The sequence below is a fragment of the Onychostoma macrolepis genome, chromosome 03 (assembly GCF_012432095.1).
Source record: "Onychostoma macrolepis isolate SWU-2019 chromosome 03, ASM1243209v1, whole genome shotgun sequence".
Classification (NCBI taxonomy): Eukaryota; Metazoa; Chordata; class Actinopteri; order Cypriniformes; family Cyprinidae; genus Onychostoma; species Onychostoma macrolepis.
The window spans coordinates 25,359,019-25,480,388 of record NC_081157.1 but is presented as its reverse complement, the minus strand read 5'-3'; the positions used below and the strand labels follow the sequence as shown (position 1 = coordinate 25,480,388).

The following is a 121,370-nucleotide window of genomic DNA, read 5'->3' as shown; positions in this document are numbered from 1 at the left end:
TATCTTTACGTTTTCATATAATGCTAAGTGGCAGCATGGATGTTAATATTAAATTAACTAAAGGAAATTTTATTCTTTGTCATTCGTTATACCAATCTAGTTGTTTTTGTTCAACCATGAATACCATGGTACAATCATGGGATTTAAAACTTTTAACCCATGATAGATTTTTAAGTAAAAATATACACATACATTCACTTACCGTTTAAATGTCTGGGTCATTAAATTTCAATGTTTTCAAAAGAAGTGTCTTATGCTCACCAAATTTGCATTTATTTGGTCAAAAATAGAGTAAAACAGTAATATTGTGACATTTCATTACAATTTAAGTTTTGTATTTGAATATATTTTGCAAAGCTGAATTTTCAGCATCAATTACTCCAATCTTCATTGTCACATGATCCTTCAGAAATCATTCTATGTTGATTTGACAAAAAATTTCTTAATATCAATGTTGAAAATATTTGCTTTTTTTTTTTAATGAATAGACAGTTCAAAATAACAGCATTAAAATATAAATCTTACATAACATTATAAAAGACATTACTGTCACTTTTGATTTAGTGCATACTTACTGAACAGGAGTTTGAAAAAATGTTAATCCTCAAACATTTGAATGGTAGTGTATGTGTACCATGGTGTTATCTAGCCTTTCCCTGGATGTGTTGTTTAGTAGCGTTCTGCAGCATCAAAGCCTTGATGAGAATCTCTCTAACGCCACAACCGAGCAGATGTGCCTGTAAAAAGCCCATCAAAACCTTTAAAGGCTGAGATTTAGGGTATATTAAACCTTTCAGGAGCTAAACACGATTGATTTATTGAGCTTCTCCCGCAGGCAGCCGCTAGGGGGCAGAGCGCTCAAGATCCCCGTATTATTGACAGCATCACAGCTGCACTGAAGGCTGGATTCTGTTCCAGGGTTTAAATCGAATGTGACAACGCAATTAATTTGACTCCGGCATGAAATTTTCACTTCTTTGATTATAATTGCATTATTATGCTAACTGCGTATGTAGGCGGATAAAGCATGTCAAACACCGCAACAGGTGTCACCCTTTACTTTCTGCACATTTCACGCTGCTTATTTGTAAACCTATCCCATTCTCCAGTTTGAGTGCGTAATTCACTGCACTAGCTATATTTGGTAAAGCCAATGTCTTGTGAAATGGATAATTTATGGCAGTGATAAAAACGAGGTTTCTCATCACCTGCATTAGTGCTTTTTGATTGACATATCAGGCAAAAAGCGGAGTTGTCGACTTATCTCATGCATTTTCCAACAATGCAGCAGACGAAATGACTGCAAGCGGGTTGCAAGTACTAGCTGGGTTATAAAAAATGAACTCTCCCACCCCTCAAAATAGCACATGCCTCAATCAATACAGGACAATGGTGAAATAATGCACTGCAGCAATAACTGGCAACTGTTACAGCTGATGTGAAACCGCTTGTGTCAGCATGGAGCGGGATGTCCAGGCAGGCGCTGTGTCTCGTGTCAGTGCGCGGAGAGCAGACAGCTGCTGAGCTCAGGGAGGCACCAGTTGCTCTGTCTGTCGCTGCTGTGATAGTGGATCTAGACCCGTGTCTCCCGTTCCTGAGTGATGACAACACTTTCTGTACGCGAGCGACCTGAAACAATCACGTCGGAGGGATAAACGAGGGCGAAGGCGTTTGCACTTCCACGCCGCGTTGGTTTGTGCGCTTTGCTGAGTGACTATGGTGGAGCTGGAGAAGGAGGTTCTGCCGCTGCCGCCGCGGTACCGGTTCCGAGACCTGTTGCTCGGGGACTGGCAGACCGACGACAGGTAGAGCAACTTCAACTCCTCAGCTTATGTTTACATGCGTGCTTTAACAACGACACGCTTAAAAATCTGCATATGAGCACTGCACAGGGAATCACATTAGTATCAGCAATAGCATTAGTGTATTAGTAGTAGCCATAGTAATAGAATAATAGTACGTAGCATGACCAGACATTAAGTATTACAATTTGCATTAATAGCCATGGTATATTAGTGGCTATAGGAGCATTAGTAACCTACTGGTATCGGCTATATCAATTCGTAAGACAATTTGAATGCTGTTAGTACTGATAATAGTTTTAGTAATATATAACTAGTATTATAATGATCATTAGTAGCTATTAATAGGGTTAGTATCAGAGTGAGCATTAGTATGAGTATGTACATCCTGGCTGTGTTTTAAAACTTATTAAATGCTGTCTAGCTAGGCAGCACACTAGGCTTCTAAACAGCCCCTATTTATTCTGCCTTGCATAGTTGTTTTATGCAGTCTGGCCACACTTTGATCTCTTTGACTTTAACAGCCCTTTTGCCAGCAGCAAAGGCTTACTATTATTAGTATTAGTGTGAGAATACACTTAGTACCCCAAATTCTATTAGCAAAAGCAATAGTATTAGTGTGTATGTAACGGCAGTATAGTATAGTATAATATACATTAGTAACCTAAAGGTATTGGTTATATCACTTAGTACACATTGATGTTAATAAGATCATTGGAATGCTGTTAGTTTTTGTATTTGTTTTAGTAATCTCGTTAGTATTATGATGAGCATCAGTAGCTACTAGTGTTATTAGGATTATTAGTAGACTGTTACAATAGTACTAGTATTAGGATCAACATGAGCATTAGTATAATTCTGTCTTAACACTTATTACGCATTGTGATGCCCACAAATGCTGTCTAGCTAGGCAGCACACTAGGTTTTCAAACAGTCTCTATTTATCCTGTCTTGAGGAGTTGTTATATGCAGTCTGGTCACACTTTCAACTCTTTGATTCAACAGCCTTTTTACAGACAGTATTAATATTAATAAAAGCCAGAGTTGAGTAAGAGTGGGTATTAGAAATGTAGAAATATAATGCATTTCAACTTATTTATGAAAACAGATAATGCATTGCATATTGTAATGCATTATACATAAAAGGCCACAAGTGTTCACAAACATTTATATGAGCATTTATTAGTGTTGGTGTCTGTGTCTGATTAGTAAACTGTTACCATAGTACTATAGTATTATTGTTAGTATGAGAGTGAGCATTAGCATTGTATTAATATTAGTATATTTTATTTGTTTGGTATTGTACATTTTGGCTGTGTTTTAAAACTCTTTGTGATGCCCACAAATGCTGTCTATCTAGGCAGCACGCCAAGTTTTAAGACAGGCTCTGTTTTGCATAGTTGTTTCATGCAGTCTGGTCACATTTCGATCTCTTTGACTCCAACAGCCATTTTACAGACAACAAAAGATGAAGTGACAAGTGTTTGGGTTTGTGCATGCTTGTGTTTTATCTAATATCTCATGTGTTGATGTTTTTACACCTCAGATGGTACTACTGCCTGCCTGTTTTTCATGCCATGTGCATTTCCTCTAGAAACCTACTGGACTGAATATTTGTAATTCAGTGCTTTCTTTAATCATGTTGACTGCGAAACCAAAGTATATTGTGAATGCCGCAGCACCTATATGTACACGTGAGCTATATATGCCATTTAGCCAGACAGTGGAAAATAAAATTTGCATTTTATGCTTGACACTGCGTTGCTAGGTGAGGTCTGAGGACCAAAACACTTTAGTCCTTTAGAAAGATAAGAATGAGTTTTCTCCCTCGCTTCTGGTCTTCCCGAGTGGGCGTTTAAAATGCACTAATTGGTGAGCGCTCATTCGTAAGGGGGTTAAAAGTAAGGGGACATGTCTTCGTAAATGGTGCGAATACTTCAGGTGATAATTCCTCGTATGAAACAGCCTCCATTTGACAGTTTCAAAGGGATCTCATTACCGAAATCATATCTAATCACTCTCACCTACTGGGGATTGATTATGTTATTTGCCTATGAGAGAACGTGTGGGGGTGGCAAACGCCATCGTTTTTCGCTCTCCCGGTGGATGCGTTTTGTAGTACAGCTGATAAAGATAGAGAAGCTTGTTTCCTGTACAGACAACCCACTGAACACTGCCACTGAATAAAGCTTACAAACCAATTCTGTATGTGTGTGTGTGTGTGTGTGTGAAACATTAACCTGCTCAACCTGGCTCCCTAAGGACTTCACATAAGGACGTCTGGCTCCTTCGGCTCTGAATTAAACAGGAAGACCTCAAAAAGGTCCAAGTAGGCAAATCACTTTATGCCAATTTAAACAGAATGTGGGAATTAAAGGAATCCAAATTCTGTCATTAATTACTGTCTCTTCAAACTCATATGCTCTTATTTTTTCATGCAACATAAAAGGAGACTTTTTGAAGAATCATCATGCTGCTTTTTTCCATCTGATTACTGTTTATAGCGATAACTATGATGATTCAAAAAGCATCAAAAGAGTAGTCCATATGACTTGTGTACTATATTTCAAGTCTTCTGAATCTATATGTTAGTTTTATTTGACAAATAGACCAAAACATAATTGTTTCCTAAAACCCTTTAGCTTCGGCTCTCAAACAAATATGGGGTTGTTAGACATGTCAAACCTCATGTCAGTGTGCTTTGGTAATGAGGCATGCTAGAACTATAACATATTTGATTTGTTAGTTACTTTTAAAGGTGTTCCTGCTGCTCTCTTTACAAGAACCAACTTCTTTTAGTGATCAAACTGAGCATAGTTTACATTGACTTTTTTTCTGGACTATAGAGTGGACTCGTATCTCTGTTAGTATCTCAGTCCTCATCACATTTACACTGTTGTTTCTAGAAGTCCAATTATATTAATTTAAACAAAACAACAACCATGTTTTTCATATTTATTTTACACTACAATAGTAAAGTTAGAATACTAATATTTATGCCTAAACCCTCTAGACTTTATTTTGGATTACTGAAGTGAGTGTCTGTGTTTTATTGATTTGGTTTATAAATGCTTTTCATTGTAAATCTGATGCTGTTAATATTTGTCCAAAAGTGTGAAGATGTGAACCCGGCACATTTTCCCAAATATATGTTAAACCTGCTTAATTATGTCACATAAATCCCCTAAATTAATGGCTTAGTGACCTAATGATATTTCTAAAAAGATAAAAATTAAATATTTTCTCAGGGGATCAACTATACATTTTGATAAACGGGTAAACGTACCTATTAAGCTCACGTACCCATTAAGCACACTTCCATTTTTGAGATCAGATTATAAAAAGAAAAATAATTTATTTTCCTACTTCATGTCTTAACCTATTGATATGTTTGTTACTATATACCTCCTATAATTTCAAGTCAATCAGATCATTGCACGCTGAGATATGAGTCTCCATGTGGCGGCCATTTTGAAAGCTGTCTAAAAACTTTCACCAAAAGAGGAGCCCCTTAAATATGCGTTTTTTAGATGTTTAAGCCTTTATTTTGGGTAAGTTTCACTACTTATTGTAAAATTAAGAGATTAATGTTCAGACTTTTGCATATTATAACCTAGAACTTGGATGTGGGAAATAATTACATTAGATCCAAAAAATAGTTTTAGCAACACAGCGCAGATGCGTCCATAATATATTATATTATATATTTTACGTCCATAATATATTATAAATTGACAGTTTATTGCCGGTCTGGCATTTTACAGTGCTGTAATTTTTAAAGATTTAATATTATTTTAAGATGAGCTTAAAGGGTGCACTACTATGAAAATCACACAGCTTCAGTGTGACATCAATAAGAAAAAGTATAATTTCATAGATTTTGTTAATAATGGTTGTTCATATTAAAATATGTATGAACTTAATACATGACCTAGACTATTTATTTAGCAAAAATTGACATCCATTTAAAAAGTGGTTTCATAATGAGGCTAGTTTCTGTGTTCATCCCCATTAATTAAATGTTTTATTGGTGTGTTTTATTGGTTTGGTTTATTTGATTTTTGAATGTGCTACTTAGCTGAACGTGGACTATAGATGTTGCAATGTGCTTAAATGACACTTCATTTTGAAAATATAACTGATCAAATTGAATGCCTTGTTGCTTGATTTTAGTGTTCTGTTGTTTTTTTTTTCTTTTTCTTTTTTTGTGATTGACTTGTACCTTTAAAAAATATTTATTTTTACAATTATTCTTTAAAAATGTTCCTTAAAATAAACAAGAATGTTTAATAAAACATGATGTGAGCTTAATGGGAACAGGGGTGTGCTTAAAGGGTACAAAAATGCTTTTGTAATTTAAAATAAAATTAAATATTTTTGTGTGAAAGATTAAATATTTTATTTTAACATAACTTTTTGTACTGAACCAATATCTTTTGCACTAAAAATATCTCAATGTAGATTTTGGTGAGCTTAATAGGTATGTTTACCCTATTCCTCCATCTTTGAAGGCACTTAAGTAATCCTCCGCCTCCCAATTTATTTATATATTATTATTAATAATTTTTATTAAATTTTTTCCCCTCTCTTTCTTCCCTGATTTACATTTTACTTGTATTGTTACATGAATACTTGTATATTTGTGTACATTGCATGTTTGTGTATCATCATTAATTATTTTGATTGTTGTGTTGAGATGGGAATTAATAGTTAGGGGGGAAAAGGAATGGCTTTGGATGCGCTTTTGTCACAGAATAATTTCAATATTATAACTTCTAATAATAATTTTAAAACTTACTTAATTTTAAAACTTTACTCTGAGGTGTTAAAACTGAATCGTGCATGTAGAAGAACACAGTGATGTGCATCAGGCTATATATTAAATTTAATGAAGCCTTCACCTTTTGCAATTTGATAATCCCACTAAGCCATATTGCAATTTTGATTTCAGATTGATCAATTGTGAAGCCCCACTTTAATAAAGAAGTTGATCTTTATTCCAGTGGGCCACCTTTTATTTGGGGGATGTGCTCTATGAACTGCTGTTTGTATGGAAAACATCAAAAGAGCTGCATGAAGATTTTTCTGGAATTATTCTTTTAGGTTTTTTAATGGACCAAAATAACAGCATACTGGTTTGGAATGACATCAGGGTGAGTAAATAATGAATTTTTGTTCATTGGTTAAACTATTTATTAGACGTTTAACGTTTGGCCCCAGTGGTTGTTGTTGAAGCCCAGTGGAGAGCCATTGGAGTTTGGCAGCAGCACATGAAGTGTGTGTGTCTACCTACTTATCTACCATATTTGTACCCAAAAGTGAGTAGAATCTGACAAAATATGCTTTTGGGGTTGTCCTCATTTGTACAAACAAAGTGTGTGTGTGTGTGTGTGTGTGTGTGTGTCAGAGGCAGTAATTCCTCGTCCCTGGAGATCCCGTGGCATTGTGTTCCCCGCTGCGTGCAGTCACTATCACCTCCTTACATGAATAACAAATACTGTCTGGATAGCTAGATAGATAGACAATGCACAGTGGCCTTCTGCAATTCTTAGGGATTCCCTGTGATCCATAAGATGGTGTCCTGTGGTGGGTGTAAAGGGTATTTTGTGCAGTTATCCTTCTTTTAAGACGCAAATAATGCCCATGCAAACAAATGGTTTGTACAACTGAGCTTCATTTTAGAACAAATGTTCAAGAACAAATATTAACTGAGCTGTTTGAAAATTAGATTTCCAGCACTGGCCTGCCGTTTTAGCTCACCAGATTGATACTTTCTAAATGACAAAAATCTAGAAGGATGAGCAAAAAATGTTGCAGAGAAGCTTATTTAAAGTGATAATTCACCCAAAAATGTAAAATCTGTAATTATTTACCCATCCTGACGGTTATTGTATGACCTTATTTCTTCGGTGTGACATTAGAGAAGATATTTTGAAGAGTGTTGAGGTTCCAAACAACTCCATTGACTTTGATCATGAGGGTGAGTAAATGGTGACAGAACATTTTAATTAAGATATTTTGTAGAATCTTGGTAAACCAAATTGTTTCTGGTCCCCATTGACTTCCATAGTATTTCCCCCATACTATGGCATTCAATGGCAACCAGCAGCTGTTTGGTTACCAATATTCTTCAAAATATTTCCTTTTATGTTCAGCAGAAGAATTGAACTCATACAGGTTTGGAACAACTTGAGGGTGAGTAATGATGACATTTGGACAACATTCAGACAACATTTGAAGAAATACTTGAGTATCTAAGTAAGGCCAATAAAACTTATTTGTTAAAAACATGTTTAGCATATTCTTTTCAGACTCTACCTACTAAAAAAATCTTTGTCTAAGTTACTTTTTTTTTACATTTGTGAGAAGAGGTTGGATTTCTTATAGCATATAATTACCTCAAATGCCAGTGAATACACAACATCCCATTGGCTGTCTGACAGGAAGTGGAGCATTGCCGCTAATGTCAGGCTGTATTTACTCTTCTAAAAGTGGCAGAAGGTACAGAGACTTTAGGGAAAAGCAAATTGCTATTTGAGGGAAATACCTGACAAACATTGTGTCAGAAGGACTTGATTAGGTTTGAGCAGAAGGCATTAAGTTCTGGGGAATGAAGTTCAGGAGAAAGCAGAGCGGCGATTAATAGTGACAGACAGGTTAATTCAGCGGCCAACTCTGCCAAAGCTTGTCCTACATGTCTCACACCTCTCACTTCTATTAATCTCCCACACAAGTGTCTAGTGCACACACACATGTAAATACACGTATGCCTACGCATATATATGCAACAACACTCTGCCAGCCACTTCTATCCTCTTGATACTTGCTAAACACACTTGTGTTTTGAACTTTTGTTTTGAACTGTTTCCCCTGCTGTGTTCTCATTCCCTGAACTCTGCGTGTGTTTGTTCAGATTACTTGAGTGCCTCTTCACATATAATGCATATAGCCAACCCCCTTACCTTATCAAAAATGTACCTACCGCCCCAACAACGGAGGCTCAAGAGGTGTCATCTGAGCTGTGGTTGTACCAGAAATTGAATCAGCAATTTCCTCTAAAGCATGTCAGTTAAATCGAAAGCATGTTGGTTTGAAAAAAAGACTAAATCAATTATTTCATTTCAAAAGATAAACAGGACTGTGGCTTTAATGACTTATATGGATTTCCTGGAGTAATTAACATAATACTTGACTAAAAGCACATTTGTTCTCTTTATGGCAGCATGTGGCTTTCCATGATTTTTCAGAGCTCTGGTTCTGAGCAGCAAACACAGGAACTGAGCCCTCCAGACAGCCTTATCTCCTCCACACTCTTAAAAATTAAGGTTTTAATGGCATCGATGGTTCTATGAAGAACCTTTAACATCCATGGAACATTTCCAAGCTCAAAAGATTCTTTATAGTGGTTATTTTGGGAACTGTTCAATGAAAGTTTCTGTGGGGAACTTAAAATGTTTCTTCTATGGCATTGCTGAGAAAACCCTTTTGTAATCATTACTTTTAAGTGCAGCTGTTATGGAAAACCAGCATAATTAGTATCTACATATCTAATTTACTGTATTATCGCTTTTCAATCTTTTTTTAGCACTAATCAAGCAAAACACCATTCAAAATCCATTTTGCTTCAAAAATATAAGAAAATATGTAAGGAGGGAATAGTCATTGGTTAGTCACAGTGTTAATACACCCACAGGAAATTAACATGGCCTTTGATGGCTTCTGAACATGGAAAATGATATAATATGAAAAGCATTCAAATTAGAAACTTGAATAAATGTCATCGAGAAAAAAAAAAAACTCACAGTGATACCAAATGTTACACTAGACACACCAGTGGGGGCCATTTTTGGGGTTAGTGGATATTCAAAGTTTAGCAAAGACGTGGACATGTGTGGGACCACTGTTTTTTATGAAATATTAGAATATGATACACAGTAAACTCTTTAAAATTAATTTTTCATCAACAAGGGGTCATTTTATGGAGTAGATCTTTATTCAATATGTAGAAAGCATTCGATAGCGAAAAGTATTGATAAAAATAGTTGCTCATTAGTGTATCATGTTGTTAGCTTAGCAACATGGCATGCTAACACCAAACTAACAAAATCAAGAGAGGCTTCACATTTTCTGGATTCATACAAAATTGCCACTTTGTGTGTGTGTTTTCCTGCGAGATCAGGTTGAGCATTCGTGTTGGTGCGAACAGCTACATTGAGTGAATTTGGTCATGTTATTACGTGTTACAGAAAAAGCTACTGTATATTATGAAAACTGAAAGAAGAATTACACTACTAAAAATATAGCAGCAGTTACTCACTTTAGGCAGTAAGAAAATGATCCAGTAGTGAGCTGTCATTTTTTTGTATTCACCTTGCCTTGATCAGACAGTGCTAAGTACATAAGGATAGGGCTGGGCGATATATCGAACACGATATTCATGCGCATCTCGTCAGTAAAGCCGGTTCCGTAGTTCACTGACAAGCTACGCAATATCGCGTTCATTATCGAAGGCGATTCATCTGTGATAATGAATGCGATATTGCGTAGCTTGTCAGTGAACTACGGCTCTGTGTATTAAATGGCGCTCTATTTGAATACAGGTGATGGAGATTTAGCGCTAATCACGGAACCGGCTTTACTGACGAGATGCGCATGAATATCGTGTTCGATATATCGCCCAGCCCTACATAAGGAGAGGCCCAAATTAAACTGCCTCACCAGTCTATTAAACCAAGAGCATTTCTGTTTCTGACAACCTATGACTCAGAAATATTACACGGCTAGCTGTAGAATTTCAGATCTAGTGTGGGTTGATGCTTCACTTCTCACAGTGAAAGGAGCAGTCTGGCCTTTTGCTTTGAACTGGACTTAAAATAAAGCTTTAAGCATTAAGAATGAGAAAGAACATGAATGCCACTCTTTATCTTTGATTTACTCCTAAGTAATGCCCTTGCAGAAACACCATCCAATCATGTCTAAAATGATAAAATCAACATCTCTGGCATCAGAGGAATGTGTTGCCTTGCACATAAACACACACTCCATCCATCATGCTCAGTCACACAGCTTTTTGAACGTGCTTCACTGTTTGCTGTTCGTCTAAACCGGTATACTGGGACTGCAGCGGCCCACAGCTCAGCAATGATGGTACTCGGCTCTCCATTATCATACAAATAACAGCCTTCAGTCTTACAGGCCAAATCTTTTATTGACTTCGCTGCTGTGTCTCCCACTTCACAGACTTCCCCCTGCAGCCCCATTATTCCTCTTTAAGCTCCTTGTCTAGCATCGACCTTGATAAACTAGCTTATACAGCTCACAGGCAGGAAATCTCTGGATTAGTTCAACAAGTCACTTGTTTTGTGTACACAATCTTAAAACTAGGGGTGGCTCGATACCACCTTTTCAGAACCGATCCCGATCCGATACCAAAAATTCTGAGTATCTGCCGATACCGATATCGATCCGATACCTGGGCATTTTTTTTTAAATCAGTGTTGAATTTGTATACCTCAATGTGTGTTGACCTGATCATGACTTTTTTGTGTTACACACAATCTGCTAAATATAGACAACTTTATTGTAAAGAAAAACAACAAATGAATGCATATATAATTATAATCTATGACAAAAAATACTATTATAAACTGGGTTAGTGGATAATTCAGCAGCAAAAGTTACTCTAGAAAAATCATGAGTGCACAATTATATAAAATCTAAAATTAGTGGGGGAAAAAAATTATTTAGTGGGGAACAAATAAAAGTGAACAAGTGTAGGACTAAATCTAAAATGATCATGTAAAATTATATTCATTGCTCTTTGTATTGTTGTAAAATACATTCATGAAAAACAATATATTTATATATAAATATATATACACTGTAACATTAAAAGACTTTTCTTTTAAATGTATAGTACTGAGGCAGAAGGATACGATAGATAAGATGAACAAGAAAGACTATTAATAATGTTTCGTTGCGCAAAAGTATTATGATACGAAAGGCTCCAATGCAGAGCAGCACAAAGCTCTTATGCACAGCGCTCCGCATAGGAAGGTTCAAAGCACAAAGTGAAGAGATATTAATGCGTAGTGTATTAAACCTGTGCGATAGTTTATTGAGCCTTTTCTTTTAACAGTTTTAAATTTCAGTTACTGTGCTCGTTAAGAACAAATGATCTATTGTCCAGTGTTGTGATCTAACAGACACCAACACGATTTTGAAAACAGCACGAAGATAAAGTCCTGCAAGATAAAGTCCTTTTATGCAAAACCATTTATCTTTATTTACAGATCAAGTACAATATTAGGAACATTTAATAATCTTGCAGAGAGTTTCATCGTCTTGACTCGTAACCGAATGCGACACTCAGTTTGAACGCTGAATGGAGGATGACAGACAGCCGCAGCGGAGAGAAGAGTTTACATGAACTTGACTTAAATATTCATCTGCACCTCACATTAAACTATGTAACGCTTGAAATATAGTGCACGAAAACTTTATGGTGTTTTATAATGTGTTTGTGTGTTTTGTGGGGCTTAACAATAACACAATAGTATACGCACAATATCGGATTTTGATCGGTCTCGGCTGACCGATACCCCGATCTGGCAGAAAATGCCAGTATCGCAGCGATACCGATACTGAATATCGGATCGGCACACCCCTACTGAAAACACTTTAAGTGAAACCCGAAATTGACCTGTATTGTTTGGTAAAATGACCAAAAATAGGTGCATTTCAATAAATTAGAATGTCGTGGAAAAGTTCTTTAATTCAGTAATTCAACTCAAATTGTGAAACTCGTGTATTAAATAAATTCAATGCACACAGACTGAAGTAGTTTAAGTCTTTGGTTCTTTTAATTGTGATGATTTTGGCTCACATTTAACAAAAACCCATCAATCCAACAAATTAGAATACTTCATAAGACCAATAAAAAAACATTTTTAGTGAATTGTTGGCCTTCTGGAAAGTATGTTCATTTACTGTATATGTACTCAATACTTGGTAGGGGCTCCTTTTGCTTTAATTACTGCCTCAATTCAGCGTGGCATGGAGGTGATCAGTTTGTGGCACTGCTGAGGTGGTATGGAAGCCCAGGTTTCTTTGACAGTGGCCTTCAGCTCATCTGTATTTTTTGGTCTCTTGTTTCTCATTTTCCTCTTGACAATACTTGACAGGTTCAGGTCTGGTGAGTTTGCTGGCCAGTCAAGCACACCAACACCATGGTCATTTAACCAACTTTTGGTGCTTTTGGCAGTGTGGGCAGGTGCCAAATCCTGCTGGGAAATGAAATCAGCATCTTTAAAAAGTTGGTCAGCAGAAGGAAGCCTGAAGTGCTCCAAAATTTCTTGGTAAATGGGTACAGTGACTTTGGTTTTCAAAAAACACAATGGACCAACACCAGCAGATGACATTGCACCCCAAATCATCAAAGACTGTGGATACTTAACACTGGACTTCAAGCAACTTGGGCTATGAGCTTCTCCACCCTTCCTCCAGACTCTAGGACCTTGGTTTCCAAATGAAATACAAAACTTGCTCTCATCTGAAAAGAGGACTTTGGACCACTGGGCAACAGTCCAGTTCTTCTTCTCCTTAGCCCAGGTAAGACGCCTCTGACGTTGTCTGTGGTTCAGAAGTGGCTTAACAAGAGGAATACGACAAATGTAGCCAAATTCCTTGACACGTCTGTGTGTGGTGGCTCTTGATGCCTTGAGCCCAGCCTCAGTCCATTCCTTGTGAAGTTCACCCAAATTCTTGAATCGATTTTGCTTGACAATCCTCATAAGGCTGCGGTTCTCTCGGTTGGTTGTGCATCTTTTTCTTCCACACTTTTTCCTTCCACTCAACTTTCTGTTAACATGCTTGGATAAAGCACTCTGTGAACAGCCAGCTTCTTTGGCAATGAATGTTTGTGGCTTACCCTCCTTGTGAAGGGTGTCAATGATTGTCTTCTGGACAACTGTCAGATCAGCAGTCTTCCCCATGATTGTGTAGCCTAGTGAACCAAACTGAGAGACCATTTTGAAGGCTCAGGAAACCTTTGCAGGTGTTTTGAGTTGATTAGCTGATTGGCATGTCACCATATTCTAATTTGTTGAGATAGTGAATTGGTGGGTTTTTGTTAAATGTGAGCCAAAATCACCACAATTAAAAGAACCAAAGACTTAAACTACTTCAGTCTGTGTGCATTGAATTTATTTAATACACGAGTTTCACAATTTGAGTTGAATTACTGAAATGAACTTTTCCACGACATTCTAATTTATTGAGATGCACCTGTATTTACAACTACAGGGGGGAAAACAGTGTGTATATTATAGTTTTTGTAGGATTTAAAAATAATAATAACAACAACAACAAATAGTCTTCTATATTCCATTTAAAAATATGTAGATTTTTATATAAAATATAGAAGATTTTAATTACACTAGGGACCAGTTGTTCAAAAAGCTTGATCTGGATTTGGAAATCTAATGTTTTGCTCTCCAGGATCAGGTAATCCATCTTACTTTTCTGCTGTTTTTTCAAATCAAAATAGGATTGGATCACAATGATCCAGATACACACTTTTTTGGATTACCAAATCTGGATTACTAGTGTTCTACATTGCTCTTACAGGGTCATGGTGATGGAAAATAAACATGAGATGGAAAATATATACATTATATCTGATCAGATTACTTTTGAACAACTGGTCCCAGGAGTTCAGGGTTGGGTTTTATCCATTGGTCGATATTGGGGCACAGGATCCCATTAAGGAAAAAAAAAAAGGTAATCAGACTTCGCTTTCATCTTGGGGTGCATTCCAATCCAATTTAAGACACGCACTTGCGAACTTCCCTGAGGAGTTCCCCTCGGGGGAATCCCCGCTGCCATTTTGAGAAGTGTTCCACTTCGTGAAATAGATGAGGGAAGTTTATATGGACAGACCCTCGACCCCTCGATTTGGACCGAGGGAGCGAGTCTGCTTCACATGCACACTTCCGGCCGCTCTATAGACCACAATGCAACACGATCATGACGTCATCACAGATTGCGTTTAATTTACCCCCACCCCAAACAACTCTATAATATATAAATGATTTTTTTTTTCATTTATAACAGCCCAAGCATACCTATATACATATATAATGCTGCACCAAACAAATTTGTAAGGGGAAAAATGTAAACATTAAACCAACTCCATAGTGGATTCTAAGTGATCAAGGATGTTCCAATTCAGCCCATTTCAAGTATTCCGGCCAGTAGTGGGCACTCATGCAGTGTAATCAATGATTTACATCCGAACACACGAGACAGAAGGAAGTTTAATGATGGGCATAAAAATGGACTGGAATGCAGCCTTAGTGTCCTACTGGCTCATTATGGCAGCTACAAACTACAAACCAAACCAGAAGTCAGAAGAGTACTCTAGCCCAGGTGAGACATGGGAGGAGGAAAACCTAGAACCATGCAAGACCATCCTGCTCAAGAAGTTTTACGGTTGCAAACAGAAAGAGTGCATGCTGAGGAGTCACGTGACGTGCTCATGAACCTAGTCGCACTTGAGTAGAGCTCCATACGTTTGGCCCCTTTTTGCTGATTTTATTTTTTTTTTTTCGTTTTATTTTAAGTTTTATTTTAATACTTTCCATGATGGCATACAATCGGAAACAGCAGGAGTTGTCTCCGTCGGCTGCTCCCATTAAAAATAAATCCAAGAAACCGACCACGAGTGATATGATGGACAAGATGGCGAACACTGTTACACACTTTGAGGACATTCTAAGAACTGAGTTGACGGCGATGCAGAACGAGTTCGCTTCTCACATGTCAGTTGTTCAGTCGCTATGCCCTAAACTGTATCTTCTTACAGGGGAGATGAGAGAACAAAAGAAAGTTGTCGTAGATCACGATAGACGAGTAGCCACGCTCGAGCAACAGGTTGTGGACTTACAGGATCGCAATAGGCGCAGCAATCTGCCTCTGGTCGCAAGGCCGTAACCATGTCTTGAACATTGGGGGGGATCAATTTTGTATGTATGTATGTATATGTATATATATATATATATATATATATATATATATAATTGGGGGGGTTGCGATAGAGGCAATTTACATTAAGTGAAAATAGCATTATTTTTTTAGTGATATGCTATTTACACAGTGCAAAATAGCTTTAGATTATATTTATTCTATGTTAAAATAGCAGGATATTCTGCTAATTACTTATTGCAAATAGTGGCAATTATCTGCACCTCAGCATTGTAATACATTATAAAACAGTATGCAATAACTTATTGAGTGTAATTTTTTAATTTTATTTCAAATTATTAAATGGATTGGGACAAAAGCCCTCCCTACACCTACCCTACCCCTACCCGATACTTTATTTACAACTTTTTGATTATTTCCTTCATTTTTATTAAAAAATAAATGCTTTTCTGATGTGATTTGAAATTTGAAAAAAGTTCGCCAAAAGGCAGATACGAACCCAGGTCGATCGTGTCAAATGGAGTGTGACACACGCTTTACCATCTGCGCCACTGAATCTGACGACTGTTGATGGTCTTTTGCAAATTTGACTATCCCAGTAATACGTTTGTAGGTGGAGTTAGAGCAAATAGTCTCTGCCAACAACCGGGCTATTTGCACTTAAATAGACACTCCGATTTTTATTTTATTTTTTATATTCCCAAGTTGTTAAACAGTTGCCCACAGAAAAAAACACTTCCTCTGATTATTACTCGCACACAAAAACTTGTCAACACTACCCCGCGACTTTTATTGTAATAAAATAGTTTCCATACTGAATCGCTACATTATATTTCTCAGCGACGTGTTTTTGAAGTAGGACTAAATTCACAGTTTCATCGTTTGTAGGGACAGACAAACAGATGCAGATAATTAACACACGCACATTTCCCCTCTCTCTCTCTTAAAATGGGCATATTTGAGAAAAAAAGTCGAGCAGTTTGCTTCACTGAATATAACTGTCGGTCATTTAACATTTCCATTGTAAAACAGTTGACTAAACATTAAATGATTTGCAGCTTCCATCTTACCTCGCTCTTTCAATGTTTTCAATCTTCGTGACGCGCTCAGCATCTGTGAACACTAAACCCCGCCTACTTTGATTTGATTGGCCAGTTCAATTATTTTGACATTGACGAGCGCTGTTAGCCCGCTGAGGCAGAGCAGATTGCAAATGTTACTTTTTTTGTCATCTTAAAAAGAGCGCTGCGTAATGGAGGACAGCAGGTCAGTACAATCATTTCAAATATTGGGGGGGACATTTGGCAATTTCTAATTATTGGGGGGGACTTGTCCCCCTCAATGTCTATGGTGGTTACGGCCCTGTCTGGTCGGATTGCCTAAAGGTTCTGAAAAGGACGACCCTATGTGCTTTTTGAAAAGATCGCTACCGACTTCCATCTCTGGCGGAAAGAGATTGAAGTGGAGCGAGCGCATCGCGTGTACACAAGGCTCTCCTCAGATCGCGCTAAACCACAGGTTTTCATCTTTAATCTGTTGCGGTACACGGACAGGGAGCTCATTTTGCTGGCCACCAGACTTCACGCCCCGGTGAAAACATCCGACGGAGCAATGATGTCTTTCTTTCCAGATTTTTCTCCGATCACCGCAAAAAGAAGAAGCTGGCATCCAGAATTCTCTTCTTTATCCTGCAACGATGAAGGTCGTTCTCAATCAAGGTCAACCTAAAATGCTATACTCGGAATAAGCAAGAGTTTTTCTCAGATCCCATTCATCTACCGACTCTCAGCTTCAGCTGGACATTTGCTGACTAATCGGAGAAGAGATGCTCTAAATGGCTGGGTGACTGTCTCTTTCACTGTTCACTTTAATGTTCACTTCCTAATTCATAGTTTCTAGAAGCTTTTATTGTGCATACAGTATCACTTACTGATTATGATGTTGTTTTATTTATGTTTTAGTTGTATTTTGTCTCTCTCCTTTTTTTTTTTTTTTTAAATGGAGATACTATACCTAGTCAATATGTGACTATGGGGCCAATGTTGGTGCTTCAGTAATGTGCAGGTTTTTGTTGACGCCACAGATCATATTAAGGGGTGCTGGCAGATCAAGGTTTGTTCTTCAAGAACAAACCTTGACCTGATCATGGGTAGATCATGAGAATGTGTTTATGTTTTTTTTTATATATATAGTGACGGGAAGGGTGGGGGTGGTTTATAGGGGTGGGAGGAAAAAAATCGCTTCTCTGATGCATCGCGATTCTCTCAACGATTCTGAATATTTCGGAATCGATTCTGAGCTTGGTTTTTCCCCGCATATGGCACGTGTGCGCACTAGAGACGCGGCGGGCTTCATTGCACAGAATTTGCGCTGTGAGACACATGCCTATTACTTGACAGTGTGTGCTTCCACCAGCCGTGTTTTCTTTAGATATGCTTTCATTTATGCCGTTTGGAATGCAGTACTAGTAGATGCACGAAACTCGCGCACTGACAGACTTTCACGTGTGCTTTGTGTTTGTTTGTCCTGAAGCTCGATCGCGGCTGCGGTTAAATGCATTTTCGAATACTTTTATACGAAATTTATGTAAGCTACACACAGTCAGTTATGTTTTCAAAGCAGGACAAAACATCTGATATATCGAAATATATCTGTGCATTAGTGTCAATGCAGCCTGTTTAAAGCTGCCACTGTCTATGATCTCATCAGTAATAATCAAATGGCAATAAATCTGAGGAAAAAGAAAAACCCATAACTATTGTTTGTAAACTTTCAGATACTTAAAGAACACTTATTTTAAATAAGTATTTTTTTAAGTAGCCTGCTTATATAATAAGAATAAATAAAGTAAATTTTGCACAAAATAAATTTGATATAAAATTTATATGAAAATGTGGAGTAATATTGAAAACTGACCCATTGTGATATTGAGTTGATAATGATGTAATTGAATTGAATCGTGAAACCAGTGAAGATTCACACTCCTACTTTTAAGATGGCAGTACTGACACACAGATATTCCAACTATAAACAAAAAGCATAGAAACTGCAATTTTGGTTAAAATGTAAAGTTGTAAATATGTATTGACACAGCAGAAGAATGAATTGGGGAAAAAATGTAGATCAAGAATCGTTTTGGAATCGGATCGTGTCTCCCAATATCAGAATCAGATCGGATCGTGAAGTGCCTGAAGATTCCCAGCCCTAGTGGTTTAATGGCTGTACTGGTTTTATTTTATTGTAATATTAATGGCCTAAATGACCCTCACAGATGTACAGGTTTTCTGGATTTTTTGCGAAGAAGAAAGATTGATATAGTGTTAGTTCGAGAATCCCATTTGAAAGAGGAGGATATACGCAGGTGTAATAATAAGAAGTGGTATCTCACTCATCTTTGAATACTAAAACCAAAGGTGTCCTAATATTGGTGCGGAGGACTTATTAAATATTACTATTTTAGATAAAGGTTGTGATACAGACGGTAGAATAACACATATAAAAACAATAGTGGAGAATAGGAATATTGTATTTCTTTCAGTTTATGCCCCTTGTACTCCTGACCCTAATTATTCTCTGTATTGTAAACCTATCTCTTGAAATTCTTGGATTCTTAAATTGTATTGAGTGCAGATACAAATTATGTAATGTCGCATATCCTAGATAGATCTGGACCAAAAGAATCACACTCTCAAGCTTTTTGTTCAGACAAACTTCGGCAATGTGTAACCTCATCCTCATTGGTGGATTGTTGGCATTTATTAAATCCTTCTGCTCTTTCACTTTCTTTTCCATTACTCATGAATCCTATTCGCGAATCGACTATATTTTCATTTCTACTTCTTTATCTTCAGCTGTTCGTGATGCCGATATCTGTTTCTTATCTCTGTCGGATCATGATGGAAATTTGTGCAGATTATCTTTGATCCCTCAGCCATCTCGTGCCACTAGATGGTGATTTAACCCTAAATTGTTACAGGACGAAAACTTTTGCAGTCAATTCAGAAATAATTTTGCTGAGTTTATTGAAATTAACCAAGGTTCAGTGGATGATCCGCGAACACTTTGGAATGCAGTTAAAGAATTTATAAGGAGTAACTCAATTCAAATGCCTCTTTCCTTCAGAAAAACCGACACAAAAAGATAGTTGAACTGGAATCACAGCTCCAGAATCTGACTAGAGATAATCAACATTGTTTCTCAGACAATACACTCAGTAAAATCATGGCGGTTAGATCCGAACTCAATTCATTACTGAGATCCAGGGCAGAATTCCTGATTCAAAGATCCAGGCAGAATTACTATTTTCAAGGGAGTAGACCAAGCCACCTTTTAGCTCTAAGATTACGCAACAGTGAAAAGTTTTTGCAAGGATCTTTAGGCATGTTTTTGCATTTTTGGGGGGGAGTACCCCTCTCTCTCACCTTTTTGGACTCATCATATTTGTTGGGTACTGAGATATGTTTGACTCCGCACCATTTTTTCATGAATGACTTTTGGGACTTCACCTTGTCCGTCCAACAAAGATGTTTACTGTTAGCTGCTCTCACAGCAGTAAAAAAATTGTTAGTCAACCGCTGGAATCCTCCTCACACAATGGACAGACGAACCTGGACGGTGTATTTGTTGGACATCATCTCAATGGAACTCTCAACTTCTCTTATACATGGATCTAATGTGAAAACTGTACATTTACGGCATTCAGCTTTTAATGTTGTGTCATCTTTTCTAAAATCTTTGTAAAAATTATTATTATTATAATTTTTTTAAAAGTCTACCAGGGGGTGGGTTCTAAATTTGCACAGTTGCTTTTTGTTTTTTACTACTGTTTCCAGAAGAAAATTTAATAAAAAGTTGTTAATAAAAAAAAAAAAGAAAGAGTGCATGCTCACAGAGATAGAGGAAGTAAGCCCAGAAAAAAAAAAAAAAAATCTGGTCATTCTCTTAAGCGCAGTCAGGACTGTGTGTTCACCTTGCACTACCTTAAAGACTGCAATGGGAACATGACATGCCTGTGTTTCAGCCAATATGTGTGCCTGCTGTATGGCACCACTGGGGCCAAAGTGCACACCATCACTATCCACCTGCTGGTGGACGAAAACTACAGCTCTGTGTATGTCAAACCAAAGAATTGATCTGGACACTTCTAGTTTGCCATGGCCAGATCGTCTGTGCGTCAGAGGACTGATTTGTACAAGTTGTAATACAAGGTTTTAATATTTACCTTTAATTGGCTTTTTTCCATAATGGCTTGTGTTTGAGTTTGTTTGCATATGTGTTTCCACTGTTTATTTATTTATTTATTTGCCTTTTCCTGGTATTTCCTTTACTTGTGTGCACTATGTTTGTGTGTGTCTTTTTTTTTTTTTTTGTCTCGAGCCATCATGCTCACTGCTGGTGCACTTGATCCATTTAGGGTGCAGTGTAAACAATATTCTGGATCTGTATGCAGATAAAAAGGTATTTTAACAGTTCAAAGACATAAGATCCATAACTTGACCATGAAACACATGACATGAAGAGCAGGTGCAAGACCTCAATCCATAACCACAGGAAAGGCACACATACACACAAACAATAATTGACAGAACATTAGGGGCATTCCCTCACTATTCATTCACGCTATATTTAGCAAACTTTGGCCTCTTAAACATCTATACAAACATTACATTTACCCAGTTGACTTGTGTGTTAAAATTTTTACAAGCGCAATTACCTCTCATTATAAAATAATCAGGTATCAAATTGAAGAAGAGGCACTCGTTCCTGCAAAAGACCCTAATTAATCACACTTGAACCAGCAAAACAAGGTCTTCTGACCCACTAGGGTTCCTGAAATCTTGCCCTGGAGGGCCAATGCACTGCCGAGTTTAGCTCCAACCCTGATCAAACTCACCTACCTGTGATTTTCTAATGATCCAGAAGACGTTATATATCTCTTCACTGTGAGTCGCCATAACATGTTGTCTGACTAATTAAGAGATTGCAAATAAAAAAATGAGACATTGCCCACAAAAAAAAAAAAAAATGCAGCTTCACCCTTGCCTGAATTATATACGATAAAAAGACTCAAAACAATAAAACTAACATTGAACTAAAATTGCATCCAATCCCGACTGGATTGTAGCCAGCACTCCTTAATAATACCTTCACCCTCATCTGGACTTGTTTGGGTCAAATATTGCTCTCAATTTTTTATATTCCTTCATGTTTCTTTCTCAATTTTGCTTTTAATAACATAACGGCCACAAACAGATACAAGGAAATGCTCCATCTACTATGCTATAAATGGACACATTTTTCCATCACGCAATATATACCGTCATCACAACCTGCCCTTCCGATTTGTATATATTTTGGTCGAACTTCGCCTTTAATATGATGTTAATTAGAGTGTGGGTGTAATTAACTTGGACTGTAATAAACCTTGAAGCCTCGAGCTTGTCGGAGAGTGATAGTATCACGACTGTGGACTTGCCAAATTAAAAAGCTCCCAGCCTCTGACTTAATTTTTAAAAAACCCAAAGTGTAATTAATATTACAAGGGAAAGCTGACTCTTGTGGATCCTCTGAGGATAAATTAAGATTCTGAAAATGAAGCTAAAGGGTCTGTGTCCTAACATTGTACAGTATTACCTCTCAGGGAATACCCTCATAAGCTCAGTCACTAGCCTTGGTGTAAGCGAAACAGATTCTCCCATGATGCCTGTCTGTGCATGTGTAGCACCGTGTATCTCTACTGCAAGGATGTTTCCAGCACACTCCACTCATGATTGGATCTCCCCTGCTCCCAAATCACGTTACAGCAATATGCCGCCAGAATTTCATTAGGCCCTCTGTAGCCTTAGAGACACTGCATTGGCTTTAAAGAACAATGCGCTTATCATATTTAATCAATTTCCCATTTGTAAATTGCTTTTAGTGGCAGTTCATGACAGGCCATGTAATAGACTAACATTTATTTTCATTTGATGAAATGCCAAATATATGTCCGTATGAAATTTACAGGGCTACAGAGCAGGCAGAGGAAACGGTGACGCCAAGTAGTGACTCTTGCTAATACCAACAGAGCTCTGGGCAGTACTGCGGCTCTAGGGAAGCATAATGGAAGATAGCACTCTAAATGGGCTAATGGACATTAAAAGTAGGGGCTAGAGCAGGGGCACGTCTCTTTAAATTACTCTGGCATTTTAGACCCCAACATCCATATTAACCTTCCACTTGGGGTCATTCACACTTAATTTTATTACAGTAAGCCCAAAGATGCGGGCTACATTAATAAAGACATCTGATGAGAGATGTAAAAGCAGCTCTGGCACATGAGTGGAAACATGAGTAAAGGATCATGGGAGATAGAAGGTGATGAGTGTTTTAATCAAGTCTACTCATATCAGTAGGGAAAAAACTAGAGTAAAAGGCTATTGAGTAAATTTACTTACTGTCAGAGGTTCTTGCATATGGCGGGGAAATGATGACTTTCATTTTATTTGTTGGCTGGAAAGCGTGCTGCGACAGTTGGAGATGAAGACAAGTGCTCCTATCAGTCATTCCACAGAGTGGACACTTCTTATACAATTTTAAAAACGCTGGAGACACTCATAGACAAAAGACTGAGTGAAAGCAGCAAATGACATGCTCATCCCTCACTGCACTTCTTACTTTGATGACATCCCAAATGGCTCACTTGATGTGGACTAGTCTCATAGTCTTTGCTTGTTTATGCTCATGAAACCCACAAGACTGTATGACAGGGTTTCTCAAATCCGGCCCTGAAGGGCAAGCTCCTTGCAGATTTTAACTCAAACTCTGATCAAACTTGCCTACATGTAAGTGTCTAGTAACTTTGAAGACCTTGGGGATAGCTTGCTGAGGCATCTTTAATTAGGGTTGGAGCTATACTCTGTAGGCCCACCAGGCCCGGATTTGAGGAACCCTGCTGTATGCTCTGCAGTCCAATAGTCTGTGCAGCAGACTATTTGTTATTTAAAGATTCAAAATTGTGTTTGCAAGTTCACTTGTGCACTTTGGAGCAAACTAATTCATGACATCACCAACAGGAGTACCACAAGAGTCCCATTTAATGCCAATTTCTGCTGCACAGACTATTGGACAGCAGATCATTGTAAAGTACACACCAGTGGGGTTTGCTCAAAGGGACATTTTAGTATTATGTGTTTTAGTACTCAAGACCAGACTTGGTTGCAATTCCATCTCGAGTCAATTTTCATGGTCTTGGTCTCATTACAGACCAAATACAGTCTCAGGTACTACAATACCTTGAATACTTTTTGTGGTCTGTGCTAACTTGCGCATATGATCCACTCTGTACTTCTGGACGGGAACACACAGGCTACGTTTACATAAAACCAAATGGCGCGGCACAGTGACTCGGTGGTTATCACTGTTGTCTCACAGCAAGAAGGCCTCTGGTTTGAGCCCCGGCAGGGACAAGAGGCCTTTCTGTGTGGAGTTTGGATGTTCTTCCTGTGTCAGCGGGGGTTTACTCCAGGTACTCTGGTTTCCTCCCATAGCACAAAGACATGCAGGTTAGTTGAATTTAAGTTTCTAAATCGTCCCTCCCCAACTTGTGCATAAGATAGACTTGTGTATGGATTAACTGGTCCTTGCCATGAATATAGCCATAGATGCTGGAATGGTCTAAAGAAGAAGATAACAACAATAAACAAACATGGATAAATATTAATTCTGCTGTTTAAAACAAATAAAGAAACAGTGTAGGAGAATGCGTATTATGTGCAAACAGCAGGAAAATATATTTGTGCAGTGTGCGCATGTCAAAAAATCAAATCTGATTTGAAGCACATCAATTCGATCACTTTATTTAGTGTTCATGTAAACACTACATTCAGATTCATCAATCGGAATGAATTCAGTCCGTTTAAAACAAAAGTTGTGCATGTAAACATGGGTTTAAGTGACACAAAACCAGATTTTATTCACCCCAATGGAAAGGATATTTATAGTGATTCATTCAGACCCTCTTTAGGTCTCTGCCTTGGACTCGATCATATTCTGGTCTTGGTCTTGACTCAGACTCAACCTACTCAGGTCTTGGCCCAGATTTGGAAGGTGCTGGCTTTGACTACAGCACTTCAAATGGGACACTCTATGGTAGGTTTCCTCAAATCTGGCCATGGAGGCTCATAACCCTGATGGAGCTAAACTCTGCAGGGAAAGATTCAAAGGAATCCTGCTCTATGGTCATATGGACTGACATGTGTAGGTAAAGGTTACAAGAAGTCCATATAAAGGGTACCATTTGGACAGAGGCTAACAGTAAGCTGAAATGCAAAAGTAGGTATCGTTTTAATCATCTCAGCCCTGTTTGCTGAAAACTGCAGCTGCGGTAGCAAACTAAGGTTCTTGCACTATAGAGTTCTCCCCTACATTTCATTAAAAAAACTTTAAAGTTCACTACATTAAGTATGAGTAGCCTATTATTCTTCAGTCTAGTTAGTGCTGAACATGCTAATGTTTGCCCCACACACAGCTGTTACAGATGCACACTCCATTTCTCATCTGAACGCTCTCTGCTCCAGTGATACCACTACACCACTGTTACTGATATACAACTACTGTCAGACAGATGCTATTTTAAAGTTGGTGTTTTTTATTCTCACAACCTCCGAGGAATATCCATCATATAAGCTCATTCTCAGGTTGGGACCTGACAAAATTCTTTAACAGAATATGAGAAATGTGTTTCCTTTGTGACATCGTCTTGAGCTGCAAAGGCTCAAATAGCTTTTCCTCTTAAAGGTGCACTAAGCTATTTTTGCCAAACGATGTTGACCCCGACAGGACCTCGCCCCTATTTTGAAATCTCTGACCCACGCGTACGTACGCAACCATGGCAACGACGATCGCGGAAACAAATTAAAATGACATACAAGTATATTCAAACAAAAGCCAACACGGATAAGTTGTGTGAAATGAAGCAAAATCAACGTTACTCACCTATCAAGAAGGAACAGCCTAACCTCCGATTCGAGTCCTTCCCGCTCCTTGAGTTCTCTCCACCGCTGGAAAGCTGCTCCAATGGGTCCTACATCTTGCCTGATCATAACCCTTCTTTTTAGTGTTTTGTTTCTCTGATATTTTCCTCTTTTTTAAATCTGCCATCTCTCTCTATCTACAATCGATCTACTAATATCCGTCCTGTGCACTCAAATTAAGTGCTCTCTTCTCTATCATTGCAATTAAATTAAATTAAATTCAAGTTTATTTGTATATCGCTTTTCATGATGCAAATCGTTGCAAAGCAGCTTTACAGGAAATTAAGTTTGTGCAATATATTTAGTAGTATGCCAAGTTGATTTACATATGGCAAAATGTACGGTAAAAATCTGATTTAATGCCATAATCAAACAGACGATGAACACTATTAACAGCAATGATTATATGTAGCAAAATTTGGTAGTTCTATGTGTTTTTCAGGGTTAGCATCATCTGAGCTCCTCTGAGAGGTTGGCATCATCTCTTCTCATGTGTTCGGTCATCTCAGATCTTTTAAGGGTTGGATCCAGACTGAAGCTTGTGTAATTTTCCGTGGCAGAAACAGAGAAACAAACAGAGACAATTAGCATAGCTGCTGTTCCAACCAAGCAAAAATGATTTGTTCAACCCAATTTGATCAGATATAACTGCCGTACAAGATTATGAGATGAATTAAATGAATGCTTGGCTAAAGAGATGTCTTTAATCTAGATTTAAACAGAGTGAGCGTGTCTGAACCCCGGACTTTTTCAGAAAGGCTATTCCAGAGTTTTGGAGCCAAATGCGAAAAAGGGGCTCTACCTCCTTTAGTGGACTTTGCTATCCTAGGTAGCCTACTACCAAAAGTCCAGAGTTTTGCGACCTTAGGGAGCGTGATGGATTGTAGCATGATAGAAGACTAGTTTGGTATGCAGGAGCTAAACCATTAAGGGCCTTATAGGTAAGTAATAATATTTTGTAACTGATACGGACCTTAATAGGTAGCCAGTGCAGAGACCGTAAAATTGCGGTAATATGATCATATTTTCTTAACCTGGTAAGGACTCTAGCCGCCGCATTTTGGACTACCTGTAGCTTGTTTATTGAAGATGCAGGACAACCATCTAGCAGTGCATAACAATAGTCCAGTCTAGAGGTCATGAATGCATGAACTAGCTTTTCTGCATCAGAGGTAACATGTTTCGAAGCTTGGCAGTGTTTCTAAGATGGAAGAATGCTGTTTTTGTAACATGGGAAATATGATTTTCAAAGGACAAATTGCTGTCTAATATAACACCCAGATTTTTGACTGTAGAGGAAGTAACAATACATCCGTCTAGTTTCAAATTGTAATCCAAGAGATTCTGTGTACTGTTTTTTGGTCCAATAATATCTCTGTGTTATCTGAATTTAATTGGATAAAATTATTTGTCATCCAATCTTTTACATTTTTAACACACCCTGTTAGATAATTTAGAAGTTTCATCTGGTCTTGTTGAGATATACAGTTGAGTATCATCAGCATAACAATGAAAACTAATCCCGTATTTTCTAATAATATTACCAAGGGGCAACATGTATATTGAATAGCAGAGGACCTAGGACAGATCCTTGTGGCACTCCATACTTCACTGGTGATACTTGAGATGAAAAAGTTTAGTTGCAATACACACCCCCTTACTACTGATTACTGTGTGTTTTGGGACTCTGTCAGACGCACCTTTAAATGTCCTTCTCAACAATTGTTGAAAAATCACTGTTTACAGTAGGTCAGTCAGGGTCAGGCTGCCTCAACCTCCTTTTGGCTGGATGAAGTAGGCTACTCACAAACCTTTCTTTAGATGCAGCACCAGGGAGGTGTGCAATTTCTTGCTTTCTGTCATTGGTTGAGAGAGCGTCTCTCTCTGTGCCTCTACGAATGTCATTTTTCCTGTGTTATTAGAGTGCTGCTTTTGTCTGCATGTCCTTTAGGATTGTGTGTGTTCCCGTATCTTATCACTCAGGGAAAACATTTCTTTCAGATCTTCATCAGCGTGTATTGTGCTGGAGTTCATTGTAGAGTCACTGTGTGGCACCCCAGTATTAGTCGTCTCTTTAGTAAAGGCTGGAATCGACACTCAATTAGAAATCAAAACGTCCTTTATTATTACAAAAATAACCAGCGGGATAGAAATATAAGCCATCTTGGATGCATGATGTCAATAGAATTTAAGCACTTGAGTGATGTATGGAGGCCAGATTATTTATAGATAGAAAAATATGTGTATATGCAATGTAAAATTGTCCTTCTGTGGAATATCTGTTTTTGTTATTTAATGGATCATTTCCAGACATGTGCTCTTGGTCTTTGTCTGTGTCTCACTCCTCCCCCTTAAGACACAAACAGACACAAATCCATCATATTAATTGGACTGAGTGCTACTATCACAATATAACAAATTATGTGAATGGACTCCAAGTCATATAACTGATCAAGTGTTGGGTAGTGCTAAGGTCACTTCATAAATCTTTGTAGAATTTTGACAAGCTTGTCTTTTATTACAGAAATCTGTCATACCAATATTATACAATAAAATGTTTTTATAATGAGGCAGAGATTGCCAGCTGAACCTTTTTGACCTAAAATATGAAACTGAGATTTTAAGTAAATAATTTAACAACACATCCTCATGGTTAATGGTCACATGACATGTAGGTAAACAAATACAATATCTTTTAGGTAAATACATTGTTATGATTTAAATTATTATTAGCTTTTCATCAACTCACAAACCAAAAAAGAAAATCCTATAATAACCGATAGTTCACACAAAAAATTAAAATGATCCTCATGCCGTTTAAAACAGTTGTAGTATAGCATGACAAATCTCTACAGTACATGCTGTTTTGTCATATTGCATTGTGAGAATTTGATTCATTTTAGTAAGTTGGTTCATTCTGGATGGATGTTCAAAAAACAATTCACTCGATTGTGTTTTGTTTTTGTTTTTTTAAATAGAAATATATGTGACCTACGCTGGCAAAATTAGTCACAATGAGCAAATTTTCAAAAATGAGTTATTTTTATTTTCAATCAGACAAAAAATGACTGCGCTACACCTGTTTGAAGTCGACGAAGTCAGCAAAGTCAGATCTGAGAAAAATCAAGTTGAAGTTTTTTGAAAGTTCCAAAGCAAAATCTGTCAGGATTATGGACCTGTCTGTGTGTGTTTTGTTCCATGTGACCCAGTTTCTGTCTCCCATTGATTGTCTTTAGTTGATTCCAGGTGTGTCTCGTTCTTCCCTGAATCCTGTGTTTAAAAGCCCCAGTCCGTTCTGTTAGTGTTTGTCGGTTCTTGAATGTCTTCCTTCCTGTTTTGTGAAATATCCACGTCTCCTCGTACCGTGATTCCCTGTGAATTGTGACAAAATCACTTAGCAATGTTGCATTGTTTCCTCCAATTCCTTTCTTAATATTAATTACTATATTAATAATCACAATATAGCCAATTTTTATTTTATTATTGTTATTAAAAATAAGAACAGATGCAAAAAACAACAACAACAACAACAGTATAGAACAAATATAATAAAGAAGAAAATAGACCTAGTGCATTACTTTTCATTTTAGCCCAGCTATTTAAACTGTTTGATCAAATTCTAGGGTTACTATTATGCATAAAAAAAAAATAAAAAAACCTTATACAACACTGACAGGAATACGGAGATAAAATATGAAAAAATACAACCATCAACATATTTAAAAATTGTTACTTTAAATACATTTTTATATTAGTGCTACCAGTATTACAACATCAATATTGTAAATTTTAATTTAGTGCAATATTTTGTCATTGCAACATTTTAGTGCAGCCTTCACAGTGCAACTGCAATTGAATTTATATACCTAAATTAACTGTTATCCCACTAGTCACTATATTGTCCCATTAGTCACATTAATACTAGACACCGTAAAGCTTATTTGCACCAAAATCTTTGTCATATCTTAATGTTAACATACTTTACTAGCCTTTCATTTTGGAGTTTTGATGCAGCTATCATCTTCTCACGGTGCAAACAGGAAATAAACTGCTCTGGTCATGTGACAATTTGCACTTACCATGTGACACTGCACATATTTAATTGAAACCCTTTGTTTTTTCCATATTTGCAGGGATTGCAATAAAACATCAGATTTTTAGAGCTTTATAAATGAAAAATTTCTTTATGTTCACTATTGTGTCCGCTGGGATTAAATGGGTGAATGAGCATGGCTTATATAGTAAGTCCTACTCTACGGCACAGATCTAATATAATGTTACACGTCAGATGTTTTTCCCCAACAGTTCCCCAAATATACAAATAAAGATCATTTTAGACGTTTAAATACTATTTGGAGCATTGGGATTGCTAGACGAGGGCTTAATGAACTTCATTTTTCACTTGTTTTGCTTGTAGCTCAAAATTCCGACTTATTTTTCCAGCACAAGTCACATATTTAGTTAAATTATATTATCAGTGTATTTAATGTAATTGTATATGTTTAATTTGAATGTTTTCACCCTAACTGAGATCCACATCAGTTATATTTTTAAAAGTTGTCAGAAGAAATTAGAAACGCAAGTGTTTCTATTGCTATAATAGTATTATTGTTGTTATGAATTTACTGTTTTACACAAAAGGCAGAAAAATAAAATTGTAAAGCAATTTATTGTTTTTATTCAGATGCCCAATTACAGTCAATAAATACAGTATAATACATTTTTAAACACTGTATGATCACCTGTCATACTAGAGAAAACAAAAATATTTTAAAATTATTGTCATTTATGAGGCAAATAACAAACTGAAACATCTGAATAGTCTTTATTCACACATAATATCAACAACAACAACAACAAAAAACGTAATTTTTAATAACTTAAATATTTGGTATGACCTCCTTTGGCCTTAATAACAGCTTGCATTCTTGCTAGCATTGTTTTTATTTACTTTCCCATAGTCTCTGTTGTTATTCACTGTAATTGGGCATCTGAATAAAAAAAAATATTCATAGCTTTCAGTCATGTGACCGGCTCGAAGACTTGGAGGGCAAAACATCTATAGAACTGCAGCACAAGCGTGTGAATTTTTCATCTGTTTCCCAGCTCCAAATATTTAGATCACAAAGGTATTTCTGAACAAAATGCAAGTTTTGGCCATTTGCAATTCATATTAAGCATCCGCGGCAATCTTTCAATCATTAAACAGTGCGACAAAACGTTGTAAAAACACTTAAAGTGCCTTAATATATTTAAAACGGTAATATTAAAAGATCAAATTCAGCAATCACCATATTAATGATGCATAGTTTACACAGGCAAGCAGATGAGGCTGGAATATGAATGCAATCCGCTCAATGGTTCAGTGTTTTCCTTCTAATGGTTTTCTATGGGAAAACATTTAATGTGAAACTTTGCACATTGTGTTTATATTCTGGGTTCATCTTATTGCCTGTACAAAATATGCAACATCAATGTTTACTGAATTTCGCCTTTTAATATATGCCTTTTACTACATTACTACTTAATGCAAACTGCTAAAAATAACTGGCGGTCAGTGGAGCAAAGCTTTGTTTTGCCCTCCAGGTGGGCGTTTCTATAAGGGTGTGACGTCATGTGAAAACTATCAATAATAAAGTGCTTTATATTTTTCTACCCTTCTTGTAAAACGATAGATAGATAGATAGATAGATAGATAGATAGATAGATAGATAGATAGATAGATATTCCGGGTTGGGAATAACATGAATGTAGTGTAAATAATGTAGTGTATGTAATGACAGAATTGTAATTTCTCGGTGATATGTTCCTTTAAGTGGCAAGGGATTGGAACTGCGTAATAAACAAACAAAAATAACCAATTATAGTTTTTACAGCGTTATTAAGAAGTCCCCCTCCTCTTGTTTTCAGAGAAACCGTGCACACTTCATTAGAGGATATTTACTAGTTAAATATAGTAAAAAAAAGTCATTTTATGCATTATTGTTGTGTAACTGGCTTTTTGAGAAAACAACTCTATTGCCAGTATTCCCTGCATTATTGCCAAGGGAGCTGTATGGAAGAGTGTGTTTGCTTCTCCGTAGAGCTGAAAGGCTTTTATGAGTTTTTAATGTTTTTCCCTCTTTCCTTTAGCTAACTAGTCAACGGTATTATCAAACCCGGTGCTCGGCTCCTTTCATGTGGTGATGTTTACACTTTACTTGCTCACTGCTGTTACTCCCTCAAGTGGAAAAGAGTTTTCCATTTGAAAAAAAGCATATAAAATAGCATATGAAAACGACACAGGGAACAATTGACTCTTGGGTGAGCTTTATGCCAGCCTGCTGTGAGACTGAGCAAGACCGCAGGGAAGCTTTAAAGGAACAGTTCATCCTCAAGTCGTACCAAACCCATTTCATATTCTTACCTGAAACACAAAAGCATGTTAAACAGAATAGCCAAAAATTTTAAAGTGGGTGATGATTTACAATACCAAGCATTTGTGTGCTCTTTGGAGCTTGGCAATATAAATTACCGTCCACGTTTCATGCATGGAGAAAAAAGCAGCTTGGAAATTATGCCCAACATCTGCATTTGGCACTTTAATCGTATTTCAAAGACAATAGAAGTAATTATGAAATTACACATAAAAATGTCATCAAGTTACTTAAGTGGGTCAAAAAGCACTCATAAGTTCAACTAATTACATTTATTAAATTTAAAGTACATTATGTCTGTATATTCTTTATATCTTGTTTTTTGGAGAACCGAAAGAGAAAGATATGGAAGCATGAATGAGTAGATGGATGGTGAAATACTGCAGAAGCCTTACATAAAATGGAAGATTTTATATCTAGACAGTGGGAATATTAATTACAACATATCTTATGGTGTAGTTTTTGAGAAGAAGGTGAGGATGATAGAACCAAAAAGGTTTAGTTTGGAGATATTGTGAGTCTTGTAGTGATGAGATTGTTACACTGTTAATGTCAATGACAGCTGCATAACATGATTCAAGGGAACAAAAAATTTCAGTCATCAAGGTCCAAGTGCATCATCTGTCTACTCGAGCAAGTGGGTGGATGATTTTGTGATTGCAGGACATCCATGATATTCCAATCTCTAGATGAATTTTGAAACGAGAACCACTCTTAAAGCTTTAAGATGCGAAACGTCTCAGTTACGTATGTAACCCTCGTTCCCTGAAGAAGGGAACGGAGACGTCACGTCGGATGACCGACGAATTGGGATCTCGCCAGAGAGACCAATCCACTTCGAGTGTAACTAAACGAGCCAATGGACATTGGCATGCGATCATTGCATCCAGCTGCCGCTGATCACAGCGTGAGTATAAGAGGCAGCGGGTGCACCGCATTAATTCATGCTTTCGCTGAGGAGCCGAGCCGGTGGCCCGGCCGCCCAGCGGTGGTACAGCGACTGTGGCGACAGGACGTGACGTCTCCGTTCCCTTCTTCAGGGAATGAGGGTTACATACGTAACCGAGACATTCCCTTTCAGTCGGTCACTCCGAGTCACGTCGGATGACCGACGAATAGGGATCCCTACCAAAGCGCCACAGGAGCTGCCCCTTCCAGTGCCCTGTGTAGGCCTCCTGACCCTTCCTATAAGGCAGACGATAGGACCGGGCTCTACACAGAGAGGGTCAACTACTGTTGTTCCTTGGGCAACCCAGACAGTAGGACTTGGATAACACTGGAAGCGTGCCCTTCCATTTGGAAGAGGCACACTGCGGAGTCACCTCCTCCCAGAGGGGTTAAGTGGCATTTAGACATGTGGACGTAACCCGTGAGGGCCCTATTGCACATGGAAGTCTCTGAGATGGCACAGGCTGCATCATTAGAGATGGCAGAACGTGGTCTGCCAGAGGAAACACGGCTCTAATAAGCATACCGTGGAATACACATATGGGATCCCGGCAGGGTCTCTCATATGGGCACTAGCCTCACATCAGATTTCAAGAATTCATTGGCTGAAAGGCCTGGCGCCGGACGCTCCGCCACGTCCGGACGCCGGAGTGCTGGAGGACTCGACAGGGTTTGCCTGGTTAAGGAACTCTCTGGAGAATTAGGCGAAAGAACGCCGCAAGCCGACTCTGAGCCGGGCCTCTCAGTGCCACTACCCGTTTGAGGTGAGAACACAGGAGGAAACCGGTTCGACACGTAGGCTATAAAACCTAGCGAACGTGTTAGGAGTCGCCCAACCCGCAGCTCTACAGATGTCTGCTAGCGAGGCACCACGAGCCAGTGCCCAGGATGCGACAACCCTAGTGGAGTGAGCAAGCAACCTGAGCGGGCAGGGCACACCTTGTGCTTCATAGGCCAAGGTGATGGCATCCACTATCCAGTGGGCCATCCTCTGCTTGGAGACAGCCTTCCCCTTCTGCTGTCCTCCGTAACAGACAAAGAGCTGTTCTGAGGTCCTGAAGCTCTGAGTTCTATCCTCGTACTGTCGCAGTGCACGTACAGGACAGAGCAAAGCTAGGGCTGGGTCTGCCTCCTCCAGGGGCAGCGCTTGCAGGTTCACTACCTGGTCCCTGAAGGAGTGGTAGGAACCTTGGGCACATAGCCGGGCCGGGGCCTCAGTGTTGCACTGGAGTCAGCCGGCCCAAACTCAAGGCACGATTCGTCGACCGAAAATGCCTGCAGGTCCCCCACCCTCTTGATCGAGGCCAACGCAGTCAGGAGTAGGGTTTTCATAGAGAGAAACTTCAACTCAACTGACTGCAAAGGCTCGAAGGGGCAATTTGTAGGGCTTTTAGCACCAATGCCAAATCCCAAGAGGGTAGGGAGGAGGCCTAGGAGGGTTTAACCTCCTGGCCCCTAAGAAACCTGACAACCAGATCGTGCTTCCCACCGACCTCCCCCACGGGTCGTGGTGAGCGGAAATAGCAGCAACATAAACCTTAAGGGTGGAGGGGGACAGCCTACGCTCCAACCCTTGTTGCAAAAAGGAAAGCACGGCTCTGATCGAACATCTCCGGGGGTCCTCACGGTGAGAGGAACACCATTCGACGAACAGGTTCCACTTCAGCGCATAGGCCCGTCTTGTGGGCGGTGCTCGTGCTGAAGCGATAGTGAAACTACCTCCTGGGGCAGATCACCTAGAACCTCCGCGTCCCGTCCAGGGACCACACATGGAGTTTCCACAAGTCTGGACGCGGGTGCCAGAGGGTGCCCGTCTCTGAGAAAGCAGATCCTTCCTCAGAGGAATCGGCCAGGAGGGGCTGTCGCGAGGAGCATGAGTTCCGGGAACCAGGTCCTGTTGGGCCAATATGGAGCCACTAACAAGACCTGCTCCTCGTCCTCCCTGATCTTGCACAGTGTCTGTGCTAGGAGGCTCACTGGGGGGAACGATATTTGCGCAGGCCCAGGGGCCAGCTGTGTGCCAGTGCATCCGTGCCGAGCGTTGCCTCGGGCAGGGAATAGAACCACTGGCAGTGGGTGGTTTCTAGAGACGCAAACAGGTCTACCTGAGCAACTCCGAACCGACTCCAAATCAGCTGGACCGCCTGGGGATGGAGTCTCCACTCCCCAGGGAGTGCTGCTCGAGACAGCTCGTCGGCCACCTGATTGAACACTCCTGGGATGTGTATGGCACGAAGGGACCTCAGATGCTTCTGACTCCAGAGGAGGAGGTGGTGGGCGAGTTGCGACATGCGACGGGAGCGTAAACCGCCTTGCCGGTTGATATATGCAACGGTCGCAGTGTTGTCCGTACGGACCAGAACGTCCTTGCTCCGAAGGCGCCCTCTGAGGCGGTTCAAGGCAAGGCGTACTGCCAGCAACTCGAGGCAATTGATATGCCAACGCAGTTGGGGACAGTTGGGGACCCGTCCACACCCCTGACACTGCGTGCCCGTGAAGCGGTCTCATATGGAGCGGACCGAGCGGAACTATCGCTGCAGCTGCAGCCATATGCCCCAGGAGCCTCTGAAAGAGTTTCAGTGGGACCGCCGTCCTGCCTGATAAAGTCTTGAGGCAGTTCAGCACCGACTGAGCACGTTCCTGTGTGAGGCGTGCTGTCTGGTTTCTCGAATCCAACTCCATGCCGAGAAAAGAGATCCTCTGCGTTGGCACAAGTTTGCTCTTTTCCCAGTTGACCCGAAGACCCAACTGGCCGAGGTGCCTCAGCACCAGGTCCCTGTGTGCGCACAACTGCTCTTGAGACTGTGCAAGTATGAGCCAGTCGTCGAGGTAGTTGAGGATGCGCACACCCCGTTCTCTCAAGGGAACAAGGGACGCCTCTGTGACCTTGGTGAAGACACGAGGCGAAAGGGACAACCCGAAGGGCAGGACCTTGTACTGATATGCCTGACCCTCGAACGCGAATCGCAGGAATGGCCTGTGTCGCGGGAGAATCGAGACATGAAAGTACGCGTCCTTCAGGTCGATCGCTGCAAACCAATCTAGGGGACGGACGCACCCAAAAATGCGTTTCTGTGTCAACATCTTGAACGGCATCTTGTGAAGTGCACGGTTCAAAACTCGCAGATCCAAGATCGGTCGTAACCCACCGCCTTTCTTGGGCACAATGAAGTAAGGGCTGTAAAACCCCGACCTCATATCGGCTGGAGGGACCGGCTCTATCGCGTCCTTCGCCAGCAGGACTGCAATTTCCGCACGCAAGACAGGGGCATCGACGGCCTTGACTGAAGTGAACCGGATGCCCCCGAACTTGTGGGGATGCCGGGCGAACTGAATCGCGTAGCCAAGTCTGATGGTCCGCAGGAGCCACCGAGACGGACTGGGGAGCGCTAGCCAGGCTCCGAGAGACCGTACCAGCGGGACCAACGGGGCCACCGACATACCCGCGGTGGGGCAGCGAGGTGGAACACAGGGACCCGCCCGGACAGAAGTTCAGTGTGTTCAATGGATGGTACTGTTGTTTAACAAAATACCTTACTCTCCAGCTGACAAAACGTCTTTCCGAAAAAGATTTAAGCAGACAAAAACACCACAAAACAGTTGTGGAATCTTTGAGTTCTGAAAAATATGTGATCTGCTACCTTCATACAGTGTGTGCCATTGTAAAGACTCTCCCTCACATCTATTCATCTAACCTAAGGTCTATTCCAGGACAATAATAAAATCCACAACTAAAGTGTAAGAGTTGCAAACAACTTTCAGTGACATATTGTTTCCTATTATTTCCTACTTAGACTTGACTTACTACAGTTCACTTTTAGATGAAAGATAACTGTGGGTAAATGTGAAATCGATGCTGCTACAATGATAGACTGACGTGCAACAGAAGGCATTTAAACAGGAATCTACTACTGCAGCTGCGGCCCAGCAGACGGTCTATAAGTCTTATGATCTATAAGTCAAGAGCTGAGTTGTGTTTCCCTGGCCTCTCCCTCTCTCTTCAACTGTTGCCTGTCACTGTTTACTGTTCTGTCTATTAATAAAAAGGCAAAAAGCAGAAACACTTCTATCATATGGCATTAGGACATATGTGGATGTCTCCTTTACTTGTGTTTTACTGCCTCAGTGCAAATAAAACTTTTGAAGATTCAATACTATCATCCTCTTTCACAAATCTAGCAGCTAGTTCCTTGTGTGCATGAGTGACGTGCATTTTATCAACCTCAACATGTGCGATGTTTAGCCTTCGTCAAAATCCACGTCCCTTTTGGAAAGAGAAGTACACTTTCTTTTAAAAGAGCACTTGTTACATAAATAATATACTTTAAAAGCGCATGCTTTTAAACTGGATGCAATGCTTTCGGACACATGTTAGTTGCAAATAAATTAAAATGTATTATTACTATACAATATTATAGTATACTAATATAGTACTAATGTAGTTTAAATTTATATGAAATTAGTTGAATTTAAGAGTTTTTCTATTAACTATAACTCCTAATTTGCTCTTATTAATAGTTAATCAGGTAGTTGTTAAGTTTAGGTATGGTGATTAAGACAACCCTAGTGGAGTGAGCAAGCAACCTGAGCGGGCAGGGCACACCTTGTGCTTCATAGGCCAAGGTGATGGCATCCACTATCCAGTGGGCCATCCTCTGCTTGGAGACAGCCTTCCCTTCTGCTGTCCTCCGTAACAGACAAAGAGCTGTTCTGAGGTCCTGAAGCTCTGAGTTCTATCCTCGTACTGTCGCAGTGCACGTACAGGACAGAGCAAAGCTAGGGCTGGGTCTGCCTCCTCCAGGGGCAGCGCTTGCAGGTTCACTACCTGGTCCCTGAAGGAGTGGTAGGAACCTTGGGCACATAGCCGGGCCGGGGCCTCAGTGTTGCACTGGAGTCAGCCGCCCAAACTCAAGGCACGATTCGTCGACCGAAAATGCCTGCAGGTCCCCACCCTCTTGATCGAGGCCAACGCAGTCAGGAGTAGGGTTTTCATAGAGAGAAACTTCAACTCAACTGACTGCAAAGGCTCGAAGGGGCAATTTGTAGGGCTTTAGCACCAATGCCAAATCCCAAGAGGGTAGGGAGGAGGCCTAGGAGGGTTTAACCTCCTGGCCCCCTAAGAAACCTGACAACCAGATCGTGCTTCCCCACCGACCTCCCCTCTACGGGGTCGTGGTGAGCGGAAATAGCAGCAACATAAACCTTAAGGGTGGAGGGGGACAGCCTACGCTCCAACCCTTGTTGCAAAAAGGAAAGCACGGCTCTGATCGAACATCTCCGGGGGTCCTCACGGTGAGAGGAACACCATTCGACGAACAGGTTCCACTTCAGCGCATAGGCCCGTCTTGTGGGCGGTGCTCGTGCTGAAGCGATAGTGAGAGCTACCTCCTGGGGCAGATCACCTAGAACCTCCGCGTCCCGTCCAGGGACCACACATGGAGTTTCCACAAGTCTGGACGCGGGTGCCAGAGGGTGCCCCGTCTCTGAGAAAGCAGATCCTTCCTCAGAGGAATCGGCCAGGAGGGGCTGTCGCGAGGAGCATGAGTTCCGGGAACCAGGTCCTGTTGGGCCAATATGGAGCCACTAACAAGACCTGCTCCTCGTCCTCCTGATCTTGCACAGTGTCTGTGCTAGCAGGCTCACTGGGGAGCATGTTGCGCAGGCCCAGGGGCCAGCTGTGTGCCAGTGCATCCGTGCGGCGTTGCCTCGGGCAGGGAATAGAACCACTGGCAGTGGGTGGTTTCTAGAGACGCAAACAGGTCTACCTGAGCAACTCCGAACCGACTCCAAATCAGCTGGACCGCCTGGGATGGAGTCTCCACTCCCAGGAGTGCTGCTCGAGACAGCTCGTCGGCCACCTGATTGAACACTCCTGGGATGTGTATGGCACGAAGGGACCTCAGATGCTTCTGACTCCAGAGGAGGAGGTGGTGGGCGGTTGCGACATGCGACGGGAGCGTAAACCGCCTTGCCGGTTGATATATGCAACGGTCGCAGTGTTGTCCGTCACGGACCAGAACGTCCTTGCTCGAAGGCGCCCTCTGAGGCGGTTCAAGGCAAGGCGTGCTGCCAGCAACTCGAGGCAATTGATATGCCAACGCAGTTGGGGACAGTTGGGGACCCGTCCACACCCCTGACACTGCGTGCCCGTGAAGCGGTCTCATATGGAGCGGACCGGCGGAACTATCGCTGCAGCTGCAGCCATATGCCCCAGGAGCCTCTGAAAGAGTTTCAGTGGGACCGCCGTCCTGCCTGATAAAGTCTTGAGGCAGTTCAGCACCGACTGAGCACGTTCCTGTGTGAGGCGTGCTGTCTGGTTTCTCGAATCCAACTCCATGCCGAGAAAAGAGATCCTCTGCGTTGGCACAAGTTTGCTCTTTTCCCAGTTGACCCGAAGACCCAACTGGCCGAGGTGCCTCAGCACCAGGTCCCTGTGTGCGCACAACTGCTCTTGAGACTGTGCAAGTATGAGCCAGTCGTCGAGGTAGTTGAGGATGCGCACACCCGTTCTCTCAAGGGAACAAGGGGACGCCTCTGTGACCTTGGTGAAGACACGAGGCGAAAGGGACAACCCGAAGGGCAGGACCTTGTACTGATATGCCTGACCCTCGAACGCGAATCGCAGGAATGGCCTGTGTCGCGGGAGAATCGAGACATGAAAGTACGCGTCCTTCAGGTCGATCGCTGCAAACCAATCTAGGGGACGGACGCACCCAAAAATGCGTTTCTGTGTCAACATCTTGAACGGCATCTTGTGAAGTGCACGGTTCAAAACTCGCAGATCCAAGATCGGTCGTAACCCACCGCCTTTCTTGGGCACAATGAAGTAAGGGCTGTAAAACCCCGACCTCATATCGGCTGGAGGGACCGGCTCTATCGCGTCCTTCGCCAGCAGGACTGCAATTTCCGCACGCAAGACAGGGGCATCGACGGCCTTGACTGAAGTGAACCGGATGCCCCCGAACTTGTGGGGATGCCGGGCGAACTGAATCGCGTAGCCAAGTCTGATGGTCCGCAGGAGCCACCGAGACGGACTGGGGAGCGCTAGCCAGGCTCCGAGAGACCGTACCAGCGGGACCAACGGGGCCACCGACATACCCGCGGTGGGGCAGCGAGGTGGAACACAGGGACCCGGCCCGGACAGAAGTTCAGTGTGTTCAATGGATGGTACTGTTGTTTAACAAAATACCTTACTCTCCAGCTGACAAAACGTCTTTCCGAAAAAGATTTAAGCAGACAAAAACACCACAAAACAGTTGTGGAATCTTTGAGTTCTGAAAAATATGTGATCTGCTACCTTCATACAGTGTGTGCCATTGTAAAGACTCTCCCTCACATCTATTCATCTAACCTAAGGTCTATTCCAGGACAATAATAAAATCCACAACTAAAGTGTAAGAGTTGCAAACAACTTTCAGTGACATATTGTTTCCTATTATTTCCTACTTAGACTTGACTTACTACAGTTCACTTTTAGATGAAAGATAACTGTGGGTAAATGTGAAATCGATGCTGCTACAATGATAGACTGACGTGCAACAGAAGGCATTTAAACAGGAATCTACTACTGCAGCTGCGGCCCAGCAGACGGTCTATAAGTCTTATGATCTATAAGTCAAGAGCTGAGTTGTGTTTCCCTGGCCTCTCCCTCTCTCTTCAACTGTTGCCTGTCACTGTTTACTGTTCTGTCTATTAATAAAAAGGCAAAAAGCAGAAACACTTCTATCATATGGCATTAGGACATATGTGGATGTCTCCTTTACTTGTGTTTTACTGCCTCAGTGCAAATAAAACTTTTGAAGATTCAATACTATCATCCTCTTTCACAAATCTAGCAGCTAGTTCCTTGTGTGCATGAGTGACGTGCATTTTATCAACCTCAACATGTGCGATGTTTAGCCTTCGTCAAAATCCACGTCCCTTTTGGAAAGAGAAGTACACTTTCTTTTAAAAAGAGCACTTGTTACATAAATAATATACTTTAAAAGCGCATGCTTTTAAACTGGATGCAATGCTTTCGGACACATGTTAGTTGCAAATAAATTAAAATGTATTATTACTATACAATATTATAGTATACTAATATAGTACTAATGTAGTTTAAATTTATATGAAATTAGTTGAATTTAAGAGTTTTTCTATTAACTATAACTCCTAATTTGCTCTTATTAATAGTTAATCAGGTAGTTGTTAAGTTTAGGTATGGTGATTAAGGGTTAAGGGATCTAAAATATGGTCATGCAGAATAAATAATAACTAAAATATACTCTAATGTCATTAAACTTTGATTTTTACCTTTGTAATGATAAATTTGCAATTTAGTATGTTTAAAATAAATTAACTTTATATAATATCAAATAATATTATTAAAATGAAGAACTTCAAAATGTACTTATAAGTAAAACTTTTAACTATATTATTACAAATGCACTTTGTGAATGGTATTTTATTTAATCAATATTATGTTATTAAGTTCAGCTTTTTAATATACTTCTAGGATTTGAAGTACACAAGAAGTGCCCATTAAAGTACACTTTTTTACAAGGCTATATCCAACTCAGTTTTAATTTAACTTACAATAAAGTCAGTGTCTTACACTGCATGTTTTGCTTGGCTTTATTTTTTTACTATTTGTGAACACAGAATTGTGATTAAAGCCGATGTGAGGTGAAGCAGCAGATCAAGGTCGTGTTAACAGGATATGACCAGGAGATTCTTGCACACAGAGAGCAAGACAGTGTAAAGTCCCAGTGTGCTGTATTTAATTGGCTGTTATTAATTTCATATTCACACTCATGTTTGATTCAGTGTTTTTGTGAGAAAAGTCCCAGTGGGCACCATTTCTTCCCTGCTTACCAAATTACTGCAATTTATTTATGTATTTATTTATTTAGTTAGTTAGTTAGTTAGGGGGGGGGGGGGGTTCTTTATTTAAAAAATATCTGTAAACAAATTACTGAGAATACTGAAGTATTTATAAATTACTACACATCAACACTCTAAGGCATACTACAATTATAGCCTACATTTATAAATTTGAATGAAGGCATTGTATGACAATATTAATAAAATATATAATTATGATATATAATATCAGCACCTTCCATTGTTTAGCCGTTTGTTCAAAAGGTGAACAATTTGTGTCAGGGTATACAGTTATCCAAAGGTTTTGATTAAATGAACGAATAACAAGATAAATAAATGAGAATGACAAACATTTAGCATTAGACTCATTTCTATATGTGCTGTTCCTGCTGGATGGTCTGTTAGAGAAATGGCAATAAATACTACATGATTTGATGTATATTTAATGAAGTGTCTGTCACCTTATATTAGCCACTGGATCACTGGTTCATTAAAAGGCTTATTCAATGTTGCTGTGCTTTCTCTGGTCTCGGGTCCAATTACTCTTAAGAGCTAATTAGCAAAGAATACATTATGGCTTTAATGGTCAGAATATGTACACCAAAGAAAGAAGTGTCTGAAAAAAAGGACATGAAAAACATTTTTCACTGTTGATCTCATTGAGAAAACCTGAAACCTGACAAAAAAATTTTTTTTAAAGTTCTAAAATAATAAACATGCGCATTGGATACAAAGACAGATTAGTCTAGGTGAGGTTTCATGAAATCCAGTATTCATTGAAGTAAACATCTGAATGTTGACCTATTTCCAATATTAGACACAACGTTGAGTCAGATTTTTCAGTTTTATTCATAATAACCATGAAATCTAAGTAATGTATAAGAAATTGAATTTTTAACTTTTGTTTACATAGCAATTAGGCACATTTACTCCCATTACTGTAATGGAAAAATATAAGAGACAACTATAATTGTAACAGGGCTGACGAGACGTGAGACATGCGGATCCAAGTGCAAGCTTTTATTTACAGGCATGGTCATAAATACAGGCAGGGTCGAGCAATGGCAAACAGGTATAACATGGGCGAGACAAAGAGTAAACCAAGACAAGCGTGGGTTGACGATCCGCGAACAGCATCCAAAGGGGCTAGACAAGAGAGATAATCCAAGACGTAAACGATAGTCCAGGCAGGGGAAAACACAATCCGACAAAGGCGAGGCGAGGCAAGGCAAGGCGAGGCGAACTAACAGGGCTCTGTAGGGCAGCGATAAATGCATACAATACTCAGCACTGACAGAAGGAAAGTCCAGGGTTTAAATAAGGCATGTGATCAGTGTGTGCGTAGGATCAGGTGTGCGTGTGATTAGTGCAATGAGTGATTGGTGACAGCTGTGATCAGTAATGGATGATGGGAATTGGAGTCCATTGTGATGTGTGGCGTGAAAGTCAATATGATGGCAGGGCGACCTATTGTGGCAGTCAGACAGAAGAGCAGGCCCAGGACTCGTAACAATACTCGTATTTCAAATAATTTGATTTGATTTATTTGATTTATAATATGATTTCACTATATTTGGATATGAAAAGGATGCGACTTACTTTACAGTAATGAGAATGTATGAGAATCATTACTATTGGAAATAACAGGAATTAATTATTTAAAGAAAAAACTTTTCTGTTGCATTGTGGTCATGAAGGAAAATCTATAATAGTTTTGTATCTCAATGATACTAACACTGATACAATGATACAACACTGGTTACAATGATAATATTTTTTTTCAAAATATAGCTTTATATGATGTTCCTTATTACTCTTTATATATATATATAGAGAGAGAGAGAGAGAGAGAGTAATATAATATAATGCAATTTGAATATTTTCAAGTGTTTTCAAGATTGTGTAGATTGTATATCCTGTAATCTTGATCATCTAATGATGATACTTTCTTCATCAAGAGAGTTTTTTATTTTTATTTTATTTATTTATTTGACACACATATTGATGTGATGCTGAATTTCTCACCGGAGGTGCAATCATTGCACTTCCAGTATGTAAGACTATGTGCACAGGCCATTATTCTCAAGGAGCTGGGAATGAATCAAGTCCTCCACGCCCACAAAACTTGATTATTACAACTATGTGTGTGTTAGGAATCCCGAAGGTGCTCTCTGTCGCCATAGCAACACCCAGCATGGTCTGGCGGGGTTCTGGCTGTGAGGAAAGGATATGTTAGGGTCGACCACCACATGGGGTCCGGGACCCCTTATGGACTGTGAATTCGCATTATCGCGTTTCCCTGACATATGGGAGCGAGAGACAGACAGATCACACATGTGCTTGGCCTGTGTTCTCTCCTCGTCCTTTATTCCCATTGTTATAACATGACTCACCGGATATTATGTGTCCCTCCATGTTTCCTTCCAATTACGCAGAGCTCTGTGGTAATGAGGCTGGCTCCAGAGATCTGGGGGGAAGTCTTTAAAAGACTGGAGTGATCCGGCTCGCACTGATCTGGTCTTTAGCTAATGCCTCTTTATGAGTCCCTGGGTAGTTGGAGCTGAGGAAAAGTGATTAAAACAGAGCAAAGGGGACTGGAAGCGTGCTGGAGAACAACAAACTCAATATACAGTATGTGACATTCTCCCATGAGTGACCTTTAAACGAACATAATTGTTATTTACAGCGTAATGTGTGGGGACAGCTACTGTGGCGTGATGTCAGTTACCACAGACGATCATATTGACTTGTCTTTCAATAAACTGGGACTTTGAAAGGAAGTTTAGCAGCATAAACATTAAAAAAATCTATCACAACATTGCAGCATCAACATTTAAAAGATCTATTGTTTTCAGTATGTTACAGTGATGCGAATGTATGAGAATCATCACCATTGGAAATAATAGGAATTTATTATTTTTTTAAAAATCCCTGTTCTGATGCATTGTGGTCATTATAGTTAACTAAAGAAACTTTTATTTTTAACTTTTTTATTTTAAAACAAACTTTTAACTTAAACTAAAATGAAATAAAAACAGGAAATATAAAAATGAAAAGTAATTCAAAATATTAATAAAAAACTATAATTAAATGAATCGATAAAAGCTATACAGCAAAAACATTTAAAATATATTTCACTCTTTATTGAAGTATAACCAAAAGACTGAATGATTACATGTAGGGCTAGGCAATAAGGCCAAAAATATTATCACAATATTTTTTCTATATCATACAATATTGATATTTATAGCGATATTCATTTAGCGCTAATGGGGAAGGAGATACTTTCCATATGTTTCTTAGAACTTGAGAATAAATTAAACTCCATAGAGTAAGATACCTTTTCATTTAGGGCTCCATGAAATCCATTTTATTTTATTTTTTTCTGGATTCTGTGTTTTATGATTTATTACAAATTTATCATAAAAATGGTGTCTTATGAAATTAATTAATAAAACTTTAACTGTTTAATCATTCTTTTAAAATATAATCAAATGAAATGAATTTACAGCAAAACATTTTTAAAGCAAGATGCTGCAGAACTGAACTGTATACATCACTGAAAAAGTACCTTGGTTGTATGATATTACTAAAGAAAAAAAAAAGAAAATATATATATATATATATATATATATTATTATTACTTTGAGAATTATGTTTTAGTAGACAGTAATATATTTCTGTCATAATTTCTTCAATTTAAACCAGACTTTTATTTTTGTGAAGGTCTTTTAGTTTTCCTTTTTCAATTTCAGTGTGTATTTGACTGTAGGTTTTCACAAATGAAATAACTGGTGAAGTGACTCTCAGAGCAGCTCTGGAGGTTGGAGTTTATGTATTCATGTCCTCATTTATTAAAACAAAGATGCTGAAAACACAGCGAGCGTCACATGAGTTTGCGTTTGTGTATCAGATGAAACCGCGCCATTCATTCACACAGAGACACACAGAACATGCCGACTTAATAGAGACATGCACTGACTGGCTGCTGTCTTCTTTATTTCTGCAGTGATAGACTGTTAAATTAATCTATATAGAGTAAAAATGTCCAGCTCATCGTTAAAGAAAAATACTGTTCATGAGAAGACAAGCGCTGATGCGGCAGGTTAGTGGGGAAATATATTTATTTATTATTCAGAATGCACACTTGGAAGGGAAATATTAATAGGAACATTTCACCAGGTTGAAGATAATTCATGTTAACGCAGAGAATATTATTAATTGTTTTTTCTTTTTAAAGAAATGCCAGCCCTAAAATGTAGTAATAATCTGCGTTCTCATGAGAAACTGTCTGTATGTAGGTGCGCTGAACGCTAACTGGAAACTCCTGAGCCGTAATAAATAGAGCGTGGAAGTAGTTGTGCAAGTAGTCCATTGACACTTCGCAGGGAGTTTGACTGACAGGTGATCTGACCAATCATAACGCATGCATGGGAAATGGAAGTGCACTGTCTATAATCATGTGAAATCAAAGCATATAATGTATAATCAAAGCATGAGGTGTTTTAGGCCTATTTAAAATCCAGTTTACATCATTTCATTTTTGTTTGCTGGTTTCATATTCAGTTTTAAAGTTCAACAAAAATCTTTACAGCTATAAATGTGAATTTTTATTTTAATTACCAAACAGGTGTGCACATCCCAAACACCCAGATCGGGCTCAGGTGCAGAACAACTAAGTAATTTAAACGAAAACAAAAGGATTGAAATCCACACACTGAAAATAGCTGCTCAAAATGAATTTATTAATAGCAAAGTTTCGACCCTCAGGTCTTCATCAGGCTCACTGATTTCAATTTTTATTTTAACCCAGAAATTAAACAGCTTTTAAACAGTGTTAAGTCAACATGTCAGATTTAATTGGTTTATGTAGGTGTCAGTATGTTCAATTATGAGACAAGTGTTCAGTTCCCAAATGTATACCTTAAATTTACTGCAATTTGTTTTGGTTGAATGAATGAATGAATGAGGCATTTATATAGCGCTTTATTGTATATCGCTGTACACCCAAAGCGCTTTACAATCATGTGGGGCAGGGCAATTTGGCCAGGACACCAGGGTTACACCCCTACTCTTTTTACGAGAAGTGCCATGGGATTTTTAATGAGCAAAAGTTAAAAGTGTCTACCAAATATGTAAATAAAAATGTTGTATAACAATCTGATGTTGGTTCCACGTTATGTTTGCATCCACAGTTAATGATAAAATAACACTTTCAGTCTCAACCAAATTCATGATTCAAATCAACAATATATCACTGGAAAGTTATTAAGGTCTAATTCAAATTCAACAAAAGGTCAGCATTTATATTCATCTAGGGTGTTTCAAATGCGTACATGTACAAATCAGTCTATTCAGAGCACTCTGAAGGGGCGAGGCATTACTGTTGCACATTTCTACAGCTCAAACAACAAACATTTTTACTGTGGAATCCACTTAAGTGCTTAACCAAAACACGCACGTCCCATTTCTGCTTTTAAACCATGTAGTAAACATTTGTAAGTGCAAACGAATTTGTAAATGTAATACAAACATGTATTTTGAAAAGATTGCCTATGGTGATTGGCATCTTGCTGCTGCAGATGCTGGACGGACATCGGGTTGAACATGAGCTGGAACATTCCTCTTCTTCTCCCTGTTCCAGATCTCTTGTTTGTTGCAGACTGTGGAGCGAAATGAAAAAGCACCAGAGTTACGGCTCCTCCAGTTACGCTCCCCCTCGTTGTGCAAATCATTTATAATTCTGGATTAAGTCAGCACAGATAGCGAGGTCAACCACAGCCGCCTTGTTCGCAAAAAAGGCAACATCATTTCCTTCTAAAGCTATTAAACTTCAATATAGCAACAGCGCTTTGTAGCTCTCAATTGATTGCTTTTTATATTACCGCAATGGCAATACGTCTAACTTTCTTGCCTCCTCTCTCACACATGTCATCATTATCTGTCCTTCCCCCTTCCTCTCCATCTCTTGTTTATCTCCAACCAAACATCATCATTCCTTTTAGAGTGCAGGTAGAGTTCTATGTGAATGAAAACACTTTCAAGGAACGTCTGAAGCTGTTCTTCATCAAAAACCAAAGATCCAGTGAGTTCTCGCCCAGGCCGAGGGGCGGCTCTAATTGTGGCTTTCCATGTCCTGTGAGGTTGTAGTTTGTTTTTGCTTTCACGTGGAGTGCTGTTGACCCCTGTGAGTGGCTCTGTGGAGCTGGTGCTGGGTAATTGGTTGGTCTTGTATTTGTTTCTGCGCGTTTGATGTGCTGTCCTCTAGCTGTCGTGTCCTGTCCGTGAGTACTCGGCTTCATGTTTCTGTTGTTTGTGAAGCTCTGTGTAATGCTGATTGGTGATGGCCTCGTGCTCTTGTTTTCAGGTTTGAGAGTGCGACTCTTCAACTTCTTCCTGAAGGTTCTGAGCTGCCTGCTCTACATCGTACGAGTCCTGCTAGATGATCCACGGGAGGAGAGAGACTGGTGAGACAGCCACATGGCACTGTGTATATAAGCTTTGTTCCATGCACTTGATGTGAAAGTTGTTTCACAAGGCAGCAAAGGTATTCAGTCCTTTAAAATATCTTGTCTTGGCCACATTCTAAAGGTGTGGATCATTTGGGATCTGCAGAAACTAACGCAACTGAAGTTTAAAATTGCGGAGTGTATGTGCGGGTGAAAAAAGCAGGAAAGCAGGATTTTGCAGGCGATAGTGGGACAAAATGTAAAAGTTGTGGCCAGGAGCCTGAAGAAATATCTTATTTTTAGCAGGAATGGAAAAGAATTTGTGAGAGAAGGACTGAAAAATCGATCTTATGCAGACCTCCATATCACAAAAAAGTCCATTGTCTATTATCAACAACAGTAGGGCTTCACTATAATGTTTAAATGGTTAATCATGGTTATTTTGCACAAAAAATATAATTACAACTATTAATCATGATTATTGTCATCTTAATTGTTTTTTTAATATTTCATCAGAGTTACCTTTGTAAAGAACACTATTGAAAAGTACTATTTAACATGCTATATCAATTAAAATAGCTCCATTTAATAAAATAATGATAATTTCACACAGTATTATGGACAGTGGGGGGCGGGGTTTCGCCTTACACAGTATACGTAGCAAGTTTTTTGTTTGTTTGTTTGTTTGTTTGCTTATTTTGTTTTTATAATAAATAAAAAGAAAACAAGCAGATAGAATAGAAAAATAATAGGGAATGCTAGTGTTAGAGGGTCATTTTTAAATAAAAATAGAACAAGTCAATAGAACAGAAAAACAATAGATAATGCTAGTGTTAGAAGGTCATTATTTATAATAAAGAAAAAGAATATAAGCAGAAAGAATAGAGAATGCTAGTTTTAAAGGCTCTTTTTTCCTTTAAATAAAACAAGTAGTTAGAATAGAAATAGAACGGAGTGCAAATGTTAGAGGGTCAAGTTTTTGTAATGAACAAACAAGCAGATAAAATTAGAATTAGCATTAGAATAGAGAGTGCTAGAGTTAGAGGGTCAAATGAAGATGAGAGAGATGTGTTTTCAGCTGTTTCTTGAAAACGATTAAGGACTCAACTGCTTGGATTGAGTTGGGCAGGTCATTCCACCAGGAGGGAACAGTTAATGTAAAAGTCCATGAAAGTTTTATCATATTAGATAGAATGCAAAATGTTTCAATACAAGCATTTCAGTCAAATGTAATTTATGCAATATTTCGTACCTTTAACCCACTTGGGAAAATCAACCCATGGCAACAGTTTAAAAGTAGTCAAATTCTGTGGAAAAAATGCGAACTTGGCAACCCTGCATCCAACAAGAGCTGCAGGAGTCAGACTGGACTGATCACAGGTCGAGAATAAGGAGAGATGCCTGACAAGACCATGCTTGGGTATTTGCTGCTCAACAGATCCTGAGCTCGTTGACAAAATCTGATTTTGTAAGATGTGCTCCCTTTACACAGAGTGCGACTAATCACGAAAGTGAAAGTAAACAGCGCTAACGCTCATTCAAAAGAGATTTAAATACTCAGCATACTGAGAGCGGCTCCCTGATTTAAAGGAGCGGACATGAAAATTGCGGGAGCAGGCGGCAATGGTCAGAAATTCAGCGGAGTGGGATTAAGAAAACACCCAAATCCAGGACATTTTGAGCGATTAAGAAATCCCAGCCGGACGCATTTTTGTAGGTCCAAAAGAGGACATGTCCAGGGAAAAGAGGACGTATGGTCACCCTAGTTTTAAGTCATTAGCTTAGCAACATGCTAAAGCTAGACTCATCAAGAGTCATAAACAGCAATTAAGTACTGAAATGTAGCATTTAAATTGTTAAATAAATAGCATAATCTAATGTAATATTGATTGTTTCACCCAATAATTGTGTGTTGGAAGTTTTTGTAATAGAGTTTTAAGTCATTAGCTTAGCGACATGCTAACGTCAGACTGAGCAAGAGTTGAACTTGTTTCTTGAGGAAAAGCAACTGTTTGTTTGTGATCCGGCAAAGTTAGAGTAGAGCTGAACTTTATGAACAGTGACCCTATTCCCCCGGTAGATTTGGATACAGCGGTCAAGAGGTAACACTTTCCAGCAGCACAGTTATATAACAATCTGTAGTGACTAATTGCTAACTGTCACTTTGAACAAATCTTTATACATAGGTAGTGTTTAATCACTTGAGGTGACTGACCCACTGTACTGGTGCTGTTGCTAGTAGGTGTTTCTGCTCGCTGTATCAGTTGAATGGCTGTCTGCACTTCTATTGGTAGTCACTGCATTACATCACTGCTCATTAGCATAAAATTGAACTTTGTTACGGTAAAGGCTAGAAGGGATACGTATGGCGCTACTGGGCATGCACACATCAATACAGCGTAATTTTTGTCACACTGTACAACAATTACTATTTTTTAATTACTGTAAGGGGTAGGTTTAGGGTTGGGGTAGGTGTAGACTTTAATAAAACACAATCTAATAGGCAGAAAATTCATTTCATTGTTCGTTTCCGGTCGGAGCTGCATCACTTCTAGCCCTTTGTCTCATCACCCGCAGTGATTTTCACTCATATCACTGGAAATCACCAACTCTCACTAGAAGTGTAAAAAAGGATGACAAGTATAGACAAAGAGATAGAGAGACAGGTCAAAGTCCGTTGCATTTCTGAGTGCAAATGAAAAAGTAAAAACTTATTTTCTGCCAAAGTGCAGAAGAACAGCACATCGAGGGGCTCATGCCAAAGAGATGCAAGTGAACGACAGCAAGGAGAAGGTTGGTCAAAAGTGAAAACCGTGGGATCTATTTTCAGTTCAGAGAAGAGTTCATGTGGTGTCGGGGAGAGAGTGTGGGTGGATGAAGGGAAAGTGAGATCTGGAAGAACAATCTGGAGAAGACTGAAGTGCCTTTGGATAGTCCATGCATAAAAACTCTTATCTGTGTGTGTTTGCTTCCCCTGCAGTCCTGGCTGTCTCAGACAGAATGCCTCTGCCCACAACAGAAGCCATTTTGACTGGTAAGTATCCAGGCTCTTGACTCTGGCATGAGAAATGAAGATGGTGGCCGTGGGCCAGAAACACAGACATACGGCCATTTTAATAGAGAAGATCTGCAGAAAATCAATGCAAAAATTTGTCATGTTTGTGAATCTCCTCATTTTAAGATGTTTATCGGATTTGTATCAAGAACTTCAAAGCTCATCTCTTTTGATATTTCATATTAAACGTTATTAAAAAATAAGTACACTTAAATTGTATTGAATGTGTTTTAAAACGGTACTTGCAGATAATACAATATTTTTGAAATAAAAGGCCAATCAAGTGTACGCAAAGATTGTCCTCTTTCAAAAGTGCATTTTGTCAAAAATGTATGTCAAATTGTAATGCTGTTATTGTAAATAAGAACTTGTTCTTAATTAACTTGCCTGGTTAAATAAAGGTTAAAGAAAAAAGTTTTACTTAAAAGTACATTTTAAATAATTGTTTTAACTATCTTTTTTCATGCTTTAAAGTAGTATTGTGATATATTTACCAACATACTAAAGCACACTGATTTTAATTTTAACTGTAGTGTGTTATTTAGCTAATTGCATTTAATAAAAAATGTAAACCATGATAGGTTTTCATTTAATTGCAAATAAATTGTAGCCCCGCCCACAACTAAATCTGATTGGTCTAGAATCCCACTCTTCATAATTAAACAATATATTAAACATCCAACATGCTCTAACTGGGTATAATTCAATTGAATTTTTGCTGGAAATGTATGGTGTTGTTTACAGTTAGGCCGTTTTGTCTCATGCCCACAGTAGAATTGATTTATTGACTTCAGGACACTGCACCAGGAGTCTCCGTGACATGTTTAACAAGGCGGTTCAGTTTTCGCCATTTATTAGGCATCAAAAATTCTGGCGGTAGTCTGTAAGCGTTTAATGGTGTGTGTCTGACACAATGCCGCTGTGCTCATTACTTAAATGCAGAACACACACCACAGCTTTGATTTCTTCATTCGTAACAAAAATGTTACTTTGAATACTTGTTTATTGCTCAGCCATTGTAAATGGATTGGATTCTGGAATTGGTGTGTTTGTTTGACGTGTGAAGAAAAAGAAAGTGTTCAATTATGAGCACTCTTCTTGATCTTAACGTCTCTAATTTGTCATTTTCTTTTCATTTTTTATCTCATTTCGTGATAATAATGGCTTCCTGTCATCAGGTCCCTCATTATTTGGGTGAACAGGCCTCTGCCACTCTGGGCTCTTCAGGTCAGAACAAATAAATCTTCTCTCTCATTCACTAACACACACTCATATACACAGGGGTTTTTTATACAGGCGCTTTTGGGGTTTTAAATAGGTAGGCCTATTTTAAAAACACTTTTCAGACTCTTGCTATTTTATTTAATATTAAAGCAATGGATGTACATACATCACAAAACAATTTTGTCATCATTGGCATCTTTGGTTCCACAAAGAACCTTTAACATTCATGGAACCTTCCCACATTTCTGGTGATTTTTCTTTTCTTTTCTTTTTTTTTTTTTTTTTGCACCTTGGTTTAATCATTTATTTATTTATTTATTTATTTTGCTCATCATGTCTCATATTATGTCTTAATCTCAAGCTCATTGTCATGTCTTAGATAACCAAGTGCACTATTATTGTTGTTATTGTTATTGTTGTTATTATTATTATGGTTACACAATACAATATGTCCCATTAGTTAAAATTTCTTAGTGGATTAACTATCATTAACAATGAGCAACATATTTGTTATTAATTATTCATTTTTGTTAACGTTAATTAATTCATAATTTAATGAAATAATAATTAATAAATAATTTAATTTAATTCATTCATGTTAGCTCAGTTTCATTAAATAATGTGAACACATACAACTTTAATAATTTTACAAAGTTATAAATTATAAATTTTAATAATGTATTAGTAAACGTTGAAACTAACATGAACTCTGATTAATAAAATGCTTTAAAATATTTTTCATTTTTAGTTCATGATAACTAATGTAATTAACTAATGTTAACAAATGGAATCATATTGTAGTTATGTACTACTCAAGTGTTACTACTGATTCATTCATTCATTCTTTATTTATTTATGATTAAAATTTTGTTCATAATTGTTGGTCACATTTGGACTGAGGTCACATTTCAGATTTTTAGATTTTAAGACTGAAACTTAAAAGGGTCATGATTGGGTAAAAAATAAAATCTGTAAATAAAAGTAACAGAAATAAATGAATGACATTTTCCAGGAAATTTTTAGTGACCTTCATGTAACAAAAACCTGTTAGCTTTAATAAAAATCAACCCATGGTACATAAAAGCACCTGTGTTTGAAAGACATACACAGACACATTTGCCATTGTTGTGTTGCCCTCGGTTTGGCCATTTATTCTCAGGCAGTGCGAAACACGCTGCCCTGCTGTTTCTTCCTACACAACCTCTGCTTCTCTCTCATCTATGTCCCTTTTTGTCACTCTGTTTGTCTATTTTCGCCTCTCTCCAGGTGCTTGTTGCATTCATCAGTTTTTCAGAGACAATGTTGCTGGTGTACCTCAGCTACAAGGTGAGTCAAACAACACATGTGCCCATGGTTTTATCACTAGTACGCTATGAGACCCTCTTGGCTTCAAAGAGGTCTGTAATACCTGGAGAGAGATGTCTGTATCTGTTAGCATTTCCCTTCATTATAATGCTAGCTGCAAGCCCATTTTAGCTTTTAAGAGCCCTGCCTGACTTTCATTTAATCAGAAAACATGTCTGCTTTTGACTGAATGTCAGAGAACAAACAGGCTTTGTTAATTACAACTTCCATTCCTTTTTGTCGGGCAATGACAGTAGTGCAAATGAAATCCCTACATTTTATCATACTTCAACAAAGATTAGTTATTAAGGAAATACAAAAAAATCTACTTTAAAAGAATATACTTAAGTATATACACTGAAATTAAAATTTATTACAGTATAAGTTTATATAACTTATATATTTGGCTGAACTTCAGAGTGCTTTTTAAAGTTCATGCACTAATTTTGTTTTTATACTATACATTCTTTAGCACTTCTTAAGATAATCTTAAGAACATCTACTGTAAGTGTACACAAATGTGCTATCTTAAGAAGTACTAAAGACTAATTTTTAGTATATTAAGTACTAAATTAGTGCGTGAAAAACGTGCAATTTTTTTTCTCCTTGGATAATAATTATTGTAATAATAATCAACATATCAAAATAAGTGTACTTCTTTAAAACATGACAAAAGTGTACTTAAGTGAGTTAATAAACACTCTAAGTACACTTATGTGGCCTTTTATTTCATTAACATTATATCATCTGCAAGTACAGTTTATAAAATGTATACTTTTAAGACTTGAAGTATACTCTAAAAGGTCACATTTAATACAACTAAGCACACAGGATTTTAAACATTTTTATATTAAAACGGCAAATTAAATTGTTGTATATTTCTAGCATTTTACATCGTTAATACACGCAATCAAATAATATCTTGACACTTTTCTGCATACTTCAACAGAATCGCAGCGCTATTAGAAATTACACACAATAACATTCTGTTCTGAGTGATATTTATCTTGCATGTTGTAAAACCAAACCGATAATGAGATAATATTGCGTGTAGTCCAAAGAAAAATAAAAAACTAGCTCACCACACAAAAGACTGAACCAATGTGTGAGTATGAATGCTAGTATAGCCCTCATTTACTAACCTTTGCTTTTCGGGAAATCAGTTCATACTACCTCATGTAATACATATTCATGAGCAGAGCTGATATGTTTAATATCATGTCCCGTCAACTTTTTAGATTGTTCCTTCACCCTGGTTATAATAGATCTGCAGTCCTCAAAGGGTATTTGAGAAGGTTAAACGAAATGAGATGGAGAAAAGGTGGAGAAAACTACTGGACTATCCATCTAAAACCAGCTTCTGATGGCAGCTGGTTCCATGTGGTTCTGAGATGTTCAAAGTTAACTGGTCCAGACTGGTTCCTCATCTTTGTTGAGCTGGTAAAGGCTGGTCTTAGATCATCTTAGATGAGCAACAAGCAAGCTACAAAAACAAGCTTAACCACCATGAGCTGTTTTGACCTGTTTTTTTCCAACAGTGATAGAGAGCAATTGATAGAGGAAGAGTTTGCCGGTGACAATCAATCGTTTGCGTTGAGCTGTTTTGAAGGGACTAAGTGGATAGAGAAAACAGGAGGCATGTTTGTCCCCCAGACGCCGATAGTGAGGGGATCTCTTAGAGTCTCCTACATCTCGCTTGATCCCCATGCGAGGGACACAACCTGCATGAGCACATCTCTCGCACTCTCTGTTCTGCATTGATTTCTTGCCAAACCATCTAGGCCTCTTCACCCACGCAGGGCCCACATGGGTGAGCCCTATTAGATACATCCATCTTGTGAAATATGGTAGACGTTTAACACCTTCATTCAGCCACAGGCTCAACTGCAACCGATAAATGAAACGTATCTCTGAGGGGGGCTAGGATAGTGACCTTTAACCCCAGTGTTTTTCAATGGATCAAAGCAGCATTTTATCCTTTAATCTAAGTGGTCACACAGACAATACTGTTTCTGACCCTTACAAGAGTGTCCTTGTTTCCAGGGCAACGTTTGGGAGCTAGTGTTGCGCATTCCGTTCGTTCTGGAGATGATCAGCGCCGTTCCTTTCGTGATCACTGTGAGTACAACAAGCCAATGGGTTTTTTATGGACCCCATGGACCACTTTAAGCTCCAAATCTCACTGTTAACTAACTATTAACTACAACATTTGCCTCAATAAATGCCTAATTTGCTGCTTATTAATAGTTATACTTTTCACTAAATTAATTTTAATAAACATCATATTTTTACGAACCGTTGTTGTTGTTAACTTTACAAAATATAATATCATTTAATAATGTAAAAAAGTACTTTTTTTTTTCACAAACAGTTAAAAAATATTTAAATTCTGACATTATTATTAGTAGTAGTAGTAGTAATGGTAGTTCAAAACAGTTTTTCTGCTATTAGTTTATTTTATTAAAGAATAATAATAGTAGTAAAAATAAGAATAATAATTTTATTGTACCAACAAGTAAAAACCTATTGTTATTATTATTATTATTCAATTTTATTATTATTACATGCTAATGCTGATATTTAGGTAACACTTTATTTTGATAGTCCACTTTAGACATTCTACTAACAGTAAGTAACTTTGTAACTACATGTCGACTAGCAGTCATTAGAGTATTAGTAGACTGTCTGCTTAATATCTTCTAACACTTTATTTTGATGGGTCCACAACATACAACATACTGACTATGAAAAAAGTATATGTCAACTTATTCTACTAAACCTAAACCTACCCTACTGAGAGTTAGTAGACATGTAGTTATAAAGTTACTTATAGTTAGTAGAATGTCAAAAGTGGACTATCGAAATAAAGTGTAACCAATTAACATTTTTAACAATCTTTACCAGTGTTTATGAGTGAGCAATTCAAGCTGAATCAGTGAGAAATTGAGCTGATGACTGACTGATTCAGTTCATGATTCAGATTGACAACTCCTGTTTTTTACAGATTCATTAAAAAGAACTGCACCAACTGAGCGATTCATTGGTGAACTGAACTGTATGTTTATTGTTGCTTGCATTCAGTGAGAATAATGCAATAGACTAACTAAAATGTGTATATTTTTGCCATGATTCTGAAGATTCATCAACGGCGCAGCAGTGCTCCTGAATTGCTGCATTGTATATTATAGCTGTACCACAAATCTCTTTGAATTGAAAGAAATGAAGGTTTTTTCTTTCCTATCAGGTGATTCTGCCCTCCCTCAGAAACTTGTTCATTCCTGTTTTCCTGAACTGCTGGCTGGCCAAACACGCTCTCGAGAACATGATTGTAAGAAATGAAGCCTATCTTCTATCCTTTCTTCCAGGGCAATTGTGTCAGTGTGTATCCACTTTCATCACAAAGCTTTTATTTTCCTCTCCATCTCTATCTCACTTCCTTCTCATGCCTTATTTTCCTGATTGTATCTGTCCTCTGCTGCTGAAAGCTTGCTGGTTATCGAATTTGCCAGAGCTCTGGATGATTGTTTTTGTATTTTTATCATAAGTACAAGCACAATGGCACTGTGTTATTAAACGTCTCGCTGTCTCTCATCTCTGCCTTCTTTTATCTCTCTGTTTCTCTCCTCCTTCATGTCGTTTTCAGAATGACCTGCACAGAGCGATTCAGCGAACACACTCGGCCATGTTCAACCAGGTGCTCATCCTCATCAGCACCCTGCTCTGCCTCATCTTTACCTGGTGAGAGAAAAACAAAACAGGGCCTTACATTCATTTCTGACAATAAGAAAATTCCTTCCTCATATTGTGGATTGATATTTAAGGTAACACGTTAGTTCAGGGACCAATTCTCACTATTAACTAGTTGCTTATTAGCATGCCTATTATGAACATATTGGCTGTTTATTAGAGCTTATAAAGCACATATTCTGCATATTCTACATCCCAAATCCTACTCAATACTCAACTTAACAACTGCCTTACTAACTATTAATAAGCAGCACATTAGGAGTTTATTGAGGCAAAAGTCATAGTTAATGGTTTGTTCATTTTAAAAAGTAATTTATTTGTGTCATATTGTTGTAACACCCATGACACATTTTGACAGGATTCTTTGTTGAATAGAAAGTTCAAAAAAGAGCATTTATTTGACATAGAAATGGATTTACTTTATGAAATAGAAATAACTTTACTTGCTGAAAACAGTATTGCAGTATTCATTTCTTTCAAAACAAAGAAACAAACAAAAAATCTCTCACTGACCCAAACTGTATTTTATATAAATACTTGGTAACACTTTATTTTCTGATAGTCCACTTTAGACATTCTACTAACTACAAATAACTTTGTAACTACATGTCAACTACATGTTAACTAATTCTCATTAATTATCAACTACATGTCTACTAACTCTCAGTAGGGTAGGTTTAGGGTCAGTAGAATAAGTTGACATATATTTGCAAAGTTTCTCATAGTCAGTATGTTGTGGACCCATCAAAATAAAGTGTTAGAAGATATTAAGCAGACAGTCTACTAATACTCTAATGACTGCTAGTAGTAACATGTAGTTACAAAGTTACTTACTGTTAGTAGAATGTCTAAAGTGGACTATCGAAATAAAGTGTTGCCAAAACTTTTATTATTTTATATTTTTTAATATTTTACATTTTATATATTTGTCTGTATGACTTTCTTTGTGTTTATTTGGTGTGGAACATTAAGGCATATTTGATTCATTTTTGTCCCCATTGACTTTGTGTTCTTTAGAATAAAAATTTCATATGGGTTTGGAAGGACATGAGGTGAAAAAATATTGACTAAATTTTACTTTGATACTATAAAAGTACAGTATCAAAAACAGACAATTTACATAAGGTCAGTGAGAGAGCATAAAATGATTGCATAAAACTAAATTGTGCTTTTGGTGCAAGAAATGTTATAAGTAGACATAAAATGTAGAACAAGGCCTTTTTGCATTGTACATTGCAGAATGGAAGCTAGTGCGATGGTGCGGCCAGTCTGTGTGACTGGTCATTAGTTGACAGGATGATGTTTCTAATGTGCTGATTAATTAAACACCATGTTGTGTGTGTTCTCTTGTTCCGTGAGGTAAATAGCAGGGAGGTGCTGAATGTGCAGGGTAGCGGTGCCTTTGTAAAATAGAAGGGAGAGAAATGAATGACCTTTTCACCACTGACGGCTGCATGTTGACTCAACCGGCCTTTGAACACTGAGCAAATACACACACACACACTGGCTTTACTGAAAGATAACCCACACACAGACACACAAACAGGGTTCGCATCATGTCGTTTTGCGCGTGGCTCACCACACAGTTATTGTGTTTTGGCTCGTGTTTATCACCGTTTGCTCCAAACCATCCGGTGATGATATAAACCCTCTGGCTTTCCATACACATGCAAATACCTGCAAACCGGTCCACCTGAAAAGCCTTTTAAGGAATAGTTTATTCAGAGGTTATTTACTCACCACCATGATCATTCCCGAATGGACCGTGTCCATTTTTCATGGGACACAAGTAGAAGTTGTTAAGAGAAAAATGGTTCTAGTCAGGCTCTAAAAAGCTTTTAAAATAACATCATACACGTTTGGAACAACATGAAGGGGAGTAAATAATGATAGATGTTTCATTTCTGGGTGAACTTAGCCATTAAATCCATATTTGAGCTGTTCTTAGTCTGTTTTCTCTCTCTTTTCCAGTATTTGTGGTATTCAGCACTTGGAACGAGCAGGGAACAACCTGACGCTCTTTGACTCTCTGTATTTCTGTGTTGTCACCTTCTCTACGGTGGGATTTGGTGATGTTACACCTCAGATCTGGCCCTCTCAGCTGCTGGTGGTCATCATGATCTGTGTGGCTCTTATAGTTCTACCAATACAGGTAAATAAAATACACTCAGACAATCACACTTTTCATTGTATATATACATATATGTCACTGAATAATTCATGCAACTGACTCAGGAACAAAACAATTCACTACTGTACTTAAGAGTCAGTCATTGAATTATTCACTCAACCAATTTATTTTAAAACACTGATTCATTTCAGGAACGACAGCACACCTCCACTGTGTTTTGCTTGTTGACGCACAATGCTTCTGCTAGGCTTTGTTTGAAACTATTTTCATTTGTGGATCAAAACCAGACAAAGTACCTGGCAATATTGTGTGTAAAAGTTATTCATTATTAACTTCTTGTTTATTGAACTGTTTGATTATTTCAATATCACACTCGCTGCCTCATCTTGGTCTGAATATTAGCAGGTTTAGTGTACATATGTGCACATTAGTATATAAGCATGTTATACGCACAGTTGTGGATGTTTTGAGAGTGACATCCACATTTAATGCATTGTTGAATTTTCTGTGTTATCATTTTCTGTTTGTAAAATAACCTGCAATGGCTGCCAGGCAATAATAATCATAGCAATATTTTGGCATCTTGCAGCCCATGGAAGACAGCAGTTTACCCATTTGGATATTTTTAGCCAACCAATGTTGACAAATTGAGTAACTGATGTTAGTAGCAACTGTGGTGGAGTGAGAAATACTGGAGTAAACATTTAATAATGAATACAAACTGTCACTTTTCCTCTCTTCCTTTTATGTCACTGTCAGTGATAGAAATTAACTTTTACATTTCAATTAAAGCACTTTTTTTTTTAACTTTTATAGGGGCAAAAGTAATGCATAATTAATTAATTAATGCATGAATCTTACATTCATCAATAAATTCAATTAGAATAATAAAACATTATAGGGCTGTTACTTATCAAATTAAATCAGCATCAACACAATCCATCATTGCACTGTATTTACTGTTTAATTCAGCCAGAGTTATGCATAATTAATAAGCCAGAAGTGGCATAAATGCATTTACACTGCATTTATAATTGCATAAATAAACTTATGATATTAATGTTTTAAATATAAAATTATGAGTATATAAATTTTAAATTATATTTTAAAAATGAAACTAAAACAGTAGGCAGCCAAAAAGTCTTAATGAGTCTTTGAGTCATTCGGTGAATTAAGCAGTTTTTTTATTTTTTATTTTTTTATGAATGGCTCATTGAATCATTCACTCACCCTATTCATTAAAAACACAGATTCATTCAGTTATTACGGTTATGCTTTGTTTGTAACTACTGCCATTGATGAAATAGAGCAAAAACAGGTTATGTGTTGTTAACTGACTTTTTAAAATTAAAATGTTATATAAAATCAGATTTACAATCGTACTGATATTTAGGAAAAACAACACTATTACTTGTGTGAAATTGTATAAATATTAAAAACAAAATCTCATAAAGGAGCTATTTTGCCACCACATCTCAAATTTACACTGCCAAATTTAGTAATTCATATCAAACTGTAAATTAATATTCTAGTAGCACAAACCTTAAGTCATCTTACAATAAATCTGTCCCACTTGATATTCACATTAAGATTACTGCAAATTCTCATGAAGAGTTTTGAAACTGTGCATAATTTAGGTATATTTTGTGAATTACTCTGAAACATTTACAGAGAACCTAGTGAATGTAAGAAAGTATTTCATCTTGACTTCACTCAGTTTCCTCAACAGTAGTTCTGCATTGTTCTGTCACACAACTTCACATAATTTCAACTGTCAGACATTTTATGCAAATATTATGTGGTTATGATGACAAAGGCACTGAGTCGAATCACTTTTGTGTATAAGGCCCCATGAGATGCGTCACAGTTGGTGATTTTCACAGTCTGACACACACAAGCACACAGACATACGCTGAGATGCACTTCTATGTACACAGCACTTTAATGATACACGTTTCACATCCCACTTCAACATATACCTTGTATTATTGTCACACACTCACCCAAACAAGTCTCGCACACACTCGCTCACGAGCGCGAGCCTCCCACGGGGCTGAGGAGAGAATGAGATGAGAGCGAGCTTGTCTTTCATGTGTGATGTGAGGGTTTCCCTGCCAGCTTCCTCTTTGGGAGGCTGGTATGTTTCCGTCACACAGGAAATGGCAGTGGCTCCAGCGAGGCCCCCCTACTCTTTTCATCCACAAATACCAGCTGACATTTACTGCTGCCCCCCACACGCAGCTGGTGAGCGAGCGTTACGTCCGAGGCTGTGTTTGTTTCTGGCCTGACAGGGGAAATCTCCAGTATGGCTCATGGCCCACAGAGAGCCATCTCGACACACAGACTGACAGCAGCCGCCGTATCCCATCGCTCCCTGTGCACACATTGCAATGAGTTTTTTTATTCGAAGCTTTTCTATTGCAATTAAACAGTGCCAAATCTCAATTCCCAAATACCCTTTGCCTGAAAGCCAATGAATAACAGACATTACCCACGACTCGCAATAAAACACCTCAAATCTTAGCTGAGAATCCCTTTATGTACTCAATACCGGGAGCAAAGCACTTTTGTCAGACATTTACACCCCCTATTACACATGCGTCTGAGCGCTTTTGCACAGAAACACATAAAAGAACCTCACTGCCAATATCACCCACACAATCCACAAGACAACCAACATGATCCACATCACCACCAAAATCTACACACCAGTGGTGAACGAAGTACAGAACTCAAGTGCTTGAGTAAGAGTACAGATACCCTAGTAAAAGTAGAGTGTAAATATGGGGTGACAAATAATATAAATATACACTGATCAGCCACAAAATTAAAGGGATAGTTCACCCAAAATTGAAATTCTGTCATGAATTACTCAAACCCGTTCCAAACCTGTAAGACCTTTGTTCGTCTTCGGAACACAAATCAAGATATTTCTGATGAAATCCGAGAGCTTTATATGACCCTGCATAGACTGCAATGCAACTACCACGTTCAAGACCTAGAAAGGTAGTAAGGACATCATTAAAATAGTCCATGTGACATCAGTGGTTCAACCGTATTTTTATGAAGCTACGAGAATATTTTTGTGTGCAGAAAAAACAAAATAACGACTTTATTCAAAAATTTCTTCTCTTCCGTGTCAGTCTTCGAGGCGCGTTCACGAGAGAATCACAACATGAGGGTGAGTAATTAATGACAGAATTTTCAGATGAACTATCCCTTTAAAACCACTGACAGGTGAAATCAATAGCATTGATTATATCATTACAATGGCAAAGGGGGAGGGGGGATATATTAGATAGCAAGTGAACAATGAGTTCTTGAATTTCATGTGTTGTATGCAGGAAAATTGGCAAGTGAGAAAAGATCTGAGGGACTCTAACAAGAGCCAAATAGTGATGGCTACGACTAGATCAGAGCATCTTCAAAACGGCAAGTCTTGTGGGGTGTCCCAGTATGTAGTAGTTAGTACCTACCAAAAATGGTGCAAGGAAGGACAAACAAGGCTCATTGATGCGTGGGGTGAGCGAAGGCTAGCCCATCTGGTCCAATCACACAGAAAGAGATACTATAGCTCAAATTTCTGAAAAACGTAACACTGGCCATGATAGAAAGGTGTCAAAACACACATTTAGATGCAAATGGCCTGCGTAAAGCAGTCAGAGTGCCCATGATGACCCCTATCCAGCGCTGAAAGTGCCTACAATAGGCATGTGAGTATCAGAACTAGACCACAGAGCAATGAAAGAAGATTGCCAGGTCTGATGAATCACGTTTTCGTTTAGATCTGGGGGATGGCCTGGTGGTTGTGCATTGTTTACCTGAGGAAGAGATGGCAGCAGATACATTATGGGAAGAAGGCAGGTCGCCAAAGGCAGTGTTTTGCTCTGGACAATGTTCTTCTGGGAAACCTTGAGTCCTGGCATTCATGTGGATGCTAGTTTGACACATACCACCTACCTAAAGATGGTAGCGGACTATGTTCACCCCTTCATGGCAATGGTGTTCCCTGATGGCAGTGGCCTCTTTCAGCAGGATAATGCATCCTGCCACACTGCAAAAACTGTTCTGGAATGGTTTGAGGAACATGACAAAGAGTTCAAGGTGTTGCCTTGGCCTTCAAATTTCCCAGATCTCAATCCGATTGAGCATCTATGGGGTGTGCTGGACCAACAAACGCAGTCCATTGAGGCTCCACCTCGCACTTTGCAGGACTTAAAGGATTTGCTGCTAATGTCTTTGTGCCAGAGACCACAGGGACATTCAGAGTCCATGCCACCTTTTAGTTTGCCCATAGAATTTAATTTCAAAGAAAGGTCTGATAACCCAACTGAAGCCTTGTGTAGTCTGATGCCTCTTTGTAAAACCATCTTAATGAAGCTTTGTTCACTTGGATTTCCCGTAGTTTGAGCAGTTGGCTTTCTTGTGGATGGAGCGACAGAAGTCCGGAGGGAACTACAGCCGCTATCGTGCCCAGACTGAGAAGCATGTGGTGTTGTGTGTCAGCTGTCTCAAGATAGACCTACTCATGGACTTTCTCAACGAGTTCTTCGCACACCCCAGACTGCAGGTGGGTATGCGTGTGCGTATGTACGCTCTCACATGTAAATGTATGTACGTTCATGCTAATTCGAGCTCAGACAGCCTGCTGTGTGCTGGTTAATCCTCTTCAGGAGCGCTGGAAGCTGAGGTTCTTGTACTAGGATTAACTGAACATCAATTTAATTTCACCAAGCTATTTATTTGCGAATGATCCGGGTTTCATTAGCTTGCAGTGTCTGTCTGACCCCGTTTTTCACTAAATTGAGCTCATCATGTCCAGGACTACTATGTGGTCATCTTATGTCCCGCTGAGATGGACGTCCAGGTGCGAAGGGTACTGCATATCCCGCTATGGGCTCAGAGGGTCATCTACCTGCAGGGATCTGCTCTCAAAGACCAGGACCTAATGAGGGCAAAGTAAGACCTGCTAAATACATAAACAATGCTAGCCACCTGAAGCGAAAAAGAAGTGTGCTTAATTGTATTGAATGTGCACTTGTAGTTTACTTCAAATCAAAAAGGGGATTTTTAAAAACTGTATTTGCAGATAATATCATATTAATTAAATAACTTAGGTGTATTTAAAGACAGACACTCTCATGACTATATTTCTTAACTAATGCAGTTTGTAATAATGTCAAATTAAAAGATTTACTTCAAAGTACATTTAAAATCATTATGTTTTATAGCATTTTATCATGATTTAAAGATGTACACCTACGTTGATGTGTTGACTAACATACTGAAGCGCATGTAAAATTACTTACACTTAGACTTAAACTGTGGTGTGTTATTCGATATTACATTTAAAGTTAATATGTTTTAAATGCAATAAATTGCAACTTCATCATTACAGATTACAAATATTATGATAAATATTAGTTTACCATAAATGCTTGTCCTTACATTCAGCAGTACACTTTAACAATATTACAATGACAACAGAAGTAATGATTAAATCACTATTACTATTATTAGTCCTATAAGTTCTGTGTAGTTCACAATATTGCAAGAGAAAAAAAAGTCAGCTAGTTGTGTACTGAAAGTTTACTATTGCTAAACTTAAAATTACACTTAAAAGTATACTTTCATAAACTAAAAAGTGGCCCAGTAGTTCCAAGAAGTATTGAGCTCATTATTTTTACCATTCTTAATACATAAAGTATACTTAAATGCACTTGAACTTTACTTAAAATGAACTTGAATGAAATATACTACTTTTTTTGTAATGGAAGCCAACTGTACATATACGCCAATCTGCAGTTTATGAAGTGATAGTTAACTAATGATAACTAATGCACCTATGTATGATTAAATATATTTAAGATGAAATATCTATGTACCGGTATTATGTATTTAAAGTATATTAGTTTCATAATCAACTCATAATCAAAAACCCAGTCACTGCAATGTTCACCAGAGGTTTTAAAAACAGTGTGCAGCTAATATGTTTGCTAACTCACTTGAGTAAAAATAATAATAATAATAATAAATGTATCCACTAAATTGTTCTCTATAGTACTCGTTGCCTAATGGAAAATTGTGTATTAGTCAAAATCATGAAATATGTTAATGATCTTTTCAGGTAGCAAGCTAACAGCTTAGCATGATAACTTAGCATAGCAGCGCTAACAGGTTAACCTTTTTTGATTAGCTAGAACTCACTCTTCCCCTTTCTTCTGATGAGTTGAATTTATGTTTTGAGGTAATTCATAGCATGCCACAGATGTTAGATGGAAACTCAATCGCAAATTTTACTTCCTCGGTTTTTCTCATCTGTTCACTGTATTTCTCTCTTTTTCCCCTTCCTTTTTCCCCTGTTATGGTACCTGACCCTGTTTCTCTGGCCTCTTTTCATCGTGATTGGCTGCAGGATGGATGATGCCGAGGCCTGTTTTATCCTAAGCAACCGATTTGAAGTGGACCGCTTTGCTGCTGTATGTTCCCCTCCAACTCAATTTTCTCACCATTTTTCCATTCTGCATTTCAACCCTCTCATTTCTATCCATAAAATAGGAAGCAGCAATTTCAAACATCTCCAGTATTAGCCCGTTTCTCTTTCACTCTTTGACATTCTCCCTGCTGATCTCACATTTTGACAGTTCAACGTGAAATGATTTATCCTGAAGGCAGTTGTAAGTGTTGTTTGAGAAGGTAGTCGGATGCCTCTCGCAAAACCTGTAAAGAAAACATCAGGGTCATATTTCAACCCAAAATGAAAAGAAATAAACACTAAATATATTTAGCATTAAGAAAAGGAGGCCTAATTTTGCATTGTAGCATTAATTCCCTTCTCCCATAGCTGCATAATTACCTTAATAGATAAAAAGCATTTAATTACTGTATTAAAGAAGATATATTATGTAAATGTGATATTTGATGTTTTGCCTCGTTTAAATTATAAATACAGTATAGCTCATTTGAATTCTCATTCAAATTATTTAAAAATCATTGAAACAATAATCTTTGGAGAATAGTTAAGAAAAACTCCAAAGTAAATGTCTGGAATGTGGTGGAAAATATGCTTAATAATTTTACATTGAAAAAAAAATATCTTAATGGATTGGAAAATAGACTTGATTTTCTTTTTGCTTAATATAATTCCCAGATTTTTTTCTTCTTCTGATATTGTGGTGAAATGTGTCCTCTACATGTTTTAATGAGATTCACCTAGTTGTCAGGCACTTTAGATGTTAATTTCTCTGTAAAGAGGCTAATGGCTGGTACGTAAGAGCAGACACTATGACTAATGGTATACTTCTGTTCATGTGCTTCTCTTTCTCTCTGTTTTTCTTTGTCACAGGACCACCAGACCATTCTTAGGGCCTGGGCCGTGAAAGACTTTGCCCCAAACTGCCCTCTCTACGTGCAGATCCTCAAACCTGAGAATAAGTTCCACATCAAGTTCGCAGGTCAGCGTGCAAATTGTTTTTCTCAGGGATGCAGATGTAGATAGTGTGATATTCGATGCGCTTCGTACATGTGTGAGTGTGTTGAGAGGCAGCCGATCAGCCAATCTCCTTCCCTCTGAAGCTGTGTCCTTCAACACTCAACCCACTTTATATCCCTCTTCAGTTGTGGAAATGCGGATAATGCTTTTTACTTTCCTGGTCCTCCCATTCCCCATGTCTGCTATAGTGTGGAGGCCAGTGTTGTTATTATTAACGAAAACTATTACATGGACTAGGACCTATCAGTGAAAAAATATTTATAAAATAAAAATAGGGGTTGTGGGGGTTTGAAGAAAAAAATCCTCATGTGAACATACAGTATACAAGACACTAGTGTTCAAAGGTTTGAGGTCAGTAAGTTATTTATTTATTTTTTTTAATACTTTTATTCAGCAACAATTAATTAAATTGTGAAAAGTAAAAGGCATTAATAATGTTAGAAAAGATTTCAAATAAATTGTGTTCTTTTTAAATTTCAAAGAATCCTGACAAAAAAAAAATGAACATTGATAATAATAAGAAATAATAATAACATTTTTAACATTGATAATAATAAGAAATGTTTCTTGAGCAGCAAATCAGCATATTAGAATGATTTCTGAAAGATCATGTGACACTGAAGACTGTAGTAATGATGCTGAAAATTCAGCTTTGCATTACAGGAATAAATTACATTTTAAAATAATCAAATAGAAAACAGTTATTTTAAATTGTGATAATATTTCAAAATATTACTGTTTTTACTATATTTGTGATCAAATAAATGTGGCCTTGGTGAGCACAAGAGACTTACTGACCCAACAGTAGTATACATATTACTGTACAGTTCTTATATCCACTTAAAATGCTTTAATTTACTAGTTGACTACTCAAACTGCTTTACTAATGATTAATGTGAGAAATGTTAATTGTCAGTACTTAAAAATGGCAGCTATTTCAGCATAGTTTAAGACATATGTTCCTCTTTTCTCTTTCTTGTCTAAATAGTACAGGATTAGTCTTTCATGACACCATATAAATAAGATGTATTCAGATTAGGTTTTCTAAAAAAGCAGTAGTTTCTGATAAAGTCATTGTATGCTGATTTAAAAAGATTTTAAAAACCAGTACTGAAAACAAAAATCAAGAATACAAGCAAAATGCAAAATATTGATGCACTATTAAAACGAACTAACACTAAACTGAAATTGAAACACAAAACACAGAACAAGATCAAATATTCAAAACGATAGTAACCCTGCTGCCGGCAGACTCATAGGCTGTTTTTGGCAGTCCGAGCCCCTCTCATGTTCAACAGCCCAGCCAATCAAGCATCACTTGTTGGGCTGAGGCGCACTCAAACCTCCAGCTCCGTGAGGCTCTCCTGCACAATGCTGGGATTGTCACAAGCAACTGTACCCATCCGCCTTCGCTTCAGCTGTCTCAATCAGCTTCACCCTCCACCTGCTTCTGCTGCACTCCAGCCTCTCCCTTCACAGCTCCTCTCCACTTGAACACCAACAGGGTCGGTGTTCATTCAATTAACCTCCTTACAAGAGTGTTGGGGAGTTACTACCTAAAAAAAATAGCAGTGCTATAGTAACTTAGTAGCTAGTTGACTTGTCGATAATGCTCCTGTTAATGAGCAGGACCTTAAAGTGTGGCGATTTGTTTGTGGGATTGCTGTGGTGTGTGTGTAAGGGTTATTTTAGGGAGATTACCAGGAAATTATATGGATAATTTCATGGTCCAGTAGGATGTGAGGTGAGGCAATGATTAGAGATCCAGATCGCAGCTGGCGCCTGCCGCTCCAGTGAGCAGCAGATGAAAAATGCGAAGAAGATGCATTGCTCTCTCACGTGAGGACCCTCATTTATATGGCCCATAGAGCTGCATTACCTGCAGCTGGGATGCTGAGAGCAAGATGGTCTGCCCAGCATGTGGTGGTGGCGCTGGTTTTAGGGTCAATGAGAAGGCGGAGGAGGAACGGACAGGATGAGTCAGTGGATGAGGCAACTGAGCTTTACCCAGAGATCAACCACAGATTACACACTATCACACAATCTGTCAGTGGAACCCAGAGCTGCTGGTCACCCATCAGAGAAGAATGAGAACAAAGCGATGACTCGTTTCCTTGCTGCCTTGTCAGTCAATGACATGACGCTATAGTCCATGACCCAAAAAACCTATATATATATATTCAAAATACATCTTTATTTTTGGTGTAATGACATCTTGATTCACAAATGTTTCAATAATATTAATTGTTTTGGATGCGTCTTTTGACTGCTACTTGACCCTTGTAAAAAAGTAGTGCACTTTAGTATACTTATAGAAATATTAAGAATAGACTTAAATGCAAAGTGAATGTAATGTTTTGGGACACTTACATGAAAATTAATTATAATTAAAATTTATATTTAATACAATTATCTGAGTGTTTTAAGTAGGACTTAAAGGGATAGTTCACCCAAAAATGAAAATTCTGTCATTAATTACTCACCCTCACATTGGTCCAAACCCCTAAGACCTTCGTTCATCTTCGGAACACAAATTAAAATATTTTTGATGAATTCGAAAGTTCTCTGACCCTCCCATAGACAGCAAGGATACTACCACGATCGAGATCCAGAAACATAGCAAGGATCAGTAAAATAATTCATGTGATATCAGTGGTTCAACCGTATTTTTACAAAGTTACGAGAATACTTTTTGTGCACAAAGAAAACAAAAATAATGACTTTATTCAATAATTCCTCTCCTCCACCTCACCCTGGCGCCATTTTGGAGGGTATCCACTGGACGTAAACAACGTATGCTGTTCTGTGTCAGCAGCAGCACGCGGAAACATTGTTTTGATTCCGATCAAAGCGTAAACAATATAAACATGATGTCACATGGATTATTTTAACTATGTCCTTGCTACTTTTCTGGACCTTGATCATGGTAGTTCCCTTGCTGTCTATTGGAGGGTCATAAAGCTCTCGGAATTCATCAAAAATATCTTCATTTGTGTTCCAAAGATGAACGAAGGTCTTACGGGTTTGTAACGGTATGTACGGCAAGTAGTTAATTAGTTTACTTTATTTGTCCCTCATAAGGGAAAATTGTTTTGGGAAATACAGGTAGACCATGTAACAAGATCCCTGCATTTGTAAGCAATCATGTCCTTAAGTCTTTCGCATTAGAGTTTAACAGTCCTGTCACCAAAGGAACAAAATAATTTTTATAGCGTTTGTATCTGAACCTTGGAGTGCGGTAACGCCGACCAGATGGAAGTAGTTCAAATTCTGCGTACAGCACATGACAAGGGTCCAAAATTATTTTCCTTGCCTGCCTGAGAACAATTTTGCTAAAAGTAGATTGTAGAGGTAGATAAACCCCCATACCGTCCACCTTCATTGCAGTATGCACCAAGCGGTTCACCTGAGATCTAAGGGTGAGTGTCAGGTTACCAAACCAGGCCGCTATGCCATACAGCAAAACAGACTCAATACAGGCATGATAATGATAGAATTTTCATTTTGTATACCTTTAAGTACATCTGCAATTTTATAATTACTTCTATTGTCTTTGAAATATGATTCATGTTGAATTTACTGACAAGCATTTATAGTAGACTAAAATACACTTTTTTTTACTGATTTGTTTTATTGAAACTTGTACTTCATGTACTTAAAAATATTTGTAATTACACATTTGTAATGGTGCATTCACACAGGTTGTTGGCATCAACGCTCAACCATTATAGTGACAACAGCCAGTCAAATTAATTTTTCTGGTGTTGCATGAAGGCGATTGGCTAGCATCTGTGCTAGGGTATTTGCATAAAAGCGATCTGATTGGTGCTTGAAAAGTTGAAAGTTTTTCAACTTTTGCTGCAAGCAATCCAAATGATGAGATGCAACAGACCCACAATTCAGTCTGTTGGCATCACCCATTCAAAGTAAATGAGAAGTGTTAACGCCAATGCCCATGTGAATACACCCTAATGATGAAGTTGCAGTTTAGTACATTTATATTAACTTTAAATGTAATATCATTTAACACACTGAAGTTAAACTTATAGTCAAGTAAATGCTTTTAGTATGTTAGTCAACACATCAAAATAAGTGTACTTTTTAAAAGCATGGCAAAAGATTGTTAAAACATAATTTAAAATGTACTTTAAAAGTTAAAGTTACATTTTACAGTATTTCAATGTGCATTTTGTTTAAAAAAATGACAAGAAACATAAGTGTCTTTCTGTAAGTTAATAGATTTTTTAATAGATTTTTTAACAATTAAGCATGCTTCTTTTTCTCAAGTGTATTTATGAAGGAGTGCTTAAATCTTTAATCAAGTGATTAAATCTACAAAATATGTTGATTCTTTAACAAATATAGAGTTTTTGCAAGACAAAATATATAAATTTGGATATTGGCAAATCAAAATTTGGAGTAATCCATATAGATCATCAAGGAATTTATGCTTTACCCAAAAATTTAAATATGAAGCCATCTAAGCAGTCTATTGAAAACACTGGACATACTTTCCCAAAAGCATGATGCCTCTGATGTGTTTGACAGATGTTTGTTGTTTATCTGCTTCTATGTGCAACATGTCAGCAGGATTATGAATAAGAATGTGCTTCTTTTATTGAGAGTTATGGTTGAAATGACACTTGCGATATATATACTTATGTTTCATATCAGTCAGAGGTGGTTATCCCCTGTGGGCTGTATGGCGTCTTGGTGGTTAACAAAGCGCTTGCTTCTTGACAGTTCGGCGGAACGCATCAATATGCAATTTTTCTATGCATGGCGGGCATGTTGTGACACTGCCTGGAATATATGCACTAAGTGGCTGAGTGGGTGGCATAAATGAGTACGACTGGAGACTTGACTTCAGCTCTACAAATAGCTTAATCGCACCTTAATGTTCGCATCAACGTAACAGAAGCTCACAGAGTGGTTCGTCTGAGGAGAAGAGCATTTCGTTCACATCTCGAAATGCTTTGTTTTGTTCGACTTTTGCTGTATTAATTGATTTTCTTTTCCTCTGCGTGGGCATGTTTGGAAATAGTAACCGGCCGCTTTGCTTCTTCCAGTTCTGCACTGTGTTAGTGTGGCTATATCAACAGCCAGGTCATTCATAAACATAACCAGCATGCTGCTTTAATTAATGCTAATGGCAGAGAAGTGGCACTGTTGTTAACGTCTTGCTGGGGTTCACAGATTGAGCGCAATCTCTCACTGCTGCACTCCTCGAACGGGGATGAAAACAGCAGCTTTAGAGAAAAAAGGAATCTAGAAACACAATTATCACAGTGCTCTAGCCTGCTGTGCCGCGGCCCCGCTTCAGTTGAGGTCAACGTGCACTTTCCGAGGCCACTGGAAATGAGGGAGTTGGTGGAGGAGGAGATGAAGTGGTTGAGCAGAAAGGGTCTGCATGAGGAGGAACAGAGGTCTTTAATTCATCGTTTGATCTTTATGAGTGAATGTGCGTCTTCAAGTGCTGCCTCCACTACTTCAGTCTGACGTGGAGAATAATTCAAAGAACAAGCCTTATTTATTTATTTATTTATCAAGTTACAATGACAGTGAGACAACTGATATTGTTTAATTAATAACCTAAAGACAAGACAGAAAAAGAACAAGCCTTATTAATGATTGAATAACACCAACAATCAGAATCAGTTTATTGGCCAGGTGTGTTGGTTGTGGCATTGGAAATGACAGTAATTTACATATATACACAAAACAAAAAAAAACAGAATAGATGCAGACAAATATAGTTAACACATTTTAAACAACTATATGTTCAAGTTGATATTTACATTAGTAAAATGGGGATAGTGCTTGTGCAAAGATGTGTTGTTTGTGCAGGATTATAAATATGGATTACATTAAAAGTTATAAGAGCAGAAAAATAAGTGGGTATTGCACATGGCATACAGGTGCATCTCAATAAATTAGAATGTCGTGGAAAAGTTCATTTATTTCAGTAATTCAACTCAAATTGTGAAACTCGTGTATTAAATAAATTCAATGCACACAGACTGAAGTAGTTTAAGTCTTTGGTTCCCTTTCAGTCGGTCACTCCGAGTCACGTCGGATGACCGACGAATTGGGATCTCGCCAGAGAGACCAATCCACTTCGAGTGTAACTAAACGAGCCAATGGACATTGGCATGCGATCATTGCATCCAGCTGCTGCTGATCACAGCGTGAGTATAAGAGGCAGCGGGTGCACCACATTAATTCATCCTTTCGCTTCGGAGCTGAGCGGCGGTGAATTACTGCTGCTCTCCTTTCCTGCAAGTGAGAAGAGCGAGCGAGTGCGGGCGTTACAGCGCAGCAGCGGTGGTCGCGGTCTCACGGGAGAAGAGGTCGATTCCCGTGAAGGCAGTCACACTAGGAGTGTGTGGTGGCCAGCTCCCCTGCGTGCTTCAGCACTTAATAAAGAGCACATTTTCTCTAAAAGAGTAACACGGGTGATCGCGTCTTTTTAAAGATGTCTTATCACCCGTGCGTTTCTGGGTGTGGTCGTTTCCTGGCGCCTCAGGACGGTCACGATCGCTGCCTCACGTGTCTGGGCATTCAGCACGCTGAGGAGGCTTTCATGGATGGCTCATGTTCTTCTTGTGGGGACATGACCATCTCGGAGTTGCATAATAGACTCTGCTAAATCAAACATGGCGGAGTCCCTCTGCCTCTGCCGCGATCCAGCGTTCGTTCCCGGGGCGGCGCTGTATCCGGTGGCATCAGAGGTGATCTGAGGGTGACAGTGAGGGCTTCCCCAAGAGGAGTTACTCACCCCTCAAGCACTCCGCAGCCGGTGGAGCTGCCGAAGGAGCGCGCTGGGCCCTCTGCTGGACAGAGTGCACCACGCGTTTCCTTCGGTGCCCCCTCTGACGACCAGATGTCGATCGGTGCATCGGAGGGCGAGTCCTCTCTCTCCGTGGATGACGACCCGGCTGCGTTGCCCCCTTCGGGTGTGGTAGCGTTGTCCGAGCCAGACCCAGAGATGACGGCTATGCTTTCCCGGGCCGCCGAGAATGTCGGGCTCGTGTGGAATCCTCCACCGCGTCCCGATCCTTCGAGGCTGGACGAGTGGTTTGTCGGCGGGGGTCGCGCTGGTTCTCAGCGCCCCCCTCCGGTGCCATTCTTCCCGGAAGTGCATGAGGAGCTCACAAGATCGTGGAAGGAACCTTTCACTGCCCGAAACAAATCCTGTGGCTCCTCCCCCCTCACCACCCTCGATGGTGGAGCCGCTTTGGGGTATGCGGGCATCTCCTCTGTGGAGCGGTCTGTGGCCATGCAACTATGTCCAACAGCCGCTACCACTCTGCGGGGTGAACTGTGTCTCCCCTCGTGGGTCTGTAAGTATTTTTCAGGTCTAACTGGCAGTGCTTATAGAGCCTGTGAGGAAGCGGCTTCTGCCCTTCACGCCATGGCGTTACTGCAGGTCCACCAGGCCAAAGCCCTGAAAGACCTGCACGAGGGTGGTCATGACCTGGCGGTTTTTCATGAGCTGCGTGCTGCGACGGACCTCGCGCTTCGAGCGACGAAGGTGACTGCACAGTCTCTGGGTCGTGCGATGTCCACGTTAGTGGTCCAGGAGCGCCATCTCTGGCTGTGTCTTGCTGACATGAAGGAGCAGGAGAAGGTACAGTTCCTGAATGCTCCCGTGTCGCAGACCGGCCTTTTCGGCGACGCTGTCGAGAGCTTTGCCCAGCAGTTCTCAGCAGCCCAGAAGCAGACTGAGGCGATCAAACACATCATGCGCCGGAGGATAGTGGAGTCGGTCATCCGACGTGACTCGGAGTGACCGACTGAAAGGGAGCGTCTCGGTTACGTATGTAACCCTCGTTCCCTGAAGAAGTTACGTCCCGTCGCCACAGTCGCTGTACCACCGCTGAGCGGCCGGGTCACCGGCTCGGCTCCTCAGCGAAAGCATGAATTAATGCGGTGCACCCGCTGCCTCTTATACTCACGCTGTGATCAGCGGCAGCTGGATGCAATGATCGCATGCCAATGTCCATTGGCTCGTTTAGTTACACTCGAAGTGGATTGGTCTCTCTGGCGAGATTACATACGTAACCGAGACGTTCTTTTAATTGTGATGATTTTGGCTCACATTTAACAAAAACCCACCAATTCACTATCTCAACCAATTAGAATATGGTGACATGCCAATCAGCTAATCAACTCAAAACACCTGCAAAGGTTTCCTGAGGTTTCCTCCAGCAAACAATAAATACATCAATTAATGTTTATCAAAACAATACTATTTAAATAACCAGAATATTAAACAAGAAAAAAAAATTATGTTCAGTAACAGTAACATAATAAAAACATAAAACAATAATTAAACATTTAATAGACAAAACAATGCTTATCAAAACAATACTATATACTAGACAAAAAGTGCAAAAAACGAGCCTAGTTTAGTCAAATAACACAATATTTTAGCTTCAAAGCAGAAAGTTTTCTAAATTGCTCCACAGAGAACAATCAGTCCTACTCTCCTTGTGATTTTCCTCATTTCACAATTTTACCTTCAATCCTTCTTCGTGCCTTTGCCTACGCATTTCTCTGAATTGACTCGGGTTATTCAAACAATCGGAGCATTCTTCTCTCCTTGGGCGAGTAGCGTGTTTGAATAGATGTCAGTAAAATCCAGCTATGGTTGTGTCAGTTGATTCTGGCCTGTTGTATAAAATACTATTCATATAAAAAATGCAACACGTTTCACATTATTGGTGCAATGCTAAAACTGGTTGTTATTTTCTTAAATTCACCCTGTGAGAAAAATAACATTGTACTAGAGCAACATAATAAATTCTGAGCATGCATGGTTAACACATCCACCCTAATAAAGCAATGATGACTCTGCCACTTCCCTCCAATTAGACAAAACAAAGAAGCAGAAAGCAACAGGATGAGGAAACAGTCGGCACTCCTATCATTTATTTCCGATCAGAAGCCTGCCGTGAGAGGAACACGGGTTTTTTAATAAGCTACCTAGCCTAGAGGTGAAGTCTATGTCCTCTGATGAACAAAATAAATAAATAAAGAATCTCCAAAACAACCAAAAATAGACCAAAGGAAAAGGACTGGTAAAGCCCAGAGAGCAAAAGTGACAATCCTCAGAGGAGCAGTCGGGTTGAACACTTTACCTGGGAAAAAAAAAAAAGACTGTCTTTTCTCGATGGAACTCTCAACTTCTCGTATACATGGATCTAATGTGAAAACTGTAAATGTATGGCATTCAGCTTTTAATGTTGTGTCATCTATTCTAAAATCTTTGTAAAAATTATTTTATTGTTATTTATTTATCTATTAATATTAATATATTTATTTGTATTATTATTATTATTATTACTTATTTTATTTATTTATTTATTTGAAGTTTACCAGGGGGTGGGTTCTAAATTTGCACAGCTTCTTTTTGTTTTATACTACTGTTCCCAGAAGAAAATTCAATAAACAGTTGTTAAAAAAAAAAAAAAAAAAGACCGTCTTTTATGTCTTTTTTTGTTTTGAGAGTGGTTTTCTGTCCATTATGTTTTGACTTTGGTCCAAGTCTGCACTGAATTAAATTGAAGTAAATGGTATAAACATAGCCGAAATGCATGTCTGGAGTCAACATTTTCCTCAATGCTAATGCGATTTTATTGACTCATTTTCCTAATTAGCAAAATTAGTAAATGTGTTTTCGCACACCGCTAACAAGCCACATGAAAATTGTGCTCCATCCGTGAGTCATTAGTGCCGTACCTGCTATTTTCCTCCGGATGAACGCGTTATTTCACTATATGTACACTTAAGTTTTAATAAATGTCCTTTTATGCCCTCAGCTTTTTCACTTGTTCTAAACTGTCTGTCTTTGTGTGTTTTTCTGGTACATTGGCTGGCATTTAAATGGCAGTGAGGTCTGATGCTGATGTGTGTTCACTCAGCTGTGTGGAGGCCGTTTAAGAGGGCAGCTGTTTTGAGCAGGGGAGTTAAAGGAGCATGAGATCTCGGGCGTTGCCTTATTTCACACTCTGTTAATGGCGTTGAGAGGCTCTGACCCCTGCGATATGTGTCTTTAAAATCAAATTCAGGGAACTGAGATGTGCAAATTGGTTAGCAATACTAATCTGGAGGGGTGAGAGTTTCAATTAATATTCTGGGATTGCCTCTCTATGTTAGCAGGGTTCCTGGGTTCCTGTGGTCAAATATCAGGACATTTTGATTTGATTTCCAGGCTTGGAAAAGCCAAATGTTTATAGATTACCGTTATAAAGTCGGGGTTATATTTTTTATTAATTAATTTTAGTTTTTTTTAATTGTTTTATTTCATTGAATTAATATATTTATTTATTTGTTTTATTTTATTTTACTTTATTGTTTTATGTTATTCCATTTAGAAAGAAATTAATACTTATTGTGCACTAGAATACACAATAAAATGGAGACTGGAGATTTGAAAGTATACCCAATTCATACATTATTCATTTTAACTTTAGATTAGTGTAATAAAATTGCTTACCGACCTCGTCTGTGCAAAGCTATATCTAATTTTTCAACTTACTAAATCAACCTAGTAACTTACCAGAAAAGGGTGTGAAGTTATTATCCATGTCAAACTGTGATCTCAGCTCAAATAACACACATTTTCACACAAAAAGATGCATATTTATGCTTTTAACCGTTCTGCCCCATCAACCGTTGTGCATGCTTGTACAAACTTAGGGAAGAATTAAATGATTTTCTCTGATAATCAATAAAATGTCAATAGAGCTTAGCTTGTATTGAACATTTCTCCATAATGAAAACACATTCCTTTTCTCCTTAATATGTACACAACATATGTAATGGGTGCATGTATATATGGGCACATTTAGATATGTACATACATGTGAATGTGAGTTTAGATATATTTGTGCTTATGTATGAGTGTATTCAGATGTATAATGTGTGATGTGCATCTGATGGAAGTGTAATGTTGTTCGAGGAAATGTAAAAGAAAGAAAAGAAAACACATTCCATGGTAAGAAATCTGAGAATTAATATTTCTCCCATGTGTTTATTTTGCAGACCATGTGGTTTGTGAGGAAGAGTTTAAGTATGCCATGTTGGCCCTCAACTGTGTGTGTCCTGCCACCTCCACCCTGATCACCTTATTGATTCACTCCTCTAGAGGACAGTGAGTATAAATATCCCTCTCATATTCATTCATCCCTAGTAGCCAGACTTTTGACTACAGCATTTCATCTAGTCAGATTTTAGCTTATGAATTGTTAGTGACCAACCACATTTGTGTGCATTATCATCGGAAATATGCATTTTTGAGGGCAGTGTCACTAAAACATCCTCTGTCTGGTGTTAAAAATGCCGTGCAAAGGCAAAACCGTAACTTTGACTTTGGTCGAAAATGAGTTATAGATATTTTTGGGACATTCAAGACATCCTTTATAATTTACATAAGTATGAGTCAATTTAGTTGATTTTCCGAGAAAATAATGGGTCGTCTCAACCATACCAAGGCAGAACACCGTATAACACCAGTTACTGCTCTTTCACTTTGTTTGGAACGCTCAAATTGGGCTATGGCGTTCTGCGTGTCAAAATGAAGGTTTTTTTTTTTTACTGTCCATTAAAGTCTGCTGCATTTAAATTACGGTGTGTAGACAAACGAATTAGATAGATCGCGATCTACCAAACAGCTCCATATAACAAAGCACTGATTAGATACATTGGCAGCAATACGTAATTGTGAATAACCTTTGAAGATTTATTATTTTTTTTCCTTTTTATAATGCAGATTATTCACCAGGCTGGCTGTCACTTCTAGTTGCACGCATGTGGACTCGAATGCCGTGGCAGCGTAGCATGTGTAGCCTGCGTAGCATGATCAGTCATAAAATCCGTACTTGCAGTTCGCAATTAAATCCGTATCCTACCTTTTCTTGTAACCCGATAAAATCAATCCATGGCGATGAACGTCGTCGGAGATGTTTAATCCACAAGTACTCTGAGCATTATTCCTGCTCTCTGGCGTTCACATCAATCCACAAGTCGTTCTTTTAGGTTAGGCTATTTCATTCAAGTCAATATAAAAGCAATTATGCTGTCTAGCATTCTTTTATGTTACTGAGCATAGCAAATAAATTGGTTGCAAAACGGTATCCACTCACATGTTTAAATTTTAGTCGGCTTGTTACGGTCAAAAAAATAATAATTAATACAGTCACATTACTATATGCAATAGCCTATATAAGATAGCCCATGATCACTACATTTTAAACAGGTGTTAATGTAAAGATTTTGTAAATGGTGATCAGCAACCAAATATTGATAATGTGGAAGCTACTGCCTTTTGCCTTGATGTGACTTCTCAATTTTTGCAGACAATGCAAAGGCAGAGTACAGTAATTTCAAAATAGGGATAAAAATCAAGTTTGAGCTCACAATATTTTAATGTAGATAATTTTCATTACTAAAACATCTAATTGCCAAATTTCCAGTATCCTACCTGTAGTTCATTTGGCTGGACAAATAAAAAACTTTAAAGACATTTTTCTCAGTTTCACACTCTACCGAGTTACGGTCTTTTGCCTTTGTAGGGCAGAAAAGACGTGTGGCATTTATGATGTAGAATGGATGTGAATAGCATGCAAAACTCTTAACTGTCACCGTCCCCTCTGTGGGACGCCTACATTTACTTCACTATTTTACAATTAAATCCTAATCTAATCATGACAAACTATATATCGTTGGAAAGGTCTAAGACTCCTAAATAGGTATTTTACCACTTTTTCTGTTAAAAAATTATGTAGAAAAAGTAATAGATTAATTTATGACAAGAGTGGACCTGAAAAAATCTACATCATAACAGGAATTCTGACCTTTGTCACAGAAAGTCTTCTTAGTTGCCTTTTTCTCTATTACGTATTAGAAATCATAAGAAATTATATATCAGTTGAAAACTTAAAATCTCAAAATTCATCCTTTGAAACCCATTTTAAAATCAGACATTGTATTACCATGGAAATGGTACATCAAAATCATGTTACAAAATATTTTCATTCATGAATTATAAAAATTTAAGTTTGGATAGTGCACTATAATGTCTGTGTTCAAAACTGTGAGTGACAGTTAAGGGGTTAATGTCCACCCACTTTTTCAGCAATGCTTGTTCTGGAAGTTTTTTTTTTTTTTTTTTCGTTAGGGAATTTAAAATCAGTCTTTGTTAAAGCATTACAAGCCTTGGGTCAAACCAACCAGCTATGAGGTGGATCACAACATTACAAACTTTTAAAGTGTTTAAAAAAGATACAAGACTGTACTTAATGGTTTTAGTGAGGGAAAGAACTACAATCCCATGAAGCATTGCAAATGACAATCAAATTAAAAATGATGGTGAAATCTAAAACTATCCATTTAAAGTTGTTGATTATATCTTCAGAAACAATATGTTTTTAAGCTTATTGCGAGCCAGTGGGACAGACTCAAGTACTTCATTTTGAAGTGCTTCAAGCATAGTCCCTTTGGTGCAAATTACTCATGGTGACTCTGATTGGTGGGTGTTTTTGCACAGAACACCGGGTAATGTAGTTTTTCATCACAAATAAACATTGATTAAAAGGATAGTTCACCCAGAAAATTAAGATTGAACCCCTGATGTCACATGGACTATTTTAACGATGTCCTTACTACCTTTCTGGGCCTTAAATGTGTCAGTTGCATTGCTGTCTATGCAGGGTCAGAAAATTCTCGGATTTCATCCAAAATATTTGAATTTGTGTTCTGAAGATGAACAAAGGTCTTACAGGTTTGGAATGACATGAGGGTGAGTAATTAATGACAGAATTTTCATTTTTGGGTGAACTAATCCTTTAACAATATTATCGTTAAAAATCATTTTCCCTATGGAGGAAATGTATGATGCACTCTGTTTCACTTAGACGAGATGAAGGACAAATCTACAGAGTCCTCATTCGCTGAACCATCAGCATGTGTTTAACTGTTACATTTTTTATTATCAGAACAGCATCTTCAGAGGCCTTCAAGCAGCGAGCAGGCGCCTTCCAGCCCCTCAACAGGTCAGACCCACCGACTGTAAAATATTGACGCATACACATCGATACACACAGCGGCAAAGATCCCATAAACTGTGAATTTAACTCTGCGTCATGCGTCCTTGTTTCTTCACCTCCTCCATCTTAACACTCCTCCACTCCCTCTGGTTCTCACCTCCCCTTCATCTTCCCAGCCATTCGCAGGGATGTCAAAGACACATCAAGCGGTTTTTATTTTCTCTGCCCGTCTGTAAGAGACAGTGTTTTCCCAAGCTGAACCGCAAGCTGTGAATACGTGTGAAGGACATGTCAAAGAAATAGTTCACCCAAAATATTAAAATCTGTTGACATTTACTCACCCTCATATATGATTTCCTATATTTTATGGAGCACAATGGAAGAAATTTGGTATAATGTCCACGTTGCTCTTTTCTATACACTGTGAAGTGTCATGCAGGGAATTCTAGGAATGTTGATTTATGGTTTTTCACTGTAAATTATACAATGACTTGTTCTTTTTCACTTCCAAAAAAAAATGCAATTTTAACAGTAATTTACTGTAAAATTGCATTAAATCATGTAATTGCAGTTATTCACCATATTACGGAAACTTACCTATAACTAATTAACAGGTTCATACTGTAGCATTTTTACAGTGTACCACAAACCAGATGATTTATGATGTCAAGCGCCGAACTTCTAATTTGCTGTTTATTAATAATTAGTAAGGTAGTTGTTAAATAATTAATTAAATAATAATTAGTAGGGTAGTTGTTATAGTAAGGTAGTTGTTGTATGGGGTAGGATTATGGGATTTAAAATAAGGTCATGCAGAATAATTAATAATTATAATATAATAATTAATATGAGTTTTATAAGTACTAATAAACAGCAAATATGCTAGTAATATGCTTGCTAATAAGCAACTAAACTAAAGTGTTACCAAATTCTGTCATTATTTACTCACCATCATGTCGTTCCAAAACTGTATAACTGGCATTCATCTTTGAAACACAAATTTCAATATTTTTATTGAAGCAGTTTTTGAAGAGATTTTTGTTCCTCCACTGAAGGTCCTTTTATACCAAAATTTTAACACTTCAAAAAGTTCATAAAGACAGTGCAAAACTGATCCTTATGGGTTCCTTTTACCATATTTGATTAGCTCTATGTATGTCCATTGATCAATGTTTAAATGTGATTAAAAGCCTAAATTAAATCTGTTTGTCATGTAAAGCGATCATGTTTTTCAGAAAACTTGGGATTGAACCACTTGATTCATATTGATTACTTTTACAATTTCCTTATGAACTTTTTAAGCTTCAGTGTTTTTTTGTAATAGACTTTAAGTGAAAAGACAGAAACCTCTCAGGTTTCATAAAAAAATTATCCTCATTTGTGTTTCAAAGATGAACGAAAGTCTTAAGGGTTTGAAACGATGTGAGGCTGAGAGAATGATGGCAGAATTTTCAGTTTTGTGTGAACTATCCCTTAATTCTTTAGGAAAACATTTTCAAATGGTCATCCATCTCTATCTAGGGAAGGCGGTGCTGGCTCTGTCGACCAATGGCAGCGCACGTACCGGCGGTGTGCAGCCAATGAGGTCCACCACATCCGGCTGGAAGAGAGCAAGTTTTTTGGAGAATATCAGGGAAAGAGTTTCACTTTTGCCTCCTTTCATGCACATAAGAAGTAAGTCTGGATAAAGAAGATGCAGTGAATCACTATGTTTTCATGCCAGTGAACACACAGTAACACTGTTAACTGCTGTGGCAGATACGGCGTGTGTCTGATCGGGGTGCGCAGGATGGACACAGCCAACATCCTCTTGAACCCCGGACCCTGCCACATCATGGGAGCCTCCGACACCTGTTTCTACATCAACATCTCCAAGGAGGAGAACTCAGCCTTTGTTAGGGGCCACAGAGAGCCAGTCAGGGGCCCCGGGGGCGACTCCAGAGCAGTCCCGCAGACAATCTATCATGGCCTCACTCGACTACCAGTGCATAGCATTATAGCCAGCATGGGTTAGTCTGTAAACTCACATTTTCATTTCAGTTGTAAACCTTTGCCTGATGTATGTGTAATAAGAAAAACAGACAATTGAAATGTTAATTGTTATGAATTGTTAATTTATCATATAGATTATTGTGAATAACAATGTAATTGTCTGTTTTTCTTATTATACGTACACTTTAAAGTCAGCATGACATGGAAATTCATCCTGTCTGTTTTGTCTGCCTAAACTCTGCACCTTTTTTTACAAACAACTGCAAGCTAGCATTTAAACCTGCCTCTATCCAATTATCAACTAATGGACTGAACCAGGTCCCGCCCCACATTTATTTTTAATTTAATTTTTTAATTTTTTTATGTAATTTATTCACACTGAATCTGAAATCATACAGTAAAATGTATGATTTCCTTTAAGGTTTAAGAATAATAAAAAAATAATAAAGAAAATGGTAGTATATTTGGTTCATATAAGTCCAAGTCAATTATTATTATTATTATTATTTAAAGTTTAAGAATAATATATATATATATATATATATATATATATATATATATTATTATTATTATTATATATTTATTTGTTTTATTAATTTAAAAGTTTTAAATATTATTTGGTAGTATCTTTGGTTCAGTTAAATCCAAGTCATTCATTTATTATTATTATTATTATTATATTGAGAAATATGAATGTAATTCTATTCTTATTGAGTTTGATTGTGATCGTGGTTATCATAATAATGATCAGGGAATTATTTTCACTGTATGACTGTATAAAAACTTTTGATTAACAATCAAATTATTTATTTTTTCATAATTTCCATAAATACTATGTAATGCAGTAATGCAATTCAGTATCAGAAGAACACTGTAACTCTTGTTCTGTGAGATGGATGTAGACAGAAAAAGAGAAACACAGTTGTTAAATTCCCTGCAGAATTTCACTAGGGTTTTCTGCTGACAAAGTCCCATTTTAGTGCAATATCACCATCTAGTGAAAAGCACTGGAACTCTGCCGTATCTTGGACTTGAGTAGTTTGACTGAAGGTGCTGTAAGCGATTGGAGGCGATCTGCTGATTTATACCATTTTTTTTTAACCACACTCCCTTTCTCTAAAACTCTATCCTCCTGAGAAAGTTATTAGATTTTTATGAAATATTAAGACAGACTTTTTTTATTAATTCTGTGCTGATTAATAATGTACAATAAATGTGAAATGTGCAATAAGAAAGTTAATAAAGTCAGGTTTTGATTTCCTCTAAGTCACAAATGTCTTTGGTCCTCTAACAGGCACGGTAGCCATAGATCTGCAGGACTCCAGTGACAGCAGTCCAGAAGGCTCGGGCCCGCCAGTTCTGGGCAGCGGGAGTGTGAGTAGGAGTGGCTCCCGGACAGAAGTGGGCGGCTGTAACACTCTAGCGCTGCCCGCCACGAGTGGCTCAGGGGAAGAGAGGAGACACAGCATCGCCCCCGTCCTGGAGGTGGTTGATGGGGTGCACAGCGCTACATTTGACCTGCTAGGGGACCAATCGGAGGACGAGGGAGGAGAGGAAGGGAAGGAGGAAGAGGGGGGAGAGCAGAAAGGCCAGTGGTGGGGAGCACACTGCGAGTGAGTCTTAGGTCATGCAGGACCAGGTCCTGGTCTCTAGACCACATAAATGTGGTTTTGGTCTAGACCTCATTAGTCTCATGAAGCCATACGTTTGACTATTAGCATAAAGTCTGGTCCACTTTGCAGCTTATTTTGGCCAACCAGACAGGAATTTACTGTTTTTGTTATTTATAGTTTTATTTATAGATTATACAACAATCATCAGAATTTCAAAAGTAGAAAGTATTGATTATATTGCAGATACGCTACAGTTTGGAGTTTTTTTTAATGCTCACCAAGGCTAAATTGATTTGATCAAAACACAGTAAAAACAGAAATACCGTGAAATATTGGTAGTTTGAATAGCTGTTCTATAGTAATACATTTTAAATTTATTCCTGTGATGGCAGCACTGAATTTTCAGTGCTACCATTTAGAAGTTTTTTTTTTGTGTGTTTGTTTGTTTTGTTTTTTCAAGAAATTAATAGTTTTATTCAGTAAAGACACATTAAACTGATCAAAACTGACAGTAAAGACATTTATGATGTTACAAAACAACATTTAAAATAAATGCTGTTTTGCAGTTTCCACAAAAAATGTTTAAAAAAATGTGCAGCAAACGTCTCCAGGTGACGCATGTAACCGTGGTTCCCTTTCAGTCGGTCACTCCGAGTCACGTCGGATGACCGACGAATTGGGATCTCGCCAGAGAGACCAATCCACTTCGAGTGTAACTAAACGGGCCAATGGACATTGGCATGCGATCATTGCATCCAGCTGCTGCTGATCACAGCGTGAGTATAAGAGGCAGCGGGTGCACCACATTAATTCATCCTTTCGCTTCGGAGCTGAGCGGCGGTGAATTACTGCTGCTCTCCTTTCCTGCAAGTGAGAAGAGCGAGCGAGTGCGGGCGTTACAGCGCAGCAGTGGTGGTCGCGGTCTCACGGGAGAAAAAGATCGATTCCCGTGAAAGCAGTCACACTAGGAGTGTGTGGTGGCCAGCTCCCCTGCGTGCTTCAGCACTTAATAAAGAGCACATTTTCTCTAAAAGAGTAACACGGGTGATCGCGTCTTTTTAAAGATGTCTTATCACCCGTGCATTTCTGGGTGTGGTCGTTTCCTGGCGCCTCAGGACGGTCACGATCGCTGCCTCACGTGTCTGGGCATTCAGCACGCTGAGGAGGCTTTCGTGGATGGCTCATGTTCTTCTTGTGGGGACATGACCATCTCGGAGTTGCATAATAGACTCCGCTATGTCAAACATGGCGGAGTCCCTCTACCTCTGCCGCGATCCAGTGTTCGTTCCCGGAGCGGCGCTGGATCTGGTGGAGTCAGAGGTGATCTGAGGGTGACAGTGAGGGCTTCCCCAAGAGGAGTTACTCACCCCTCAAGCACTCCGCAGCCGGTGGAGCTGCCGAAGGAGCGCGCTGGGCCCTCTGCTGGACAGAGTGCACCACGCGTTTCCTTCGGTGCCCCCTCTGACGACCAGATGTCGATCGCTGCATCGGAGGGTGAGTCGCTCTCTGGGGATGACGACTCGGCTGCGTTGCCCCCTTCGGGTGTGGTAGCGTTGTCCGAGCCAGACCCAGAGATGACGGCTATGCTTTCCCGGGCCGCCGAGAATGTCCTTCGAGGCTGGACGAGTGGTTTCTCGGTGGGGGTCGCCCCCCTCCCGTGCCATTCTTTCCGGAAGTGCATGAGGAGCTTACAAGATCATGGAAGGCACCTTTTACTGCCCGAAACAAGTCTTGTGGCTCCTCCACTCTCACCACCCTCGATGGTGGGGCTGCTTTGGGGTATGCGGGCATCCCCTCGGTGGAGCGGTCTGTGGCCATGCAACTATGTCCAACAGCCGCTACCACTCTGCGGGGTGACCCGTGTCTCCCCTCGCGGGCCTGTAAGTATTCGTCAGGTCTAACTGGCAGTGCTTATAGAGCCTGTGGGGAGGCGGCTTCTGCCCTTCACGCCATGGCGTTACTGCAGGTCCACCAGGCCAAAGACCTGCACGAGGGTGGTCACGACCTGGCGGTTCTACATGAGCTGCGTGCTGCGACGGACCTCGCGCTTCGAGCGACGAAGGTGACCGCACAGTCTCTGGGTCGTGCGATGTCCACGTTAGTGGTCCGGGAGCGCCATCTCTGGCTGTGTCTTGCTGACATGAAGGAGCAGGAGAAGGTACAGTTCTTGAATGCTCCCGTGTCGCAAGACCGGCCTTTTCGGCGACGCTGTCGAGAGCTTTGCCCAGCAGTTCTCGGCAGCCCAGAAGCAGACTGAGGCGATCAAACACATCATGTGCCGGAGGAAACCTGCTGCTTCCACTCCGGCTGCAGCCCCTCAGCCTGCCTGTCGCCGTGGGTGCCCCCCTGCGGCTGCCTCCGCTTCCGCGCAGCCGCAGCAGCCTTCCACCAGGCAGCACCGTGGAGCCGGTCGCAGGCAGGACGCCCAGCCCGTCCAGGCCCCCGCCAAACCTGGCGGCAAGCGCAAGTACAAGAGGCCCTGAGACGGGCGACCCAGTGATGGAGGAGACTGCTCGTCGGGAGATGGTGGCCGCACCGCTCCCTCCCCCGGAGGAGGGCCGGGTGGAGAATCTTTTGTTTTGTTTGGTTTTTGGTACCCAAAACATCAATAAAAGAGCGGTTTCCTCAATTTCTGGGTCTCAAGAGGAGGAGAGTGGTGAACCGTGCATCACGGGATCACTTCCCTCCTCCTCTCTCGCCAGCAGGCAGCAGTGGGTTGCCCAAGAGCACCCCTCCTGCCCATTCGTGGAACCAGGTAAGGGCGGTAGCACTCGAGTCCCCGCTTCAAGTCGTCACACGCCAGGCTGTCACAAGTTTCAAGCCGGGTTCCTGTGTTTCCTCCCTCACGAGGAGGAATCAGGTGAGTGTTACACTGCACACCCAGACCCCGCCCCCCGCCGTCACAGGCCAAGCCGTCACAGGTTCTGGGCCGGGTCCCTGTGTTCCACCTCGCTGCCCCACCGCGGGTATGTCGGTGGCCCCATTGGTCCCGCTGGTACGGTCTCTCGGAGCCTGGCTAGCGCTCCCCAGTCCGTCTCGGTGGCTCCTGCGGACCATCAGACTCGGCTACGCGATTCAGTTCGCCCGGCGTCCCCCCAAGTTCGGGGGCATCCAGTTCACTTCAGTCAAGGCCGTCGATGCCCCTGTCTTGCGTGCGGAAATTGCAGTCCTGCTGGCGAAGGACGCGATAGAGCCGGTCCCTCCAGCCGATATGAGGTCGGGGTTTTACAGCCCTTACTTCATTGTGCCCAAGAAAAGTGGTGGGTTACGACCGATCTTGGATCTGCGAGTTTTGAACCGTGCACTTCACAAGATGCCGTTCAAGATGTTGACGCAGAAACGCATTTTTGGGTGCGTCCGTTCCCTAGATTGGTTTGCAGCGATCGACCTGAAGGAAGCGTACTTTCATGTCTCAATTCTCCCGCGACACAGGCCATTCCTGCGATTCGCGTTCGAGGGTCGGGCATATCAGTACAAGGTCCTGCCCTTCGGGCTGTCCCTTTCGCCTCGCGTCTTCACCAAAGTCACAAAGTCCCTTGTTCCCCTGAGAGAACGGGGTGTGCGCATCCTCAACTACCTCGACGACTGGCTCATACTTGCACAGTCTCAAGAGCAGTTGTGCGCACACAGGGACCTGGTGCTCAGGCACCTCTGCCAATTGGGTCTTCGGGTCAACTGGGAAAAGAGCAAACTCGTGCCAACGCAGAGGATCTCTTTTCTCGGCATGGAGTTGGATTCGGTCAACCAGACAGCACGCCTCACCCAGGAACGTGCTCAGTCGGTGCTGAACTGCCTCAAGACTTTATCAGGCAGGACGGCGGTCCCACTGAAACTCTTTCAGAGGCTCCTGGGGCATATGGCTGCAGCTGCGGCGACAGTTCCGCTCGGTCTGCTCCATATGAGACCGCTTCAGCACTGGCTCCATGGCCGAGTCCAGAGGTGGGCGTGGAAACGCGGTACTCACCGGGTTCAGATTACACCGGCCTGCCGCAAAACCTTCAGCCCGTGGACAGATCCCTCGTTCCTTCGGGCAGGAGTGCCCTTGGAGCAGGTATCCAGGCATGCTGTGGTATTCACGGATGCCTCGGCCACCGGCTGGGGAGCCACGTACAAAGGGCACGCAGTGTCTGGGGTGTGGACGGGCCCCCAACTGCGTTGGCATATCAATTGCCTCGAGTTGCTGGCAGTACGCCTTGCCTTGAGCCGCCTCAGAGGGCGTCTTCGGGGGAAGGACGTTCTGGTCCGTACGGACAACACTGCGACCGTTGCATATATCAACCGGCAAGGCGGTTTACGCTCCCGTCGCATGTCGCAACTCACCTGCCACCTCCTCCTCTGGAGTCAGAAGTATCTGAGGTCCCGTCGTGCCATCCACATCCCAGGAGTGTTCAATCAGGCAGCCGACGAGCTGTCTCGAGCAGCACTTCCTGGGGAGTGGAGACTCCATCCCCAGGCAGTCCAGCTGATTTGGAGTCGGTTCGGAGTTGCTCAGGTAGACCTGTTTGCATCTCCAGAAACCACCCACTTCCAGTGGTTCTACTCCCTGTCCGAGGCAACGCTCGGCACGGATGCACTGGCACACAGCTGGCCCCAGGGCCTGCGCAAATATGCGTTCCCCCCAGTGAGCCTGCTAGCACAGACACTGTGCAAGATCAGGGAGGACGAGGAGCAGGTCTTGTTAGTGGCTCCATATTGGCCCAACAGGACCTGGTTCCCGGAACTCATGCTCCTCGCGACAGCCCCTCCCTGGCCGATTCCTCTGAGGAAGGATCTGCTTTCTCAGAGACGGGGCACCCTCGTCCAGACTTGTGGAATCTCCATGTGTGGTCCCTGGACGGGACGCGAGGTTCTAGGTGATCTGCCCCAGGAGGTAGCTCTCACTATCGCTTCAGCACGAGCACCGTCCACAAGACGGGCCTATGCGCTGAAGTGGAACCTGTTCGTCGAATGGTGTTCCTCTCACCGTGAGGACCCCCGGAGATGCTCGATCAGAGCCGTGCTTTCCTTTTTGCAACAAGGGTTGGAGCGTAGGCTGTCCCCCTCCACCCTTAAGGTTTATGTTGCTGCTATTTCCGCTCACCACGACCCCATAGAGGGGAGGTCGGTGGGGAAGCACGATCTGGTTGTCAGGTTTCTTAGGGGGGCCAGGAGGTTAAACCCTCCTAGGCCTCCCTCCCTACCCTCTTGGGATTTGGCATTGGTGCTAAGAGCCCTACAAACTGCCCCCTTCGAACCTTTGCGGTCGGTCGAGTTTCTCTCTATGAAAAGCCTACTCCTGACTGCGTTGGCCTCGATCAAGAGGGTGGGGGACCTGCAGGCATTTTCGGTCGACGAATCGTGCCTTGAGTTTGGGCCGGCTGACTCCAGTGCAACACTGAGGCCCCGGCCCGGCTATGTGCCCAAGGTTCCTACCACTCCCTTCAGGGACCAGGTAGTGAACCTGCAAGCGCTGCCCCTGGAGGAGGCAGACCCAGCCCTAGCTTTGCTCTTTCCTGTACGCGCACTGCGACAGTATGTGGATAGAACTCAGAGCTTCAGGACCTCAGAACAGCTCTTTGTCTGTTACGAGGCTGTCTCCAAGCAGAGGATGGCCCACTGGATAGTGGATGCCATCACCTTGGCCTATGAAGCACAAGGTGTGCCCTGCCCGCTCAAGTTGCGTGCTCACTCCACTAGGGATGTCGCATCATCCTGGGCACTGGCTAGTGGTGCCTCGCTAGCAGACATCTGTAGAGCTGCGGGTTGGGCGACTCCTAACACGTTCGCTAGGTTTTATAGCCTACGTGTCGAACCGGTTTCCTCCTGTGTTCTCACCTCAAACGGGTAGTGGCACTGAGAGGCCTGGCTCAGAGTCGGCTTGCGGCGTTCTTACGCCTAATTCTCCAGAGAGTTCCTTAACCGAAAGGGAACGTCTCGGTTACGTATGTAACCCTCGTTCCCTGAAGAAGGGAACGGAGACATCACGTCCCGTCGCCACGGTCGCTGTACCACCGCTGAGCGGCCAGGTCACCGGCTCGGCTCCTCAGCGAAAGCATGAATTAATGTGGTGCACCCGCTGCCTCTTATACTCACGCTGTGATCAGCGGCAGCTGGATGCAATGATCGCATGCCAATGTCCATTGGCTCGTTTAGTTACACTCGAAGTGGATTGGTCTCTCTGGCGAGATCCCAATTCGTCGGTCATCTGACGTGACATCTCCGTTCCCTTCTTCAGGGAACGAGGGTTACATACGTAACCGAGACGTTCCTCGAGGGAACGAGACGCTGCGTCCGAAAACTATGGGAACGCCTTCAGCGTGACCGGCTCTGATTCTTATGTGTAATCAGTCCAATAGATGGGCAAGACGTCACGGGCGGGTGACGTAATGACCAGGAAGCTTTAAAAGTACGTGCGGTGAAACCGGCGTCAGCTTCTAGCAATGAAGCAAGCTCTGGCAGGGATGCCGGAAGTATGGCTTTGAGACGCCGCGTCTCGTTCCCTCGAGGAACCACGGTTACATGCATAACCTGGAGATGTTCCTCTTCAGGAACACGAGCTGCGTCCGACCTTTATCATGCGAAGCGGATTTACACCTCGAGGAGAACCCCTTGGACTTGAGCCACCACTGTAGGGGTCTCATATACAGCAGGCCAAAAGGTATCACGTTGGGCGCAGCTGCCATCAGACCCAACAACTTCTGGAACTGTTTGACAGTGAGTGACCGGCCTTCCCTGACTCTCGCGACTGCAGTGAGGATCGACTCGATATGAGCAGGAGACAGCTGTGCCTACATCGTGGTCGAATCCCACACCACGCCCAGATAAGTGATCCTCTGTAATGGAGAAAGTACACTTTTCTTGGCGTTTAGTCTTAACCCCCGCTTTTTCATATGAGCGAGAACGACATCTCGATGCCGAACCGCCATCTGCTCTGATTGGGCAAAAATCAACCAATTGTCGATGTAGTTGAGTATACGGATGCCCTGGAGTCGCAATGGAGCCAGAGCAGCATCCACACACTTCGTGAAAGTACGGGGTGATAGTGCTAGGCCGAAGGAAAGAATCCGATATTGGTAAGCTTCGCCCCTGAAAGCAAACCTCAGGAACTTCCTGTGAGTGGGAAGGATGGAGACATGGAAGTATGCGTCTTTTAGATCTGTCGTGACAAACCAGTCCTCGGACCTGATGTACCAGCTGTAGAACCTGGTTTCTCTGTTGCGAGGAGGGACCACCTCAATGGCCTCCTTCCTCAAGAGAGTGTTTACCTCTTGTTCTAATACCAGAGCCTGCTCGGTGTCCACCAGTGTGGGAAAGACCCCGCTGAATGGCGGTGGCAGAGAGCCGAATTGGATATGATAGCCTTTTTCTACCGTCTGCAGGACCCAACGAGATACATTTGGCAGTAGTTTCCACGCTGCTAAATAATCTACTAAGGGAACCAGCCTCTCAAGACTGGTCTCTGGTGTGCTTTGAGCTGCTAGCTCGGTGCCCTGTATCGGTGGACCGGCAGGAGACAACCAAACTAACTGCTGTAGAGACTCCTGAAGGGGTGGCGAGCATCTCAGCTCCGCTATGTTTCTGGGCGGAAGGCAGTGAGATATATGCTCGCTGGAGACCACTGCAGCCTGGAACTCTGGCAGGGTTAGCAAACTGATCTCCTGAGGGCTCTGAGGAGAGATCAACACCGTGTAATGCGATGCAACCCGCTCTTCCCCAGTAGGGGCCGCCCTCAGCAGTCCTGACCCCTGGTTGTCAGGGCCGCTTCGTCGAGGGCTTCCTCGAGGGCTTCCTCGAGTGCAGCACGACCCTCAGGTCGGGCCTTGTCCTAGAAGCCCCCGGTTTAGAGAGCTGCTGATCTCGGTCCCGTTGCGGGGGAGCACGAGAGGCGACGCTCACTTTCTGAACCTCCCTGTATGAGGAGCTGGTACATGGCTGGGACTGTCCCCAGAGCTAGAGAACGGTGAGGGAGAAACAGCTGTAACGCCGTGCCTTTTTACGAGCCTCCTGGTATCTGTCGACGACGGAATTGACGGCATCGCCGTACAGACCAGAAGGCGCATGCGGGGCGTCCATGAGGAAGACTCACGGTCTTTCAACCATAAATGCCTCTCCGCCGCCACCAGAGCTGCCATGGACCGCCCAATGGCACAGGCGGTCTCCTTTGTAGTGCGGAGAGATAGATCAGCGGTTCTCCTAAGTTCTGAAATATCACCTGTTTTGATATCTTCGCCTTCATCTAGCTCTTTAAGCAGGTCGGCTTGGTTCACCTACAACACTGCCATCGTGTTCAGACACGCACCAGTCTGACCTGCTGCCGTGTACCCCTTGCCCACCAGCGCTGATGTTGTTCTTAGAGGCTTGGAGGGCAAGACTGGAGCCTTTGGAGACGATGCCATGTCGGGGGACAGATAGTTGGCAAGTGTCTGCTCTACCCGGGGCATCGCTCTATAAGCAACCCCGCCACATTGCCATAATAATTAGAGGCGGGGACAAATACACGGGCCGAGAATGGTTTCCCCCATGATCTCGACACCTCGGTCTGGAGATCGGGGAAGAATGGCAGGCTCCGGCGTGGAGGTGGCGGCTTTGTTTGCAGAAACCGCTCATCTAATTTACTTTTCTGCGGTTCAGCCTGTTTCTCGGTGGGCCAATCGATGTTTAACTTAGCTACCGCATGAGTGGGCGACTGAGAGGGCGACACTCCGATGCTCTCCACATCAACCTCCTCGGAGGAAGATAGGCGGAGCATCGAGCCCGCTTCCCGGGGAGAAGTAACCGCAGAACGGGCTTCCGATCCCAGAGAGCGGGCAGATCTGGCAGGTGAGGAAGAAGATAGGGACTCGCCCGTCTCCATTCCCTCCACCAGATCCATCTGCGAACCCCACGAGAGCAGCTGCCACTCTGCCTCGGCGAAAGTGGGGCCAGCACCGCGGGGAACGCTGGTTTTTTGACAATCAACAGTAAATAAGACTTCCAGAACATAAAATGCGACTGACACACACACAGAACTTCGCTGAATGACAGAAAGCTGACACCGGTTTCACCGCACATGCTTTTAAAGCTTCCTGGTCATTACGTCACCCGTCCGTGACGTCTCGCCCATCTACTGGACTGATTACACATACGATTCAGAGCCGGTCACGCTGAAGGCATAGCGCTTTCGGATGCAGCTCGAGTTCCTGAAGAGGAATCGCATATTAGAATGATTTCTGAAGGAACATGTGGCATTGAAGACTGGAGTAATGATGCTGAAAATTCAGCTTTGCATCACAGGAATAAAATACATTTTAAATCATATTACAATAGAAAACAGTTATTTTAAATTCTAATAATATTTTACAATTTACTGTTTATACTGTGTTTAAAATAAATGCAACATTGGTGAGCATAAGACACTTCTTTCAAAAACATAAAACAATTGTACTGACCCCAAACTTTTGAATGATAGTGCAGATGTTTGTCTGAGACAGCTGTTTATTTCTCACACAGATGGGTCAAAGGCTACCCGCTAAATTCTCCATACATCGGCAGCTCTCCTGCCCTCTGCCATCTCCTGCAGGAGAAAATGCCATTTTGCTGTCTGCGCTTGGATAAGGTGAATGTCAGCCTCTCTTCAAATCTTTTATATGTATGACAGTTCACAGAAACTCACCAGCTACACCCTCACAGCACAACATCCTAACAGCAGATTGTCTTCTCAGGCTTGCCATCATATGCCCTACGAGGACGCTCGCTCATACGGCTTTAAAAACAAACTGATTATCGTGTCCGCAGAAAGCGCTGGAAACGGCCTCTATAACTTCATCGTTCCGCTGCGGGCATATTACCGGCCCAGGAAGGAGCTCAACCCCATCGTTTTGCTACTGGAGAATGTGTGAGTGTTCTAAAAACAGAAACATTAAGAAAGAGTAGAGCCTTTAGATATTATCCACCCTTTGCTTTGTATTTATTATGACACATAATCATCGGTTCTCCTGTAAAAGAAAACTAATATGGGGAGATTCATTGTCATATAATGCAATCAAATGTAATAAAACTCTGAGTCATCTTGTTTTTTCCTAATTGGATGTACACTGGGGAGCAGCTGCAGGCTGGATTTCATTATTTAGATGCCCTGGAGCAGGGCGAAGCGGTGTGATTTTTATAGACATTGGGTCAGTTTCTTAAAATACTTGGAAAGAGACAACTGAGACCTTGCTAATTCATTTTGCATGCTTTTGTCAAGGAATCACCTCAGATTCTCCATGTCTCTTTCTGTGCTGTTTGCTAGACCTGAGGCAGACTTTCTGGAGGCCATCTGCTGGTTCCCTATGGTTTTCTACACAGTGGGCTCCATTGACAAGTAAGAGAAGCTTTGCTTGAAGCTTATATGAAGGTGTTCACATGTATGTATTATACAACATTTAGTTCTGGTGATTGAGTTTGAGTGGTCTCAATAGTGGCTGAGTGGCTGATAAACAGTCCAACAGCAGTGGGAGATTTTTATTGTTTGTATCAGTCCATTTTCTTTGTTTGTTCCAGACAGACAGTCAGTCGGTACATTAGTGAGGGTTTTTTTCAGTGACACGTTCTGTAGGTTACATCAGTAACCATCAGTAGGTGGTGACAAGTGTCTTTATGAGTGAGTCATTAAATCATTCATTCGGCTGATTTGTTCAAACACACTGATCCATTCAGAAACGTAGGGTTAATGAATGGCTTCTGAAGCAAAGCAATGCATTAAGAACAATATCCATATTTAAAAATTTGTAAACCGTAATCTCTAGCTTCCGCTAACTGTTGTACTTGTACTCAACCAAGGACCAGCTCAAACCAGCTGCAATACATAGCTAACCAGCATATGCTGGTTTTTCCAACAGGGTGGGCAAGCTTATTTCACAATGTTAGATTGAATGATCTGAAAAAGCCCCTAAAAACACCCACCCATAGACTCTCCCCTCAAAGAAATCAGTAAAAGTGGTCAAAATCGGACAAAAGAGACAAGATTAAAACAACAAGTGTAATGGAATGTCTCCCTCATCTACTTGTGATCCGATCAACCAAAATGCATTTTAATACCAACTTACCAAGTGTAAACAGGGCCTTAAGAAAAAAGATTAAGGAGCAAGGGTTAAGGAAAGGTATGAATTTGGAAACCAGTCATTATTTCTTACCTCTAGGAAAACTTTCACAAAGTAATGTTACAGGCATGAAGTATTGTCAAAATATTAGTTTTTGTTCATTAGTTCAATGCTTGCTTCAGTTCTGTTAACTGTAGTTTAAGTGTCTCTGTCTGTTTCATTTTACTGATCCCTCAACACTGTGTGTGCAGTCTGGATAGTCTTCTGCGTTGTGGTGTGACGTTTGCTGACACCATGGTTGTGGTGGACAAAGAGAGCTCCATGATCGCTGAAGAGGATTACATGGCTGATGCCAAGACCATTGTTAATGTTCAGACACTCTTCAGGTAGGTCCTTCCACATGTATGTCATTCAGCTTGAGGCATTTGGGGACTTGAAACTCTCTTCTCACTGTTTCTCAAAGGCTTTTTCCAGCTCTCAGTATCATAACTGAACTCACACACCCGGCCAACATGCGCTTCATGCAGTTCAAAGTGAAAGACCACTATTCTCTAGCTCTCTCCAAACTGGAAAAAGTGAGACATGAATGCAATACAATATAAAACACATTTATGTTTTCTAAACAGACTAAAATAATTTGATATCTCATCTTTTGCTCTATTTGTGCTGTAGAAAGAGAGAGAGAGAGGCTCTAACCTGGTGTTCATGTTCAGATTACCGTTTGCAGCTGGGAAGGTGTTTAGTGTCAGTATGTTAGACACGCTGCTGTATCAGGTAACTATAATGCAGGTGATCCACACATGACTAAACTACAGTTTTTCTCTGTCTTGCATTATGTAAATACATAGTGAATTTCATATAAATACTATAGACCATATGCTTTCACACATACTTTGTCTCTGGCCAAATACAAAGATTTGTACCTAAACCTACCGTACTGAGAGTTAGTAGACATGTTGTTGCAAATTAATGAGAATTAGTTACCATGTAGTTAACATGTAGTTACAAAGGTACTTATAGTTAGTAGAATGTCTAAAGTGGACTATCAAAGTAAAGTGTAACCATATGGTATATACGTGCCTGTATATATATATATATATATATATATATATATATACACATATATATTAGCGCTGTCAAAATTAGCGCGTTAATGCAGGCGATTAATTTTTTCAGTTTAACGCGTTAAAATTGTTTAACGCCGTTAACGCAAGGGCGGAAACCAGCGCGCTGCAGCCTTCATCAATTTATGTCAAAGCGCGAAATAAACTATGTGCATGCAATTTCGTGGTCAGTTAAGGCATGAAGTTACCAAAAAGACAGTTAAAGCTACCTTAAATATGTTATATATGAGTTACATTAAGAACATGTCTCTGAAATGGTTTTCAAAACTGTCCTGGAGCATCCCAGCATTGTCTCCCTCATCTAACACACTCGATTCAACTCGTCAGCTCATTAGAAGAGACTGAAATGGGTCCGACCTGAAATGGGTCAGAAAAGGTAGAGTTGAGAGAAAATACAATGCGTGTCAGATCCGCGTCAAGTTCAGCAGCGGCAGCTCTTAAAGAAACAGAAGCCAAAACAACCCAATGTCCAGCTACTGTGATGTCTGTTCATCAAGAATAAAATAAAAAATAGGAAATCAATAACTTTTATATATGTAAGTGTTTATCTGTATTTAGTTTAGAATTTAGTGTTTGATAACTTTATTCAATTTCTGTATATTTCTGCTGAGGGGGACAGGTAGCCTAGCTAAATATAAGATTTATTATAATGGGTTTATGTGAAGATTGTTTTAAGTTCACTTAAATTAGAAGTTATTTTTAAAGTCTAATAAATGTTAAAATGTATAGCTCTTAATTATAATGTAATGTTTAATGGCTATAGTCAATGGCTAAATATTAGGGGAAATTCTTTTTTTATAGGGAAATCAGTATTACTTGGTATTAGTGATACTGGCCTCCAATCATAAAAAAATTAAATTAAAAATTAAAAATATGTTGTTTGCCCATTAATTTGAAGATTGAATGTGAAATTATTGCAATATAAAAGTGTATTTAAAAACTTTAATGTTAGGTAGTATTAATTTCAGAAAAAAATGTGCATTTAATTCGTTAATTTTTTTTAATCGATTGACAGCACTAATATATATATATATATATACATTATTACAAATACTCCTGTGAGCAGCTTTTCCAATGAATGAGTTAAAAAGTGTTGGAGTTCTGTCTCAAGCTCATGAGTCAGTGGGTTTAAATCAATCTGAAGGGATGCTTCCTCAAATCATTAAGGAAATGTAATCATGAAATTTAATTATATTCCTTACCATTCTCATCACTTATACTCAACAAAAGCTATTGAACACTGTTCCTCACATAACTTTTTCACATCTATTAAATATGGAATCTACCCTGGCCTACGTCTAGAGAGTCTACTGAAATATTCACAGAATGACTGAAATACTAGCAGAGTCATTAGTGTCTGATTTCATCTTTTGTGTGTGTTGCAGTCCTTTGTGAAGGACTACATGATCTCCATCACCAGACTGCTGCTAGGTCTCGACTCCATGCCTGGATCTGGCTTCCTGTGTGCTGTGAGTGCAATCACTCAATCCATAACGAGACTGCATATGGACAATTATGCCCATAATGATGGTGGTCATAATGAAATTGAGGACATTGATGATGATGATATTGCCCTGGTGTCCCTTGTAGATGAAGATCACAGAGGAGGATTTGTGGATTCGCACTTATGGCCGTCTCTACCAGAAGCTGTGCTCGTCGACAGGAGACATTCCCATCGGCATCTACCGCACTGAAGCGCATAAACTGCCCGTCTCAGAGGTACCTGCTTGTGCGTCTTTCTGTCATTTTTTGTTATCAATGCATTGCGATGGAGAAATGAGTCCACCGTGTGGTTGTCTCAGTCTCAGGTGTCCATCACGGTGGAGGACTACGAGGATACGCGCGAACCACGCGAGCCCCTGCTCTGCCGCTCCGGTCTTCACCGTAACTCCACGTCGTCCGAGCCTCCCTCCTCCTCATCATCACAGGCCATGGACCACCCGCTCCTGAGGAGGAAGAGCATGCAGTGGGCACGGCGGTTGAGTCGTAAAGGTGGGCGGAGCTCCAGCGGGGCCAAGGGAATGGGGAGCGCCGCCGAGCGCATCAGCCAGCAGAGACTCAACCTGTTCCGCCGCTCCGAGAGACAGGAGCTCAACGCTTTGGTCCGCACACGCATGAAGCACCTGGGGCTCTCGCCATCTGGATTTAGTGAGTGTGCACACCGCTGGGTGATATTCTGTAGCTAAAAATATAATTGCATATCTAATATCTATGTAAATCTAACAGCGTTATAGCTGAATAGATTCAATGTCTAATGAAAGTTGTAAAAATTTGATAAAATTTTTTTTTTAAATGATACAAATCTGAAATGTTTTCCACACTGTTCTCTAGATAACACAAGGAATAACACATTTAATCAGTTTTGTTTACACTACCATTTAAAAGTTTGGGGTCCGTAAATTAAAAAAAAAAATGTAAAGAAATTATTGCTTTCATTCTGTGAGGATGCATTAACCCCTTAACTGTCACTCACAGTTTTGAACAGAGACATTATAGTGCACTATCCAAACTTAAATTTTTATAATTCATGAATGAAAATATTTTGTAACATGATTTTAATGTACTATTTCCATGGTAATGCAATGTCTGATTTTAAAATGGGTTTCAAAGGATGAATTTTGAAATTTTAAGTTTTCTACTGATAAATAATTTCTTCTGATTTCTAATTTGTGATAGAGAAAAAGGCAACTAAGAAGACTTTCTTTGACAAAGGTCAGAATTCCTGTTATGATGTAGTTTTTTTTTTCAGGTGCACTCTTGTCATAAATTAATCTATTACTTTTCCTACATAATTTTTTAACAGAAAAAGTGGTAAAATACCTATTTAGGAGTCTTAGACCTTTCCAACGATATATAGTTTGTCATGATTAGATTAGGATTTAATTGTAAAATAGTGAAGTAAACCTAGGCGTGACAGTTAAGAGGTTAAATTGATCAAAAGTGACAGTAAGACATTTATAATCTTACAGAAGATTTTAAAGACTTTTTCGTTTACTTTTTATTCATTAAAGCAATAAAATCCTGAGAAAAAGGGATTGATTTACACTTTATTTCGATAGTCCACTTTAGACATTGAGCCCCCAAAGCCCCTCCTGCACGTGCCTGTATATATATTAGTGCTGTCAATCGATTAAAAAATTTAATTGCGTTAATCACAGTCATAAAATACTAGGATTTACCTGTAAATGTGTTGAAAAAGAAATGCATGAAACTAGTTTAAGGAAACAGAATCTTTCACATTTCCGCCAGGTATGAGACATAATCCTTATTATTCTTTTATCATTATTCTTTTGTTTTTATTCAGCCATTATCAGCCTTTAGTTTAAACTGGCAATAAAACGTTTACCAAGCCACATCACTTCAATCCCAGTATACATTTACCCAACTATTATCAAAAGTATTTCTAAATAAACACAACAAAACATTTCTTGCGACCTTACGTGAAGTATTATGACAAAATGCATTATGAAGAAGAATTGGACCTGTTCTGCAGCTGCATTAGAGCTAATATTAGCATCATGCTACATAAGACAATTTATGAGATTAATAATACACTTTTACTCAGAACTCACTTCAAACCACCATCCAGTGTTTGTAATAACTTCCTTTTACGATCACATGTGGAATTTGGTCGTTTGCTGTTGTTAAAATATGCTATTTATAGCCTTTTATATTGCTGCACAAATTAGCATTTCAGATGTACACATTCAATCTCAAGAAAATCACATACAGACCATATCTATCATAATCGTGTGTTTATTATCTTATATAATCTATAGTGGCTGTTGTCATGTTTATTTCTGCTGTGTAAAAGCCTTAACATGTATGCTCTGCTGAAACTCACGTTGTTTGATGTTACAACCGCCTCTCCATTCTTAAAGTCGGTGTTACACCAAATTCTGTGACCCTAGTAGGCGCTGTTGTCACTGTTTGGTGACACAGGCGGATTGGGCACGCAAACAGCGTACAGGTTTAAAGCGCCCGTGCACATTGTATGAGCGCGTCAACACAGTCTGGTCGTGTCAATTAATTCTGGTGATGTGAAACCTCCTCTATTGTATAATCCATCCAGGGAAGATTTTGGGTCTAATATGAACAGTTCAGCTGTTACATTAAATAATTTGTATTTATTCATTAATTTTCTAATACCTTTAAATGGATAAAAATCTACTTATTTATTTTTTAATTAAAAAATTTCCTCTGCTTATGTTTTAGCCTTAAGTGTTATACAGGCTCCTGTAGATACTCTTGAATGTTATTGAATATGTTTGTACAAATTCTTAACCGCTTCTTCAATAAATAAAAATTTAAGTGTCAGTGTGGAATTTTTGTTTAGAAATGCTGGTTATTCAGCAGGCTTATTAAACCAATTTAAAATTTCATGAGCATAAACACAATCCAGTTGTTTGCAGAGTAACCTATTTTCGCATTTTGTATGCGACAAATGTTTAACAATGTTCATGAAGCTGATGTCACAAAAACAGGCTACTAATCTATTTAAAGGGGGCATCAGAATATGTGACCCCATTGTTATGGGTTTGAAAATTCCTGATACAACAATCAAACCATTTCAGGTAACTTATCTGTCCTTCCATGTACCTTTATTTTATTTTTTATTTATTATTTAGGGCTTATTTATTTTTTGGTTTTACTGAAAAAGAAGTTTCAAGTATAATTGCTTAGAAAATGAAGATTCAAGTAGCTTTATTGCCACGGTTTTACAATGGTTTCACACTGGCAAACCATTAATAGCACTCTGATCTAATGATATTAAGTATTGTCCAATTTACAGGCAGCAAACACTGCACATAATTATTTTATTTTATTTATAGTTTATGCTAATTCCCTTACCAATCATGCAAAAATTTGAGGCTCTCCTCTTTATGATGTAACGCTGATGTTTATCAGCATTTTTGGGATATTCCCCCACGAGAAGATACCTCTTAAGCTCAGTTACCATGTTAGAATCCATGATGCATTGTTGTGACTTGCAAATAATCCTGCTTATATACCATGCACATCAGTCAAGTTAGTCCTTAAAGTTATCAGTGGATGATGAGCACCTGAGCACACACTTGATTTGCATTTATTCTATTTATTCTCTAACTTATAAGGGGAAGGCTTTAATTGCTTCTTGTGTGATGTCAGCTTCATGAAGAATAATTGCTGTTGCATGTTGACACATAATCGGCTATTCTGCAAACAACTGCATTGTTTATTCTCATGATATTTTTATTTAGTTTAATAAGCCTGATGAGTAATAAGCATTTCAATAGAAACATTCCACACAGTCACCTTGTATTTTTTCAACAAACAGATAAGTAATTGTACAAACAAATTTGTGGGAGATTTTTTATTTATCTGTTACATGTGTTGCTCTTCTCTGCTCCTTCACTGGGCCGTAACAAAAATTAACTAAAATATAGGTGTCATATAGGTGTAAAAGAGAGAAAAGCCAACAACAAAGTGTTATGTGTATCTCGACTAGCTTTGAAACAACAATTGAAAAGTAACGGGACACTAACACCTCTGCGCCCTCTCAACACACAGCTGTGCTCTCTCAGTCTTGTAAGGTTGCGACTTTTAAATGATGCAAACGTGCAGAAGCAGCCAATCCACTTCTCCAGTCAATTATGAGCAGGAACCTGGAGTAACGGAGAGAGAGAGCAATTGAACAGAGAGAAGAGAGACAATGCACAAAAGCCACAATTTAACACCATAATTTTTAAAATAGAAATTAAAGTGCAAATGTAAAAACTAAAAGTCTTAGAAAATGAATAAATAAAATAAATGCCAGTTAATATTGTAAAAGCTGTAGTGTTCATATTAAAACTTTCAAATGTTTTTAGTGTATTTACTTATTTTTAAAATAACATTTGGAGAACATCAAAGTCTTTCTGTGGGAAAGAATTTCCCTTAGGCTATATATATATATATATATATGTATGTATGTTTGTTGATGTAAAGAAATCTGTTTTGAACAGTTCATTCGGCGCACGCGACCAGACTGTGTTGACGCGCTCATACAATGTGCACGGGCGCTTTAAACCTGTACGCTGTTTGCGTGCCCAATCCGCCTGTGTGATACAGTTCAAGCCAAACAGTGACAACAGCACTTACTAGGGTCACAGAATACGATGGTCACAGAATTTGGTGTAACACCGGCATGAAATCAAAATCAACTATTCTTATTTTTTAATGGAATACTGTAGTGTTTATTATAAAGAATTTATCCGTGCACTTCATTATTTTTTTTAAATTCATGAACCCTCCTAATCTTTAATCAAAAACGTTAACCTCCCCTCCCCCTCAAAACGACTCCTCTACTCTTCCAGTCACGAGTGATGGTGCAAGGGCGGAGCTAGTGATGTAAGGGGTAAACACTGGGATAAATCAAGTCCCGCCCTCTCATTTCAGATGCCGTTTCACTCGGATATACGTCACAGTGGAGAAGAAAAGTCAGTCGCAACTTCCCTTTCATGCCGACTTTAAGTGGCCAGGGATACATTCCAAGTATAATACACATTAGTAAAAGGATCTATTTTAATTTTTATTTGTCTACACTTTGAGCGGCCGCCGTACATTAAAAAAGTAGCCCAAAAAACCGCAGCCCACGGCTCTGTAATTTTTTCCCGCGACTGTATTTTCAAAATAGCCCACTTGTGCCGCAACACTGGTTCGCTGTACCCTCGTCACACAATGATAGATAACCTTCTGCGCTGCGATGACGGGAAGAAGTTGGGGTCCAACCTTATCAAACGATTAATCTGCATTAAAAAATATTAACGCGGTAAATTTTTTAATTAATCGCATGCGTTAACGCGTTAACGTTGACACCTAATATATATATATATATATATATATATATATACATCTCAATAATTAGAATGTTATGGAAAAGTTCATTTATTTCAGTAATTCAACTCAATCTCAACAAATTAGAATACTTCATAAGACCAATAAAAGAAACATTTTTAGTGAATTGTTGGCCTTCTGGAAAGTATGTTCATTTACTGTATATGTACTCAATACTTGGTAAGGGCTCCTTTTGCTTTAATTACTACAGTTTGGCGTGGCATGGAGGTGATCAGTTTGTGGCACTGCTGAGGTGGTATGGAAGCCCAGGGGCCTCATTTATAAAGTGTGCGTACGCACAGATTTGATCTTAGAGTGTGCGTACGCTTAAATCCACGCCAACGCTCATATTTATAAAAACGGTCTTTGACGTGGAAAAGTGCTTAGCATCACGTCAGGGTCCGAGCAGACGTACACACTTTTTATTGTCGGAGTAATGCAGATTTTTTCAAATGTAAGCTGTTCTTGCAGCTCGCTCTTCTAAATAATGATGATTGGTGATATTTTATATGTTAATGATATTAATTAGGAGTCGTTTACAAGGCAGAGAGCTGAAACATTCAATTGCGCGCAAGTTCAAGATAATTTGCAATTCATAGATTTCACATCTGAAAGAGGCGTACGCTCGTTTTCTGTTCGTACGTTCATTCTATGAATCGCACGTACGCATTTCTGAGAAACGATCGTAAGATCAAATTTAGGACGGTTTCTGCGCAACAATTTATAAATGAGGCCCCAGGTTTCTTTAACAGTGGCCTTCAGCTCATCTGCATTTTTTGGTCTCTTGTTTCTCATTTTCCTCTTGACAATACTCCATAGATTCTCTATGGGGTTCAGGTCTGGTGAGTTTGCTGGCCAGTCAAGCACACCAACACCATGGTCATTTAACCAACTTTTGGTGCTTTTGGCAGTGTGGGCAGGTGCCAAATCCTGCTGGAAAATGAAATCAGCATCTTTAAAAAGCTGCTCAGCAAAAGGAAGCATGAAGCTCTCCAAAATTTCTTGGTAAACGGGTGCAGTGACTTTGGTTTTCAAAAAACACAATGGACCAACACCAGCAGATGACATTGCACCCCAGATCATCACAGACTGTGGATACTTAACACTGGACTTCAAGCAACTTGGGCTATGAGCTTCTCCACCCTTCCTCCAGACTCTAGGACCTTGGTTTCCAAATGAAATACAAAACTTGCTCTCATCTGAAAAGAGAACTTTGGACCACTGGGCAACAGTCCAGTTCTTCTTCTCCTTAGCCCAGGTAAGACGCCTCTGACGTTGTCTGTGGTTCAGAAGTGGCTTAACAAGAGGAATATGACAACTGTAGCCAAATTCCTTGACACGTCTGTGTGTGGTGGCTCTTGATGCCTTGACCCCAGCCTCAGTCCATTCCTTGTGAAGTTCACCCAAATTCTTGAATCGATTTTGCTTGACAATCCTCATAAGGCTGCGGTTCTCTCGGTTGGTTGTGCATCTTTTTCTTCCACACTTTTTCCTTCCACTCAACTTTCTGTTAACATGCTTGGATACAGCACTCTGTGAACAGCCAGCTTCTTTGGCAATGAATGTTTGTGGCTTACCCTCCTTGTGAAGGGTGTCAATGATTGTCTTCTGGACAACTGTCAGATCAGCAGTCTTCCCCATGATTGTGTAGCCTAGTGAACCAAACTGAGAGACCATTTTGAAGGCTCAGGAAACCTTTGCAGGTGTTTTGAGTTGATTAGCTGATTGGCATGTCACCATATTCTAATTTGTTGAGATAGTGAATTGGTGGGTTTTTGTTAAATGTGAGCCAAAATCATCACAATTAAAAGAACCAAAGACTTAAACTACTTCAGTCTGTGTGCATTGAATTTATTTAATACACGAGTTTCACAATTTGAGTTGAATTACTGAAATAAATTAACTTTTCCACAACATTCTAATTTATTGAGATACACCTGTATATATATGGTTACACTTTACTTTGATGGTCCACTTTTGACATTCTACTAACTATAAGTAACTTTATAACTACATGTCAACTAATTCTCATTAATTTGCAACTACATGTCTACTAACTCTCAGTAGGGTAGGTTTAGGGTCAGTAGAATAAGTTGACATATACTTGCAAAGTTTCTCATAGTCAGTATGTTGTATGTTGTGGACCCATCAAAATAAAGTGTTAGAAGATATTAAGCAGACAGTCTACTAATACTCTAATGACTGCTGTTGACATGTAGTTGCAAAGTTACTTACTGTTACTGTCATAAGCAGCAAATCAGCATATCAGAATGATTTCTGAAGGATCATGTGACACTGAAGACTGGAGTAATGATGCTGAAAATTCAGCTTTGCATCACAGGAATAAATTAAATTTTTAAATATATTCAAACAGAAAAATGTTATTTCAAATTGTAATGATATTTCATAATATTACTGTATGTTTGATCAAATAAATGCAGTCTTGGTGAGCATAAGAGACTTTAAAACATTAAAAATCAACTTTTAAACAGTAGTGTACATGTAGCAGTATAATAATAAAGAAAAAAAAACAATATAATAATTATTATTATAAAATATTTTTGCATTAATAATAATCAAAATGTTCTCTGGATACACCAAGGAACTTTACTTGATACTTCCTTCAGGTCAGTTTACAAAATGAATCATTCAAACATTTTGTCGTCTGTTCCAATTCTGTATGTTTATAGTTGGTATCTTATGTTTAGACTGTAATTTATAGTCTTTATATTGTCCTGCTCTTCTTATGTCAGATGGGATGACGGACCAGGGCAACAGACTGTCTTATATTCTTATCAACCCTTCACCCGACACACGCCTGGAGCTCTATGATGTCGTGTGAGTACGATGACATCACAAGACAGCATTTTAAGGCATTTTTGGGGTGCCTCAAATGTGAATAATTAAAAATGATAGTTTTACTCAATATTTGTGTGTGCTGTGTATTTTTATGCTTGTTAGAGTATTGTATTCTGTTCAGGAAACACTCATGTGGCTGTTTGTGCAACAAATCAGATCTGAGCACAGTGAATGTGGTCATTCCTGCAGGTATCTGATCAGACCAGACCTTCTGTCACCAGTGCCTAACCAGGCCGGCGGTCGCAAGCCCAGCGCAGGGCCGGCGGAGGGACACAGATTTGACACACAAGACAGCACTCATCTATAAACATAATCACCACAGGCCACCAGCATGAGAACATGTGGACATACTTATATATATATATGTGTGTGCGTGTGTGTGTGTGTGTTTACGGTTGCGAGAGAGAGAGGATTACCTGTGCAGATGGGACTGTGAGCTGAATCTACACTGTAAAAAGTGATCTAGCTTTTAGTTTCCTTCAGTCAGCTTTCATGTTAAATAGTCAATACAACTGAAACTTTTGAGAGAACATGTTTTTTTAAGCTTTCATTGAATCAATTAATGAATGCTTTTTACAAAAACCACCAAGAGCCTGTCCAGGTCACATTAAATGCCAAAATTAGAAGAAAAAAAAAATAGATGTTTTGAATTGTGATGCTATTTTCATGACAATTAAATATATTTGTTTCATTTTGCAATACAAGTCATTACGGAAGTCCGTTTCCACCACTGAATAACATTTTTGTTTTAAAAAAAAGGTTAATGCGACTGTGAAAAGAAGTCAGAATTGTGAGATATAAACTTGCAATTGCGAGTTATAAAGTCAGAATTGCGAGATATAAACTCACAATTCTGACATTTTTTATATCTTGTTTTATATCTGAGTTTATATCTTGCAATTCTGACAACTGTGAGTTAAAGTCCAATTTTGAGGGGAAGGGGGGGAGACTGATATGTACTCAGAATTGCGAGTTTGTATCTCACAATTCTGACTTTATAACTTGCAATTGTGTGATATAAACTTGCAATTCTGAGAAAAAAAAGTCAGAATTGTGAGTATGTATCTCGCAGTTCTGACTTTATTTGTCAGAATTGCGACTTTATATATCACAATTATGACTTTTTAACTTGCAATTGCGAGTTTATATCACACAGTTCTGAGGAAAAAAAGTCAGAATATCAAGTTTGTATCACACAATTATGAGAAAAAAAGTCAGAAACTCGCAATTACCTTTTTTATTTTTTATTCAGTGGCGGAAACAGGCTTCCATAAGTCACAGCATATTTCACATGCTAAAAAATTACTTATTTTCCATTAAAATATGGTAATTGTAATTGTCACAATCATAATGGTCCTAAAAGTATGCTTCATTATTTATTATTGTTCTCTCAAGAGCATGGTTAAAATAAATAAAAATGAAAAAAAAAAATATATATATATATATATATATATATATATTGCCATGTCCGCTTATTATAAGCACTTCTGGAATTCCTTTTTTTTCTCTCTCTATCAGTCATATGTTTCAGCCTCATGCTTTGCCCCAGTAGCACAATAAAGTCTGATGACTTCTAATATAACTTATGATCCTTATAATATGTATTGTAACATGTATAATATGTATGTAACAATACGTAGCTTTGTTTAAGTATGATTCTGTAAATAACAGGAGGTAGAATATTTAACTTAAAAGTTGATCTACTGTATCTAAATCTATCCTATCAAATGTAAAAGATAAAAGCCGTCAGTGTATAAAACAAAAGAGTCTGTGCAAACCAAGAGTGATTTTTCAAGATGAAAATGCCATCTTTAAGGCACGAGACATCCATAATTTCTAGATCTTTTAACACATTCTTCACCAAAATGTGTTTCTGTAGGTCAAGAAATGCTCATGGGTTTGATTCCCAGGGAAAAACACACATAATTATAAAGGTTTACTTTAGGTACACAGTAAGATGAAAATGTAAATATATGACTGACAAATTTAGACAAAGCAACTGGGTAACAAACTGGGAACGTTAAAACAACTGAAAGTTTTAAAACTACTAGTTTATCAAATATTTACTGCACTTAATTTAATTTGTCAAGATTATACAAAACGAACAATATCTGTTGAATCTTTTAAATGAATGCATAAAGTCAAGGTTTTTAAATTAAATTAACATAATAAAGCTCTCCAAAGAAAATACTGGATTCATTTTAAATCACATCAGTGCAAATGGATTACAAACTTTTGTATATTTAAGCAACAAATCACTTTTTACAGTGTAATCTAATCCTTATTTTCTTACTAAAGGACATTCCAATGCATGAACCTTTGAAAAACTCATTTACATTTGATTTATGCATCAAATTATTTTTGATGCGAGACAGCCGAGGCCACGTAAGTGCATTTATGATGTAACTTGTAATAGTCTCTGTGCATGTGAATATATGTTGAATAGCCAGCACTGCCAATCTTAACTTGGACTGCCAAAGGAACATGCTGCCAAATGTCCGTGGACGGGGTTTGTTCTCTGTTGCTCTCTGTCATGTACATTCAGTGTCTGTAGGCTGCTCTGGACCCTGGGATTTGTCAAGCCGTATCAGAAAGGCAGTGCTTGTATGTTTTGTGAATGTTTTCTACTGTTGTCTTTCCCAAATTCTCTCTGGACTTGCATATTGCTTTGCAAGCTGCCAAAAAGGATCTTATTAAATGGTCATTGGACCAAATGAATGATCCACAATCTTTCTCATTCTTTTACCGCAACATCTGTTGGTTATTCTCAGAGGAGGCTTTAAAAACAAGCCGTCTGTGTCTTCAATGACATTTTGAAGTCATTGTTTTTAAAGAAAATTGAATTCTTTCTGTACAATGGCTTAAGTCTATTTGATGTTTGCTTTGATAAGATCATCTGTTCAGCTTTGGGTTTGTGGGTTTATTTGTTTTATTCCCCCTTCTATTGAGATGTTTCTGCCTTTGCCAAGGCTGTTTTTGTCATTTGTCAGTATAATATCCTGTTGCTGGCATGCATGCTAAAGAACATGCATGTATAGACCAAGGATTTGTTCGTCCTGCCATGAAGTACAGGAGTGAACGAGAATGTACCGTCCTGCAGCTCTGTGTTGACAATGCACTTTTGCCTTGATTCAGTGCCATTCAAACACATGAGCATAATAAAATCAATCAAACTGATGACTTGTCTCTCATGCTTCCGTGTGTGAATTCACCGAAAGGGTGCCAAGTACACTGAGCAAAACATCTCACCCACGCACCCTTTTCCGAAAATCTAGTTTTCCAGACCATGACCCCTTTTTTAAATGCAAATACTGTACGCAGCCTACACATTAATAGGGATATTTTTAGAGTTGAATGCACTTTGTGCATCTGACCAGCTCATGCACTGTTCTATTTAACTGTTGTGAACTTGTATTTTGGTAAACAGAGAGAATGACTCACTATAATTAAACTGCAAACAGCACCCCAACACACGTTCCATTATTCTCACAGATTTCCTGCTCAGCGGTGAATGACACAGTTTTAAATAAAAATCACGTTTTGATGTGTTGCAGTTACAAATCTACAGGTGAAAAGGTTGCTCTAGGATGCGTGTCAAACTCTGTCAAACTATCCTGCAGAGTTTAGTTCCAAATACCTGCCTGGCAGTTTAAAGCAATCCTGAAGACTGTGATTAGCTGTGTGTTTAATTAGGGTTGACCAACCAGGGCCCAAGCTACAGGGCCTGATCCTGTGGAGCCAGAGGCTATAAAACCAGGTCAAGAAACAGAAAGGGTCCCAGTATAGACCTTTTTCCTGAATAACGGATGAGCGGCGCCATGATGGATTCTAACTTCCGTTTGGGTGCTCTCATGTTCCGGTCTCCATAGAAATCCATTAAAACATGGTAAAAAAAAGATAGACTGAATTGAAACTTTTTCAAAATAACTACATATAAAAATGTGCGGAGGGTTGCTGTGCTGTTGTTGTCTGCCACAGTAACGGCAGTAAGCTAAGGAATTCCTTTAAAGTACTTGTTTTGCGTATCAGAAAATCTGTCTTGTCAGGCACTGTATACATGGCTTGCAGCGCTTAAGTTAAAATACTGAGTGTGAAATAATAATATATGTTAAAATAATGTTTGCTCTTATCATTCTGTGTACAAAATCCCATGAACTTCACCCCGATCGGGAGCTGTATCACTCATCTGTTTTCAATGCAGCTTAACCTCGTGTCGCTTCATGTCATCTTCCCACTATTGAACTATGACTGGTCCTTAACTGCAGAAAGACGGTCATTGCAACACTGTAAAGTGATGAAACAATGGCGCCACATGATTTTTTAAAATGACTTTCATAGGTTTCACATTATATTATCGGCTCTGAAAATATGTAAATGTGACTAGAAACCGGAAATGTAAAGCACTGTTCTAATCGGGGGAGACTTCTGCGTTCAGAAAAAGGTCTATAACCAACAGAATACTGGCAGATGATGAATAAGGCAGCAAGAAAAGAAGAATCAAGATCTTCTTTAAAAAGCCATGGCAGGCCCCAAATGGACTGTACTTGAACAAAATCAGTCAAGTTCCAAGAAAGACGCTATATCTTAATCACTGGAAGAATTAGAGGAAACCACGAGTCTACCAAATGTTGCCAAGTACAAATACCTGAAGCTGTACAACAGAACACCAAAAAAACAGCAAGAAGAAGATACATATTTGCCTTTTCTTGCATTGTTGCAATGCTCTTCTTACTGGGGTTTCCAAATCCACACTAAACAAATTGTTTACAATGTGTACAAAATTAGGATCCTGATTTGGACTAGGGCAAGTAGTCTTTGCACTGGCTCCCGATTAAGAAGCTTGGGCATTTTGCTACAAATTCTTTTTTGTGTTCCCCAAAAGGAAAAAAAAAAGGGTATTAGACATTGAATGCTAAAAAAAAACAAGAGCTGTTGAAACTTTCCAGTTCCACTAGTGTACTATTGTTGTAATAACAAGCAGTCATTGTAGGATTAGTGTTGACAGAATACAAAACTGTTATCATGTTTTTTTGATTCACCCTCTGATCATATAATTTATAATTTTCTCTGTCATATATACTGCATGAGCATAATACCCCATTGCAGTATGGGTGTGGAGTTAACTTGAGTTGTATAAAAAGCACGGGTGGGGCAGATTAGGTGCCAGAAGCTGACTAACACAACACGGCAGCAGTGATAGCGTGCAAATCTTGATCGGTGGAGCCAACCGGGGCTTGGGCTTAGAAATGGTTAAGCAACTCTCTGAGAACTCTTATCTGTCGTGACCCAGATGGGCCAAAGTATGAGGTGAATTATGAATAGCTAACATAAATAGTGAAAAAAAAATGAGAAATTATAATGTGCCTTGTTTAATTATGCATTTTATCTTCTAAAGGCATTGAGAGAACTAGCGAGAAAGCATCCAAGTTTTATAACTATCATATGTCTTGGTAAATGTGCATGTGTCCTACTTGGTGCATTTAAAATTTTCTTGGAAATGGGAGAGAATTTGAGAATTTCAAAGAGATTTTTCTGTGGTTTATGAATATCATTTCATTGCTTGATACTTTAGCACTAGTATTTGTTCTGTTACTTTTAGATGCTGATGATCCATCCAGTGTCAAGGAGTCTGCCAAGAAAGTGGGATCTCTACTTGGAAACAACGGTTGATAATGCTGGAATCATGGCAAATGGCACCTGTTGAAGACATGAAAAACACCTTCAACACCAATATGATAGGACCCTTATTAATCATTGTGGCAATGTAGAAAGCATTGTTAAGAGCTCTAAATCAGCAATTTGTCCTTTGCCATTGTGTCCTGCAGGCTAGGGGCTGTCACTATTGTGTCACCAGGACACAGCTTATTAAAATGTTTAATAAATAGTTGTCACTGGATGTGCCAGAATTTGCGAGGATTGTGGCACTGTATGTGGCACTGTAACATTTTGTTATTCAGAATGTTCATGTAATCGTGAATTGAGTGAGCGGGCAGCACTACATACTGGCCAAAGTGGACGGAAATTGTTAAAACCTGAGAATATTTGAGCTAAACTCAAGCTTAATGTTACCAGTAAGGTTCAGTATACACGTTTCCACTATTCTGAAGGATGAAGATGCCAAAGAGGGCATTTTTTATTTCAGCAATGCTTTTGCATCTTGACAAACTTTCTATGCATTACTGACACATTGCCCTGAGAATAATGAATAATTTGATATCATCACCTACTGGTCAAAACTTAAATAGCCATAAATAATCGGAAATCAGCTTATAGCCTTAAAATGAGTTTTCTTTTAATCACTGAGATTGATACGACCATACAAATCCACTCAAAATCATGCCTTGCACTGGTGTGGTTATGCTGTAATTGCAGCTTGAAGCTATATTTATTTTTAATATTGCATGTTAGTATGCTAATAAATACATGTTTTTATTTTCACCAGGCAACACTTGAACCAAAAGAAAGTGTGGAGGGGGTGCTGCGTGTCATTGGCAGCCTTACTGAGAAGCAGCACGGTGGATTCTTGAACTACACTGGAGAAACAGTGACCTGGTAAACCAGAACAAAATCTCTCCCATATAGTTGTAAAAGGGCTGATCCAGCTCCAAACTGCACTATTTTATGTATTTATCATAAAAGTGCATACTGAATCTTTAGCACTTAATTTCAGGACACAAGTGCTTTTGGCTGACACATGACAATTTTATATTATATACTGCAGCATTTTATACAATAAAACACTCTGATCAATAAAGCAGTACTGTCTGTGCTTTATTAACTGAATATGCTGCAATGATAGTGCTTACCAATTCCACACATTGTTTAATCAGGTAAAGAAGTTGAATAAAAGTATATGTAGCGTAGCATGTACTGTATAACGAGTATAACAGGTAAAACCTATATTATTTTTTGTTCTAGGCCAAACTAAAAATAATATAGGTGAGAAGCAGCAATCAGAGGTGAGAAGAGGCCACAGAGTCATACGAAAGATATGAAACTAATACAGCCATGCAGGAAATCAGTTTCCAGGGTCAACCATCACAGTAAATATAGATTTGAATATAGAACTGAATGATGGAACTATACAACAATATGTTTTGGATCCCTATAGAAAATAATATAAAAGTAGTTTTATTAATCCACAAGTTGAAGAAAATCCAATATGAATATAACAAACATAACAGCTTAACTTTAAGGCAATGACTAACAAAAAAACACAGGGCAATAAATACAGGGGGGATGTATATAGGGAAGTGTGCATATCTGTAAGCACGAAAACAAAACAAAAAAGAGCATACTTGAAACTAGAAAACCAATCAAACTGGGAAGTAAAACTGTGGACTCAAGCATACAGATGCACTGGAATCAAATACACTTCAAAATAAGTTTTTGGATCAAAATGCAACAGAAACACATGTAGCATAGCCTTGGTCTCCTTGGTTTAGCTGGAAGGTCATAAGGCCCAGGCTCGATGGGACAGGTTAGAGCTGGAAGGTCAAAATACCTAGGCTAAGGCCACAACACTGAAGACCACGGACTACCTAAATGGCCAAGAGACTGTGGTCTCACCAGTGGGGCCAGTGGGCTGAGGAGAGCCAAAAGAGCAAAAGGATCAGGAGGAGTCAGGTGAGCCGATACAGATTATATCAGCATTTGTGATCTTTATTTCTAAGCCAACAGTTCTGGTGATTTTTATTGAAAGAGATAGCTTCTGTGCTTATGTGCATCTTGCCTTTATAGAACAGCTGCCCAGGGACATGGACTGACTTTTCTTAAAATGGACTTTGCTTCAATCTGCAAAGCTGCAGTACAGGCGTTGTCGATCTTTAACCTCTTACCCCTGACATAGTATATCTGATATAAAAATTACAGTAAATCTAGAATCAGTAATAAAGCACTATTTTTTTTTTTTTTTTCATATGTATCTCTGACTTAATTAAACCCCAGTTATTGAAACTGTCACCTTGACTTGAATCCATTCTAGTAACAATAATTTAGTTTGGGGCCAATTTAACCCTTGCAAATACACACTGTAGAAAAACAACATTACAAATTAGACTATAAACAACTCTCAGGAGTGTGCTTCTGTAGTGTGTACACCAATCAGAGAATCTTAGCATATAATAAATGCATTGCATCAGTTCATGTTGGGGGTCTATGAAAACCCAAAAGAGAATACATAAGTAAATGTTTATTGAGGACATTTGAAAAGTTCAATTTTGGTTTATAATTAGTTCTAATACTAATATGGAAAAGTCATAAAGTTTCAGTTTGAAGAAGAACAAAGATTCTGCCATCAGGAAGGTTGCCAAAGGGTAAACATGACTAAAAAATAAAACACACTGATCAAACAAAATCACAAATAACATTGTGTAATTTTTCTGAAGGCACAATTCTTGTTTCCTGGAAAAAAAAAAAAAAAAAAGATTATAAAAGTGACACCATATTTAGTAAGTGTTTTGACAGCATTTGTTACTATTCTGATTTAATATTGTTGCATATCAATCAGATTTATATAAGAGATAAATGTATATGTAAAAATATCAACATGTATAAGTTTGTGCAACAAATTATTGATAAAACTTCACAACATACACTACAGCGGAAAGTCTGGACACACTTGACTACTTCTGTTTCTCAAAACTTTTGCAGAAATTCTAAAAATTACAGAGGCATTTGACCCTCATAACACAGGTTATATTTAAGTTTAAAGAAATCTCTTATGGAAAGTGACACACATTTGAGGTCAAGAACAATCTCCAACATTTACACTTTATTACTGTCAAGTTTAACTATATTTGAGTCAGAGGTCAGCTTGAGCCTGAGGCTTTGGAGAACCCTGGCCTAGTCTGCAATATATTCCTGACAGTTATGTATAATATAATGCAATAGTCCTGCATGTAACTGCAAACAATGCAGTGCTTCACTTGGCCGAGGTCACCACCATGAGGCTGATAACGGTACTGCTGTTCCTCATGGCTTCTCCAGGTCAGACTGTCATTGATGTGCGCAATTTAAGCCTTGTTTGTTCTTGACACAGTCGTTTAGATTCAACATGTTCTGCGTAGCATTATTCTCTGAAACGACAGTCAACAATGCAGAGAAAATATCAACTGAACCAGCAAAAAGCAGAAACTTTACCTTTACCCAAATAAACTATTCATTGTTTAATGGTAGTTGGTTGTGGTGGACAAAACTACAAAACATGGCAGCAGTATCTAGGCTAGTTGCATATTTCTGATTGACAGCTGTGGATTTACATTTATATTTTAAAGCATCAAGACTTGCATTGCATAAATGTTAGCATTAAAAATATATATTTTTACACTGTAGAAATATATATTTATATGTATACTGAGTCCAAAACCACCCTCTATACCCACATTTACAAGGAAAATATAGTAGATGTACACGTGTTGTACACTTCTTATTGCAGTGCATTCTGGGATTGAATGAGTGCACTATAATCTTGATTAGCCTATGTTTCTGGATAACACTAAAAATGTCTGAAACATGAAACTGGGCATCAAAGATCATTTTGGACAAACGTGTTTGTAGCTTGCCATTTTCCATAATTGGGATGACATAATTGCTAAAAATCAAAATTTCTGTCGAAAAAATTAATGGGATTTTTTTTTACTGTTGAACTCTATTATCCAATAAAATCTTGGGCCCGTCTGACCAAGGCTCTTAGAACTGTTGTCTTTGAAAAATGTCAGTTCCGCGACTACACAGGAGATGTGCAGATGTTTTATAAGTATGCCAGGCAATTCAGCTTTGAGTAGCCTATGTGTTTCATCTTGTGTCTTTTGTTTTCTGTATGACCTTGCACAGGCTGCTGCTGCACTTTTATTTCAAGCTACAACTTTCCACAGGCAGTCACTATTAATAATCGAATTGACAGCATTCCTTTACTCTGTCTGCATCTGTTGTTTATGAGCTGTCCTCTGAAGACAGACAAACACAGTGGGGATGGCCTCAGGCCTCCAAGAGGAGTTTATGCAACATAATACAACATAACACTCCAGAAGGGGGAATGAAATGTCCGGTTGGATTATCAAAAAAAAAAAAAAATGGGTGAAAACTCGCGGTGAGTTCCCTGCGAGTGAAAGCGAGAAAGTGAAGAAGAAATGGTACAGAGACTGCTCAGCTCTCTCCGTTAGTAATGGTGTTTTATTGAATTTGGACCGAACTTTATAAAAATAATTAATTTGAGAATAGTTAAATTGAGAATAATACGTCAATTCAAAAGAAGTTATAAGAAGAATGACTACTCCATCACTCATTTGGTCGTCTGGTCCGAGCCCTTCGTTATATTGTACACAGGACAGCCCTGGCTGTTTAGAGTAAACTTGACAAGTTCACCTCCATTAACGAAAAGATGTTGCGCGCGCGTGGTTACAAGAATGACTCGCCTCTTCTGGGATCGGCGCCGTGCCACAAAGATTCATGGTAAAGGGCGGCGATTAAAGTGACGGGGTGGCGCTAAAATATGGGGAAGCGATCTTTCTGCCACATCCTTAATTGCAGCATATTACATAGATACATACTTTTACATAGCCTACATGCAAAACACTTTTTTTTCTAAATGCACACAGAGTAGAAGCAGCCTGGCAGAACATGGCAGCAGTGAAAGCTTGCAAAATCTTAATCACTGGAGCTAACCGGGGTTTAGGCTTGGAAATTGTTAAACAACTCTCTGAGAACTCTTTTCCCAAACAGCATATCTTTGCTACCTGTCGTGACCCAGCCGGGCCGAAGTCTGAGGTGAGTTATGAATAACTAATACAGAAATAAATCGGGAGAAATGATAATGTACCTTGTTTAATTATGCATTTTATCTTTATAAAGGCGTTGAGAGAACTGGTGAAAAAGCATCCAAGTGCTATAACTATCATAAGTCTTGGTAAATGTGCATGTTTCCTATTTTTGCATTTAAAATTTCCTTAGAATTAGTTTTTGAGAATTTCAAAGAGATTTTTCAGTGTGTCTTGAATACCATTTAATTGCTTGATACTTTAGGACTGAGGTTTGTTCTGTTACTGTTAGATGCTGATGATCCATCCAGTGTCAAAGAGTCTGCAAAGAAAGTGGGATCTCTTCTGGGAAACAATGGTTTGAACCTGCTTGTCAATAATGCTGGAATCGTGGCAAATGGCACCATTCAGACCAGCAGTGTTGAAGACATGAAAAACACTTTCAACACCAACGTGATAGGACCCTTATTAATCATTAGGGTAATGTGATGCATCATTTAAAAAAAAAATAAATAAAAAAAAAAAAATAAAAATAAAAAATAAAAAAAAATATATATATATATATATATATATATATACTTATTTGAATGTCTTGAAATTATGAAATGTGCTGGGATCACCAGGACATACAGGCTAATAAAATTAGTGCTTTTTGGGAAGAACGTCTCACTGGATGTGCCAGAGTTTGCAAGGTTCAGAGCACTGTACCAGAACAAACTGCAGACCAGCTAGTCCCAAACACACTGCTGTGACATTACTAAAGTGAGCTACCGCTTTCTCGCTTGGTAATGATTTTGATTACGGCAGGTTGCATTGACTAGTCGAAACATTGTTTCTGTGTTTAATAATGGATCACAACATTCCCCTGTTAATCAGTCAACTACTATTCTAGACTAGTTCTACTGTAAAATGAGTTGGCAGACAGCTGTCTTATGAGTCATTTTAACACTACACTCATTTATGTGTAAAAATTACATACATAATTATTTCTCTTTCTTTTATGTAGGAGTACCTACTGTATCTACAAATGGCAGCAAAAGCAAGCAGGATACCAGGAATGTCCAGTAATAAAGCAGCTGTCATCAACATCTCCACTGTGGCGGGATCCATGACCAGAATGCCTTCCATATATAACCAATTCCCAACGTTGCCATATGGAGTGAGCAAGGTACGCCAATGTAATGCTAAGGCACTAGATAAACCCTTACTCAATTCAATACCTGTATAATCAGTATTGATGGCACGATAAGCTGATGTATTACTCAAACATTATGTTTGCCTATCAGGCAGGTTTTAACATGCTAACTGTGTTAGCTGCTGAAGAGTTTAAGGCAGATGAGATCCTCTGCATGGCCCTTCACCCAGGATGGGTGAAAACTGAGCTGGGTGGAGATGAGGTGAATGCTGATTTTTTTAAGTCACGCTCTGTTGCACCACATTTTTTCGATTTCCACCATTTTCAAAACATACTTCTTTCATTGTCAAACATTCCATCTTTAGAACACGGCTTTCATTGCTTCTTTATGAAGTTTTAGTCATATTGTTGTGACTATGTCAGTTGGTCATGATATTAAAATTATTTTGTTATTCAAAACAGTTTGCAAGTAATCATGAAATGAGTAGGTTACTGGCCAAAATGGGCAGAAATTGTTACAGCCTGAGTATATTTTGAGCTTAACTCAAGCTTCATGCAATAAAAATAAATATATATGTATATTTATCTCAGCAATGCTTTTGCATGCTAACAAGAAACTGTCTATGTGTTCCTCACACATTGCCCTGAGAATAATGTAAATTTGATGACATAATCACCTACTGGTCAAAAGAAATCTAATAGTGTTAAAACTAGTTTTCCTTTTATTTGCTGAGAGTGATATGACCCCACAAATCCATTCAACAACAAGCCTTGCACTGGTGTGGTTATGCTGTAATTGCAGCTTGAAGCTGTATTTATTTTTAATATTGCATGTTAGTATGCTAATAAATACATGTTTTTATTTTCACCAGGCAACACTTGAACCAAAAGAAAGTGTGGAGGGGATGCTGCGTGTCATTGGCAGCCTTACTGAGAAGCAGCACGGTGGATTCCTGGACTACACTGGAGAAACAGTGACCTGGTAAACAAGGTCAAGGTCACTATTTATTAATAAAAGTGCATACCGAATCATAAGCACTTAGGGATAAGGAATAATTCATAAGGGATACTTCACTCAATAAGGAAAACCTCATACAGGTTTGAAACTTCAGGGTGTGTAAATGACAGAATTTTCTCTTTTTTTGGGTGAAGTATATCTTTAATTTCAGGCCACAATGGTTTATGATAGACACATGATAATTTTATACTGTTTAGTATTTCATACAATAAAACACTCAATAAAGCAGTACTGTCTCTTTTTTTTACTGTATATTGCATGACTGTGATGACCAATTACATACACAGTTAAAGTTCAGGTTCAGGTAAGTAAGTTAAATAAAACCCATCTGTTGTGCTGTTACGCGGATGCGTGGTTGTGGCGTAGATAAAGTTGATACAAAAGAACGATGAGAGAACAAATGGCTTCAACACACTTTTCCATTTAATAAACTTAATTACCGACAAACACAAAGGGAGAACTCAGGACTTATAAAGGGGAGAGAACCAAAGAGCAAAACAACATAATCAAACTCAGGTGGAGACAATCAAACGATAATTAACTAATGAGGGCAGGAACTAAACCAAATAAGGAAAACGGGGATCACAGACAGGCAGACATGTAACAGTATCTCCCCCTCCCGGTAGGCGCGTCCCACGCGCCCTGGACGCCGGAGCAGGACGGAGATACACAGACACTTGAGGAGGCGTCCAGGGCGGTACAGGCGGCTCTTAGACCGTGGCGGGTCAGGGGACTCCGAGGGCCTTGGCGGAGTAGCCATAGTGGCCCTGGCCAAAGTCCGGAACATGGCCACTATGGCTAACAGGATGACAGGTATATGCCCCCCAATTTTTTTGATGAAGTTGGTGGCCCAACTTCTTAGCTTGGACTCTTGGGGGCGCTCTGGAAGTGCGGACTCTTGCGGGCGCTCTGGAAGCGCGGACTCTTGCGGGCGCTCGGGCGGCGCGGAGCTAGGGAGGCGCCTTCTTGGCGCAGGCACAGGAGGACGCTCTTGAAGCGCGAACTCTTGAATGCGCTCGGGAGGCGCGGAGCTGGATGGGACCAGCGGAGACTCAGATGAGCTGGACGGGACCAGCGGAGGCACAGGAGAGCTGGACGGGACCAGCGGGTTTGCCATATTTCTAGGCGGGATGGCCGCACTCTCTGTCGGCGGGCGCCGCACTTCTTGGCGGGTTTGCCGCCTTCCGTGTCGGCGGGTTTGCCGTGGCCACGGACGGCGGCTGGAATCCGTGGATCGCGGCTGACGATTGGGTTCCGGCTCGGGCCCGGATGCTTCCCAGACACCGAAGAATGGCCTCTCTCCAACATAATCCCGCGGTGCCTGGGAGGTCCACGGGACGGTGTTAAGTGGCCCCGAGCCGGAACATCTCTATGATGACAGAGTCCGCCAGTGTCATCTTCTCCGCGAGCTCACAGAACTGGCTCGCAAATTTAAAGAAGGGGAGATCCAGGAGGGCT

The 121,370-nt window shown here is 39.6% G+C and overlaps 2 protein-coding genes and 1 pseudogene across 5 annotated transcripts; all 3 read left to right on the top strand.

Annotated features, from left to right (window-relative positions):
* Window positions 1-875: 875 nt before the first annotated feature.
* On the top strand, window positions 876-110,179 carry LOC131537996 (potassium channel subfamily T member 2). Of its 2 annotated transcripts, XM_058771777.1 has the most exons (31): window positions 876-1,805; window positions 48,033-48,112; window positions 48,395-48,494; window positions 51,457-51,510; window positions 52,710-52,758; window positions 54,022-54,081; window positions 56,143-56,217; window positions 57,344-57,427; window positions 57,743-57,837; window positions 59,818-59,998; window positions 64,383-64,547; window positions 64,800-64,936; window positions 66,393-66,456; window positions 67,323-67,431; window positions 78,519-78,627; window positions 81,470-81,526; window positions 83,042-83,194; window positions 83,279-83,529; window positions 84,807-85,125; window positions 94,594-94,699; window positions 94,806-94,978; window positions 95,375-95,446; window positions 96,416-96,550; window positions 96,628-96,739; window positions 96,837-96,938; window positions 98,674-98,757; window positions 98,879-99,007; window positions 99,091-99,436; window positions 99,965-100,000; window positions 106,897-106,981; window positions 107,192-110,179. In XM_058771777.1, exons 1-31 carry the CDS (start codon window positions 1,717-1,719, stop codon window positions 107,307-107,309), a joined length of 3,729 nt encoding a protein of 1,242 aa, XP_058627760.1. In that variant the 5' UTR covers window positions 876-1,716; the 3' UTR covers window positions 107,310-110,179. The 2 variants fall into 2 exon arrangements, with proteins under 2 accessions (XP_058627760.1, XP_058627761.1); XM_058771778.1 differs by lacking the exon at window positions 99,965-100,000.
* Window positions 110,180-110,808: 629 nt separating this feature from the next.
* Window positions 110,809-113,558, top strand: LOC131534922 (uncharacterized; annotated as a pseudogene).
* Window positions 113,559-114,367: 809 nt separating this feature from the next.
* On the top strand, window positions 114,368-120,133 carry LOC131537431 (C-signal-like). Of its 3 annotated transcripts, none has more exons than XM_058770833.1 (7): window positions 114,368-114,628; window positions 117,725-117,769; window positions 117,854-117,908; window positions 118,052-118,239; window positions 118,766-118,927; window positions 119,046-119,156; window positions 119,767-120,133. In XM_058770833.1, exons 1-7 carry the CDS (start codon window positions 114,548-114,550, stop codon window positions 119,878-119,880), a joined length of 756 nt encoding a protein of 251 aa, XP_058626816.1. In that variant the 5' UTR covers window positions 114,368-114,547; the 3' UTR covers window positions 119,881-120,133. The 3 variants fall into 3 exon arrangements, with proteins under 3 accessions (XP_058626816.1, XP_058626814.1, XP_058626815.1); XM_058770831.1 differs by having other exon boundaries at window positions 117,601-117,769; XM_058770832.1 differs by lacking the exon at window positions 114,368-114,628 and adding an exon at window positions 117,400-117,454 and having other exon boundaries at window positions 117,601-117,769.
* The last annotated feature ends 1,237 nt before the right edge of the window (window positions 120,134-121,370 follow it).

What these genes read in the sequence shown, in the direction of transcription:
- LOC131537996 (XM_058771777.1), top strand. Translation starts at nt 1,717, where the DNA reads ATGGTGGAGCTGGAGAAGGAGGTTCTGCCGCTGCCGCCGCGGTACCGG. An exon ending in TCCTTTCATGCACATAAGAA is followed by an intron (nt 83,195 to 83,278) that starts GTAAGTCTGGAT and finishes CTGCTGTGGCAG; the next exon opens with ATACGGCGTGTGTCTGATCG. An exon ending in AATGTTCAGACACTCTTCAG is followed by an intron (nt 96,551 to 96,627) that starts GTAGGTCCTTCC and finishes TGTTTCTCAAAG; the next exon opens with GCTTTTTCCAGCTCTCAGTA.
- LOC131537431 (XM_058770831.1), top strand. Translation starts at nt 117,623, where the DNA reads ATGGCAGCAGTGAAAGCTTGCAAAATCTTAATCACTGGAGCTAACCGG. An exon ending in TGCCATATGGAGTGAGCAAG is followed by an intron (nt 118,928 to 119,045) that starts GTACGCCAATGT and finishes TTTGCCTATCAG; the next exon opens with GCAGGTTTTAACATGCTAAC. An exon ending in CTGAGCTGGGTGGAGATGAG is followed by an intron (nt 119,157 to 119,766) that starts GTGAATGCTGAT and finishes TATTTTCACCAG; the next exon opens with GCAACACTTGAACCAAAAGA.